Source organism: Heterocephalus glaber, unplaced genomic scaffold (assembly GCF_053883595.1).
Source record: "Heterocephalus glaber isolate CG9 unplaced genomic scaffold, H.glaber_assembly_v1.0 deba00000122, whole genome shotgun sequence".
In the NCBI taxonomy this organism is placed as follows: domain Eukaryota; kingdom Metazoa; phylum Chordata; class Mammalia; order Rodentia; family Bathyergidae; genus Heterocephalus; species Heterocephalus glaber.
Genome location: NW_028258138.1, coordinates 57,979,570 through 58,118,262, shown reverse-complemented (window position 1 = coordinate 58,118,262; position 138,693 = coordinate 57,979,570). Strand labels below are relative to the sequence as shown.

General features: G+C 36.9%; 1 protein-coding gene and 1 pseudogene across 1 annotated transcript; both read left to right on the top strand.

Moving 5' to 3' along the window:
• Positions 1-37,685: 37,685 nt before the first annotated feature.
• Myh15 (myosin heavy chain 15) lies at positions 37,686-115,734 on the top strand. The gene is given in 22 exon segments (XM_087214915.1): positions 37,686-38,325; positions 39,821-39,914; positions 45,113-45,176; positions 45,268-45,363; positions 63,783-63,886; positions 65,500-65,638; positions 66,849-66,965; positions 75,629-75,780; positions 78,240-78,410; positions 85,393-85,572; positions 86,679-86,811; positions 90,773-90,841; positions 91,655-91,741; positions 93,821-93,938; positions 94,806-94,819; positions 94,822-94,922; positions 96,501-96,561; positions 96,564-96,636; positions 108,869-109,035; positions 109,038-109,123; positions 114,312-114,553; positions 115,575-115,734. Coding segments are annotated over 21 exon segments (2,211 nt in total). The 5' UTR covers positions 37,686-38,325; positions 39,821-39,890; the 3' UTR covers positions 115,588-115,734.
• Positions 115,735-122,723: 6,989 nt separating this feature from the next.
• Positions 122,724-123,938, top strand: LOC101710848 (nuclear distribution protein nudE-like 1 pseudogene; annotated as a pseudogene).
• Positions 123,939-138,693: the final 14,755 nt, after the last annotated feature.

The following is a 138,693-nucleotide window of genomic DNA, read 5'->3' as shown; positions in this document are numbered from 1 at the left end:
AGTAGAGATATATTTTATGGCTACAACTTGTAAAAAGATTTTTAAAACTCACATGACAGTTGCACACACATACATTAAATGCTCCAACCCCTCTCCCCCAAGAAATATCTTCAGTGAGGTCAGATGCAGTCAAAAAGTAATGCCTCCATAAAGCTCTGATGATTGTTCTTAATTATAGCTGAAATCCTTCTTAAAATGGTCACTGCCATCTTTACATGGATTTATGAATCCTGAAGGAGCAAAATATATTCCTAGGATTGAGTTAGGTACATTACTTCCATGATCTGATTCTCCCTAATAAAATCCTTTATTTGTTTCTGGAGAAACTTCACACCCCATCCCTTCTGACTCCATCATCCAGGGCCTCAGATGTCAATAAAGAATGTCATTCTCTACCACTACTGAAAATTGGAACCAATATAACATCATTTTCTATAGATTCACACTGATCTGCCATGTAAAACTAATAAGGTCCATTTTCCACACATATTTATACAACTGGAATTTGGAAGAAATTTTCACAAGAACAAAATCATTGTACAATACCAAAGGGTTGGAAGTAAGATGGTGAAGACATGACCCAAGTAACTGCTGAGTCTTGGCTCCATGCTCTCTGCTTCAGCACTCACAGGTTGACTGAATGCTTGCAGCACGATTCAAAATTACAGTACCAACTTCACATCAACATGATCCCTCTCAGGCTGCAGACTGTGTTTATAAAGAACTAATAGTTCATTATGCACACGAATCACAGACACTGGCTCCAAATAAATTCTTTCAACAAAAGTCCAAGCCAGAGTACCAGAGAGCCTAAATGGTTAGACTCAGAAAAATCAGCAAATTATCACCCAAAGAGATGTGCTACAATCTTGACATGTGTGACATTCTCACTCTTATATTCATTTACTAATTAGATATTTTAAGTTTCCTTTTGAAATTTCATAAAAGTAAAGTATTATTGTAATCACTATACTAGGTAGATGAACCTTCCCATTAACTTGGTTATTTATTGATAACTCAAATACTATTTTCTTGATCAGAATACAAAGACCCACAGTCACACAGAATAAATGCCCTCAAAAAAGCAACTTAAAACTTGTTCCAAACACTGACAAGGTAAAACTGGATAAAAGATTATAACTGCATTTACAGTGCAAACTCATTTCTACTTTCTCTTCTGGAAAAAAAATTTCTTTTTTTTAAAATTTTATATATATATATTTATTGATACATTTTAGGTATAAAATATATTTACATTTATCATTGGGTGTTTATACCAGAACATGATGTATCTTAGTTCTTATTTTTTCTCCCATTACCTGTGCACCCTTCACCCCCTCCACCCTTCCCTATTTACATGGAGTTTGATTCCCTTTTCTTTTCTCATAGTTTTTCCTTTCCATTCTTCCCTTTCCCCTTCCCCTCCCACCATCCCCAAAACCTTGGACCTTTTCTTATTTCAAATTATCAATTATTCATTTTAATCATTTTCATCCTTATTTACACTTTCAATTTCTCACACTAGAGAAACTATTCGGTATTTACACATGTGTGTCCTATTTATTTTACTTAAGAGTATGGCCTCAATATGCATCCATTTAGCTATAAATGTCTCTAGTTTCTCATTCTTTACGGCTGAGTAGTACTCCATTTTATTAAAAAAAAAAACACATCTACTTTATCCAGTTTCCAGTTGATGGGCACTTGGGCTGTTTCCAAGCTTTAGCTATTACAAACTGTGCCACAATAAACATGGGTACACATATATTGCTGTGGTATGATTCTTTTAATTCTTTGGGGAAGATTTCCAGTAGGGGAATAGCTGGGTCAAATGGGACCTGTAGTCCTAGTTCTTTGAGGTATCGCCATAATGATTTCCACAGTGGTTGCACCAATCTACATTCCCACCAACAATGGAGAAGGGTTTCTTTCTCTCCACACCCCCGCTAGCAATTGCTATTGGTTGATTTCTTGATAGCAGCCATTCTTTGTGGGGTGAGGTGGGATCTCAGTGTTGTTTTCATCTGCATCTCTTGAATGACCAGTGATGTTGAACATTTTTTGATATGTTTATTTGCTGCTTTTACTTCTTTGTCTGACAAATGTCTGTTCATTTCATATGCCCATTTTTGAGTTGGGTCTTTATATTTGGGGGGGAGTCTGCTTTTTTTTAGTTCTTTATATATTCTCAATAGTAGACCTTTGTCTGAGCTACAGCTGCTAAATATTTCTTCCCACACTGTAGGTTGTCTCTTAGCTCTGTTGGTAGTTTCCCTTGCAGTGAAGAAGCTTTTTAATATGAGGCTTCTTGGCCTTTTGGCTAAGATCAAGTGTAATATGATGAGATCCCATTTGTTGATTTTTGTGCTTGCTCCCGTGCTACTGAAGATTTGTTCATAAAGTCTTTCCTATGCCAATGTCATCAAGAGTTCTACCTAACTTATCTTCCAGTGAGTTTAGTGTTTCTGACTTAATATTTAGATCTTTAATCCACTTCAATCTTAGTTTAGTGCACGGTGATAGGTATGGGTCTAGTTTTAATCTCTGACAGGTTGAAATTCAGTTTATCCAACACCATTTATTAAATAGGCTATCTTTCCTCCAGTGAGGGTGGTTGGCTCCTTTGTCAAAGATGAGGTGGCTGAGTATGTCTGGAGTTGTTTCTACATCTTCTAATCTATTCCACTGATCTTCAGGTCTGTTTCTTTGCCAGTACCATGCTGTTTTTATCACAGTAGCTTTGTAGTATAGTCTCAAGTTGGGGATTGTGATACCCCCAGCCATGTCTCTGTTGACTAGAATTGCTTTTGCTATCCTAGGTTTCTTCTGCTTCCAAATGAATTTTTGGATAGTTTTCTCTAGTTCTGTGAAGTATATTGTTGGAATTTCAATTGGCATTGCATTGAATCTATATAGTAGTTTTGGAAGTATGGCCATTTTCACCATATTGGTTCTTCCTACCCAGGAACAAGGGGTATCTTTTCATTTTCTTATAGCCTCTTCAATCTCCTTCAGAGTGCTGTAGTTTTCAGTGTAGGGGTCTTTTGCTTCCTTTGTTAGGTTGATTCCTAGATATTTCATTTTTTTAGATGGTATTGTAAAAGGAATTATTTCCTGAATTTCTCTCTCAACGGGTCTGCTATTTGCATATAAGAAAGCTATTGTTTTTTGAATGTTGACCTTGTATCCAGCTACTCTACTGAATCTGTCAATTAGGTCTAGAAGACTTTTGATTGAGTTTTTTGTGTCTTCTATGTAAAGTATCATATCAGCAAATAATAACAGTTTCAGTCCTTCCTTTCCTATATTTATTCTTTTTATTTCTTTCTTTTGTCTAATTGCTATGGCTAATGTTTCCAGAATGATATTGAACAGGAGTGGTGGTAGTGGGCATCCTTGTCTTGTTCCTGATTTTAGCGTGAAAGTTTTCAGTTTTTGACCATTTAATGTGATGTTGGCTGTTGGTTTTTCATAGATAGCCTTAATCAGGTTGAGATAAAGGCCTTCTATTCCAATTTTCTGTAGTGTTTTTATCATGAATGGGTGTTGGATTTTATCAAATGCTTTTTCTGCATCTATTGAGATGATCATGTGGTTTTTGTCCTTGACTCTGTTAATATAGTGTATTACATTTATTGATTTACAGATGTTGAACCATCCTTGCATCCCTGGGATAAATCTGATTTAGTCAGGGTGTATGATCTTCTTGATGACCCTCTGTATTCTGTTTGCCAGTATCTTGTTGAGGATTTTTGCGTCTATGTTCATTAGGGAGATTAGTCTGTAGTTCTCTTTTTGGGTTGGGTCTTTCCCTGATTTTGGAATCAAAGTAACAGTTGCTTCCAGGAATGAATTTGGAAGCCTTGCTTCCCTTTCAATTTCCTTGATGAGTTTAAAGAGTAATGGTGATAGTTCTTCTTTATATGTCTTGTAGAATTCAGCAGTGAAGCCATCAGGACCTGGGCTTTTCTTTGTTGGTAAGTTTTTTATTACATTTTCAATTTCACTCATTGTTATTGGGGTGTTTAGAATTTCTATATCTTCTTCATTTAACTTTGGCAATTTGTATGTATCTAGGAATCTGTCCATTTCTTCTATGTTTTCCATTTTATTAGAGTACAGGTTCTCAAAGTAGGTATTGATGATTCTCTGGATTTCTGCTGGATTTGTTGTGGCTTCCCCTTTTTCATTCTTAATTGCATGGATTTGAGACTTTTCTTTCCTTTTTTTGATAAGGTTGGCTACAGGTTTATCAATTTTATTTATTCTTTCAAAAAACCAACTCTTTAATTCATTGATTTTCTGTATCATTCTCTTAGTCTCCATTGCATTGATTTCTGCTCAGATCTTTATAATTTCCTTTCTGTATGAGCTTTGGGTTCATTATCCTCTTCTTTTTATAGGAGCTTAAGATTCTGCATTAGGTTATTTAACTGAGTTCTCTCTGTTTCCCTAATATGGGCATTCACTGCTATGAATTTCCCACATAGAACTGCTTTCATTGTGTCCCACAGTTCCTGTATGTTGTCCTGGCATTATCATTTACTTGTAGAAACTTTCCAATTTCTTCTTTAATTTCCTGTCACCCATTGGTTGTTCAGAAGGGTGTTGTTCAATTTCCATGTGTTTGTGGAAGTTTTGTGGTTTCTTATGTTATTGATCTCCAATTGTATTGCACTATGGTCTGGTAATATACAGGGGATAACTTTGACATTTACTTAGATATGTCCTATGAGCTAACATGTGGTCTATTTTGGAGAATGACCTGTGTGCAGCTGAAAAGAATGTGTATTCTGATTTTGTGGGGTGGAACACTCTCTAAACATCTATTAAGTCCATTTGTTCAATAGCTTGGTTCAGTTCTAGAATTTCATTGTTAATTTTTTTCTGGTTGATCTGTCTATTTGTGATAGAGGGGTGTTGAGGTCCCCCACTACAATTGTATTAGTGCTTATTTGGTTTTTCATGTCCATTAATATTTGTTTTGTATAGTTGGGGGCATTCGTATTTGGTGCATATATATTTAGGATTGTCATCTCTTCCTCTTGGATTATTCCTTTCACAAGGATGTAGTGACCATCTTTGTCTCTCTTAATTAGTTTTGGTTTGAAATCTACTTTGTCTGAAAATAAGATTGCTACGCCTGCTTTTTTCTGGGTTCCTGTCACATGGAGAACTGTTCTCCATCCTTTTACTTTCAGCCTATGGATTTCCTTTTGAGTTAGGTGTGTTTCTTGTACACAGCATATTGCTGGGTTTTGCTGTTTAATCCATTCTGCCAGTCTATTTCTTTTGATTGGTGAATTGAGGCCATTAACATTGATAGTTATAATTGACAGATATTGACTCATCCTTGTCATGATGTTTTACTCTTGTTGGCTCTTTTATTTCTTTTTTTCCCCCCTTTTGCTTTAGTATCTTACCGTGCATGGTGCCGTCTCTCTTCCGGGCCTCATGGAGTTGTGATCTTCATTGTCTTTTTCTAGGATATTGCTTAAAATTGTTTGGAGTGCTGGTTTGGTGTTCATGAAATTTCTCAGGTGTTCTTTGTCGTGGAAGTATCTAATTTCCCCATTGATTTTGAAAAATAATTTTGCCAGATACAACAGTCTAAGTTGGAAGTTATTTTCTTTTAGGGTTTGAAATACTTCACTCCAAGCTCTCCTTGATTTGAGGGTTTGTGTTGAGAAATTTGCCCTGATTCTGATGGGCTTTCTTTTGTAGGTGATTTGTTTCTTTTCTCTAACTGCCTGCAGAATTTTGTTCTTCTGTTGGGTTTCTGGGATCTTGACTATTATATGTCTAGGTGTAGTTTTTTTTGGTCATGGCTGGTTGGAGTTCTATATGCCTCACTTATCTGTATGTCCAATTCTCTACCTCTGTCTGGGAAGTTTTCTACTATTACTTCTGTGAACAGATTTTTATGTCAGTTGTACTTTCTCCTGTTTTTTCGTGGACTCCTATGAGTCTTATATTATTCTTCTTTGCATCATCTAGCAGCTGTTGGATTGATTTCTCATGATCCCTTACTATCTTTAAGAAATCTCTGTTCTCATGGTCCTTAACTGCGATCTTGTCTTCTATATCTGATATTCTGTCTTCAGATTCTCTTAGTCTGCTCTGCATGCTTTCAATGAAATTTTTAATATCCTGGATATCTGTTTGAATCTGTTTCATGGATTCCATTTCTTTCTTACGTTGGGTGATCATAGTTTCCATTTCTTTCTTATGCTGGGTATTCATGGCTTCCAGCATGTTTCTGATCTCATCTATTTTCTTATCTGTTTCTGCTCTAGAGCTTCTAATCATGTCTTTCACTCTACTCACCATGTCTGTATTTATCTGGGATATTATTTTTGTTTTGAAATTTTCTAGAGCCTCATGCATCTGCTTTGTTACTTCCTGTGCTATCAATTCAGGGTGTCCAAGTGGTTGCTTATCAGACTTTTCCACCTCATTTCCCTCAGAATTTCCTTTTTGTGGCATGGAAGCCTGCGTTTGTGCCTTGCTTAAGTGTCTTCTCATTTTTGTGTTTGGTACTGTCCTTGGTTTAATTCCTGGGTTGATATTTCAAAATTGCTTAATGTAGGTATCTTTGTCACTTGTGTTTGAAACCCTTGTGGAATGATTGCTTTTCAGAGGTGTCTTCCAGATATAGCTTGTGTTTGGGTTTTGAGACTCTAATGACTCTGAAGCTATTTTATTTTTCTAGTACCAGGAAGGAAAACTAATTAGATCAATCACAACATGTTAGTCCAAATAACATAGTCAGCAATACCATAGCATCAAGCACAGCTTAGAAAATGACAATTTGTGGTAGTTATTAATCTATCACTTTTAACTATGTGAATTAAATTAAAACCGAAGACCAACCCAACATAAGTTTATAATGAATAAACTCTTCAATATAGCATCTTTCCCCTTTGGGGTGGGGAGTTAAAAGGAGTTGGGGAGGGAGGGACAGGTAGAAAGATCAGGTAAGATTAGCGGTGAGGCCCAAAGACACAGAAAGACCACACAAACTCTAAGAAGTTGTTAAAGGCAAGAGAAAAAGGCAAAATGAAAGAACAAAGATGTGAATAGAATCATGTAACAACGACAGGGAGGCTAGATACCGACCTGACTTTCCTTTAAACCTAATGATAATCCAGAGAAGGAAAAAAAGAAAAAAACCAATAATGGAGAAATCCAAATTCAGTGCAGAAAGGAACAAATGGGGAAATGAGGAGCAATGTGGGACAGCGAGAGAACGAGTGAGAGAGAGAGAGAGAGAGAGAGAGAGAGAGAGAGAGAGAGAGAGAGAGAATGAAAAGATGAAGGAAAAGAAAGAAAAGCAAAACTCTGAAGGGTAGAAAAAAAGTAAAACTTAAGAATTAAGAATTAAGAATAAGAGAAAAAAATTTTTTTCTTTTTTTTAAATGGCAATAGAAATTATGGGCCTCCTTCAGGGTATGTCTCTGCTGTCACAGTAGGCAATGTAGGAATCCCTGTGCATATGCAAGTCAATGAGTCTCAGCAAGCCAGCAGCAGACCAAGTACAGTGGTATGTTGTGCCTTTATTGTAGAGATTCTCTTTACTTTTCTGCTGAGCTTCAGTTTTCATCGAGGAGCCTGAGAGGTCCTCTTTCTGTTACTAACTTCTGCTCTGTCTTGTGGTGCTCAGGACAAGGGTCTTTATAATCTCCTGTGCCTCTGTAGTGTGGGACCAGGTAGCAGAAAAGCCAGGAGGTAGGCGGCGGGGCGGGGGGACTGGTCGTTGGCGGGCCTCACCGTGACGTGGGCGTGGCCCGGGACAGCCGCGGAGCTTCAAGATGCTTGTCTCTCCTGGCTGGTCCCAGTTTAGAGAGCGTCGGATGGGGATGTGGGTAACATTGTGGATCTAAACTGTCTCTGGAGGCGCATCTTCCCGGAGGCGCGGTCTGGAGAGAGGCGGCGGAGGCCTGGCTAGCGTGGCGGGTCGGACGACGTCTGCCGAGTCTCCCGGGATTGGTCCAGGGCTCTGGAAAAAAAAAAAAATTCTTCGGAAACACTGCCTCCTTGCATTTCTTTAACACATCTGAGAAAGGTAAGGCTTGAGGAGACACCCGCTCAAATGCAACAGGTCTCTAATCTTGAGACTTCTACAATACATCTGCTGCCTTCAAAGGTCCAAGATTTTCATTATAGCATTGTTGGTCAAACTTGAAACTCAAAAAGGCTCTGGATGAAAAGGGGAACTTGCAATGTCCATTACATGCCACAGATTGTTCCTCAGGATGTTCTAGCAACTGGTCTTCAGTGGAGTAAGTCAAGTCATATACAGCATCTGCTTCAAAGTTATCCTGAAGTTTTCGTGGATGCAGTGTCTTTTCACATTTCACCAGTGGATTCTGCTGCTTCGCTGGCTGACTGTGGGTTCCATCTTTTCTTTTGATTAGGTGAGTCTTGATACTGTTTTCTGCCATTTTCCCTCATACTCCAATTCTTTGCTTTTAACAAGTCAGGCATTTCAGAATCATTTGCCTGTGCTTTACCCATTGATCTCCAGGAGAACCTTCAGGAAATAACTGCTAGCTGTGGTAGAATTTGGCTCAACTCTAAAATGTACCAATAAGCTTAATGGAAAAAAATAAAATAAATGTTGTGAGTTAATCCATAATGCTCCTTCATTAGGAATAAAGCAATTTTTAAGAAAAGAATTTGGCTTGATTCACTTTCCACAGTGGGTTTGGCTGGTGTGCTACCAGCTGAGGAAAATCCATTGTCACTGTCTGAAGAATCCCCAAATCTTCGAGAAAGCCAGTCCTTTAATGGCCCAATAAAAGGAATGGCTATAAAAAATTGTAAGGTGCCAAACCAAGATAGGATTTGGGGGTCATATCATTTCTATTACAGGGTAATTTCTCAATGGAGAAACACTCAATGTTCCAAATTTCTCTTCTGGTTTTTGGGCTAAATTTTGTCTTTTGCAATTCCTGAAATGATGTACAAATGAGCAAATTGGTCATTTATTCTCAGTTCATTGTAATCATCCTTACAAATATAGTCTTTGATATCAAAACCAGTTTCTTCAAAGATCTCTCTAGTAGCACAATCATGAGGACTTTCTTCTTTATTTACTTTTCTTTGGGAAATCTCCAGCCAGATTTTGCTAGATACCCCTGAACCAGTAGTACCTGCAGAGATGGTTCAGGACACTGCCTGGAATCTTCACCAGTCTGGTCTCCATGATGAGGACCCACAGCAGGAGAAATCCATCCCACTCCTCACAGCGGGCGGAGACCAAGGTACAGCATGGAGACCCTAGCTCAGCTCACTGGTCTGCAGCAGCAGTGGCCTAATTGTCTCTTAAAAAATAGACTCTACAACTGAGAACCATTTGCAGTGAGAGGCAATGGGGGATGTTTTCAGGTAGCACTGTTAGAGCAGGTGCACATAAGGATAAAGCTTTGGCTCTTGCTGGATTATGAAGAAGTGCTGCAGGGTGCCAGTATCTAGGTCAATTAGACTTAATCGAGGCTGCCTTGTAGGGCTGGCTGAATAGTGGGAACTTAGCAGCCTCTGGTGACTTAATAGAATCTCCTTGCTTGCTTGCTGTAACAGGAAACGCTTCCGGTATAGCATAGTTGAGAGTTTAGTAAGGTGAATTAGCTTCAGATAAAGGAAATTAATTTTGACTTGCTACATTTGATCTATTTTCTAATTATTTTCAACTGAGATAAGTCCCCTAGAACATCAGTCCTCACCTTTTTCCTTGGCCATGTACATGACTTAAATTCAATAAAGCAAGGGTTAAGAGCATAGTGGTGCACACCTATAATCCCAGCAATTCAGGAGCCTAAGGCAGGAGGATAGCAAGTTCAATGCTACTGTAGGCTATTTAGCAAGACTTTGTCTCAAAATTTAAAAAGAATCAGAGATGTGGCTCAGTGGTAAGGGGTTTGCCTAGCATACATCAGGCTCTGGGTTCAATCCCCAGTATTGAGGATGTGGTGGTATCTAAGCTTAGGGCTTGTCTCCTACACCAGAGGGGCTGTAGTTTATGATCAGGTGTCAGCCAAACTCATGGGAGAAAATATGGATGAGGCCAAGTATATGTGTTAATGTGTGGGTAATTAAAAATATATTCTAATTTATATTTAATTAAATATTTCTAGAAAATGTCAACATTGTGATTATTGACTTTTTTCAAGCAATATGTAAGAGGTATCTGTAGATGATTGAAAAGTTCTGCTCTAGAGTGTGAGCTGTCTAAGGATGAGTACCTTCCTTATTTACTAGTGTTTACCCTGGGACTGGCAAAGAGCCAGCTGCTCAATAAACAGATGATAGCAAACTGACTGGAAATGAGTAAAGAGATCAGAGAACATTAACCTCACAAAAACACAGAAATAGGAAAGGGAAGCATAACAGGGAAACTTGGAACAGAAAATACATTTCATATTTGACAATTTTATCTTCAGTTTGGTGAAGACAAATAGGAGCTCTGCATAGAAGTATATGTCTCACAGCTGCAAAATCAGATAGCCCTGATTTGCATAAGTTATAATTTGAATGCACTCATTGGTGGCATGAATTGATTAATAAAGTGCTGCATAAGAATTGTTTATTGAAGCATCACAGCCCAAGAATCTAGCTTTCTTGGCCCATTTGGTTGTACCTTTGTGTTCTAGTTTCAATCATGAGAAAAGTTGTCCCTGCTGAATGACAGACCATTTTCAGAGATGTTGGAATTATAAATGAGCAGGTCAGAACTAAATATTTCTTTCCTCTTTTTTGTCACTATCAGATATGATCAAAGAATAAAATCAGAAGACTTGTTAGCCTATCATGTGCCTTTAATTCAAATTATGAACCATAATTTTAATAGCACATACAATTTATTTTAAAATTAGAGACATGCTTTGCTCAGAAAATCTGTTATTTTTCATACATAGCAGGTTTTGCTAAATTCTTTTTTGAAATTGATCTCTTAGGTTCAAAAGGCAGACAAATAACAACTCACATTATTACCCATGGCACCTGCTTTGGCTCTATATCTGTTAATGATAAAAATTTATTACATTCATTTTCAATGTGTAACCTCATTAAAAATAGGCTAGACACAAGAGCATCTAAACAGAAGTTATTTCTTGAAAACTAGCCACTTATTAAAATACACCCAGCAACACTAACCCTTCTAGAAAAGTGTTTTTTACACTCCTGGAAAGTGGGTTTTTTTTGGTACAGGGATTGAACTCAGGACCTTGCACTCGTGAGGCAAGTGGCGGCACCACTGAGCTAAATCCCCAGCCCTGGAAAGTGTTTTTTAAAACATAGATTCTTTCTTTGCTCATTTTACCAGGCTCACAAAAGAAGTTTCCAGATTAGTGAGACCATCAGATGTTTAAGGAGAACAAAACTGATGAGCCTGGACAGTAGATAGGAGCAAGGCATCTCTCCTGTGCCCAGTGGTGCCGAGTCATTTCGGATTCATAACAATTTTCTAAGTAACTAAACATCATTTATTAAAACATCTGTGCCCACTTGCCTGTAGAAAACAATAACAGAGAAATATTGTGTTGAAAGAGAAAGATCAAGAGAAATAAATGAGCTTTGAAAAAATTAAAAGTGAGTTTATTTATTGTAGCATTAAGTTTTCATAAGAGGTACATTTTTCTCAAAATCATTAATCTCAAAATATTTCAACTAATTATAATTTTGGAACTTTCTTTTATTAGCCCAATATTCATTTTCCTCATCTCACAAATGATTGGAACCTTCAATTTTTAGCTGGGTGGGATGCCACCAGGAACCAGGACTATTTCTCGAGGCCAGGGAAATATCAGCACCCTCTCCAGTAAGTTGTGACCATGCAATCAAGTATTTATTAATGTGACAGAAATGAAAATAGTGTGGAATTTGGGAGAAAAATCCTTGGAAGTTATGCTTCTTCTTTTTATCTTGTTTCTTCTCTACTATAAATGGAAGAAATGACTGGGTCCCTAGCAAAATTTGAATCATTACTTGTTCTAGGTACTGGAAACCATGAAGTAGATCAAGACAGAGGAAACTTGATCCCTTTCACTGCAATATATTACAAGAGCCCTGTATTATCTCCTTCCAGATTTCATAGAAGAAATAAACTTCTGTCTTATTTAAGTCATTGTTATTTTGGGGTTTTCAGTTCTTAACTTGTCCACTTGCAAAGAACAATTTTGTTATTGTTTTTATTCCCCTTGGAAACTAATGCTGGGACTATCAAGAAATATTGACTAAATATAACCATGTTTAATCCTCCAAGCTTGATAAAAAATTATAAGTTATGAAAAGAAGAGATAGAGCTGGTGTGTTGTTGCATCCTGTAATTCCAGCTATTAAGGAGGTTTAGGTAGGAGGATCACAGTTTGAGGCCAATTTAGGAAACTTAGAGAGACCCTTTCTCAAAACAAAATAAAAAGTGTTGTGGTAGAGTGCTTACCTAGCACGTAAAGGCCCTAGGTTTAATGTCCAGTACTGCACAAGAAAAAGAAAAAAATGTATATTTAACTATATCAAAACATAAAAAAACGGAGCTGGGTGTGGTGGCACATGCCAGTAATCCCAGCACTTGGAAGGCTGAGGCAGGAGGATCACTGTGAGTTTGAGGCTATCCTGAACTACATAGTGAGACCTTGTTTCAAAAAACACTCTCTCTCTCTCTCTCTATATATACACACACACACACACATATATATATATAAATCAACAGCTACCATAAGCAAACTCAGAAGATAAATGATAGATTTGGTAAATTAATAATAACAAGAGGCCTAAGATTAGGTTATAAAATGTATTAAAAAAACACTGGAAAAGAGAAAACAAATATCCTTGTAGAAAAATAGATAAACAGAACAAACAGCTCAGAAAAGAACCAATCCAAATGACTGATAAGCATTTGAAATAATACTCAAAAAATTTAATAGGAACAGCTGGTAAAATTATTTTTCCCACATTGTAGGTTGTCTCTTAGCACTGTTAATGGTTTCTCTTGTAGTGCAGAAGCTTTTTAATAACATGAGATCCCAGTTGTTGATTCTTTGTGCTAGTTCCTGTGCTACTGAGGATTTGTTCATAAAGTCTTTTCCTACGCCAATGTCTTTGAGAGTTCTACCTAACTTATCTTCCAGCAAGTTTAGTGTTTCTGTTTTAATATTTAAATCTTTAATCCACTTCGATTTTAGTTTAGTGCATGGTGAAAGATAGGGATATAGTTTTAATCTTTGGTAAGTTGAAAGCCAGTTTTTCCAACACCATTTAATAAAGAGGCTATCTTTCCTCCCAGATGTTCCTCAGACAAAGCTCTACTATCTAGAATATATAAAGAACTAAAAAAAAAGCAGACCCCCCCAAATATAAAGACCCAACTCAAAAATGGGCATCTGAAATGAACAGACATTTGTCAGACAAAGAAGTAAAAGCAGCAAATAAACATATCAAAAAATGTTCAACATCACTGATCATTCAAGAGATGCAGATGAAAACAACACTGAGATTCCACCTCCCCCCAGAAGGAATGGCTGCTATCAAGAAATCAACCACTAACAAATGCTGGCAGGGTTGTGGGAAGAAAGGAACCCTTCTTCATTGTTGGTGGGAGTGCAGACTGGTGCAACCACTGTGGAAATCAATATGGAGATACCTCAAACAACTAGGATTAGAAGTCCCATTTGACCCAGCTATTCCTCTGCTGGGTATCTTCCCAAAAGAATTAAAAGAATCATACCATGGTGATATATGCTCACCCATATTTATAGCAGCACAGTTTGTGATAGCTTAAACTTGGAAACAGCCCAGTTGCCCATCAACTGGAGACTGGATAAAGAAGATGTGTTTGTTTTTTGTTTTTTGTTTTTTTATAAAATGGAGTACTGCTCAGCCATAAAGAACAAGAAACTAGAGACATTTATAGTTAAGTGGATGCACATTGAAGTGATACTCAAGTGAAATAAATAGGACACACATATAAATACTGAATAGTTTCTCTGGTGTGAAAAACTAAAAGTGTAAATTAGGATCAAAATGTATAATTGGTAATGTGAAATAGGAAGAAAAGGTCTAAAGGAGTAGGGGAATTGGGAGGGGTAGGGGAAAGGAAAGAAGGGAAAAGAAAAAATATGAGAAAAGGAAAAAAATGGAAACAAAGTCTTTGTAAATAGGGAAGGTGGAGGGGGTAAAGGGAGGGCAGGGAAATCGGGAAAAAATAAGAATCAAGATACATCATGTAAAGATACAAGAGCTCAATGATGAATGTAACTGAATTGTATACCTAAAATGTACCAGTAAACTTAATGGAAGAAAAATAAACATGCATGCTGAACGGCAAAAAAAAAAAAATAGTAGTAGAATGAAACTAAGGGAACAATGAGATATTACTATTATACTGTCAAAAAATTTAAAAAGAATAAGAATGCCTTTTATTATTAGAATGCAGGAAAGAACAGTTTTATGCATGATGGGTGAAATTAATTTATCTTGTCTTTTTTGAAATCAATCTGGCCATATCTATTAAATTTTAACTGTATGTTTTCTTTGACTTAACATGCCCACTCCTAGGAAGCTTTGCCAAATAACAATCATGATTTTACTATTAAGTTTTTGAGCATTATTTCAAATGCTTATCAGTCATTTGGATTGGTTCAGTATAGATACTGACCAGCATCTTACTGCACAAAAATTCACGTTCAATATAGGAAGAGTAGAAAATAAAGAAAAGCAAAATAATGTTTTGAAAAATCTATAATCTCACTAGCCAGAGGTAGCCACTTTGGAACCTTTATTAATGAATATAATTTTTTTTTGAGACAGAATCTTGCTGTTTATTGCAGGCTGGCCTTGAAGTCACTATATGGTCAAACTGGTCTTGAATTTGCAGTGATCCTCCTGCCTCAGCCTCCCAAGTGCTGGGATTATAGGCATGCTCCACCACGCCCAACTATGCATATAATTCTTAAATATATTGTAGATACTGTCTTATAATTTTTGTCACTGAAATACTACAAACATCTTTAATAATTAAATCCCAGAAGCATAATCAATATTCTAGAAAGTATGAAGCCATTACAGATCTTTCATAAATGCTCTCATCCTCAAATCACAGCAATAAAATTGGGAAGAAAAGAAGATGAGCCCTATGGAAGTAAGAAAGTGAAAATCCTGCTTTTTCATTCTTTGTAAATCTGTGGCAAATCTGTATGGAAGCCTTTTTCTTTTTTTTTTTCGGATTATATTTTAACATTTTTGTAATGACATTGACCCTTCTATCTCAGAAACAAGAAAGAATAACTGTTATTATGAATTATGTTTCAGAGAACCATATAAATTCCTTGGCTCTCAAATGATTCCATAACAACTTTGTAGTCAAAGTAGCACATCATTTCCTCTGTAACAAATATTATAGATTTAACATTTAGGCTGTGTATTTGAGTACTTGATCTACTACATTTTAAAGTGGAATGATTTGGTGTTACAAATATACAGAGATCATCAAAGGGGCTTCTATGTTGGGATAGTTTCCTTAATTTTATTGTCAAATCAATTTTCTATAGGATTTGATCATTTGTATATAGCAACTATTGACAGAATTTAGCTGTCAACTGATTTTTTCAAAAGAGTACTTACTTGATATCCAGGCCCTGTTTTAATCCTTATTCTCCACTCAACCCAGGGAAGAAGTCACCCTGCCTCAAACTTCTAAGGGGATAATAATAATATACACCCAATCTGAATTTCCAGCTGCCTTGAATACCACTTAAGCTGTATCAGCATCTCCCTGGTCCTGCTCCCCTTTTTTTTCTTTTCTTCTCTTTCTTTCGATCTTCCTTTTATTTTCATAGAACCCCAAACAACAACATCTTGCTACCATCAGCACAAAACTTCTCCTTGTTCACTCACCTTCCCCCAGTCTACTGTGCGTGTCTTTTTTGACCCGTCAGAAATGGAAACAGGCTTATGACATTTAACAGCTGCCTGTCATGTATCCCAATTTAAACCCATCTGAAGATCAGTGTGGTTAGTTCCCTCAGCATTTGAACATTTTAAATTCTCAGAAATGTAACTTAAATTTTTGTGTGCTTTATCTGGATAGACTCTAAAATGTTCAAACAACAGCACACCATTTTTTTAGCAAGCTCTGAGTACACATGAAAATGATGTGCAATCTCTAGAAGGCCAAATGGAGAGCTTTAATGTCCATTTTCTACAAACCAACTGCCAGCCAGCATGATAGTTCTCTTGCTTCATCTCATATTGCCTGGGATTTCTGTGAGCTTACTGCCGACTGTCAGTTTACTCATTCTAATTAAATCACATTCCTCTATGAAGCAACAAAGATCATCTCAATTAGTCTGCCATGTTGGCTCATTTTAGATAACTGATTAGTTATAATGATCCAGTTCTTGCTTCAGCATTTATCATTAGCTCATTTTTGCCCACAATGGGGAGATAAGAGACTTCAGTACAGGTATTTCTCTACTATCTTCTCTCCTGCCCACCCATGAGAAATGGTGAATTGGTTGGGGGAAATAGTTATGAAGATCTGGCCCATCAGTAATGAGAACTGATTACATGTGCTATTGTCTATAATACAGTGTTTCGCTTTTTAATATCACTTCCCCAAAGTTATTTTAAGCATAATACAGAAAGCCCTTTGCTCTGGAGAGAAATTTTCAAGTTTAGCAAAAGACTTTCAAGTCCTGGAAAGTGATTCCATTTCAAAGATCTTGACTAGCTAGTTTCTTCTTTTAATATAATCAATTGGCTGTTTCACCTGGAGACTAGGAAAGAAAATTCCTGCATATTAGAAGAGCTAAATAGCAATGCATTTCCCTGAATAGAGGAAAAGGCCTTTAAAAAGAAAAGGCTTTTAAAAATTGTTTACTTTCAGAGAGGAGGGGTGTAAATTAAAGAATATTATCAGAATTATGAGCTAATAATTATATACCATAATGGTTATAAAAATAGAGCTTGAAGTCCAGTATTCCAGATTCAAATCTTGTGTTTCAATATTACTAGCTCATAGCCTCTGAGAATAATAAAGCCTACTCTATAGGGTTGTTGCGAGGCTTAAATGCATTGACATATGCAACATGATGAGAATAGAGCTTGGAACATAGTACACCCTGAATAAATGTTCTTAGTATTCTTAGAATTACTTAAATAAATAGTAAATAAACGCTATTAATTATTTTCCTGGTTATAGGAAATGTTGAGACCCTTAACATCTCAAAATCACTGGGAGTGATAGTTCTAGAGTCTAAGACTCCAAAAAGGATCCCACTACAGGAGATGCTGCTGCTTCTTATATTAATGTTGTCTAGTCTTATTATGCATTTGTGGAATGAGTTGAATTAGTCTGAGGATTTCAGTTATAGAAATGGAATAGTTTTCTGGCATCTCAACATCTTTCCCTCAGAGACATTTTGGGTGCCAAATCTAAATCCCAGGGTTCAATTTCTCAAAAATCAGCAGACAAACTTAGAAACAATGGCAAAATTGACTAAGTTTGTCACCACTGACCTTGACAAGAGTGTATAAAGTCTTGACTCAACACTGTTCTGCTCATTTCTTTGTTCTTTCCAAGGTAGGTTTTGTCTCTTTCCTTGCACGAGTACCTTGAGTAGCAGGGATGAAAGACAATTTGCTATTTTTATTCATACTTTTCCTTGGGAGTATTCATTATACAAAATAAATATTTTAAGAAAAATACAATATAATTATAGAATGGAATAGTTGCAGTTGCTCCAAAGTAAGAATTTTAACAACACAACTTGTTTTACTTTTATTATAATATTATAGAAAATGCATGTTTGTTATTGTATTTAAACTGAAAGCTATCTCTTGGTAAGTCTTGTACTTACCAAAGTTGATTCTTGAAAACAGAAGTGAGGTATTAATAATTCTGGTATCCCAGTTATTTTGTCAATTCTTGGCACTTGCAGTGCTTTTAAAAAGTGTTTGTTGAATTTAATAAAAGTAGAATACATAGTACTCCAGTTTTATTTTAAGTATGTATTTGAATATCTGTGAAGATGTTCATTGTGATTGTACTTAGTTAAATATATAGTCATTGTTAGGTATGGTCATAGCATTCAGAAAATATAAAAACAATGAAAATGAATAATGGATATCTTTTGTGCTGAAATAACACTAGCAGTTGTAAAGCAGATATTATTCTATTATGCAAATTATGGGTCAGAAGACCCTTAAGAATATAATTATGACAATGTTTTATTTTCAGCTAACATTTATCCTCTATTAACTGGTATTTTGTGGAAGGGTATATTTGATTTCAGTTCTGAAGTACAAATGTGAAACCTCAATATTATTTTAGTGTATCTTCCTAGTTCAAGGATCAATACTTTTTCTAATTTTGCCCAAAAATATCCATACTTTCATCATGACTTTCATCATGTCATTTATTTTGCTGGTCCCTATATACTCATCTATAAATTATAGAGCACCAAGCCAGCTAATATTAGACTTTTTACTTCTGAAATTCCATGGATTCAAAAATATTAAAACAATGCAATTCACATTTATTGACTTGAATATTTTATATCAAATAAATTACTTATTTGAATTTCCCATGCCATTTCAGTTTTCTTGATGTAATCAAACAGTTAATTTTTATCTTTAATTATTTTTGAGCTATGGATCTAGATTTTCACTTCTTATCCAACTTAGAGAATATGGAGGTCATGCTTTTTAAACCAAGGACTTATTGCCTGAAAGAATATATTGAATCTTGGTTAGATTATTTTGTAACCAAGAACATGATCTCTCTTAGGCTGGAGCTCAGCCAGAAGGTGATATATTGTTGTGCTTAAGAGCATGGACTCAGGATCAGACTGATAGATTTAATTTGTTTGTTGGTTCATTCTCTGTTTATTAAGGCACTTATATATTAGTTAGATTTCTGTTGATGTGAAAAAAACATAAGAATAACAACTTAAAGGAGGGAAGGTTTGTTTTGGGTCATTGTTTTAGAGGTTTCAGTTCATTTCAGCTGGTTCCATTGCTTTTAGGCCTGTGCTGAGGCTGAAACATCATAGGGAGAGGGTATGGCAGAGGAAAGCTGCTCAAGACAGAAAGAAAAAAAGAGGAGATGGTCATAGTGGCTGGGAACACAAATGGTCCCCAAAAGTATAACTCAAGGGTCCACTCTCTTCTAGGTCTCATCTCCTAAAATTCCATCACATCCAATAGTACCTATCAAATTCTGAACCCACAAATGGAGTAATACACTTAATTATGAGCCCTTATAATACAATCACTTCCCCAAACCCCACATTTGCGGAACAATTCATATTCAAATCATAATGCCCTTATTCTGTGTAGGACTTATGTCCATTTAAAGGTGGGAGACATAGTCCTTCTTGTGTTACTTATGTTTAGTTAGGAAGATGGACACTTAAACAAATAACAATAATACAGAATAAAAAGGATCATTATACAAGTAGCAAAGAGATCTAAGAAAGCATCTAGCAGGGAAAACTAATCTAGTGAATACCTTCATGTAGAAAGTTACTTAATGGATACCCAAGGGATGACTAAGAATTAGCCAGAGGAAGAGGGACAGGGCTAAACTTTCCAGGCAGAGGCTACATCATGGGTGAACACCTAGAGTCAAGGAGTGCTCTTGGAGCCTACTAGTAGCACAACAATGAGGTCATGCATGGGGATAAACAAGCAAGAAAGATATGATTGAAAGGTCAGGCAGGCAAAAAGACAGAATTCTATAAGCTCCATTAGCATGTTGGACTTACTAAGTAGAAATGTAGACGAATTTTAAATAGGACAGCAATATGGTTATGTTAATCTATGTGGAGCCTCACTCTGGATTGCCTGCTACCCAGATAGCAATTAGAGAGCAAAGCAATAAGACACAAGAGAAATGGTAATGACCTTGTTTGGGATCTTGGCATGGAGAATGGAGAAATGTGGATGATTTTGAATGATTTTTATAAAAAGTGAGCACAACTTGGTAATTTGTTGGATAGAAAAGTGAAGGGAGGATCAAGGAACAAGGATGACTTTCAAGAATCTGTATTCACAACTAGGAACAATAATTGACTCTCTCTGACTCTTTTTATATAAAGGTTATTATATATGTCCTTCATATAGCTGGTATGAGGTTGGAGAATTATGTGTTAAACACTTTACATAATGTTTTATGTATAATAAACACTCAAATGGTAAATATCATTTGCTTTTATTAATTAATGCTACTGCTGGCTTTGCAGGTTATCATTTCAGGGAAACTTGATATTCCTTCAAATTGTGAAAAGTTCTTAAGAATGCAAATATAGATGAGAGAGTTATGTTTCCTTGACTTGTACCACAGTGTACATGGACAAGCTCAGTATTTATCATGTTGGATTGTAATAATTCATTTATATCTCTGTAGCTCAGTGCCCACTTAGAGTGGGAATTTCTTTGCTTTTAGGCCACACATCCTAAGAGGGAATAATTTAAAGTGAATTCATAACAGATTTTCTTGCATAGATCCAGAGCCTAGATGAGAGATTGGGAGAGGAGAAAACATGGGAAGAGGTAGTAGTGAAGTGGACAGGAGAGCTAACAGAAGCTGGAAGAGGGGAACCAATGGAAGAAGGGAGCTGAAGAGAAATGTCACTAGTGTATACAATTTTGATTGGGGATGTACCTTTAACTAGTAAATGAACCACAGACAAAGGAAAAAGGAACAAATCTCAGAAATCTATATTTTAGATACCAGCTAGAGTTTCAGGTTCTGCAGAGAGGGTGTCTTAGTCACTTTCCCATCACTGAGACACAATACCCAACACCCATAACTTGAAGGAGAAGAGGTTTATTTTGGCTTATGGTTTTTAGGGGACCTGTAGTCTGCTGGCTCCAAGGCAGGAAGTGTATAGTGGGAAGGTCTGCAGAGGAAAGCTGCTCACATAATGGCAGCCAGGAAACAGAGAGGGTAGGGAAGTGTCGCGTACACATCCAGTTCATGCCCCCAGTGGCCTGACTCTAAGTAGGTCCTGCCTTCAAACTGCAAGTCAGCTGCAAACTCGTCAGTGGATTAACACACAGCACCACATGAGCCATTCACCTTGCAAACACACGAGGCTTTCAGGGAACACCGCCAGAGCTAAACCATAACAGAGGGTGAGTAGGAATAAAGATTAAAAAGTACCCTATAAGAAATTATTTTTAGGAGATCATTAGAAAGAAAAGTTTCTATGGAGTATTGTGAGGAAATGCCAAATCACAGTGAGTTCCAGAGAGGACAGGGACAGGTGAGGTGAGGTGGGAGGGGGAACAGAATTTTGGAGTGTGAACTGTATAGATTGGAGACCTGGAGTCCTGATACTAATCATTATTCCAAAAGAAAGCTTCAAACAATCAACAATTAATGAAACACTCTTGATTCAGTTCTGTTTTAACTTTCCTATTTTAAGGAAATAAACCTGCTTTTATAAAGATCCAAACTGCATACAAATAAATAAGATGCAGGTATCATAGCTGTTTTCAGGGGTGGTATATTTGTGCATAAAGACTAAGCAGGAATTTTCTATGACTAAACCTTTCTGAGTTAAGGCAGACAATGTGGTTATCCCAGCAAAAATGAATATTAGGAGGTATGAGTATCTTTTGTGCACCCAGTGTTGTCTCTAATTTAGAACCTCTTGCAACATTTTCCCAGACTTATGGTACTCACTGGGCCTTTTAACTCAAATGTGTTTCGTGTACTGCCTTGAGACATATGTTCTAGCTTGTTTAGAATCATTTAAGTACCTAGTAATTTTCCTCTTCCTCTGTTGACATCTGGAGAAATCCATTCTCATTTTAAGGCACTTTGTCTCCAATTTTAATAATGAGAGTCTGTCAAGAGATTCTTAGTGTTTGTTTACTGAGAAGGATATTAGTGTTTCTTGTTACTTGCATCATAGTTTCTCAGTAATGGAAGTCTTTGAAAGTAAACACACATAATAACCTACCTTGATGAAGATCTCAAGGGAATCTAATCAATTCTAATGAAACCAACATGAAAAACTGTTGTGGTTGCTAACAAAAAATAATTTCACTCTTTTATCAATTTGCCTAATAGGCATTGATTGAGTTTCTGTTTACAATTACAACTCTAAAATATATAAAATTCTGTTCCCTGAGAAATTTACTGTCTAGCATTGAGGTGAAAATAAAAAAGATAAGACCTCATGTGATAGGCTTACTCCGGCCATCAGTGACAAGAGTAGAATACATCTGACCCCAGGAGAGATTACTCTTCAAGGAGATAATTCCCTTGTCTCACCTGCATCTACTCAGCTGTAGCTGTCATTTTGCAAATTCTCCTCTTTACTTCTTGCTATGGCTTGAAGATGTCCTCCAAAGTTCACGTGTTAGAAATTTAATTTCCAAATGCATATGCTAATGATATTTAGAGGTAAGACCTATGTATGGTGATTGCTTTCATAATTGGACAATCATTCATGAATTAATGGCTTATCAAGGTAGTGGTTGTGTTATAAAAGTAAGCTCCTTCTGCTGTCCTTGTTCTGTCTTAAAATGAGATGCTCTCTGCCATTTTGGGACTTAGCAAGGCTTTCACCAGATGTTAACAGTTACTGGCACCATGCTCTTGGACTTCAGAGCCTCCAGAACCAAGAGCTAAATAAACCTCTCTTCTTATAAATTATCTAGGATATAGTATTCACTATAACAACAGGAAACAAAGACACTTGCCTATGGCACTGTTCTCTGTTATGGCTTTCCACATCTCAGATACACTAAGCAATTTAGAAGGCAAAGCTATTCTCCTACATATTTAGTAAAGCGATCAAAGACTGAACAAATGTTTGTTGAATAGTGATAAGAATAGTTAACATTGATTGAGATTTTACTATGCACCAGAGTGTGCTTTTATGTACCATCCTTGTATCATATTGAAAGAAAAAGTAAGAACCTGATAGGAAAAATATTAGGACATAATGTCTTGATTAAAGATATTCTGACAGCAAATAAGAGAACCTCATCTAAGATCATTTGCAGATGAAGATGAAATGGGAATTGATTGGGAGAGATTTTTAAAATATTTTATAGAAACCAATGGCAAGAAGTGGATCTAAGTTTTAGCAGGTATTGTTACCAGGAAAACTATTTGAGACATAAGTAATATATAAGTAATTTATCCTCTTCTTATCTACTTTCCCTCCCCTCCCCTCCACCCACTCTCCACCTCTCTCTCTCTCTCTGTCTGCCTGTCTCTCTCTCTTTCTCTGTTTCACTCTCTCTCCTTCCCTCCCTCACTTCCTCTGTCCCTCCTTCCCTCCCTTCCTCTCTCCTTGCTCTTTCTTTATGTTCTAGTGATTCTCTATTGATGCTTTGCTGATTAGCATTCAGGCAGTGCCACAGAATCACACCGTAAGTTCAACCTCAGATTAACATCACTCCAGTTAGGCTAAAGAGCCTAGACTGAGAGTGGCACCTGAGCCCCAAATCTATATGCCGGGACACACTCTGATTGTTCCTGATGGCTCAAGTACTCAAGCTTGTGCTAAACAGATGTGTCAAGATTCCCACATCATATTACCATATTATCAGACATGGTAGCCTGGGACTCAGGTTTTTGGATGAGGTCAGGCACTTCTTACAAAAGAGTAAGGAAGAGTAAAGGACTCAACACATTTTCTAAACTGTAGTAGCTAAAACTGGGTAAGAAAATGAACCCATAATGTAAAGTGAAATAAATCAGATACCCAAACTTAAATACCGTATAGTTTCTCTTATATGATAAACCCAAAGTATAAGTGAAAAGCAAAATGAAAATAGATAATAATAAACAGGGAGATAGATCTTTTGCAAATGGGAAGGGTTCCAAGAGAGGGAAGGAGAAGGGGACGTAAAAAGAATTAAGATGTGCCGTGTACATGTACTAACTACCCACAGTGAATGTACAATGAAGTATTCATTGTATACTGCAAATATGTACTAATAAAAATAAAATTCAAAAAGAATTCATAATTACATAACCAACAGAACTTGATGATTAACTGAATGTGAGAAATAGACAAAAGGAGGAATTGGAGGTAACTCTTAAGTGTTCTATGTTGAAAAACAAGGAGGGTAAAGAAGGAGACCCTTCCTCTAGTGTGGCAGACAGAGAATGATGAGGGATGAGAGAGAGATGAGGGAGAGAAGTCTGTGAAAGAACATGATGACCAAAAATCTCTCTTATTGAGAAAAATATATCCCATCTAAAGTTTCTGCTCAGAACAGTGAGCTGTGAGTCTTGAGATATGTACATCGCACTTGTAAAAGAATCCCAGTCAAATGAGATTGACTTAATCAAAGACCAGGCTTTTCTTTTCCCACCCATCTTCTGTTCCCACTCCCAGAAATACTGGGTGTATTTGCAGGAAATTTGCATACACACATACACACACATGATTATAGATATCTTCAGTATCCCAAATATACTCCCTGAACTCTACTGTGTACTGAAAGCAAACCACCATGAAGTCACACCTAAGAGCAGAATTAGATTCAGTACAATTCTGTTACAGAACCACTCACAGCTTGTCTCTCTGATTATGGTTTCTCCCTGTCCCAGTCCACCAAAATGCATTTCTCTAGTTGTTTTCCAAAAATATGGATTTCCACATGTCCTTGACCAAAGAGTTTATGATGTTTTCTATAATCTATTTCCAGATTTCTCTAGCAAACTTTGGAGTTTTAAAAATCATGCTTTATCCTCTCCAAATATCTAAAAATGTTATTCATTTTATCATTGTTATAATAAACAAACTTAAATCTGGATGCTTGCTTATAGAAAGGTCAATTTTTCCCCCTGAGAAATATCATCCTTAGTCCCAGCTCTGGACCTTTGCTTATGTTGTTTTTCTGGAAGATCTGTTCTCCACTCCACCTCAGAAAGTGTCCCTTTAATATTATGCCTAATCCTTGAGTTGCACAGGTGAGGAAACTGGCCCTACAAGGTTTGAGTAATTTCTTACAAGCCTCACGCCTATTTTGTGGCAAAGGTAAAACTAACATTTAGCTTTGAACACTAGTCTTTGCTTTAAACAACACACCTTTAAACTAGATTTCCAAAATTGTATCACTACACCCCTATTCCAAGTTGCCATAAAGGACAGAGTAGGTTAAGTAAGGTAAAACATATCTGTTTATTAGATTTATCCATTGTCACCTGTGAACAGGGTAGACTGGTAGAATGTGGTCATAGTTTATTCTACAGTGAGTAAACCATGCTGCTGATCAGTTCTCAAGGATGGCAGCTGACTAAACAAACTTAGTGAGTCTCTTTCTACTTCTCATCTATAAATAGGTCAAGTGTTACTTGCACACTTGAGTGGAAGGATTTTGTCTACATAGAGAGAATGAGCCAGCAATTGGGATCTTTATGGCCCATTTGTGGGACTATATGAGATTGAACAAAGGTTACTCCATGTTGCTTCACTCGATACTCCCCCTCCCCTTCTGAGTAGACCATGTGATGTCATTTCTGGGAAGAAAAACAAAGGTTCACGGAATGCACAGTGTTCTTTGAAATTACCCAACTCCCCATAAACAGGAAATGTACTGGAACATGCTATCTACTATCTAAATGTACTGGAACATGTTATCTACTATCTAAATGTACTGGAACATGCTATCTAAATCCCCTAACCATCAGCATCTCCTTTTGTAATCTCTGCTTGCTAACTTCCCCTTGCAACCCCTATAAAAGAGCCTCGGACTCTGAGCCAGTGGCCTCTCTAAGCTTGTTTGCTTGGAGGGTGCTGTCTGGCCAGACTAATAAAGGTCTGTTTTACTTTCCAACTTGTCCGGTGTGTTCTCTCCTGGGTGTTCTTTGCTGCAGTCAGCTCCTCGGTGTGTTTGATAAGGCCCTTGGTCTTACACATTTACCATTTCTTCTCCTCATTACCAAATGTAAGGTATGAAAATTAACAATAATTATGTAAAGTCTTAGAGGCAGAGCAGATGCTCAATTAATTTAGCTTTACTTATTTTTCCCATAACCCAGTCCTTCCAAGACTTGCCTGAACCAATGAGTACCATTATTCATACCTGTTCCACCTTCTTCACCCCAAAACTTCCTTCTAACTTCCACTGCAGCCTAGGCTTCTTCACTCCTGCTCTTTGTATCTTCTTGAATGCCCATCTACCTGAATTACTGTAAACTATCTGCTACAGATACTCATCTGGGTAAGGATACTTATCTCTTTATTATTTTACTCTCTAATGCTGAACATTTATCTGAATAACTTCTCTTCTTTGTCACCTGATTCTGGCTGTAATACTCTGTGTTCTTGGAGGCAGCTTGACACCACTGAGTTCTTCCTCTACTCTTATCGAGGGAACACGAGTTCACAATTTGATATTTCACATTCTGGTTCATTATAGCTTTTACCCAGGTCAGACTACTGTGGCTCAGGATTGCATTGTGACTTTCACCAGGCCTTGCATTTTTGTCTTTTGCAGACCTTCCTCTACAAAGAATTTTAAAAATTAGACTTTACAATTGTGTTGATAGAAAGACAAATATAGTCTTGGCCGAGTTTATTATCTGTCATTAATATTATATTCATGTTTTTCTTCTGATATTTGCTTAAGAATAACTAAAACTTTTTAACAGGTCCCTGAAAGTATGTGGATTCTATGTGCTATGCATTCCATGTTTAGAGGATAACTTGGCCCTGTTACGAGTCCAATATTCTTGAGTCCAGTTGTGTCATAGACTAGAGACATGGCAAAGACAAAGAGGGCTATATGTTGTTAAAAGACGATTAACTCTTTGATCTAGTTATAGTGAGTGATTTGTCATTTTAGATGAGATCTAAAGGCATTGAGATGCCTTATTTCTATTGTTTTCTTTCAAACTTATAATTTGCAGAGTGGATCCTTTCAGCTCACTTTTGGCCTGTCCTTTCTCGGTGGATTTATTTTAAGAAGATGGATCTGTTAGAACTTAGAGAAGCTTCAGCATTCCTCAGAAGAAGTGAGGCTAACTTGCCTTTGATACCAGCCATGACTTTTGTTGGTAAGAATTGTAGTGGCTGCTGGTTCAACTTTATTACTTCAAGTTCGCGACTAAGATATTTAATTGAAAAGAACCATCAATTCTGGAGACAAACTTATTTCCTTGAGCTGCAATCAGCCTCTATGAATCTCTGAACAGTTGAGGAGCTCATAGTGTCCAGGCTAAGAATGGAAGTTTGAAAGAAAGAGGAGGATGGTAGGAAGGCAGCTCAGGCCAAGGCCCTACTTACTTGGTCCTCAGACAGGTTTTCTCATCCAGGAGCTGCTGTTAACCATACACATGGCCCAAGGACTGATCATAGACAAGTCTTTCTCTGAAATGTCATGGTTATCAGTGAATAAATATCTAAATAGAGAAAGGGGACTATGACTTAGTTTAGAGGCGGAGTTTGTGCACTGAAGAAGAAAGAAGCAAAAGACTCTAGGAAGACTGGAAAACAGTAATTAATCGCTGGTCCTGTTCTGAATTTCTCAGTGTTGGAACTTGGCCTTCTGGTGGTTATCTTCTAGGTCAGCAGGTTTACTGAGCCAACAGTAAAGAAAATATAATTGAGAGACCTCTGTACTGTGACTCCCAGTTTTAGGCAAGGAGAAAGTTGATGAGGATTTAGCCTTAATATAAAGGCCAAGTTCTGTACTGAAATCTTTAAATAAATATTGGATTTTCCCCCTTCCCCTTTACATGTCTAGGCTGTGTGGTCATTCTCTGAATTTCAGCTAATTGGAAATTTAGAAGTCAGATTCACAGTATGATCTAGCATCAGGTCACCAATATGTTTTCATTCAAATATTATTCAACAGTGCAACATAAAAATTGAATGCTGTTCTAGTCATCAGAATTAGTCAACATTAGATTTTACTATGGCCAATTATAATTTTAGCCAGTTATGTAGGACATTATATTTCCATCAGAGAACAACCTGTCCTGGATAAGTTCCCAGTTTCCAGTCATTGAATTTCATTATTATCATTGGATTTGAGAGCAGCTAATTATAATTCATCAAGTCAAATACAATAATAAAATAATCCCTGAGGTCAGAACTGGCACATCAAGGCTTATCACAGGTTGTTAGATTGCTAAGGACAAGATGACAGTGGTGCCAGGGAGAAAAATCAAAATTGGGTCAAAGCTTTAAAGATAATTATACAGTTCATTTACAGATTCAGCATTATAAAAGTTATTTAAAGTATAGCAATTAACATAATTTTCAGTTAAGTTTTTTGAACAGACAATTGTTCCTCTTAGAAACGTACTGGCAATAAAAAGATGAACGTCATCTGAAGTTTTTCATCACCCTGTGCTGGTAGGCAATGGAGTTTGCTGTTTTAAATGCAGGCAATTGTCGCGTTCGCCTTTGACCAGCAATGACGACGCAACACCAACGCTCTTCTTCTAGCAGTTTATTCAGGAAAACTTAACATTCTTTTTCTTCTACCCCTGTCCCTAGAATAAGGAACCAACCAATCACGGAAATGCCAGGAGCAAATGAAAATAGTGTGATAATGAATATTTTGCCCAGGAGTCTTGGATTCACATTCTTAATCTTTGTCATCTCTGATTGTGTAATTAGAGCAAAGCACTTCACCTCATTGAGCCTTGGTTTCCTTACCTGCCAAATGGGGATAATAATACTTTCTCCGTGTACCTTCCTACATGGCTGTAAAGACCAAATGAGGCTGTCAACTTGCAAAGAAACCATAGTGCATTTTAATGAGACCCAGGAAAGAAATCTAGAACTTCTGAGTGTCAGGGAGGGAGCCCCTGACACTGGCTTTAGAGATAAAGATGAAACACCATTCCAAAACTAAATGTAAATGATTTTATATCAGAAGTATAATATCTATTTAAGATAGTTTGAATACATTGTAACCCCAATTTTGTTCAATATCACAGTTGGTTCCCTGTGAGTTGATTACGGGTGGTTTTAAATTTTTTTCTTATACATTTTAAGATTTCTCCAATAAATGAATATCATCTTTATATTGTACAAGGTATTTAAGCATTTCCAAATGTGAAATAATATAGGTAAAAGCCTCCTTACTATTCAGATGAGAAAACCAAAGAGATAAGGTAATTGCTTTACATTTAGCAAGACTAGTATTAAAATCCGGATCTCCTAACTCAAATGCATTGTTATCTGAATTTTCAGCCCTGCATTGTTCATGATCATAAGAAATTAAAAGTTGACTGATTTCATGTAGTTTATTTTTTAAAATATTCTTATCCCTGAGACAGGGAGCAATTTTCCAAAATATTTCTCTCCCATTGTTTTCAGGGTGATGAAATAAAGAGTTCATCATGAAGGTGGTGAGTCTCCTCCTTGAGGGAAAATTGGAGAAAGAAAAGCTAAGCATTGGCTGGAGGAAGCATGCTATAATGAAGGAACACTGATTTAGAAGGTGGCTGTTCTAATTTATAGTGTCATTTTTCTAATGATGGCACTAATTAGCTATGTACCTAAGGTGTGACTTTTGGAAACTCTACTGCTTTTCCCAGCTTCTTTTTCTGAGAAAAAATGAGACAGAGAAACAGAAAATGAAATAGACAGACATAGAAACACACATGCATGCACACGTGTGCACACACACACACACAAGTGGTGGGGGACTAAGCAGGTGATCTTCAGATTGCTTTCAGGTGATAATAGTTGTTTTGAAATGCAGAGCATTTACCTTAAGCAAACAAAATGTATGCTGAATGGGTGCTTTTCAAAAACAAGCATATATTCATAGACATAACACAAAGGAAAATTAATGTTTGCAAAATGGACTCAAAGCAAAACCAGCGTTCACAACATAAACAAGTAGAAAGCCAATGGACAATGTGGTAGATGGCAATATAAAATCTTCCTGCCAAGCACTTTTAGTGGAGCATTATTTGTAATCAGAACAGAGAAGGCAGCACATTAGCACATTACAGATTGTGATAACAAGAAGGTAATGAGTAACAACATTCCTTGCAAAGTCAAGGATGGTGTGGAGGTGGCAAATGGTGCCCAATTTCATTGCCACCTTTGGACAAACCACTTCTCTATCCCATTGCCCACCACTGGAGAAAGCATTTGGTGTAGTCCACTTTTCCTGCAGCAGTGAGGACTTGTTTTTGTGACTCGTATTATAGGTGATGGTGGCAACTGAATTGACATTACCCATTAGTGCCATAGTTACAGTTTCCCTGTGTCTTCTTTAACCATCAGCTAGGATTTCCACCCTTCCAGCCAAACACTCTCCCCTCTCCCTTCCTCCTCTCTGGCTGAGGAGCTGTGATACAGGTCCTCTTGCGATCTTCTAGAACTCATTTTCCTTTAAAAGCCTATTTCTTACTTATCTTCACTATCTGACTCAAGTGGGTGAGAAGTTGAGAGGTATTTAAGTGAGCCTCAAGAAGCTGCTGCAGATCACGAGTTCTGACTCATTTCACCTACAATCTTTTATGGGTTAACCACTTTGTGGAGGGCTTCTTTGCAGGGGTAAGGAGACTGAAGAGAGAAAATTAACATATGAAGGAAATATAAGTCAGTTTTATTATATGAGAAAAATAACTAACACTCCCTCCTAAATATCTTCTCTAATTTTAGCATGTCATTTACTTTGCAGGCTTTCATTCAAAGATTAAAAATGTAATCTAAAGTAATACTGAAGGACAAGATCTAAATGGGTTTTGTGGGGTGGAAGAGGTGCTAGGAAAGGGAATAAGCACTAGGGCAAAATCTGAGGGCCTGGAGCTGTGAGTAGAAGTAGTGATGTGGGTAACACAGGTGGGTAAGTTTTCTGGAGATGTTGGTAGGTAACTTTTTTGTGTCAAAATGGCTTATGATGTCCCCAAGGCTGTGCTTGCTAAGGTATTTCTTTCTCTAATGCAGTCATTGTATGGGTGTATCTTCAGAGTAAACATTCACAATTGTATATAAAGTAGTAATTTCCTATATTGGTGACTCTAAGTCAACAAGAAGACTTACAAGAAATAAGATCATATGTTTTTCTCCAAGTACCATGGTTACAATTCATTTTTTTCCCACTACAGAAAACAAGAAATGCTGGATTCATGATGGGAAGAATGCCTACATTGAAGCTGAGGTTAAAGGGAGTGAAAATGATGGAAAAATTATTGTTGAGACTAGTAATGGAAGGGTGAAAGAATATTTCATCTTGGGAATGACTGTGTTCTCTATTTCATCAAATCTCCTTTCTGTGATATTTTTATTAAGGACATGAGGTAGAAGATGCTACTGACCAGTTTGGAGACTTCAGATGTTTTTAAGTTGTCTCCACTTACTATAAAGACTTAATGAAAAGCACTGAATAAATCAGAGTAAAATGATTGACAAAAATTGACTCTAGAACTCACAACCATTTCCACTTCTTTCGTTCATGCTTCAAGTTCTTTTTTTAAAGGTTTCCCTTGAAATGAATAACGACCTATAGATTTCTGAAGCAAGCTGTGTTTGAAGATCAAAAAAGAGATGTCTAAACTGAATAAAAATAGCATAGTTTCAAAGAAGCCAAGAGATAGAGGAATGCCCAGTTAAAGTTATGTGAAATACTAGAGAAACATTAAGAGCTTGAAGAAAGCCTTGGATTTCAGACATAGGAAATCATCTTTGTAAGAGAAGATTAGGCCAAGTGTTGGGGGCATAAGACTGTAAGCATTCGTAGGGGTATATGCAGTGAAACTAACAATCCCCAGTCTCTCCTCCCTGTTATCAGGGCTTTTGATACAGCAATGTAGTGTTGAGCAGACAGATCAGTCAGATACTTTGACTGTATCACTTACCTCAAGTTACCTGTAAGCCACATGTCGTGATCTGAGACCCATTTTCACCCTGACTTGGATGCACAGTTCCAAGATTTTATAGATGATTCCTTGCCCTTTTCTAAATTCTTTCTAATTGTGTTCCTCCCCAATTCTATATCAAGTCACACCTTATAATGTACAGGTTATCTTTGTTTTAGGAAAGTTTGTCTTTTTAATTCTCTGTGCATTTAGGTAAATTTGATCTAATTGAATGCCACTTGAGTTTTAAAATTCTAGAGGCTATTCATAAATACTGCTTATGGTGCTTGATTATCCCTCTCTGAAAGCCAATATCCATGTGTAAAACAATCCAAAATTTGGTAGATTTTTGTATAACTAAATAATGGAACCAAGGAAAGAAAGTTGTCCTTTTTAACTGGAATATAAATGGGTAAACAAGGGAAAATTGTTTCCTGATCCAGTGTAAGCTAAGGTTACACAGGGCTGGCTAGCCTTGAGACAATACTTGTAGTAGAGAAAAACAAAAAGCAGATTTAAATGTCTCTTGTCTTATTCCCATCATTATTTATGCCATTTTTTTCTTAGTGATACTGGGGATTGAACCAAGAGCCTTGGACATACTCAGCAAACTCTACTATTGAGCTACAACCACAACCTATTGTGCCAATTTTTAAAAAAGATTTTACTCAGATAAAATATATGTGCCACATAGTTCACCTCTTTAAAGTTTACATTTAAATAATTTTTAATTAATATATCTAAAGTAAATGTGCAACCCTTACCATGATCTAATTTTAGAATATTTTAATCATCCCCCAAAGAAGCATTGTGCTCATTAGCAATCAGTGCTCTTCTCACTCCCCAATCCCAGGCAACAACTAATCTACTTTCTGTCTCTTCAGATTTGCCTATTTTGGTGATTTCAGATAACTTGGGTCATACAATAGATAATTTTTGCATATGGCTGTTTTCTTTTAGCATAATATTTTTGAAGTTTATTCATTTTGCAGCTTGTATGAGTACTTGATTCTTTTTTATAGCTAAATAACATTCCATTTTATAGATATAACCTATTTCATAATATTCATCAACTGATGGTTATTTGAATTGTTTACATATTTTGGCCATTGTGAATAATGCTGCTATAAGCATGCATGTGAAAATTTTCATGTGGATGTATGTTTTCATTTCTCTTGGGTGTGAATTTAACAGTAAAATTGCTGAAGCATATGGTAGCCCTTGTTGAGCATTTTGAGGAATAGCCAAACTGTTGCATAGTGGCAGTACCATTTTATATTCCCACCATTAATGTATAAGTAGTGCAATTTTTCTCATTCTTACCAACACATCCTAATATCTTTTTGATTATAGCCATACTAATGGGTATGAAGTGGCACTGTATTTCGATATGATTTTTATTTGCGTGTTCCTTAATGATCAGTGATGTTGAATATCATTTCATGTATTTATTGGCCTTTATTTTTCTTTGGAAAAAATACCTATTCAAGCCCTTTGCCCAACTTTTTTGTTTTGTTTTGTTTTGTTTGTACCAGGGATCAAACTCGGGTCTTTGAGCTTGTGAAACAGGCGGCGGAACCACTGAACTAAATCCCCAACCCCTTTGCCCAACTTTTAATAGGGGTAATGCCTTTTCATTATTGATTTATGTATTAGTCTATTTTCTATGATGAAATATCCAAATCTGGGTAACTTTATAAAGTAATGGGATTTAATGTACCCATAGTTCTGGATTTTCAAGTGCATGACCTGGGTATAATCTCAGCTCTAGTGAGGAATTCATGGCAGATGGCATCAAAGTAGTGGAAATACATGTGAGACGGAGAGATCATATAGAAATTCAGGAAGCCAAAGAGTCTAGGAACTGGTCAGACTTCTTCTTTCAAATAAACAAATAAATAAATAACCTTCTCCTGAGAACTGGGGGTGCCACAAAGAGTTCCTCTCAAATGCAGCACCTAAACATTCCCCACTAGTCCCACCTCTTAAATGTTTCACACAACCTATCACCATTGTCACAGTGGGGACAAGTGTCTAGTACATAAATCGCAAGGGCAAACCATGCCCCAAGTCATAGCATTCTGTCCCTAGACCCCCAGATTCATGTTTGTCATAATGTAAAATGCATTAATTCCATGTTAGTAGTCCTAAATTCTTGATTTCTTTCATCATCATGTAAATATTCAAGTCTAACTTTGAATCTAAGACTCAAGGCAAACTTTTTTCAAAGCTTGTGTACGTTTCAGTGTGTGTGGGGGGGAGGCAGGAAGTAGACCCTGTGTTAGTCAGCTTTCCATCACTGGACCAAAATGCCTGAGATAACTAACTTAGAGAAAAGATTTATTTTGCCTTAGTTTTGGCAGTTTCAGTCTGTGATTGGTTGGCCTCATTTGCTTTTGGGTCTGTGCTTAGGCAGCTCACCATGGCTGGAGTGAGTAAAGGAGCAAAATCCACTCACCTCATGAGCAGCAGGCAAAAGAAAGTGAAGTGAGTGCTGGGTTTCCACAATCCCCTTCAAGGTCATGCCCCCAGTCACTTGAAGACCACTCAGTATGCCACACCTCTTAATGGTTCCACCATTTCCCAATAGTACACCTGAAGGACCAGACCTTTAACACATTGGACTGTGAATACACTGAAAATCTAAGCTATAGCAGCCAGCCTCACTATATTCTAGCAGCATCAGACAGCCTTTCTTCCATGACTTTGCTGATTGTGGGCCACATGGTTACTGCCTCAGACTGGATTTGCATGTTGTCTGGAATTTTTCCCAGCCAATGTTGCATGTTGCTGTTTCTCTACCTTTGTGAGGACTGCAGCTCTACCTTCGTGAGTCCACTAAGTATGGCCTAATCAGGGTCTTTCTGTAGGGGCTCCAACCCTGTGGCAAACTACTGCTTTGTTTTTCAGGCTGTCGTTAAAATCTGGTAGAAGCCACCATGATTCCATAGTTCTTGCATTCTGTGTATCTGAACCAGCATCACATAGATGCCCCTGAGGTCTGCCACCAGCATGCTGAGAACCTGGGCCTACTTGAAACTCAGATGGAGCCATGGAGTATTTCACTGGTTGAAGGCTAGGAAATTAATCCTGAGATAGGCCTGTGCAGCAAGCCCAGGGTGAGAGTGCTGGGATAGGTCTGTGAATCAATTCTACGTTTCCAATCTCTAAGCCTGTTATAGGAGGTGTAGTCTCAGAGATTTCTGAGATGCCTTTGAGACCTTGTTCTCATTGTCCTGATATGAAACAATAGGCTCCCTTTTATCCACAATAGCCTCTATACCTATCAGTTTCTAGGTTACACCCTTGTCTTTTCCCCTAAAACATAACTTTTTGCTCTTTCCTGGGCAAGTTGTGAATTATCTAAATCTTTCTGCTTTCTTTTAGCTTCCATGTTTCTCTGTAAATCTGACAAAAAGAAGCCAATGAATTCTTTGTTGTTTTGAAAGCTCCTCCACTAAATAAATTAGTCCATTATTCTTAAATTCACCTTTCTATAAAGCTCTAGTGCATGGACATAATGCAGTAAAGTTTTCTATAATGGTATAACAAGGATGGCCTTTTTTCCAATTTCCAATTGGATCCTCCTTTCCATCTGAAACTAGTTCTTCAGTTTCCTCTTTGGAGCCATCACCAGAATCACCCATAAAACTGTTTATGACATTCTAGGCTTTTTGTAGTCTGCTCCTCCAAATTCCTCCAACATCTGCCTGTCACCCAATTTCAAAGCTGTCTCCAGAATTTTCAAGTGTTGTTATGCATCAACCCCACTCCTTGGTGTCAGTTTTGTGTATTAATCTATTCTCTGTTGCTAGAGTGAAATACCAGGAGGCTGGATAATTTTATAATATAAAGCAGTTTTTAGCTCACAGTTCTGGAGGTTTAAGGGCATGCCACCAGTATCAGTTTGGCTCTGGTGAGAACTCATGACCAATGGCGTCACAGTTTAAGAAACCCATCCAAGAAGGAGGGTTTACATCACAAATCAAGAAGCTATAAGAGGTAGGGAGTGGCAAAGCCTTTTAGAACAATCATCTCATAAGAACTAATGGAAACAATATTGTTTCCAGTGCATGCAGCATGAGTAAGCATAAGATTTTGTCTCTTCTCTTCAGGGTCTGAGTGCCAAGCAGGACAAATTCCAGCAAATGAATTTTGCAAAGTTTGACATGATTGAAGACAAAGCACTGCTAACTCACCTCAATGAAGCATCTGTGCTGCACACCCTGAAGAGGTGCTATGATCGCTGGGTGATCTATGTGTGTATATCTGATTTACTGACAAAATAACTTCCTGATGCTCCCAACTTCTCCCACATTATATCTTAAGTTTATACTACATAGAAACAATCCTTGAAAAACACCTACTGGGAAAGGACTTGTCTTAACATTTCTTCAATTCAATTTTATTGGCATTCATGTCCCTTTCCACAGGTCATCATTTTAAGTGAAAACCATGAGGACTGCAAGCTGATAGGCCAGAGTCCAAGTGCTAGCTCTTTTACTTAATAATTAAGGTTCTTATTTTTTTAAACTTGAGTGGAAAATAGATTTGGGATGTTTCAGTTTTGAAAAAAGTGAAAAGATAAAAATGGAGGATCCTTGCAGTCATACACATGTGCACACCCACACATGCATGCCTGTGTGGAGATGCATAAATGCACATTTAACACTCCTAAAAGCACTTACCAAGCATCTTATACGACAGTCTTTGTCTTTGGGCTTTAGGGAAAGAGATGAGCTGAGCCCCTAAAGTGTCCTTATGCTGTTGATAGCAATCGTCACCCTGATTTTCAGGAAGATTATGCATCACCTTTACTACTAGACTGTGAGCTCCTTGGAGGCATGCATATTTTTGTCATGCTTGATTTGCTTTTGAGCCATTCACTAAATATTTTTTAAATGAACCAGAAAAAGATAAAATGGCACATTTATATACCCAGTGGTCGTGAAAAATGAACACTGTTAGGACCATGATGGGATCTAACCAGAGGATTGATAAACATAGAACTTGTGTTTCTCTTCTGTATGTGTTTCTCTTGTGTGTGCACCTGCTGCTCCATCCGTGCAGGTCTAAAAGCAACATCCAGGCCTAGCTTGACAATGTGTGACACTTCTGCCAAGGGGCAGCCAATGGAGATGGAATTGTTTTGCTCTTCACCTCCTCCATCTTATTGAGAAAGCATCCATATACTCCCAGATGAGGACAGGGTTGTTCTCTTACCACATCTCTTCTGTCTTGTTGAACTTTGACTTTGTGAAGTCACCTTTTTATAAAGTGAAATAATGATGCCTGGCCTTCCATGGTGATTTGGAAGATTAAATAAAAGCATATAGATAGAGCACAAAGTTCAGTATCTGTCACCTAATTAGTGTTCAGTAAATGGAGTGATTTTTCCTCACCATCATTAAACTTGGTGAGAGTTGGTTGCTCACTTTCTTTGATTTAATCAAAACCTATGCATCAGAAGCAGCACTGAGAGATTAAGTTAAAATGGTGGCCTCTCTGCTTTACCATGTGTCCATTTTAGTTTTCTTGGGATATGGTAACAAAGTCAACACAACTGAGGTGGTTTAAAACAACAAGTATTTATTCTCTTACAGTTCTGGAGGCCACAAGACATTGGAGGCCTTCATCCATCTTGAACATTAGCCAGAGGCCATAGAGCCGAGTCAGCAGGCTCACACTCCCTCTGGAGGAGAATCATTCCAGTTTTTTCCAGTTTTCAGGGTTATTGGAATTCTTTGTGGCCACACTCACTTCAGTCTCTGCCTTCATCTTTTATCACGTTTTCCTGTGTGTGTCTCTACTAAGGAGATCAGCCATTAAATTTAAGGCCCACTGGGATATCAATCTTCAAGTCCTTAATTAAATCTATAAAGACTCTTTTTCCAAATAAATTCACACTCACAGTTTCTAGGGATTAAGATATACTGTAAATATATCTTTTGGGGAGCCACAATTCAACCACTTCATTGACCAAGGCACCCACACGAGCCGTTTATACTCCATCAGTGTCCTAACAGTCAAGTTCCTAATCTTGAGGAAGCAGCAATTCCTTTCTACCTCAAATTCCTGATGGCTGGATACTGAAATCCCTGCAGGGCCGCTGTTAGCATTCTGTCTTCAAAAGCTGTATGTGTTAGACATGTTAGCAGTTAGCAAATCTCCCAGGAGAGAGGTAATCCCAGGTGCTGATATTAGGTTGACCTGCCTCTGTTTCCTCTATTTATACAAAGCAAAAGCTCTCTTCTTTTGTGTTCTTTTTATAAGTAAATATTCAAGCAAATATTATTACCAGAAGACGAGTTGACAGGCCTGAAAATGTTTCTAATCTATTTTCCAAAATCTTATCTTCCTTCAGATATATTCAGATCTCTCCTATGTGACCCCAAACCCTTACAAATGGCTTCCAGTGTATCAGAAAGAAGTCACGGCTGCCTACAGAGGGAAGAGGCGCTTGGAAGCTCCCTCTCACATCTCTGCTGTTGCTGATAATGCCTTTCAGGTTAAGCTTCACAGTGAGTGACTGCCCACAAAATGAAAAGTAAAAATATCTGATCTACTTTTCCTGTACCTCCTAGGGCTATTGGGACAATTAGCTTGTACTTCAAAGTGCAATAATGCATCTACAGTGCTGGGCTGGTGCCTGGCCCAGAGTAAGCCCCTGTAGATGTCAGCTATTACTACATAAAGCATCTGATATACTGTCTGACACAAAGATGTTATTCTACAGCTATCATTGCACAATGATTCCTAAAAGGCTTAAAATGAAAAAAACGTTAACTATTAGTTGATTACTCTTTTCATTTAGAGCAAGGAAATATGCCTAAAATTTATATGTTCTTCTGACCAGCATACCTAGAAAAACTGTTTCATTCTACAATTAAATTATATTGTTTTACTAACTAAATCAACCAAATCCTTTCTCTGTGTCTGACTTCAAACAGAAGCTAAGGAAATTATAAATAAGTTCATGCCAATAAGTATATAAGCCTCTAGTATAAGCATATTCTGGCATTTTTCTTCTTTTGTAGATCTTGAGAACCAGTCTATACTGTTCACGTAAATGTGTAGCCTTGTTTTGCTTTTTGGTCAGCATGAAGTTTCAGTGGGAATACACACCTATGTGTCACTGAAAATACAAGTTAAATTTGACATGTTTGAAGTGTTTGCTCTTTAAATGCGGAACACATTCTTGCAAGAACAAGACACAGTATTCAGCAAACTGTCATCATTCTTTAGTCAGTGCTTCCTCCCAATACGGTGCCTCCGTTATTTAAAGAGACTCCTTAGAAACCATAGTGCACAAGCTGGGCTCAAGCACCTTGCTGATGGAGAGAGTTTCGCCCTCCCAAATGATCACCTTTACAAGTCTCTGGAGTGGCTGATTAAGAAGAGAGGCTGAAAGTCCACTGAATATGGCCATGGAACAGAAAACATGCTCTTGCAGCCAGCCAGATTGGGGCAGGCCACTGTATAGTAAGCAGTGAAAATGGAAAGACTTAGAGGGATAAGGAAAGAGGATGAAAAGGAAAGAAGGAAAGGACCTTAGTGGTACTTTATTGTATGTTAATTTTGATGGAAAGATCACAGGCAAGGCAGAGGAATTTCAGCAGGTGACCAAGATTCAAGAGGCTGTGAAGTGCTAGTCTTTCTATGCAGTGGTCTTTCCATGAAATGATGATGCCACCTTCTGTCGTACTGTCCATTGGCTTCTGCTATCCAAAAAGGGATTTGGTGCCTCAGAGTCTTAGAGCTAGCCGGTAGAATTTAGCTGCTTTAGGATAGACAGACATTGAATTTCATATAGGTAGAGTTTTGTCCTAAGATGATTTGGATGACAAACCTATCAATTTCTGAAGTTTATTGTATAAAGCTAGATATTTATGAAAGAGAAATGAGGATCCTTATTCATAACTGCCTGGCACAATGATTGGTGGATTCTCTTCTGAGAAGACATTTGTATTTGGTCAGAATTACTTAACTTTATTTTTATTGAATTCCTAATAACAGAGGAGAATCTGGTTCTGGAAAGACTGTGAACACCAAACACATTATCCAGTATTTTGCCACTGTCACCACCATGAGTGAATCCAGGAGAAAGCTGGTAAGTATATATGTATAGTAATAGGCAAGTGAGATGGCTTTATCTATTGAATCATGGAAGCTTTGCCCTAATCACTTATGAGGAAAGGAGATGGAAAGAACCACAGAAAAATTAGAAAAATATTTTTTTAAAAGTCTTTTTCATCTTCCCTTTACCCCTTAGAAGATCATCAAGTTCTCTAGTAATCTGAAAACATGAATTATATAATTTGCTTCAGATCTGATTTAAAGGACACTTACTGGTGTTTTCTTTGTTGGTTGGGTTCTCTGACCATTATACCCTCGATATTCAAACCATTTTACCACAAGGGTAAGATCATCAATGCCTTCAATGACCACTTTTGATACTTATAAATGTGTTTAGCTATAATGCAATGTCAGATTCTCACAAATATGTACCAAATAAGTCTGTTTTGTTGTTGTTGTTGACAACTCCTGTACCAAATCCTGAAGGTGCAAAGAAAATACCCTTCACTTTAGTGATAGTGAATGTTCTGAAAAAATGTACCTTCCCTCTGTTTAATATTTTATCCTTGATGATTAATTTCATTTAATGTTTTTAAGCCCTACAACAATTTAGTAGGACTTTATAATAATTTGGGAATAACTAGACCATAAAAGTTGGCATATAAAATAAAATTAGAAGGTAATTTTGAGTAGTACTCAAAATTAATGAGTTATTGAGCTGTTAGACCTTTCATCTTTCCATGTCTCTTTTTTCTTTCTTCCTTCTTTTCTTTCTTTCTTTCTTTCTTTCTTTCTTTCTTTCTTTCTTTCTTTCTTTCTTCTTTCTTTCTCTCTTTCTTTCTCTCCTCCCTCCCTCTCTCTCTCTTTCACAGAATATCAACAAAGAAATATCAGAACTGAACCAAATCTGTGAACAAAAGGGCTTAGTGGTTTTCTACAGAATGTTCCACTCCACAGCATCAGAATACATATCCTTCTTAGCTATGGATGGGAAATTCTCCAAAATAGACCACATGCTATCTCATAGGATATGCTTAAGTAAATGCAAAGAAATTGAAATTATCCCATGCATATTATCAGACCATAGTGCAATGAAATTGGAAATCAATGGCAAAAGAAACTACAAAAACTATATACATACATGGAAATTAAATAACACCCTTCTGAACAACCAATGGGTCACAGATGAAATTAAAGAAGAAATTAGACAGTTTCTACAATTAAATAATGCTGACAAAACTAACTTTCTTTCTTTCTTTTTCTTTTCTATTTTGCTCTTGTGATTTGATCCTGGATGTTGCCTGTTGTTTTTGCTCAATGAAAAGTATATCAAAGTAGCCAACTGGTTCAATTTTTAAACTATAGAAAGTTTCTTTTTTGATGACCATATTTTTCAATTTGATTTCTTCAGGTACAGCATTAGTTGATTTGGTCTAGTCATTGTGTCTTATGATGATACATAATGTAGTATATACTGCATAAGACTTCCATGGAAATCTTTGCTTATACAGCTGTCTCACTCTAAGGACAGCAGACCCATTATATATAGAAGGGGTGTAATATTTGTAATCTATATAGTCTTGAATACTACATACTATATGATTATTCCTATACAAAGGTCTATAAAGATAAACAGAAAATAGCAAAGCCCTGAAGTAATGTCACTATTAGTTGGTTATTCAGGCTCACTCTGTGTAAGTTAACTGTTTTGGCCCAGTATACTGAGTGTGCATGTTTCAAATTCAGCATCAGTGCCATTATAAGTCACTGCTTGGTGTGAACTTCTTAGTTACTCTGGTATAGTAGAAAGCAAAATTAAAATTTAATAATACCAAGAGTCTGCTATATTATTTTAGGATAAATTTCCAGGTGTGAGGATTAGATGAGTGGAGAGGAAGATTAATAATAGCAATATATGCAATGAAATATGTCTGGAAATAGACTATGGTAGTTATTGTTTGTTTGTTTGGTGAATTTTCATTTTCTTTTCCCATGTAAGCCAAGGATAACCAAAACAGAGCCATTGCAAGTTAATTAGTTCCCGTAGGAACATTGTATATTGTATACATAGGAACATTGTATATTGAGTCACGCTCTTTCATTTATCTGTTTTTCTGAATTTCCATTCCAAAATAATATATTTTATAACAAAGTTTGAAGGAACTTATGGCTACTTATTATTAGAAAAATAATGAGGTTCCCCTTGGAAGATGTGCCATATTGTAGAATTGTGGTAAAAACTTAACTAGCTGTACTTTTGTTGCATGCATCTCAGGGGACTTCAGAAGATCAAATTGTGCAAGTGAATCCTATCTTGGAAGCGTTTGGAAGTGCCAAAACTCTAAGAAATGACAATTCTTCTTGTTTTGTCAATAATATGATTTAGCATAATATAAGGGTCTTTAATTTTTAAACAATGGTAAAACTCGTATCTGAGCACATAGGAATGAAAAAAACCTAGAACATCAAAAAAAAAAGGTATTTGATTACATTCTATAATGCTGCTAGAGTCTTTGAAAAGTTTACAAGTTTTATCACTAAAACAATAAAAGCTACCTATAAATATGTATCTGAGAAACTTTTATTTTGGGCAGTTTCAGGAAGAATGTATTTTAACAGTTTCAAATTTCTTTCCTGTGCTCTAGGGAAACTCACAAAACAAATTATAATAATGTTGTATGTTTTATGCATTTGCAATTCTTTCTCTATAATTTTTTCCCCATTTCCTGCCCTCCCTTCACCCTCTCCACCCTTCCATATTTACGAGGACTTTATTTCCATTTTTTCCATTTCTCATCATTCTTCCTTTCCCTTCTTTCCTTTCCCCTGCCTCTCCCACTACCCCTACCCCTTTGGACCTTTTCTTCCTATTTTGCATTATCGATTATTCATTCTAATCATTGGTACATTTTAGGTATACAATATAATGACATTCATCATTGGAAATTTGCACCTTCACATAGTCTCTCTTGGTTATTATTTTTCCCCCTCCTCCTGGCCTCCCTTCAACCCCTCCATTCCTCCCTATCATACCACAGTGATATATGTGCACCCATGTTCATAGCAGCACAGTTTGTGATAGCTAAAACTTGGAAACAGCCCAAATGCCCATCAACTGGAGACTGGATATAGAAAATGTGTTTTTTTTTTAATAAAATGAAGTACTACTCAGCCAAAAAAACGAGAAATTAGAGACATTTATAGCTAAGTGGATGCACATTGAGGTGATACTCTTAAGTGCAATAAATAGGACACACATGTATAAATACCAAATAGTTTCTCTGGTGTGAGAAACTGAAAGTGTAAATAAGTACTAAAATGTATAATAGGTAATGTGAAATAGGAAGAAAAGGGGCAAAGGGAAAGGAAGTGGGAGGGTTAGGGGAAAGGAAAGAAGGGAATGGAATTAATACGAGAAAATGGAAAAATAGGAACAAAATCTTTCTCTATAATTTCCTGTACACCTCATAAGGAGTATACTTATTATAGATTTTCCAATTCTTTTACTGCAATTATTCATTGTACTCTTGCTTCTGGCCTACCTATCCCTACATATTTTCACTATGGATTTCTTTTAAGAAAAAGTAATTTTAAGTAGCTTTTGATAACTACAAGTCAGATGACAGAGGAAGAATCTAGATTTCAAAAATCTAGATTCACAAATCTATTTTGTACCAAGAATGAGTGGCAAGGAGCCACTGTATAATTTTGTGAGAAAATGTGTAGAGAACTTGCTGTTTGAGTCTCTAGGCATAATTAAATAATACTCTTGATTTGCCTAGGCGAAGCCTCGGAGGTGTCTTACCCACTTTTACATCTGTTTGCAATATTTGCTTGATCACAGCAGGTGCTAATACTAGTCCACAAAAAAATTGTTAATTCTGAGATTTTTAAAGTGTTAAGACATTTTTTAATGAGACATAAAAGATAAAATGGTGAAAAGAACAGATGGAATATGAAAGAAAAAGCAAGGCCAAAAAGAAAGAAAATAAAAGAAAGCTAGAGAAAAGTAAAAAAGGAAAGAAGAGATAGAAAAATGAAGAAGCAAAGAAAGCAACTGAAAGAGAACAAGAACAAATTTGGAAGGATAAAAGGGAAAAAATAAACATAAAGATAGTTGGAAGGAAAGGAAGATGAGAGAAAAATGCGTCCAATAAAAATCGAGAAACCCAGTTAAATTCTTTCAGTTAATACTATAGATGTATGCATACATATGTATTTGTATGCATGTGTACACGTGTGCAGACATTCACGTATATCTTGTGTGCGTGTGTGTATGTGGCTCCCATTATCCCATATTCTTCAACCCTTCTGTAGTCACTTTCCCTGCCAAGGCACCTGCTATGGTGTCTTCCTGGCATGGCTTGACCTTTGCCAGGCTGCCTTCTGCTGTGCTCGAACATTATCATCCTGCAGGCTCTACCTGCCACTAGACAACCTCCTCCATTTCAGCTGGTATTGTGACATGGACACTGTCCACCTGGATAGCATTTTTCTCTCCCAGATCCTGCCTTTTAGCTTTTTATTGAGAAAGAAGGAAGGGTGTTCATCTATTATTTATGCCAAGGTGTCGCTTACGATATAAATCAGATAATATCACTCCTCTGTCTAAAACTTCCCAGTATCTCCAGAAAACACATGAAGTAAAGCCCTACATTTTCCTGTGTTCCTCATGGCTCGCATGATGTAGTGCTTTCCTATCTCTTACAGTTCTTTATATACCCTATTTTCTCTCACCAGCTAAGCCACAGTACAAATGAGTTTTCTTCTGATTTCAAAACATGCCAAATGTTCCTTTGTTAGAGCCGTTGCATTTGCCACTTACCCTCTAGAATGTATATTCCAAGTAGGCTATGCCTACTTTTACTGTGTGGCATCTCCAGTGTCTGGCAGGTTTCTTGGATCATAGTGTTTGCTCACTGAATGTTTGTTAAGAGAATGAATGGAATAGCTGAGCAGATATTATATTCCTCATTTTTAGATAAGCATATTGAGGCTCCTAGAGTCTTTTCCGTGCACACAAGAATACATATAGATAGCAGTTGACAAATCTTAGACCACATGTTAGAACCACTGCTAATCCTGACAATCATTCTAGCTCCCTGCAGACATCAAGGAGATGCCATGTTGCATTTTATTTTTTAATCTTTGAAGAAATATATAATGAAGCCATTGTAACTGCTTGCAAAACTTGTGGAAAGTTTGAATGGTTTGTGTTTTTTGTCCACCTAGGGAAAATTCATCAGGATGTACTTTGATGCTAGAGGCATGCTCTCATCTGCAGACATTGAGATCTGTAAGTAGCCATTGCACTATCTGATTACTTTTCTTCTACATTTCTCAAGAACAGGTAAGTATGAATCTTTATTCATTCTTCACCTACCCAGATTTGTTTGAAAAATCCCAGGTGATTTACCAACTGCCTGGAGAGAGGAACTACCACATATTCTATCAAATTCTGTCTGGAAAAAAAGAACTTCATGGTATGTATAAAATTCTGGGGCCGAGAGTCATTTCCAGAATGGGAGAGAAACATTCCAGGGACTGGAAAGTTCTGTGTTAGGAAGTCTCATTGGCTTTTTATCCTCAGGCAATAAACACTATATATCCAGTGCTGTGGCTTCTGCTTGTAATCCTAGCTATTTGCAAGGCTGAGGCTGTAGAAATGCTTGAGCACAGGAGGTGGAAGTCAGTCTGGTTAACATAGTAAAAACCTTGTCTCAGAAAAAAAAAAAAGGAAGAAAGAAAGAAGGAAAGAAAACTAGATAAAATTTCAAAGAGTAGTAGGTCTATAAACAAAACTAAAGTAGTGTGAAGGGATAGAGAGAATGGAGCCTGGTAGGGTTGTAAGTGGTTATATGTTAGAGAAAATAATCAAGTGATTTCTCTCTAAGAAGGCACTAGGTTTGCATAGGTAGGAAGTAGGCAAAGGTTTTCAGGCATAAAATTTTAGGAGAAGGAATGGTGAATTTGTGGGTGGTAGAAGGTAAGAAAGGAGAGCTAGGAAGTAGCCAGATCAAGTAGCCCCTCTTGGCCATGCGAGAAGCATTCAATTTTAAATGTTATGGGAAGTCATTGAAAGTGGAAAGGGAAGGGGAAGGAGACATAAAAATTAAGACGTGTTATGTATGTGTATCAACTCACCATGATAAATGTAATCATTATGTGCTGCAATTTTAATTTTTATTTACTAATAAAAATTAAAAATTTTAAAAATGGAACGGGACAACTGATAAACAGATTAGATTCATTTGAGGTAAACCATTGACAACAATGCTTCTAGAAGACTGGAAGTAGCCTGAAGTTGCAGATGTAGGTTAGCAGGTGGATGGAAAAAATTATGCCAGTCTGTTTTGTGTAGACTAAGTTTTTTTTTCCTTAAATTCTTTTATTGGTACATTTTATATATACAGTATGTTTACATTTATAATTGGGTGCTTGTATCCGTACATGATGTATCTTGGTTCTTATTTTTTCCCCATTATCTGTGCACCCTTCATAGACTAAGTTTAATAAAAATAAGGCTGAATTTTGACTAGTCTTCAATTTCTGAGTGCCCACATGAGGTAGGAAAAGCTTTGAAAACTAGATAATTATTTTTGCCATAAGTATAATTGATGATACTAGCAGCTATTTCTTCCTTCTATCCACTTAATCTTCAAAAAGGATTTATTTTTTATTATTTTAAAAAATCTTTTGTCCTTCCACTGATTGATTATATCAAGTCTAACATTCTCTCTTTTTTTTATACCCTCTCTGGACCATGGTTCTTTCTTATGTAGCATGCAGTTCTCTAGGCACAGTCCTGCTCTCCTAAGCCTCCATATTCCTCTAGCCTCAGAAAGATGCCGGGACTTACTAGTTCTGTTTCAGGGTACAGCTCCACTGCTGCCTGCTTGGAAATTCTTAGGCTCTTGAACCCTGTCTCGTAGGAGCATTTTCCCTTCAATCTCACATTGGTCTCAGCTAGATACAAATGGGAACCCCAAATATTTAGCATGAAGCCATTGTTGGTTTGAGCATTAAATCCTAAGGTCCCCAGGAGGCCTGGGGAGGATCAGCCCATTCTCCACCAGCTTCTCTTCTAACTTTGCCTCTCCTCAGATTTTCATCAGTATCTTAATTTTATTTTAATAAGCAATATATTTACATCATTCAGATTTCAAAAAGGTAAGTAACATGTACACAGGATGTCAGTCCAATCCTTTCCATCCCATTCAAAAATTTTTCTATTTATTCTTCTAATAGTTCCTGACTTGAATGTATGTGTGTATACACATAAAGCAAAGAATTACATAGATTCTGCTTTTACCCTTTGTACCATACAGTTATCACACGGAAAAATATCTGGATACACTTGCACATATAATTTTAATTGTGGTGAAATACATAGAACATAAAATTTACCACCTTAAACATTTTATGTGTACAGTTCAGTGGTATCAAATATTTTCATATGGTTGTATAGTCATCACCATCATTTCATCTGCATAAATATCATCTTGCAAAACCAAAACGATATCTATTAAACAATAACTCCTCATTACCCCCTGACAGCACCATTTACTCTCTGGGTTTAAGTACTTATATAAAGGGGTCATATAGTATTTTGGTGACTGGCCTATTTCACTTAGCATAATGTCCTTAAGGTTTATCTATGCTTCCTTTCCTTTTTAATTTGAATAATATTCCACTATAAGTACAGAACACATTTTATTTATTCATTCCTCCATGGATGTATATTTGGGGTGCTTCTATCTTTCAGCTATTGTGAATAATGCTAATATGATCACAGGTATACAATAACCTCGGAAGTGGGCTTAGAGTTTCATATGATAATTCTTATATATATATATATATATATGATAATTCTTTTAAAATTTCTTTAGGGAATTCGATACTGTTTTCCATAGTGGCTGCATCATTGTATATTTCCATAGACAGTGCATAAGTTTTCCAAAACAGTATTTGTTTTCTGGGTTTTGCTTTGGATAGTAGCCATCCTAATGGTTATGAGGTATCATTGTGGTTTTGGTTTGTATTTCCCTAACAACGACCAATGTTAAGAATTTTGGGGGATGTTTATTCATCATTTTGTCCTTAGCTTTTGGCTACTATAGGCCTTGAGCAACTTGCTGGCTTCAACAGCAACAGAAACATTAGGCTTCTTGTTGAGGCCACCTGTTTCCAGTAGTAGTATGGTATGATTATCTTGGTTTATTTCCCTACTCCTCTCAGATGAATGTTTAAAATCTTTATCAGCCTCCAAGGTGAGTCTCTGCTTTTTCTACCAGCTGTGAAGATACTGCTGAATCGTGGTGTCTTCTCTAACTCTCTTCATTTTATTTTTTTTTTGCACTTTATTAAATTCTTTTATTGGTACATTGTAGGTATAGAACACAATTACATTTCTCATTGGGAATTGTACCTTTACATAATGCATCTTGGTTCTTACTTTTTCCCCATTCCTAGCCCTGCCTTCACCCCCTCCACCCTTCCCTGTTTACAAAGACTTTATTTCCATTTCTCAGCATTTTTCCTTTCCCTTCTTTCCTTTACCCTGCCCCTCCCACTACCCCTACCCCTTTGGACCTTTTCTTCCTATTTTGCATTATTGATTATTCATTCTAATCATTGGTACATTTTAGGTATACAATATAATGACATTCATCATTGGAAATTTGCACCTTTACATATTCTCTCTTGGTTCTTATTTTTCACCCTTGCCCAGCCCTCCCTTCAACCCCTCCAGTCCTCTCTATTTACAAAGATTTTGTTCCTATTTTTCCATTTTCTCATATTAATCCCATTCCCTTCTATCCTTTCCCCTACCCCTCCCACTTCCTTCCCCTTTGCCCCTTTTCTTCCTATTTTACATTACCTATTACACATTTTAGTCCTTATTTACACTTTCAGTTTCTCACACCAGAGAAGCTATTCGGTATTTTTACACGTGTGTCCTATTTATTTCACTTGAGTATCGCCTCAATGTGCATCCACTTAGCTATAAATGTCTCTAATTTCTCATTTTTTATGGCTGAGTAGTATTCCATTTTATTAAAAAACCCCACATTTTCTATATCCAGTTTCCAGTTGATGGGCACTTGGGCTGTTTCCAAGTTGTAGCTATCACGAACTATGCTGCTATGAACATGGGCACACATATGTCACTGAGGTATGATTCTTTTAATTCTTTGGGGAAGATCCTCAGCAGTGGAATAGCGGGGTCAAAAGGGACTTCCAGTCCTAGTTCTTTGAGGTATCTCCATACTGATTTCCACAGTGCTTGCACCAGTCTACACTCCCACCAGCAGTGGAGCAGGGTTCCTCTTTCCCCACAGTCCCACCAGCATTTGTTATTGGTTGATTTCATGATAGCAGCCATTCTTTCTGGAGTGAAGTGGAATCTCAACATTGTTTTCATTTGCATCTCTCGAATGACCAGTGATGTTGAACATTTTTTCATGTATTTATTTGCTATTTCTACTTCTTTGTCTAAGAAATGTCTGTTCATTTCAGATGCCCATTTTCAGATTGGGTCTTTAAATTTGGAAGGTCTGATCTTTTTAAGTTCTTTATAGATTCGAGATAGTAGACCTTTGTCTGAGGAAGAGCAGGTGGAGATTTTTTCCCACATTGTGGGTTGTCTCTTCACACTGCTGGTGGTTTCTCTTGCTGAGCAGAAGCCTTTTAATAAGAAGAGATCCCACTTGTTGATTGTTTGTGCTAGTTCACGGGCAACTGAGGTTTTGTTCATAAAAGCTTTTCCTACACCGATGTCTTCAAGGGTTCTACCTAACTTCTGCTCCAACAGGTTCAGAGTTTCTATTTTAATATTTAGATCTTTAATCCATTTTGATTTTAGTTTAGTGCATGGTGAGAGATATAGGTCTAGTTTTAATTTTGGCAAGTTGAAGCCCAAGTTTTCCAGCACCATTTATTAAAGAGGCTATCTTTCCTCCAGTGAGGGTGTTTGGCTCCTTTATCGAAGATGAGATGGCTGAGTGTGTCTGGCATTGTTTCTGCATCTTCTAATCTGTTCCACTGGTCCTCAGGTCTGTTTCTTTGCCAGGACCATGCTGTTTTTATCACAGTAGCTTTGTAGTATAGTTGCAGGTTGGGGATTGTGATATTCCCTGCCATGTCTCTCTTACCTAGAATTGCTTTTGCTATTCTGGGTCTCTTCTTGTTCCAAATGAATTTTTGGATTGTTTTCTCAAGGTCCATGAAGTATGCTGCTGGGATCTCAATTGGAATTGCATTAAATCTATATAGCAGTTTTGGAAGTATGGCCATTTTCACTATATTAATCCTTCCTACCTAGGGGCAGGGGATGTCTGTCCATTTTCTGATATCATCTTCAATCTCTCTTTTCAGAGTGCCATAGTTTTCAGAGAAGAGGTCTTTGATTTCTTTGGTTAGGATGATTCCTAGGTATTTCAGTTTTTTGGATGGTATTGAGAAAGGAATTATTTGCCCTATTTCTCTCTCAGTGAGTCTGTCATTGGTGTAGAGGAAAGCTATTGATTTTTGTGTGTTGACCTTGTAACCAGCTACTTGACTGAATTTGGTTATTAAGTCTAGAAGACTTTTGGTGGAGTTCTAAGGGTCTTCTATATACAGTATCATGTCATCTGCAAATAATGACAATTTGACTTCTTCATTTCCTATTTTATTCCTTTTATTTCTTTCTCTTGTCTAATTGCCATGGCTAATGTTTCCAGAACTATATTGAACAAGAGTGGTGATAGTGGACATCCTTGCCTTGTTCCTGATTTGAGTGTGAAGGATTTCAGTTTTTGGCCATTTAGTATGATATTGGTTGTTTGTTTTTCATAGATGGCTTCTATCAGTTTGAGGTAGAGACCATCTATTCCAATTTTTTGTAGGGTTTTTATCATAAATGCATGTTGGATTTTGTCAAATGCTTTTTCTGCGTCTATGGAGATAATCATATGGTTTTTGTCCTTGGCTCTATTGATATAGTGTATAACATTGATTGATTTGCATATATTGATCCATCCCTCCATCCCTAGGATGAATCCCACTTGATCAGGGTGTATGATCTTCTTGATGATCTTTTGCATTCTATTTGCCATTATCTTATTAAGGATTTTTGCATCTATGTTCATTAGTGAGATTGGCCTATAGTTCTCCTTTTCAGTTGGGTCTTTCTCTGCTTTGGGGATCAAGGTGATGGTTGCTTCCAGGAATGAATTTGGGAGTATTGCTTCCCTTTCAATTTCACTGAAGAGTTTAAACAGTAGTGGCAGCAATTCCTCTCTAAATGTGTTGTAGAATTCAGCAGTGAAGCCATCAGGACCTGAGCTTTTCTTAGTTGATAAGATTTTAAGTACGTTTTCAATTTCATTGGTTGATATTGGGTTGTTCAGAATTTTTAGGTCTTTTTCGTTCAACTTTGGTAATTCATATGTATCTAGGAATCTGTCCATTTCTTCTGTGTTGTCCATCTTATTGTCTTATAGGTCCTGGAAGTAGATATTGATGATCCTCTGGATTTCTGCTGGGTCTGTTGTAATTTCACTCTTTTCATTCCTAATTGCATGGATTTTGGCCTTTTCTTTCCTTTTTCTGATAAGGTTGGCCAAGGGTTTGTCAGTTTTGTTGATTCTTTCGAAGAACCAACTCTTGCCTTCATTGATTTTTTGTATCATTCTCTTAGTCTCCATTGCATTGATTTCTCCTCTGATCTTTATAATTTCCTCTCTTGTATGAGCTCTGGGGTTGTCCTGTTCTTCTTTTTCTAGAAGCTCGAGGTGCAGCATCAGGTTGTTTAATTGGGCTCATTCTGTTTTCCTAATGTGCGTATTCACTGCTCTGAATTTCCCTCGTAAGACTGCTTTCATTGTGTCCCATAGATTCTGATATGTTGTATTGTCATTGTCATTTAATTGAAGGAACTGTCTGATTTCTTCTTTAATTGCCTCTATAACCCATTTGTTTTTCAAAACTGTGTTGTTCAATTTCCATGTGCTTATGAAATTTTTCGACTTTCTTTTGCTATGGATTTCCAATTTCATTGCACTATGGTCTGATAATATACAGAGGATAACTTCAATTCCTTTGCACTTACTTAAACATGTTCTATGTGTGAGTATGTGGTCTATTTTGGAGAATGACCCATGTGCAGCTGAGAAGAATGTGTATTCTGATTTTGTGGTTTGGAGCACTCTGTAAACATCTATTCAGTTCATTTGTTCAAGAGTTTGATTGAGTTCTAGTATTTCATTTCTTATTTTTTGTCTAATTGATCTATCTATTTGTGACAGTGGGGTGTTAAGGTCCCCCACTACAATTGTATTAGTGCATATATGACTTTTCATGTCCGTTAGTATTTGTTTTATATAGTTGAGTGCAGTAGTGTTTGTTGCATAGATATTTATGATTGTCATCTTTTCCTCTTGGATTCTTCCCTTTACAAGGGTGTAGTGTCCTTCTTTGTCTCTCTTAATCGGTGTTGGTTTGAAATCTACTTGATCTGCAAAGAGGATGGCTACTCCTGCTTTTTTTCGGGTTCCTGTCGCATAGAGTATTGTTTTCCACCCTTTAACTTTCAGTCTATGAGTTTCCTTTTGAATGAAGTGTGTTTCTTGTATGCAGCATATTGTTGGATTTTGCTTCTTGACCCATTCTGCCAGTCTATTTCTTTTGATTGGTGAATTGAGACCATTAACGTTGATGGTTATAACTGAAACGTATTGGCTTGTCATTGCCATGACATTTTCTTTTTGTTGGGTTCTCCCCCTTTACATTTAATTTCCTGTCATGCCAGATGGGTTCATTCTGCTTTGCTTCCTGGGGTTGTGATCCTCAATATCTGTTCCTAGGATATTGTGTAAAATTCTTTGGAGTGCTGGTTTGGTATTCACAAAGTTCCTAAGGTGCTCTTTGTCATGAAAGTATCTTATTTCTCCATCCATTTTGAAAGATAGTTTTGGAAGGTACATCAATCTGGGTTGGAGGCTGTTTTCTTTTAGGGCTTGGAATATGTCACTCCAAGCTCTTCTTGCCTTGATGGTTTGTGTTGAGAAGTCTGCTGTGATTCTGATGGGCTTTCCTTTGTATGTGATTTGTTTCTTTTCTCTAACTGCTTGTAGAACTTTGTTCTTCGGTTGAGTTTCTGGAATCTTAACAATTAAATGCCTATGTGTAGATTCTTTTTGATCAAGGCTATTTGGAGTCCTATATGCCTCACTTAACTGTATGTCAAGCTCTTTTCCTCTGCTTGGGAAGTTTTCTGCCATTATTTCTGTGAAGAGATTTTTTTATATCATCTGCACTCTCTCCTGTTTCTTCATTGACTCCAGTCAGTCTTATGTTATTCTTCTTTGCATTGTCTAGCAGCTTCTGGATTGATTTCTCATGGTCCCTTACAATTTTGAAGCAATTTTTCTTTTCCTGTTCACTAATTGCAATCTTATCTTCTATATCTGAATTTCTGTCCTCACATTGGCTCATTCTGCTGTGTAGACTTTCAGTGGAGTTTTTCCTGTCCTGGAAATCTATTTGCATCTGTTTTATGGATTCCATTTGTTTCCTATGTTGGGATTCCATCATGTTCCTGAGCTCCTCTCTAGATTTATTAATCATGTCTTGCACTAGGGGCACAGTTTCTCCTGTTATCTGAGAAATTATTTCTGATTTCATTTTTTCCAGATTCCCTTTTGTTGCCAGTTCAGTGGGTCCAGGTGGTTGAGTATCAGAGTGTTCCATCTCATTTCCCTTTGGGGTTGCTGTAGATGATCTGGAAGTCTGGTTTTGAGACTTATTTATGTGTTTTTCATTTTGACTGGGGGGGGGCTGCTGGCACCTGCATGGATTACCTCCTCTGAGCTGGGAGAGGTGGGACAGGGGCCGGGAGCAGGGGTAGGATGATGGCCCAAAAGCCCTTTCCTGTTGGCGGGGAGCAACGGGAGGGATGGTGGCCTGGAAGCCCCTTCCTGTGGACCAGGAGCAGTGGGATGGTGGCTCAGAAGCCCCTACCTCTGGGCCAGGAGCAGTGGGAGGGATGGTGGCCCGGAAGCCCCTTCCTCTAGTCCAGGAGCGGTGGGACAGAAGGTGGCCCAAAAGCCCTTTCCTCTGGGCTGGGAGCAACGGGAGGGATGGTGGCCTGGAAGCCCCTTCCTCTGGACCAGGAGCAGTGGGATGGTGGCTCAGAAGCCCCTACCTCTGGGCCGGGAGCAGCGGGACTCCGTACCGTGGTCTGGTGGTCTGGTGGTCTGGTGTCCTCTGCGTCTTTGTAGTGTGGAGCCAGGTGGCTGTACAGAGGAATGGGGGGGGGGGTGTCCTGTAGATTGTTGCTGGTGCGCGGAAGTCTAACATTCTTGACATGGGTTCCTATCTTGTGCAGGCCATCTGACACATAGGGTTTAATGCAAGAACCAGCTGTAACATCATGATTTTTTGAGCATCTATCATTATTAATATGTGGAATCATCTGAAGTCTTTGGACTTCTCTGGAAAAATTATGTTTATTTTGAATTCTTAACTCTTTGGTGCTGCTTAGATTGACTACTATGCAAAGTCTGACATCTAGTGGTCGTAATTGGGTAATGTCAGTTGATTTGTTCAATACCCATTGTGTTTTGGGGAAATATTTTAACAAGTGATTGGGTACTCTTTCTATCCATATTTGCAAAAGAAGTTTCAGTGTATCCTGAAGATATAAGAGGGAACATAGTAACAGTAGGAGTATTGTGTCCAAATCTCCTAAAATATGAGCATTTTTCTATACTACAAAATAATCTGGCATAAAAGTTACAGACTGATTACAGTGTAGATTTTGAGAAAGTGAGGCAAAGTGTTGCTCTAGATCCGTCCAGCCTCTATATAGCCATGGGGACATCTCTCCTTTTACTCTAACTTAGGTCTAACCCTTGTTGCAGACATGGCCAAGACCCACTTCCTAGTTTTTTCAGATAAAGGTCCTTTGGAATTCTTCAGGTCTTAGTGCAATTTCTATAGCTTGACCCTACATATATCTGTCTACCTTTCCCTCTATGATATTTTTACTTTTGTCTTTGTTTTTATTTACTGTACCCATTCTTACTATTCAGCTGATACATAAACTCCAAGAGGAGAGTTCAGAGACCAAAAGGTCCTTGCCTTTTTAAATCCTTGCTGACTATCCTCAGTACTCATCTACTGCAGTGTGACAACCTGTAGAGTGGAGAAGCATCCTATGGAATGAGGAGAAATATTTGGAAACTATATATCTGAAAAAGGGTTGATATCCAAACTATACTGGGAACTCCAGTAACTTAATTCTAAAAACAAAAAAACACAAAACCACACTGATTCCAAATCACAAAAAACCTGAAAAGACATTTCTCAAAGGAAGATATGCAAATGGCTAACAGGATTATACAAAAAAATGCTTGACATTTTGATCATCAGAGAAATGCAAACAAAAATCACACCGATAGCACTTTATAACTGTTAGAAAGTGAAACAGATAAGAGATTGCAAGTGTTGGGAAGGAAGTGGAGAAAAGACAACCTTTTTACAGTTACTGGTAATGTAAATTGCTATAGTCATTATGGCAAATGTATTAAAGTTCCTAAAAAAATTAAAATCAAAGTACCATATGATTCAGAAATCACATTTATGGGTACATATCCAGTGACAATGCAATGATTAACTCAAAGAGATATATGCACTCTGATTTTAATTGGAGTATTATTCACCATAGGCAAGATATAAATCAATCTAAGTATCCATTAAAGATAAATCTATAATGAAATTGTGATATATATATATGAATACCATTCAGCCTTTAAAAATATCCTGCTATTTGCAAAGCATAGATGAAGCAGCAGAACACTGTTAAGTGAAATAAGCCAGGCATAGAAAGATAAATACTATATGATCTTATTCATATGTGGAATCCACAAAAACCAAGTAAGTTCATGAGATATATTGTACAATGTGGTGACACAGTTAACAATGCATTATGTACTTGAAAACTGCTGAGAGTAAATTTTAAAAGTTCTACCATAAGAATATCTATGTAAGGAATGGTTGAGCCATTTCAAAATGTATACATATATCGCTTCCACTGCTCCCAGCCCAGAGGAAGGGGCTTCCGGGCTGCCATTCCACTACTCCCAGCCCACGGAAGGGGCTTCTTGGCCACTGTTCCACTGCTCCCAGCACAGAGGAGGTGAACCAAATGGGCACTAACAGCACTACACCCCATTGAAATGAGAAGACACGTAAACAAGTCTCAAAACCAGACTCAAGATCACCCACAAAACCTCAAAGGTAAAGGAGATGGAACACTCTGATACTCAACCACCTGGACTTCCTGAACTGGAAACAAAAGAAGATCTGGAAACAATGAAATCAGAAATAATTTTTCAGATAACAGCAGAGGTTGTGCCCATAGTGCAAAACATGATTAATAAATCTAGAGAGGACACAGATAAAAAAAAAAGGAACTGAGGAACATGATGGAATCCCAACAAAGGAAACAAATGGAATCCATAAAACGGATACAAACAGATTTCCAGGAGATTAAAAACTCCATTGAAAGTCTACACAACAGAATGAACCAATGTGAGGACAGAATTTCAGATATAGAAGATAAGATTGCAATTAGTGGCCAGGAAAAGAAAAATTGCTTCAAAATTGTAAGGGACCATGAGAAATCAATCCAGCAGCTGCTACATGATGCAAAGAAGAATAACATAAGACAGTGAGGATCAAAACCCCAGGAAGCCCAGCATAAAGAACACATTTGGGATGAAAAGAAATTAAATGTAGAGGGGGAGAACCCAACAAAAAGAAAAAGTCATGAAAATAAGTCAATACGTATCTGTTATAACCATTGATGTTAATGGTCTCAGCTCACCAATCAAAAGAAATAGACTGGCAGAATGGGTCAAAAAGCAAGATCCAACAATATGCTGCATACAAGAAACACACTTAATTCCAAAGGAAACTCATAGACTGAAAGTTAAATGGTGGAAAACAATAGTCCATGTGACTGGAACCAGAAAAAAAGCAGGAGTAGCTATCCTTTTTGCAGATCAAGTAGATTTCAAACCAACATAGATTAAGAGAGACAAAGAAGGACACTACATCCTTGTAAAGGGAAGAATCCAAGAGGAAGAGATGACAATCATGAATATCTACGCATCAAACACTAGTGCACCCAACTGTATAAAACAAATACTAATGGACATGAAAAGTCATACATTCACTAATACAATTGTAGTGGGGTCCTCAATACCCCACTGTCACAAATAGATAGATCAACTAGACAAAAAGTAAGTAATGAAATACTCGAACTCAAACAAACTCTTGAGCAAATGAACTTGACAGATGTTTACAGAGAGTTTCACCCACAAAATGAGAATGCACATTCTTCTCAGCTGCACATGGGTCATTCTCCAAAATAGACTACATACTCAGTCATAGAATGTGTTTAAGTAAGTGCAAAGGAATTAAGTTATCCCCGGTACATTATCAGACCATAGTGCAATGAAATTGGAGATCCATAGCAAAAGAAACTCAAAAAATTTCATAAACACATGGAAATTGAACAACACATTTCTGAATAACCAATGGGTCATAGAGGAAATTAAAGAAGAAATCAGACAGTTCCTTCAATTAAATGACAATGACAATACAACATATGGGAATCTATGGGACACAATGAAAGCAGTCTTACGAGGGAAATTCAGAGCAGTGAATACGCATATTAGGAAAACAGAACGAGCCCAATTAAACAACCTGATGCTGAACCTCAAGCCTCTAGAAAAAGAAGAGCAGGACAAACCCAAAGCTCATACAGGGAGGAAATTATAAAGATCAGAGGAGAAATCGATGCAATTGAGACTAAGAGAACAATACAAAAAATCAATGAAGCCAAGAGTTGGTTCTTCGAAAGAATCAAGAAAATTGACAAACCCTTAGCCAACCTTATCAGAAAAAGGAAAGAAAAGACCCAAATCCATGCAGTTAGGAATGAAAAAGGTGAAATTACACAGACCCAGCAGAAATCCAGAGGATCATCAATATCTACTTCCAGAACCTATAAGCCAATAAGATGGACAACACAGAAGAAATGGACAGATTCCTAGATACATATTGTCAGGTAAAAGAGCCAAAGACCAAGACCAGACCAGGCCACAATAAGCCTTTATTAGGGGAATAGATCGGCCGGGCTGTCTCTGAACAAAGGAGAGACAAAAGCAACATGGCCAGGGCAGGGAGAGTCTTTTATAGAGACTGGGGTGGGGTTTGTAGGGGCTGAGGTGGGGTTGAGTGAGGTGGTGACTAGGGAATGGAGGAGCCCATGATGTCACTAGGTGGTAGGAGGTGAGCGAGTATTAGGTTACTTTCTAGGCAGGAACAGGGGCATACTAGGAAGAAGGGTTTATTCTTTGGTGGGAACAACCATCTTGGCATGATGTCACACAGGGGAGGGGGCAAGGCACAATAGGAAGAGGGCAGCTACTACACATAATAGCTGCTGAGGTGGTGGGAGACCTATCACATATGAATTACCAAAGTTGAATGAAGAAGACCTAAAAATTCTGCACAACCCAATATCAAACAAAGAAATTGAAAATGTAATTAAACCTTACCAACTAAGAAAAGCCTGGGCCCAGATGGCTTCAGTGCTGAATTCTAGAAGACATTTAGAGAGGAACTGCTGCCACTACTGTTTAAACTCTTCAGTGAAATTGAAAGGGAAGCAATACTCCCAAATTCATTCCTGGAAGCAACCATCACCTTGATCCCCAAAGCAGAGAAAGACCCAACTGAAAAGGAGAACTATAGGCCAATCTCACTAATGAACATAGATGGAAAAATCCTTAATAAGATAATGGCAAACAGAATGAAGAAGATCATCAAGAAGATCATACACCCTGATCAAGTGGGATTCATCCTAGGGATGCAGGGATGGTTCAATATATGAAAATCAATCAATGTAATACACTATATCAATAGAGCCAAGGACAAAAACCATATGATTATCTCCATAGACACAGAAAAAGCATTTGACAAAATCCAACATGCATTTATGATAAAAACCCTACAAAAAATTGGAATAGATGGTCTCTACCTCAAACTGATAGAAGCCATCTATGAAAAACCAACAGCCAATATCATACTAGATGGTCAAAAAGTGAAATCCTTCACACTCAAATCAGGAACAAGGCAAGGATGTCCACTATCACCACTCTTGTTCAATATAGTTCTGGAAACATTAGCCATGGCAATTAGACAAGAGAAAGAAATAAAAGGAATAAAATAGGAAATGAAGAAGTCAAATTGTCATTATTTGCAGATGACATGATACTGTATATAGAAGACCCTTAGAACTCCACCAAAAGTCTTCTAGGCTTAATAACCAAATTCAGTCAAGTAGCTGGTTACAAGGTCAACACACAAAAATCAATAGCTTTCCTCTACACCAATGACAGACTCACTGAGAGAGAAATAGGGCAAATAATTCCTTTCTCAATACCATCCAAAAAACTGAAATACCTAGGAATCATCCTAACCAAAGAAATCAAAGACCTCTTCTCTGAAAACTATGGCACTCTGAAAAGAGAGATTGAAGATGATATCAGAAAATGGACAGACATCCCCTGCCCCTAGGTAGGAAGGATTAATATAGTGAAAATGGCCATACTTCCAAAACTGCTATATAGATTTAATGCAATTCCAATTGAGATCCCAGCAGCATACTTCATGGACCTTGAGAAAACAATCCAAAAATTCATTTGGAACAAGAAGAGACCCAGAATAGCAAAAGCAATTCTAGGTAACAGAGACATGGCAGGGGGTATCACAATCCCCAACCTGCAACTATACTACAAAGCTACTGTGATAAAAACAGCATGGTCCTGGCAAAGAAACAGACCTGAGGACCAGTGGAACAGATTAGAAGATGCAGAAACAATGCCAGACACACTCAGCCATCTCATCTTCAATAAAGGAGCCAAACACCCTCACTGGAGGAAAGATAGCCTCTTTAATAAATGGTGCTGGAAAACTTGGGCTTCAACTTGCCAAAGATTAAAACTAGACCTATATCTCTCACCATGCACTAAACTAAAATCAAAATGGATTGAAAATCTAAATATTAAAATAGAAAGGCTGAATTGGCTAGAACAGAGGTTAAGTAGAACTCTTGAAGACATTGGTGTAGGAAAAGATTTTATGAACAAAACCTCAGTTACCCATGAACTATCACAAACAATCAACAAGTGGGATCTCTTCTTATTAAAAGGCTTCTGCTCAGCAAGAGAAACCACTTGCAGTGTGAAGAGACAACCCACAATGTGGGAAAAAATCTCCACCTGCTCTTCCTCAGACAAAGGTCTACTATCTCGAATCTATAAAGAACTTAAAAAGATCAGACCTCCCAAGTTTAAAGACCTAATCTGAAAATGGGCATCTGAAATGAACAGATCTTTCTCAGACAAAGAAGTAGAAATAGCAAATAAATACATGAAAAAATGTTCAACATCACTGGTCCTTCAAGAGATGCAAATGAAAACATTGTTGAGATTCCACTTCACTCCAGAAAGAATGGCTGCTATCATGTAATCAACCAATAACAAATGCTGGTGGGGCTGTGGGGAAAGAGGAACCCTGCTCCACTGCTGGTGGGAGTGTAGACTGGTGCAAGCACTGTGGAAATCAGTATGGCGATACCTCAAAGAACTAGGACTGGAAGTCCCTTTTGACCCTGCTATTCCACTGCTGGGGATCTTCCCCAAAGAATTAAAAGAATCATACCTCAGTGATATATGTGTGCCTATGTTCATAGCAGCATAGTTCGTGATAGCTACAACTTGGAAACAGCCCAAGTGCCCATCAACTGGAAACTGGATAAAGAAAATGTGGGTTTTTAAAAATAAAATGGAATACTACTCAGCCATAAAAAATGAGAAATTAGAGACATTTATAGCTAAGTGGATGCACATTGAGGCAATACTCTTAAGTGAAATAAATAAGACACACATGTATAAATACCGAATAGTTACTCTGGTGTGAGAAACTGAAAGTGTAAATATGGACTAAATTTATAATAGGTAATGTAAAATAGGAAGAAAAGGGGCAAAGGGGAAGGAAATGGGAGGGGTAGGGGAAAGGATAGAAGGGAATGGGATTAATATGAGAAAATGGAAAAATAGGAACAAAATCCTTGTAAATAGGGAGGAATGGAGGGGTTGAAGGGAGGGCTCGGCAAGGGTGAAAAATCAGAACCAAGGGAGACTATGTAAAGGTGCAAATTTTCAATGATGAATGTCATTGTATTATATGCCTAAAATGTACCAATGATTAAAATGAATAATCAATAATGCAAAATAGGAAGAAAAGGTCCAAAGGGGTAGGGGTAGTGGGAGGGGCAGGGGAAAGGAAAGAAGGGAAAGGAAAAATGCTGAGAAATGGAAAAAATGGAAATAAAGTCTTTGTAAATAGGGAAGAGTGGAGGGTGTGAAGGGAGGGCTAGGAATGGGGAAAAAATAAGAATCAAGATGCATTATGTAAAGGTACAATTCCCAATGAGAAATGTAATTGCGTTGTCTATCTAAAATGTACCAATAAAAGAATTTAATTAAAAAAAATGCTGAGATTCCACCTCACCCCAGAAAGAATGGCTGCTATCATGAAATCCACCAATAACAAATGCTGACAGGGCTGTGGAGAAAGAGGAACCCTGCTCCACTACTGGTGGGAGTGCAGACTGGTGCCACCACTGTGGAAATCAGTATGGAGATACCTCAAAGAACTAGGACTGGAAGGCCCATTTGACCCAGCTATTCCTCTGCTGGGTATCTTCCCCAAAGAATTAAAAGAATCATACCACAGTGATATATGTGCACCCATGTTCATAGCAGCACAATTTGTAATAGCTAAAACTTGGAAATAGCCCAAATTCCCATCAACTGGAGACTGGATAAAGAAAATGTGTTTTTTTATGAAATGGAGTACTACTCAGCCTTAAAAAGTGTGAAATTAGATACATTTATAGCTAAATAGATGCCCATTGAGGCAATACTCTTAAGTGAAATAAACAGGACACACGTGTAAATACCGAATAGTTTCTCTAGTGCGAGAAACTGAAAGTGTAAATAAGGACTAAAAGGTATAATAGATAATGTGAAATAGGAAGAAAAGGGGCAAAGGGGAAGGGGACGTGGTAGGGGTAGGGGAACGGAAAGAAAGGAATGGAATTACTATGAGAAAATGGAAAAATGGAAACAGAGTCTTTGTAAAAAGGGAGGGATGGAGGGGTTGAAGGAAGGGCTGGGCAAAGGTGAAAAATAAGAACCAAGAGAGATTATGCAAAGGGTGCAAATTTCCAATGATGAATGTCAATATATTGTATACCTAAATTGTACCAATAAAATAAAATTTTAAAAAGTATACATATATCAAAACATCCTATAGTACAAATAAATCCAAATAGTATTTGTCAATTGAAAAATACATAAAAATCATTGACATTATAAATAAATATTTTAAAATTTTGCAGATTATATTTCAATTAAAATTATGGTATTTATCATTGTTTGATTTCCTTTGGGTAGCCCAATTTCCTTTTACTTTTTAAAGTTTTATAAAATAGTTCTATTGAATATTACTGATCTATAATAAACTGTGTGTTTTTGAAGTGTACAGTTGGTAGTTGTTGGCATATGTGAAAAATCATTGCCACAATCAACATAATGCACCTGTTCATGGAGACGTTTCCTTATGATCCTGTATAATTTCTCCTCCCCAGGCCTTCTCATTTGTTAAAGCCCTTTCTTCCAACCCTCCATACCCGCCAAGCAATAAAATGCTTTTTTATGTCCATAGATTAGGTTGCTTTTTTATGTCCATAGATTAGGTTACATTTTCTAGAGTTTTATAAGACAACATATACCTTTTTGTCTGGCTGATTTCAGTCAGCATAATTACTTTGAGATTCTTCCATGTTGTAGTTCATTCTTCTGCTTGCTGAGAAATAATCAGATGCATGAATATACAATTTTTTAATGCATTCAACTGCTAATATTTGGCGCGTTTTCAAATAGACCTACATGAATATCGGTGTAGCCCAATTTCTTTGTTTCTGAGATTCAGGGTTCTGAATAACAGATCTTCAGGGTCAGAATAACAGATCTTATGGTTCAGAATAACAGATCTTTATTGAATGATGAACAGAAAAATATGATCAACTTAAAAACCTTCATCATGTGTAATTGTTGGGCAAGAAGAGGTTGATGAGATTCTGCAGAGTCCGTTGAATGGGTGCAGCTGACAGGTTGTCTTGGCTTCAGCCTGCATTATGTTTCCTGATGAGGTGAACCATGTCAAGAGTCCCAGACATTGTCAGCTGTTCATTGCTGAACTCTGTAGCTGATTTATGGATCCCCTGAAAGATGAGCTCAGCCTCCTAATAGTGAGGACTTGGTATGAGAGGCTACATTGCTAATGTTCCCTGGGTATCAACCCCAAAGTTTGGCTGCTTCCTAGCCTTTCCATCGCAGGCTCGTTCAACTTATAATGTAACAAAACATTTTTCTTTGGCCCCCAGCCATGAATCTAGGCCAAACTGATGTTTTCAATGTTTTGCCAGCACACATTATCTGCTGCTTTAAAAAAAAAACAAAAACAAAAACCACATCAATTCAAGCTGCTGCAATTGAATCTGCTTCTGGATTTGGCTAGTCTTCTTTTGGAAGGCTTTAACATATGACTGACAAGTTAATAGAGGGCAAAGATTGATTGCAGATTGTAGATTTTATTTTGGCTTATTTACAAGTATGCTACAAACTGTAAGAGAAAACTGTGAATACAAATCAATTATTTTCTTAGGCCTTGTGGGTTTCTCAGAGCTGTTTAACCAGTGATTTCCCTGCTGTAGATGCACTCCTGCTGTCTGCAAATCCCTGTGACTTTCTCGTCTGCTCCTGTGGTGTAGTTGCTGTGGAGAGCTTGGTTGATGCTGAGGAACTACTGGCCATAGAAGTAAGTCTTGTTGTTCAGGCAAAGTTCGGTGATGACAATGAGAAAACATTTTAGCACTGTTCTTCTTAAGGGACTGGAGAAGTGGGTTAACTCCTCCTTTGCTTCTGCCCAAAGTTCATTTACTGTAGAAGTGCACATTGTCAGGAGAGTAAATTTGGAAACTTCAAAATGTAAAAATTTCAACTTAATGACAAACATTTCTTTTCTTTGTTGTCTATCTGTACTGTATTTGTTTTTAATCTATTTGGGCTGCTTTTGTAGGCTTAGTATAGTTTTTTGTTTGTTTTTCAACAAAATTTTGTGATTATATGGTATATACAAATTGGCTTATAGAATTAGCATCTTTAATTTAATATTTTTTTCTCCAAAAATTCTTTATTAGTAGTATATGTTGTAGTATATAATGATCACATTCATCATGGGGAATTTGTACATGTACATAACACAACTTAATTCTTTTTTGTCCCTTTCCCTTCCCCTCCTTCTAGTCCTTCTTCCTCTCCCCATTTACAAAAGCTCCATTTCCACTTTTTTCCTTGTTTTTTTTCCTCCAAATCCTTCCCCTTCCTTTCCTCACCTCCCCCCGCCTCTTATTCTCCTTCCTATTTGAACAAGTTCTTTCTACTGCCTAATATGTATGTTCCATTTTGCTCCTTATTTATACTTTGGGTTTCTCGTACAAGAGAAACAATGCAGTATTTAAACTTGTGTGTCTGATTTGTTTTATAAGCATTTCAAGTGCCATTACAAACTCTTCACAAGAATTTAAATGGATATCAAAGTCCAGTGTGGTGGCTCATGCCTGAAATCCTAGCACTCAGGAGGCTGAGACAGAAGGATCATGAGTTCAAGTTCAAGGCCAGCCTAGCCTATATAGTAAAACACTGTCTCGAAAAACAAACAATAAAAAGAGGATATCCAATCTTCTGTGCCCCACCACATAGTGGTGAATATTTTTTAAGATAAATATTTTGTCTGTATATCAAGATTTACCTTACACTAAATTCCTACAAGTGAAATTACTAAGCAAGGAGTATGATTTTTTTATAGTCTCTTGATATACTTTCTTAATTAACCACTAGATTGTCCCCATTTCTCCCTGCATGATTGTATGGGAATACACACCTTATCCTGTGCAGTGACTGTTTGGATGCAATTCTATGGCAGGATGGGTTTTCTTTTCTTAAATGCTTTCTTTTGCAAGTATTTGAAGTGAATTTGCTCTGCAATAAAATTAGGAGAACTATGGGATCCCAAAAATAAGCAATAACATCTGCTGCCATAACCATGCAAGGCAATATAACTGACTTCACATAACCAGTTAGTGATCTGTTGCTATAAGGGAGGAGAGGGGCAGGGTGTTGACGGAAAGTTCTAAAAATACTAGAAACAAGCTGAGCCAGAGTGAGGAGCAGGCTATTGGTGACTAAATGCCAATAGGGTCTATTTGCCTTGATTTTCATTGTCACACCCAGAGTCTTGGTGCTTCCTCTCATTTCTGCCAGCCTGCAGCCCTGTGTGGGGAGGGGAGGGGAGGTGTGACACATAGCAGAGTGTGGTGCTTACCGCAGCCATTGAGAAATAACTCAAGGCATCTGTTTCTCTTTTTACAGCAAGTCATGGACATCTTGGGCTTTCTTCCTGAGGAGAAGTATGTATGCTATAAACTTGTTGGAGCCATCATGCACTCTGGAAACATGAAATTTAAACAGAAACCCAGAGAAGAGCAACTGGAACCAGATGGCACAGAAAGTAAGAATTACTTTGAAAACTGGCTTATATTTCTATTCAAATCTCTCATTCCAGGCCCATCCCCTTTGCTTTGCAGTTGGCCTCCATTCTTGGTTTTTGGAAAATATTGAAACTAATCATTATCATCTCCCTCAGTTAACTGTTGTTAAAAATATTTTCTCAACCACTATTCTAATGTATTATTCCCCTATTGCAGAATAAGCATCTCTCAAATATTATTTGAAGATGCTAGTGAATTTCCTATACTTATGTGAAAAGGGATTGACTAAAACTATGTACCTTTAGCATATACACTGTGGGCAAAATAGAGAAAGGAACAAATTACTGTAAAATGTATTAAGTGACAATGGAGGTGTGAACATAGGCCATTGGAATTTCAAAGGCACAGTAACTGCACAGGAGTGAAATGATAAGGATTCATTTTCTGTTGGTTTTCACATTTTCTGTTGGCTATATTTTAATTGAGGTAAGACATACATAACATAAAATTTGTCATTTTAGCTATTTTTCAACTGTACAGCTTAGTGGTATTAATTACGTTCACATTGTGGTGTAACTATCACTACTGCCATGTCATAGCATACATCCATACGTCTTTCCTTTTATGACTGAAAAGCATTCTCTTGTATGAATGTATCATATTTACTTATTCATTAGTTGATAGGCATTTGGTCTCCCCTCTACTTTTTGACTTTAGGAATAATGCTGCTAGAAACATTGTGTACAACTTTTTTGTGTACAACTTTTTTGTGTACAACTTTTTTGTGTACATATATGTTTTAATTTCTCCTAGGTACATATGTAAGAGTGACACTGCTGAATTACATAGAATTACATAGTAATTCTCTGGTTAACTTCTGAGTAACTGCCAAGCTGTTGTCTGTAGTGGTCACCTCACAATGAGGATTCCATTTCCTTCACATTCTCACCATTTGTTATTATCTACATATTTTGATACAGGCATCCTAAAGTGAATATGAAGTGCATTTCAATGCCATTTTTATTTGCATCCACAAAAAATAGATTTCTTTGAACAGTTCAGATTCAACCATTTATATCAAAACTACAATCTATTTTGTTACATTGATCTAAACACCATCTTTCCTTCCTCAAGTTAGTGGCTTTGGCTACAATAGAATGAATTTTTTTATTGTGTTTCCTTTTTCCCTCACTCTTTCACTCCTTTTCTTCTTTTCTTTTTTATGGCCAGATGCTGACAAAGCTGCTTTCCTCATGGACATTAACTCCTCTGAGTTGGTAAAGGGCTTGATTAATCCTAAAATCAAAGCTGGTAATGACTATGTTACCAAAAGTCAAAATATAAAACTGGTAAGGTGCTATTACCTTTCATTTGCTGTGATCAATACCTTGCTTGTCTAGCTTAGAAGTTTTCAAAGCTGTTGAGTTCTGACATGAATAAAATTGGTAAACTTCATCCCTTGCTTATTTGGTATAATGAATCCTTTAATGTAACAGATGCAAGGTAGCATGTTAGTTGAGAAATGGTCTCAGCCATGTAACTGGAGAGGCAGTCATGGCCCACCATGTAACATTCAGTAGCTTCTGTGGTTGAGGCATGGGGCCCTGTTTCCCCTCTAAATCCACTTCATCAGTTAACTTCAGTCAACTTGAAGTGGTAAGGTTTTGAAGAGGGGGTATTTGGGCGAGATCTTGAAAGATGGAGCAACTGCCACAAAGTTGAGGCAAGTGAAAGAGAGCTGGTGTTGCAGGTGGTAAGGCTGGATGTAAATGCAGCAGGGATCAGTGGGATTTGCATCAGGAATAGGGGTTGTCCAGTTGGTGTTAAAGAGATCAATCTGGTGAGTTCGACTGAGGCATGTTGTAGAACTGGGCCATTGTGAAAGTTCTTGCTCATCATGAAAGATCTTGCTCTCTCATCCTGAAGGATATTTAAAGATGAGAATGTAGTGTACTCTTTGACTAGATGCTTTTTAGGAATTAGGAAAACTTAGGGGCCTATTGCTGACACTGTGAAACAATGGGAAGGAATGAATTGGAATCTTGATGTGTGTTGCGATGTCCAGCAGGAGAGGCTTTCTTGCTCGGTGTAAGCAGGTGGAGCCTTAAAGAATTGGATGAGTTCTTGTCTGTGGGGCAATGTCTGTAACTTGACACATGCTGTCTAGTCCAGGCTTTCTGAGTTCTAAAAACCTGGGTGGAGAACATGGTTTAGTCCTAGGGAGCTCCGCCCACCGCAAGCCCCGCCCACTTGAACTGACTGCCTGGGCTGATGGCGCCACCTTATGGTCAGAGGGGGAACTGAATGACCAAACAGCCTATCTGGTTCAAGGGCCTGGGCACTAGTATTGAGTCGCCTCCTTTTTCCTTAGTTTCCTTACTTTTTCCTTAACAAGTTAGTTAATACTGATTTAGGCGATCTTCTCATAATGATTACTTTAATTCTCTCCATCAAAGAAATTGCTCTCAAGCTTATTTTCCCTCTTTCTGCTCCATCTTTTGCTGTCTTTGTGAGCCCCAAATCTACCCTAATCATGGCTCCTGTGTATCCTGCCCACAGGAAGGAAAATGACAGATTATTGTAGTGAAACTGGACATTCAAAACTACAAATTGCTGTTGTCAGGCCTAAGAAATTCTTGCAAGCAGGGGTCTCTCCCTAAAACAATATCTATAGTTCTTCTAATCTAATTAACTTGATTATTTCATTCAGTAGAATTCAAGATAAAGCAGACCATGTCTTTAATATTTGTGTTTATTAGTAATACTACAAAATTATTTTCTACTAATTTTCTCTCTAAAAACACACAACTTCAACAACGTTATAAATTTAGAAGGCTTTTGTTGGGCTGGCCTGGAAACCTAAAATTTATTTTTAGCTGGATATAGTTGCATGTGCCTTTAGGTCCCAACTACTTGGGAGGCTGAAAAAGGAGGACTTCTTGGGCCCATGAGTTTGAGGTCAGCTTGGGCAACATAGTGAGACCCTGATCACAAAATACATATATCACACATTTATATATACATATTTATTTTTTGGAGAAAAATATATTTTGAACTCCTAAAACAATCAACTCTCAAAGCATTGGAACATAACACATTTGTGAATTGGGCATTTCCTCTATGTTATTGATCAATAGTCAAAATGTTCATGGATTGACTGTAAATACAAATGATAAAAAGGAATTTTTAAAAGCCTAGGAGGGGGCTGGGGATTTAGCTCAGTGGTTTCACCGCCTGCTATGCAAGCTCAAGGACCCGAGTTCAATCCCCAGTACCAAAAAAAAAAAAAAAGCCTAAGAGAACAGGAGCACTGTATCCCTCACAATAAATCCATTTACTGGAAAGAATATAAGGCAGTAAACATTGGATGTCTGTTTGTGACCTGAACATTGTTAGTGCTTTGTTTTGAAGCTTGCATTTTCTCAGAAGCCCTCTCTGTTTTCTTTGGGTCATAATTTTTGCATTCTCATTGTTTGCTGAGACAAACTCCAGGAGAAACTATCCCAAGGAATGAGTTGCCTGGGTTCCACCAAGGGAGCTGGTTGAGCCTAGAGGTCAGCATTGTCGTGGTGGATACTAAGGAGCTTTCCCTGGCTAGGTTTCAACTTTGTTCTGAGAAATGTTAGATTTCAGGTGGGTGAAGAAGCAGTCTTTTTTGTGTGTGTGTGGGAGAAGTTTCTGATGAAGTAGATTTTGAAAGTCTTTGGTAAATGGCCAAATCCATTAATGCAATTTAACCCTCAATACTTGATCAGTTTTACATTTAGATTGAGTTTTTTTCCTGAGAAGTTCTGTTTGTAAGGACTGCTATTTCATGAATTTTGTTCATTTTTAGGAGTATTTCTAAGACCAAAGAGCACATTTCAAGCAAAAGTTGAATAAAGCTCATTCTATGTTGAAATAACCACATAGCACCTTGGGGACCATTTATAAGTCTATGGGTGGGTGTGTGGGTAAGTCATAGGAACTTAGTGATTTTAATTTTCTTATATATTGAAAAATTTCAATTTAATCACCCTAATAAATATTTTATTATTACTCATCAGTTATTCCCAATTATGGTAAAAATCACTGAAAAAGAAGGAAGTGGAAGAATGATGGAATCACTTATAAGGATGATGCAATAATGAAACTAATCATCACTACTGCATCATCTCCCAATTTTCAAAAAATTATATCGTCTAAAGTATTACACCATCTCTCAAGAAGGCATAAAAGAAGACAATGGGGAGAAAAAACCTCAGGTACATTCAGCCAAAAACATAAGCTGGAGGAAAGATACCCTCTTTCACAAATGGTGCTGGGAAACTGGCTATCCACATGCAGAAGATTGAAGCTAGGCCCATATCTCTCACCACATACTAAACTAAAATCAAAGTGGATCAAAGATCTAAGTAATAAAGCAGAAACAATTTACTGGAAGATAAAACAGGTAAAACTTTCGAAGACAGGTGTAGCCAAAGACTTTCTGAATGGAACCACATTCTTATGTTGCATAAGAAATAACACGAAGAATCAACAAATGGGATTATATCAAATTAAAAAGCTTATGTACAGCCAACAAAACACTCAACAGAGTGAAGAGACAACTTACAGAATGGGAAAATATTTTTGCTAGCTACTCCTCGTACAGAGGACTAATATTAGAATGTATAAAGAATTCAGAAATGATAACCACAAAATAAAAGACTCTATCAATCATCAAAGGGGCAACTGAAATGAATACACACTTCTCAGAGGTACAAATGACCAGTAAATACTTGAAAAAAGTTCAACGTCTCTAGCCATAAAAGAATCCAAATTAGAACAACACTGACCTTCTATGTTACTCCAGACAGAATGACTAACTTCAAGAAATCAAGTAAAGGGCCAGGGATTTAGCTCAGTGGTTTTGCCACCTGCTGCGCAAGTGCAGGGACTCGAGTTTGATCCCAGGTACAAAAAAAAAATTTAAAAAGAAATCAAGTAAAAACAAATGCTGGCAAGGATGTGGGGGAAAAGGAAACTTCAACATTGTTAGTAGAAATGTAAATTAGTATAATCACTATAGAAATCAGTATGGAGATTCCTCAAAAAACTAAAAATAGAAATTCCATTTGACCCAGATATTCCCATTCTCAACCTTCTCAAAAGAGTTAGAGACATCGTGTTACAAGGATACATGCACACCCATGTTTATTGTAGCACAACTCATAATAGCTAAATCTTGGAAGCAGCCTATATGTACATCAACTGATGAATGGTTAAAGAAAATATGTTATTTATATACAATGGAGTGCTATAGTGCTATAAAAAAGGACAAATTGGAGTCATCTGTGGGAAAATCAATGCACCTTAAGATGATAGTGTTACATGAAATAAATCAGGTATACAAGCTTAAATATGTTGTGGTTTCTCTTATATGAGAACCCCAAAGTATAAATAAATTAAAGAGCAAAATAAAAGATGGATAATAGGAAACTGGGAGATAAATCTTTTGCAAATGGGAAGGGGACCAAGACCTGGAGGGAGAGGGGAGGCCTGGGAGGAGGAGGGAATGTAAAAAGAATTAAGATGTGCTATGCACACGCACCAACTTCCCACGATGAATGTACATAATCATTATGTAGTGTAAACATGTGCTAATAAAAATAAATTTTAAAAAAGAAAAAAAAATGGTCTCAGAACAATTTGTTGAAGTTAGCATTTGAAAGGACAAGGAGAACAGACATGAGAGAAGAAATGTCATGCAGGTTTTGCTTAGCACTCAGAAAAATGTTACAATGATAGAATAACAAATGCTCTGAGGATCTTGTGAGGCTTTTCCTTAAAACAGTAAGTATTGAGATACTGGGTAATATAAGCATATAAGTTTGTTAGTACATTTCAAAATAATAATTTATATCTACTGTCTATATTAGTCCGTGTGATATATGCTACACTGCATTAAACATTTACACTGAAATCTCAGTAACAACAAAATATTTCTTATACTAAGTACCATACAGATTGTACAGCCTCCTTCTATTTTGTGGTTATACCATCTTAGACACATTGCTTCCCATGTTGCGGCACAGGCAGACAAGGTAATCTATGGAGGAAATGTAGTCACCTCAAGGGCTTAGGGTAGAGGTGATATCCCTTTCATTCATGTTTCTTTGGGAGAATTACATTATCCCCTTCTCTGTGGAAGAGCTAAGAAGTAGTCTTTCTGGAAAGAGACAATGGTACAGTGAATGGTAGCCTCGTTTCTATTACATGTAATATATATAAAACATTCACAAGTATTATCTCTTTCAATTCTTATAATACTCAGAGATAAATAGGGAGGGAATACTCAAGTTTTTCCAGTTGAGGTAATTGTGGCTAAGGGAATGTAGGGAACATTCCAAAGGACATACAACTAGTATTTGGGTACACACATCTTAAATATGGAAAGTAAACAACTGTACAAATTTGTGGTGGAAGACAGTCATTTTGATTTCATGAAACTCTGTAAACTCTGCCTACCTGGTTATATTGAGGTATCTGTTATATCTATGTTGTTTAAAACACTTAAACAATAAATCAAAAATCAGCTTTGTAGCTTAGTTTACTTTATAAACCAATAAATCTACTTCTACTGTAATACTAACAGTATTACAGTCTGCCTACATTTTCTTCCTTCTTGATGGCATAAGCATCTTGAAGACAGGAATGGTATCTAGTTTGTCTTACTCTGCCAGAATCCAGCACAGTGCTTGCAGTCTGTAGGTGGTCCACAAATGCTAAAATAGTCTACTTTGAGCAGAACCTGAGTTGTGTTCAGCAGCACAAGAAATTGAGCTATTTCTTGGCATGGTGTTAGAGATATCTGGCAGTAGTTTCTTGGTACTTTCTTAGAAATTCTCTATGACATGCATGCATGACATATTGTTATAGAACAAAGTCTCTCTTTTTATAAAACTGATGAGGGGGACTAAAATCAAAATTTTGCCTCTTTAATATATATTTTAGGTGTCTGAGTTATCACTTCAGCCTTTATTATAACAGAATCAAGGGAACAAGCTAGTCTATTATTATTCAACATAAAACAATAAACCATGTTGTTTCTCTCTGTGTTTCTCCAAGAGACAAAGTGAGAAATTATACTTTAAGGATTTTCTTTCCTTAGGAATTTTACTGACTTTATAGACTTAATTGACACTGCTAAGGATAGAGTTGTGTATGTCAGTTGATGAAAATTATAAAAGGTGAGAAAAATTCTGTAGTGTTAATGTTCCATATAACATTTAGTTCTAGCTCTTATATTAACTCACTCTGGTACCTTGGTCAGCTTCCTCCCTTTGGACCCCGCAGTGAAGAGGTTGAATGACCTCGTGTTTCTCACCAGAGAACATTTGGCATCTGAGATGGGATAATTCTTCATGGATGGGAGTATCCTGCACTTGGTAGATACCTGACATTCCTACCTCCTCTCATATCCTCCTTGCCTATACTAAATATCAAAAGCATTCTAAGTCATCCAGACAACCAGGAAATGGCTCCTATATTTCCAAATGCACTTCTCCCAAGTTGTGACCACTATACCTAATTATGAGCAACTAAGTTTCTTTGGGTCTATTATTTTTTTATTCCAAGAGGGTTGCAACTATGTCTGTTAGATTAATAATGACAAAATGATAACAATAGTGTCCACTGAGTACTGACTATGGATGCTATGCTAAGCAATGGGTATAGATTACCTCATTCAATCTTAATAGCAAAACTTAAAAATGGATTTTATTAATATTTCTATTTTACAGCTGAAGATAGGGAATCTTAAAAAGATTAATGACTCAAGGCAACACAACTAATAAACACTGGGTTGAAGATAAGGAACCGATAATGAATGAAAAAGGAATGAGAAAGGGGAAATTAACATTTATCAGATACCAATTCCAAGTGTGCTCTGAAGTCTACCTCCTATCTTAGTGGATCTCTTATAACAACCTTAAAATATGCATATTTTATTGTTATTGTATAGGTAAGAAGGGTAATTATCAAAGTGGTTAAAAATTTGACTATTTGACTTTATTTCCTTTTTGCTCTCTGTTGTTCCTATCATGAAGAGCAGTAATCAATTTTCCATGAGGTTATTATAAAAATAGCTTACAAATGGGTCCTTTTAGCTCCTGAAAAGTAGAAATATGAGGTTAGCTTCTTTCTTCCCCATTCATTGGACAGAAAAAATCATGAAAAGGATTAGAATTATTACTTAGTGAGCAGTCTATTTGTCTGTGGGTTTCATTAATTTACTCAGTGGACACTGACCTGGCTATGTCTCCCTCTGCCTAAATCTTTAGGCTTTGTATTCCTCATACCTGACCAAACAGCTTTTCTCTACCCACTTCTTGAGTACTTAGGGTCCTAAAAGGATGAACCTATTTTCTTTCTAATGTTTCAAACTGACTGCTATGAACAGTAATTTCCTCTTGATTATAGGAGATGAAAATCTGATACTTTATTTGTACAGTATGTTCTTGCAGCTAATGGTAATAAGAAACTGATGCCATTGGCTTATGGATTTCTGTGGCAATGACTCAGAATAACTGCTCAGAGAGTAGGTGACTCATAACTAAATCACCAAATGGCTCTGCTGCACGCCCTCTCCTTGGCAGGAGGATGGATGTAACAGCTATTGCATATTGGAGCACATTCTGTTTCCAGGCTTGGAGAGTGTCCAGCTGAAAATCACTCCTACTTGAAATCTGTGGGAAATCTACTATAGTAGCAACACTTTTAAACTGTGGAAGCAAGATCTGCATTTGTGTAACATCATCCAGGCTTCAGAGTTTGGAGCTCCCTCTAGAAGGCTATGTGAGAGCTTTTGCCACAGCCCTCCAGAGAAAGGACATGCTTCCTTACTTTGACAGTAGGAAAATCTGAGTCAGAATTATATAGCAAAAAGCTATTCTCCATTCATGGAAGTAAGTGCCACACTGGAAACTATTATAGTCAAGAGGTGGAATCCAGGACTAGAGATGCCAAATGTTATGCAGTTAATAAACAGCAGTCACAGGAGCCCCAAACCAAGGTCTAGGGATTAGCAGATTTTTAGACTACTGTGTCAGTGCTTTGCAAACCTTATTGTGCACAGTGACAAAGAAAAAGAATTATTATGGCACTTGCTAAAATGGTAATGAAGATTTTATTCAGGACAATTACAATAGAGGTATTACAATAGTGGAGAGACGTTGGGCTCAGGTCCAAATACAAGGAGGACAAGGTGGGTTTTGTAGCCAAAGAGGAGAGGGAGGAGGTCATTGGATGGGAAGTTATTAAGAGGAGACATCAGGGGTAGAGAAATTCCTGCTGAACTGACTTACCAGGTTTCTTTCTAAAGGAAAGGTAAGAATTTATACATGAAAGGTATAAAGAACATAATCACATGTCAAGGGTGAAGAGATTCTCTCTAAAGTAATTCTCTCTAAAGCAGGATTTTTGCTGCAACTGGGTTAGGCAGGTCAAAGATAAGTCAGTATTAGGTCAGAGGAGCCTAATTAAAGTTTGCGCAAATAGAGATTTTGTCAATAGAAAGCAGCAGGAATTGCTGTCAGATTAATCTAAGTCAATCAATCTGATACTGTCCTTTAGCTGAATATTTGCATCTTTTATATCTCTCAGAAGATGTCCATCCTATAGAACTTAGGACCACATTTTGAATAGCAAGTCTTTAGAGTCCATTGCCACACACTACCCTGGACCACTTAGTCCTTTAGTAGCAGGAACACAATTTTGGTCACCTATGCTTTTGATACGAAAGCAGCAGACCAGCTCACTACTTTATCCTAGCTTTGCTTTTTTTTTTTTTTCTCTTTTCCTTTCCCTTTCCCTTCCCTTCCTTTTCTCTCTTTCTTCTTTCTTTCCTTTCATTATACTCATCAGAATACTAGAACCACACGTCAGTAAGTTACATCATGATTTAGCTAGAAGGTGTTTACTGATGGACACTGCTCAGGATTAAAATTAACACTGCTACCAGATAAAAGAATATTTTCACTGTGATTTCTGGGTTATCTGTGCTGTTGGTGCCCTGTCCAAGTCAATATATGGAAAGATATTTATGTGGCTGGTGGCTCGAATCAACAGGGTTATGAATGCCAAGCTGTCAAGGCAGCTCTTCATTGGCATTCTTGACATCACTGGTTTTGAAATCCTTGAAGTAAGTATATTTGGTAAGAATGAAGCCAATCCATATTCATGAGGAGTTTAGAAAATATGACTTGAACATGGGAAAATAAGCCCAAAGCATTATAAATATCGGAGTCCAAACCTAAGGGCTGCTTTGGTTAGAAAAGAGCTACCAGTAATATTAATAGTAATAGTCATTACTATGGAGCAAGGGTTTAGCTCAGTGGTTCTGCCGTCTGCCTTGCCAGTGCAAGGACCCAAGTTTGATCCCCGGTACCAAAAAAAAAAAAAAATACAGTAATAGTCATTACTATACTTAATATTAAAAATTAAATTTTTATTCCTCAGACAAAGGTCTACTAACTCGAATCTATAAAGAACTTAAAAAAATCAGACCTTCCAAATTTAAAGATCCAATCCAAAAATGGGCATCTGAAATGAACAGACATTTCTCAGACAAAGAAGTAGAAATAGCAAATAAATACATGAAAAAATGTTCAACATCACTGGTCATTCGAGAGATGCAAATGAAAACAATGCTGAGATTCCACCTCACTCCAGAAAGAATGGCTACTATCATGAAATCAACCAACAACAAATGCTGGAGGGGCTGTGGGGAAAGAGGAACACTGCTCCACTGCTGGTGGAAGTATAGATTGATGCAAGCACTGTGGAAATCAGTATGGAGATACCTCAAAGAACTAGGACTGGAAGTCCCATTTGACTCAGCTATTCCCCTGCTGGGTATCTTCCCCAAAGAATTAAAAGAATCATACCACAGTGATATATGTGCACCCATGTTCATAGCAGCACAGTTTGTAATAGCAAAAACTTGGAAACAGCCCAAATGCCCATCAACTGGAGACTGGATAAAGAAAATGTGGTTTTTTTATAAAATGGAGTACTACTCAGCCATCAAAAATGAGAAATTAGAAACATTTATTGCTAAATGGATGTACATTGAGGCGATACTCTTAAGTGAAATAAATAGGACACACATGTGTAAATACCAAATAGTTTCTCTAGTGTGAGAAACTGAAAGTGTAAAAAAGGACTAAAAGGTATAATAGATAATGTGAAATAGGAAGAAAAGGGGCAAAGGGGAGGGGGAAGTGGGAGGGGTAGGGGAAAGGAAAGAGGGGAATGGAATTAATATGAGAAAATGAAAAAATGGAAACAAAGTCTTTGTAAATAGGTAGGGATGGAGGGGTTGAAGGGAGGGTAGGGGAAGGGGGAAAAATAATAACCAAGAAAGTATGTAAAGGTGCATATCTCCAAGGGTGAATGTCATTATGTTGTACACCTAAAATGTACCAATAAAAGGATACACAAAAAAATTAAATTTTTAATTTTATTTAATTTCTTAATTCAGCCTTAAAGGTAAGCAGAGGGAAATAAATCTTTTGTGATTCTGAATTATAATTCTATTATGTGTTATTTTACCCTAATAAACTTTAGTTTCTAAATATATCAGAAGGAGACACAAATTAGATTTAGCATTTTTTTTACTGATTGGGTCTATTTGGCATCATATGATTATGGTTATGAGTTTACCTTTAATATGAATTCTTACAAGTGAACCTTTTTTTAAATTTTTTTATTTTTTCAGGGGAAAACATGCATGCATTTATTTTTAAGAATTCCCAATAAGGGGGGAAAATTCAACACCTTTAAAAATGTGTTTATTTTGTTAAAAAATCAGTTGTGTACAAAAAGTGTTTCATAGTTTTTAATTCTCAAGACAAATACCCAACCCTCCACCCACAGCCCACCCTGCTTCAATGGTATTTCTGGTAACCCACCCATTTTCCCCTTACAGGAAGTTAATGGCTCAGAATAGACCCTCTACAAATGATGTCACACATTGTATTTGCAATATAGATGAAAAAATCTTGTGGCATAGGGGTAAGGGAGTGTTACTATCTCCTTTGTCCTTCTTTGTTACTGCTTTATTGGTCTGATCTAGTCTCATAAACCTGCATCATCACCTACAAATGTAAGTTGTGAATATGCCACCTTTTGCTTGGTTATTTCAACCATGCTGCTATCTATAATCAGGTGTGGCATAGCTTTTTGGTTTGGTCTGAGTGTGAGTGGATAGAAGTCAATGCACTGTGCTGTGAACGACCCTTATCTGCTTGCTGTAACCTATTTTTTTACAGGCATTGTAATAAAAGCTAGACTATGTCTTTGGGGGAAAAGAGACTTATTTAATGTTATTTAAAGAATTTTCCAATAGAAAATGAAATACTGTTGAAAATAATAATCTATTTTTTAGCTTTCAGCAATTGATGGTGCTCTGTTGTGGTGTCTGCTGGAAGTCAACTGCCATTATAGGGATTCTCATTAACCTCACTGAGAAAGAACCTTGCTTGTTAGCTTCTTAGATCTCTACTCTAAACAGTCTGTTAGTGATGATAAATTCTGTAGGAGGGTCTATTGTGAACCTTTATTTTTATCTCTTCTTCCTACATGTTCATGTCTTTGAAGTGTAATAGCTCTGAGCAATTTTGCATTAATTTTACCAATGAAAAACTACAACAGTTCTTTAATCAGCACATGTTAATTCTGAAACAAGAGGAATACAAGAAAGAAGGCATTGACTGGGTGTTCATTGACTTTGGTCTGGATTTTCAAGCTTGCATAGATCTCATTGAGAAGGTAATAAATGATTTTTTTCCTTGTCCATTTTCACTTAAGGAAAATTGTCTTTGCTTGCCATGTTAATCCATGTTGGGAATCAGCTTCTGTCAGGGATGGGAAATGGGACTAGAAAGCCTGCACATTTTCTCTTGATAGTCTTTGCATGCAGCACCCATGGCATCCTAGCAAAGCTCTTACGTAGATTGCCTCATTCCATCACCTCTAATGAAGACTGTTACTGCACATTTGCAGCTTGCAAAGCCTCCCCCATTTATGAATGAGGATATTTGGTGAGATTAAAAATGGCTATGCTTTTAACCAGGAAAGTCACAGGACTGAAATGTGAGCACTATAGGGCCTGGCTGTTTAACATAAGGTGAATGAGTAGACCCAGAGAGACTTAAGGAAATTTGACAAATTCGTATGCAAACAACTGCTATGAATCCTTAAGGCCACTACCTTGCAGATACAGTTCATTCATTTAATGGGACAAGTACTAGTTAGTTTAAATAATTTATGACAATATTTCATGGCATATTAATAAATTAGCTGCAATGTAGGCTTCTGAATTTAGTGATGTTGCTGAGAATTCTGCGTGGTCTTTTCTGGGGCTTCATTCCCGGAGCAAGCATGGTAGTATGCCATCAGCTACATCCCCCATGTTTCTTGCTGTGATCATGAATTGCAATGAATATTAGAGATAAATATGGATGGTCCAAAGCCTTATACTTTTTGTAAGTTCTCTAGCTATGCTGTCACATTTTATTTTCTACAACCTTGTCAGGAAGGAGCTAAGGGACTGACCCGTCATTGTCTTCTGCAGGCTTCAGACTTTATCAATCAGTGTCATATCAATTTTATTTTATAAGTTTTAGGTGAAACTAAATCTTTGTCTAAAATAGCTACTATTCCTAACAGAAATGAACATCACGTTAATTTTACTTATTTTATAATCAGTGAACTTCCTGGAGGAAGACAAGCTAAGAAAAAAATATGGTAATGGAACCACTATGAGGTGTTTAAAAGTAATAGTAAATAACCAACCATAATCTGGTAAATGTTTTGTGGCATCATAAAAGCTGTGGTTTTCTGATTAAAAAGAAAAGGACAGATTTAACTTCTGGACACGGTGATCTGTGGTATCTGATTACTTTATGATAAAATGCTATTTTCTAACATAGAAAGTTGGAATATAGAGATTGTTCAGATCATGAGAGATCTAGGAACATCATTGATTTTTTACTTTATCTGAAGGCTATTGCACGTTTATGCTAGCTTCAGTTGTTCCAAGTAGCACTAGCAATGTGGATATAATTTCCCACTGCATTTTCTGCTGATAGGTAGTGAGAAAGGATTACTGACCAAATGATAGAAGGCAAAGATAAGTCCTTGTTTTCCTAGAAACAATTTCAAAGAAACTCAGGTCAGGTAAATGAATAGCAAAACCTTTCTTGAAAAGATTTTGTATTTAAAACAACTTCCATTGCATTGATTTGGGCTCTATGAAGAAAACTTGTAGTTAATATTAAAGAGTTAGTCCTTGGAAAAACCATGGAAAATTTTTTAAATTCAAAAGAATTAAAATATATCCATAAGCATAAAATATTTTAAAACATACATTCTTTGTGTATATGTAAGGAAAAAATTTTTCTAGTGTTTTATATTTTAAAGTTTACAAAAATTTATCTCATACTGAAATAATAAAATATTTTAATACCAATTTTAGTGTTAATTTGGTCTTCAAGTTCACAGTGACTTCTATATATAGTCTGTGAACAAATCTGTTCCAGGATTAGCTTACTTGAAACATTCTAGTTTGCTTCGAATTTGAGTCAAAATTCACATGTTAAAGTATTAGTGTAAGGTTATATCTTTATGGCTATTCACAAGGCATTAATGAGGAGATTATTTCTATTTTTTCTTAACAAATATGCCCCCCAAATTATTCATCTAAAAATGTGTTTCTGCTTCAGTGTAGTAACCTTGAAAGGTTATATCCTTCTTCCAATAATTCAATTTTTTAAAATTCCCTCTCAGTCTTGGGACAAGATTTTAGAATTTTATATCAGCCTTAAGAGAAAATTGGCCTTAGGACTTATCATCTTAGTAGATTTTGAGTCCAAACCATGTTACTTCCTGGATCACATTATTCCCCATATGTGCCCGAGTTGACCTGAATAGTTTGATATAATCCATCAAACAGCTGGGATTTTCCATGTATGATATCAAATATTTCAAATGAAGTTCTAATATAGTTTAAATCCTGGTACCTTTTAAGCATTAAATAAATGTTGCCTCCCAAGAGAAGTTGTGTGGATGTGCTATTTTTGCAATGTTTAATATAAAATGGCTTATATTAATCTCTAGCTATATCTTGTATGCACATGAGTATTTTCTTTAAATATAAAACTCCATGCTTTTTGTTGTTGTCATTGTCAACTCTCTCTTTTTGTTGTTTATTGACAAAAAGCAAAGCAGCCCAGGTCCCAGAACTGAAACCTGTTCACATCTGAACAAGTGTCAGTGTTCATGTATAAATTATCAAGAAGTTTGCTGAGAACTATACTTTAGACACCTCAGGACTTACTGTACTAAGGGTTATGAGAAGTGCAAACCCCAGAAGAAATCATTCTGTCACTTTACTCACTCAAGGGACTTCTACTGTAATTGGAAAGATGTATCACAACCAAAACTTCTATTATTTTTTAAATTATTAAACAACTAAATTGGTTTAGCCACTACTTGTCTTAAATGCTTCCTTTTCACCCTGTTAATGAGGGAAGGATTCCTGCTGTACAGTTTTGGGGATGGCTGAACATAGGACATCAAACACTGGACAGATGAGATCAGTATTTAATCAGTCATAAATGCTCATATCCCCAGGGAGGTAGATGCCCTATACCAGCAGGGCCTCATGGGAGTTGCACTGAAAATAGAGTTAATAAGCAGGATCTATGGGAGGCAGGCTTTGTTGTAGGAGTAAAGTGGGGTGAGCTACATTCACAGGAGGATGTAACAGTCATGTTTGAATAATTCCACAGGCTGACAGAAAATCAAAACTCGTTACTTAGGGGTAAGTAGGCATTGTGCTATACCAAGTGTGATGAAGACTCTGTATAAGACTTTGAAAAAATACTGTAGAAAATGTAAGCATTTGTTATAAATAGTTTTTGCCCTTAGAAAGTATCCACTCAAATGAAGGTTTCTAAGACTAATAAATGTAAAAATGCATTTAAAAATCATTATCTACATTACAAATACAATAAAAAGAACAGATAAAAAAAAAGGGCCCAAAGTAATCGAAAGAGCAGAAGTCACCTCTTCTGTAGGAATCTGGAAAGGCCTTTAGGCAGAGGGATAAAATTTAGGCTAGATCTTAAGGAATGGATACAATTTTATCAGATGAAGATGGGAAGACAATAAGAGGCTAGGAGAACAGGGAGGAGGAAACACACAGACAGGAAAATAAAGGACATGTTCTGAGATTCTATGTAGTCTAGCTGGAGCAGAGAACATGCAGAAGGAAGTACCTAGAATAAAAATGGCTGAGATAAATTATGAAGGGATTTAAATATATACTTTATTTTAAAGTAATGAATGTCAAAGAGCGTTCTGAGCGGGACAATTGAGAAATCAAAGCACTTTACATTTAATCTGGTAGGTTTCTGCCTGATAATCTAGAAGGGGAAAAAAGACTAAAGTTAAGAAAGGTAAGAGCTAGAATAGCAGTTCAGCTGAGAAATGAAGAGGCCCTAAACCAGGACAGCAAAAATGCAAGTAGTAAGAGAGTATAAAAGGGTGAAAGAGATGAAGGCAGAATTGATATTTGTCATGGTTGCTGAGCCACAGTACCTGACACCCGCAACTTTAAGGGGGAAAGGTTTATTTTGGCTCACAGTTTGTAGAGGTTTCCCTCCATATCCCCAGGCTGCAAGGCAGCATGACATGACAGAGGTGTATGGCTGAGGAGAAACAGTTCATCGCATGGCAGCAGGAAACAGAAAGCAATCAAGGAAGGAGGTGGGTAAACGTATCCTTCCAGGCCACGCCTCCAGTGACCCACCTACTCGGAACAGGCTTCACCTTCCTAAACAACACGAAGCTATAAACTCATCAGTGGACTAATCCACTAATGAGTATCACACCCCTAATTATCCAATCACCTCCCCAAAGTTCCACCTATGAGTACATGATACTTTGCGGGGGGATATCTGGTTATAAACTATAACAATGTTTAAAAGGGAGAGGTCATAGTAGTTTTAATCTAAATCAAGGCAACTGACTCAAACCATTAACTGTGCACTATTAGATAAATGATGCTATGGGGCAAAAATAATTACCTTTTACCCAACTGTTTCAAATTAATTTGTTGAAGGATCCTGTATTTATTGTAAACTTTATACCTCCTGACCACCTGAAAAATACAGATGACTTCAAAGAAACTTTTCTTCCCTCTCTTCAGTGGTATAGTTGTTATGTTTTCAGGTATGAAATCTTGTTTTATATAAAATTTCTATTCACCCAAAAGTAACAACTAGCTTAATTGGGGACCGAGGAAATGGAGATTCTCATGTATGGGAAATGGCTCTGTTTGAGGTGGGGGCTGCTTCTCCTTATGAGGATTTGCCACAGTCCTCTTGTTAATAGGTGCCATCTCGAGAGATGCTTAATTTTAAAGTTATTTATTGTAGTTTATACTGAGGGTTATAGACATGTAGGAAATACATGGTACAAAATAGAGTCCATGTATCTTTGAGTGCACACGAGTGCATCAGCTGTTTATTTCATGACATTCCTCCTTTCCCTCCCCACTTTCTCTTTCCCATCCCCTCCCCCATTTCTAAATTTGCCAATAACTCACAAGGTCAGTGTGGTCAGGAGCAAGATGTGTGTTGGTTTCATTTGGAATACTTTGTCCTCACAGTAGTTCACCTCCTCACTGCCTGCATCTAGATGCTTGGGGTGAATGCGATGCCTAGAACACTTTAAGAGATATAGCTGGATGGTGGTTTAATACACTTTCTATAAAATCCAGGCTCCAGGTCCATGAGAAAATACAAACGAGACAGAAAACTGTGGTACATATATTAGTCATAGATAGATTGGAAACATGATCTTCAAATATCTGATGAGCCACCACATGAAAGAAGAATGATACTCACCATGGAATAATTTAGAATAAAAACTATTACACTACACATTCAGAGCTACATCTCAGAGTTGATGTGTTCTCCTTCCATGAATATATTCAGGCATAAGCTAATCTACCTTTTAGAAGAAAATTGTGAGGGAAATTTAAGAATCTTCTCGGCATGGTAGACAAGATCACCAATATATATTTTTTAAACCTGTGAGTCTCTGGTTCATTAGTTACAAATGATTGGTAGAGAATCCTGAAATCTATGCTGTGGGGGCAAGTGGTCATGTTGTTTGCTATACTATGGAATTCTCATAACATTTTATCTGTATGTTTGTTTTGCTGTCTCTATATAGCATACATGCTTTGTCTTCTCAGGTGGGTACTCTGGAACCAGAATCTATGTCATTCATCCTGGTATAACCCAATGTGTCTGATACAATGAGTTGATCTTGGAAGGCACTTCACAATTATTTGTGGAGCAGACAAATGATGTATAAATGTTCAAATACATTGGCAAATGTAAGAATCCTTTATTTTCCCTCACTCCAAAACCTGTTTTCCCCTCTATTGTTTCCGTGTGTGTGTGTGTGTGTGTGTGTGTGTGTGCATGCGTGTGATGGTAGTATCCAATACCTAGTTGCTCAGTCAAGAAACTCCTTTTCTTATATCACACATTCTAATTCAGGAAGTTATAAGCCAACTCTACTTTTAATATACATCACATTTCTAATGACTTCACACAGGTGCCAACTTATGACTAATCTAGACAAGGGGTGAGCAAACTGTGGCTTTTTAGGCCAAATTAAGTCTATAATCTGTTTTTGTAGATAAAGTTTTATTGGAAAATTGCCACTCATTTTATAACATGTTAATTTTGTTTTCAGCCGAGTGGATGGTAATGGCACAATAGAGACCCTATAGCACTAGAGAAAAATGTGCTTATGGTGGTCATAAGGTTTTTTGTGGCATATTCTTTTTTGTTTTTACAACTCCTTAAAAATATAAAAACATTCTTACAATCCACTTTTCCCAGTCCTGTTCTAAATTAGTCATTCTTTTCAAACACAATCACATCAATTCATGTTCAAAGTCTCCAAAGGGTTCTCATTTCATTTACAATCCAACCATCCTATTACAATCTGGAAGGTCTTTAGGATCCGGCTGCAATTAACTCTGTGACTTTTTCTCGTACCATGTGCTCTGTCTGCCTAACTGTGCTCTTTCCACACTTACTTCTGATGAGGTCTCAAACGTGCTAAGTGTGCTTCTGTCCCAGAGCCTTTGCACTCTTCATTTCTCTTCCTCCAATTGAGATACTGTACTCAGCTCTTTTGAGGTTGTTCTTCTCATTCAAGTCATACAAGCCTTACCTGACCAGCCCAGGGAAAGTTGTGCCTATCCAGTCCCTGCCCCTGGTCATTCTCTATCTCTTTACTTTGCATGATTTTTAAGTTCACTTATGTGAAACTAAGTTATTTCTTCTTTCTAGTTTTTGTTTACTTGCTTATTACCTGTCTGCTTCACTAGAATGTAAGCACCCTGAGGACAGTATATGCCTCACTGCTATACCACCAGGATCACCATGGAATCAGTATTAAACTGTGGGTATCTAATAAATATTTGTTAAATAAGCAATACAAGTTACATGCAGTGAATATTCTCTTTGACTACACATTAGGTTCTTGAGAAGGAATTTTTTTTTTGGTACTGGAGATTGAACTCAGTACCTTGTGCTTGCAAGGCAGATATGGTGCCACTGAGCTAAATCCCCAGCCTTTTTGAGAAAGAATTTATACTGATCCTCTACTAGAACTTTTCTGGTGTTATCAAAAATCTACCACTCTCATGCTTCTCCGGCATCCCATGGGCCTGCTTTCCATCCTTGAAGAGGAATGCATGTTTCCTAAGGCTACAGATATGACTTTCAAGATGAAACTCTTTGATAACCATTTTGGAAAGTTGGTTTATTTCTAGAAGCCCAAGCTTGATAAGAAAGAGAAATATGAAGTTCACTTTGAACTTGTCCATTATGCAGGAGTGGTAAGTTACCTCTGGACTCCCAGTCTTGAATTTTCTTGATTCTTTCAAATGCACTCAAAGTCCTCAGATAATATTTAAGTAAAATTTAAATTAGATGAAGAGGTAAGTAAAATACATATAAGTTCTAGAGAAAAGATAGTAAGACTTTTAGTGCTCAGTAAATGAAATAACCATACTATAAAGCATTTCACTGCACAAAGTTCAAAAATCTCAAAATGGACTCAAAGCAAGACTGCTACAGAAAAGCATGAACACCATTGAAGTCATGTTTTTTCTTTATTTATCCTTGTAACTCAACAGCATGAAAATTAATTATTTCAATTGATCTTTATATTCAGGATTTTTGTTTTGTTTTCCCATAAAGAAAGATTCAGTGCAAAAATAATGGTCTCCAAACCATGGCCAACAAAGGATTCTAATGACCCTCATTACCTCTCATTTCTCCACTTGTGTGTGTGTGTGTGTGTGTGTGTGTGTGTGTGTGTGTGTGTGCGTTCTGCTTCTAGTCAGTAGCTCTGCATTGAAGGGAAAGAAAACAGATAAAGGATAAAATAATATGCCATCCTAAGAATGACCTGCCAACTGTCCCATGAAAGGAAATTATCAATTAAAAGGAACAACTTTTAGTTCTTTACTTTGATATCCTGGAATATTAAGTATAATGATATCTATAGTAAATACCATTATAGTTGCTAATGTTTGTTAGTGCTTACTGTGTGTCAATGACAGTTGGATTATTTGATCAATTATTGCCTATGAAGGACTACTGGGATGCATCGTTTCTAAAGAAATAACATTTAATCCTCCCTCCCCTGTCCCTTTCCCTCCTCTTTCTCCCTCGCTCTCCTGTTACCCTGTCTCTTTCCAGTCTTTCTTCCTCCATCCTTCTTTTAGTTTCTTTCTTTCTTTTGACTCTACAAATGGTAAAGCTTGAAAATCTCTTTGGTTGGCCCAATGGATTTCTAGAGTATTACTTAGCACAATTACTTCAAACTCATTTAAAATTAAAGAGCCAACATATTTTGTGATTTTTTTCCAGTAACACACAATTTCCTATGTTAATTTATATATTTTCTCCTTTTTATGTAATGCATGCCTTTCTAAAGGTGCCTTATGACCTCAATGATTGGCTTGAAAAGAACAAAGAACTTCTTAATGAAACAGTGGTGGCCATATTTCAGAAATCTTCCAATAGATTCCTGGCAAGCCTTTTTGAAGATTACATTGGAACTGACTATGGTGAGTCAATATTCCTTGATTTCTCAGTTTCCTAATGAAACTCATCAATACTTCAAATTTTACACAAATTCTTGCTTCTCTTCTGTGATATCTGTTTCTGCTTCCTGTGGCCTGAATCTTCTCTTCATATTAGCCTTTTTGTCTTCAGGCTGGTGGTTTTTCAGGAAAATAATAGCTGTGTACTATGAGAGACATATGTCAAGGAGTCTGTTTTTGGTCTGCTTTTACCTTCTTCTAGACCTAGGTACAAAGACAAAACAAAAAAAAATTTAATTAATGGTTTGGGGGCAATAATAAGTCCCAAACATATATGGTAAATGACAAAATTATAACAAATCTAGTTTTACAAATCTTAATTGGCTTTACTTATGATTCTAGAAGAAGGCAAAAATATGGATCAAAAAATGGTTTATAATACTCTAATTCACCACATGAGCAGGTTGCATTTCTAACTAAAGGAAATGGCACGCAGAGAATGGAAGTGAGGTATAAAGACAGCCTGGTTCATCATAGATCACATCAGTTTTATTTGAACACAGTTTGAACAACTTGCTGATACTGTTTGGATAAGACTTGGCTATTTCTTTAATGTATAAGATACAGTCTGCTTTTATATCAAGTTAGGTGACAGTTCTGTGAGACCAAAGTAACTCCATTTTGCTTATGTGAGACCAGAATGACTCCATTTTGCCCAAAATGGAGTAGTCTCCTTTGTCCTCTCACATTAATGATTAAAATGTGCTTGATCTAGGACAAAAGACACAATCTGTAACACAAGATTCCTAAGTTTATTACTCAGCCATCTGTTTACCCAGGAAATTAACATCCTGGGCCCACTATCTGTAGGAACAATCTGTCAATGAGCTGACTGTCAGTACTGGGTGGTCTTGACCATTAGTCACTGTGTCTGCTGACCATCAATACATGACAGTTGCCCACTAACCTTTGTCCTTCTTTTCTTTTGTAAAACTTATACATAATCACCCCTTACCCCTGATGAGTTCACCCAATCAGAAATGTACACTTCATGCATGTTAAGCGCTGACCAATCATTGTAAGTGGAAAATCTCCAAACCTTGCTGTAACCTCTATAAAAACCCCGCTAATTTGGAACTCAGGGCTCTCAATCTCGATCCGCTGTGTCGGTGACAATTGAGAGTCCCTGCTTAAACTTGAATAAACGACCCTCGTGTGCTTACATCGGAAACGGCTTCCTGGTGGTCTTTGGGACTTCATAATCTGGGCACAACTGTTCACTATGTACAGAGAAACCTTTAAGCCAAGGTTAAAATGTATGGAGGCAGATTTTGGGCAAACTGTGTGTGTGTGTGTGTGTGTGTGTTTTAAATATATATTTCCTAACTATGATTGAACTCTTCTTCACAGCACTCTGTGCACTTGGGATTACTATAAGCTTCTTGAGGGCAGGGATTATAACTGACTTATTTGATTTATTCAGCTGTAATCTCTGGCTTGTAGTGAATTCCTGCTTTGGAGGCATTCTTTAGATATTTATTGATCAACTTAACAACTAATTTTGTCTACTACTTTGTCATGCACAATGTACTTTTAGATAGTTTATCTTACTTATTCCTTGCATGATCCTTTCAGGTATATACAGAGGAGACTTTCTCCCTACTTTATAGGAACAAGTACAGATGAGTTAAGAGTGGCATCTCCAATTTTATAAATCTACTAAGTGACAAAGTCCACAAAGAAAGCAAGAATTCTGTTTCCTAACCTGTTATCTATTCTATTCTCCTTATTTCCCAACAACAAAAAGAACAGAGAGATGGACAAGTTTAAGATTCACACATTTAGGATTCAACAAAACATTTCTGTATATTTTTCAATGGATTTGAAGATACTGAGCCCAAGTTGCTAACACCAACCTCCCAGCTGATTAACGTTAACCACAGAGGCAAACTCTTCATCATACAGCAAACGTTGCAGATTGTCAGCCATCTCAGTATTACCTGGGCTTCAAACATGTTTTATTTAGTCCAAACAAGTTTAAAAAATCAAAATATTGTTACATATACCTGTGGATTTCCTTTTTTCCTTTAAGAGATGGAAATTATAGGAAAATAGAAAGCCTGTGTTCAGATTCACTCATAGCAGTAGGGCAGAGTGTATCAAGTGTTATTTAAATAGGATGTGGACTCTTACTTTCTAACATCCTTCTTCCCTTTTTTGCCTTACACCCCACTTCCTGTTAATTTCTAGCTCCTATCAGGCTTATTTGTGACTCCTGATTGACATGATCAGGGAATGGAGAGAGAAATTAGCCCTTCCCAGAATCTTTAGCACATGATGACATAATTCAGGAGCATGGTTGAAATCCCCTGGACCTGCCACAAAAGGAGGTAGAGAAATGGAAATATTGTGTTTGAGTTCTGCTAATCTTCAGGTGGTTCATTTGCCTGATTCTAATATCTTCTAAAGTGCTTCTGAGAAGTCTGTTAGGTAGTGATCACATAAGCTTTATGGCTCCCAGTTCAGTAATTTTCTGATCATAAGAGCTGAAAGAATGGGGTGGTCAGAGAATAGAAAGAAAATTGTCTTCTAACTCTTCAGGATGTATACTTATGTTCTTAGGAACTAGATGAGAATTGTCCAGAATGCCTTTATACCCCTTTTCTTGTATTTCTTTCTTTAAGCCAGCCCTGAATCTACTTACTTCCAAGTTTTAATTCATCCAAACATTAAATTGCCTCTAATAGCCATACTTTCTCCTAGGAAATATCCAAGTAAATCCAAGTACTTTAAACCAGAGTTATAGGGTTTTTAAATTACAAAATGCAATATTATTCCTCTTTATTGGATGGAGAACACTACAATACAAAAAGGTCAAGTGAAGGACCTGGAGCCTCTCAAAAGGATACAGTGATTGGTGATTAGGTCTCATGACATCTGCCTCCCCACAGTGGCTACTCAGGCCCAGAGAACATTATTTTAGTCTTTCCATGTTAATAGCTGGCCCATTTTTTACAGATTCCTATGGATTTTGTCTTTGCTGTCATACATTTTAATGAGTTAGCACTACGCAAATATTTGTAAGGCAGTTTGGCTTAGCATGGTTTCTTTTGTTTAAAAAAATTGAATAAAAGAATAGGTTTACTTTTTAAATAAACTATGAAAGCAATAGATACTGCAAGAAACACTGACAATATAGAAAAACTAAAAAAAAAGGAATGTAAAAAATCACCTATAATCCTACATAGAGAAATAACAACTATTAATATTTTGATATATATCTCTCTCAAGATTGTTTTATGTTTACAGTAACTTGCAACTCAACCAGGCTTAAAAACTGTGTACACAGTCAGTATCATAATTTGTAAAATAGGTAAAAAAAATGTAGGTAAAAATCTACTTTTCTGTTAAAATAAATCCTAGAAGTCTATGCATATTAGTTATATGGATCCATGCCATCATTTTAAAAGTTAGAGTATAGTGGTACCTCAGTTCCCAAATTTAATTCTTTCCATGATTCTGGTTACAAACCGAATTGGATGAGAATCAAATCAAATTCAGTGAGTAGTTTCAATGTTGACCTTATGGAGAAAATTTGATTCAGTTCTTGTCTAATTTGGTTTGTGACCAAAATCATGGAAAAAAATTAAGTTCATGAATTGAGGTACTGGTGTATTTCCTTGTACACATATTTCTTCATAATCTAATTAGCAAAGTTTCTGTTGATGGACATTGTTGATTAATTTTATTCTTGCTTAACTTTTTTCAATGAATAATTAATTCTTCAGGAGTATTTTTCACAATTATCTGATTATATCCTTATGGAAAAGTTCCATAGACATTTTGTGTTGAGATATAAATATTTTTGAAGACTTTGGTAGATATTGCCATATTGTTCTTAGAACTTTCATGTACTTATTTTTCCATCAGTGTCTGTCACTGTGACAAAGGAAGTTTTTAAAATATCTTCTTTTGTTTTTTAAAGCTCTACAGTTTGGAGAGAAGAAACACAAGGAAGGAGCTTCATTTCAACTGGTTGCATCTCTTCATAAGGTGATTTTTAACTGTATCTGTTCATATATTAACTGTTGTACAATCATTATTATTCATTTGATTTTTCACATTTCTAAATAAAAATAAAGTATCTAAAGTTATCCAAGGTGGAAAAGTTGAACTTTATCTTGGTATTAATTCAAGACATTAGAGGATACTGTTGGTGCCCGAGCTAGCTTCCCTTCATCAGTTTTGCACTCATCTTCCAGCTGATGTGAATATTGGCTCATAACACCACCCAGGTGCAGAATTGCCTTTGATCAAATGGGAAGCTAAGCTGCCTCCTTGCCCTCCTTTGCAGACTTTGAACCTTCCCTTTTCTCAAGAGGGATCAACTGTTGTATAATTGGTGCATTTGAGCTCATAGGTCATGCAGGGATCAGACTGAAGCTGAGTCAGCATCATTGCCCTTTTTTGTTCCTTGCCCCACTCTACTTTCTTCACTATCCAAATATATCTTTTGAGTCAGAATCCCCTGCTTTTGAAGAATCTGACCTAAAATAAAGATTTTCTATGAATAGAAAACTAAAAAAATTGATTTCTTTTTTCAAGCCATTTTATTGCTTAGCCATAAGTTATCACTATCAAACTCAAAACAGGTGAAACAAATCACAATTGAACTGTCTGTCAGATAAATATTGACTTGCCATAGAAAAGAAACAATGCTTGTTGGTAAGCAGGGGATAGTGTGGAAATCATCTTTTTACTGTTGGTGTATGGGGTAAGTATAAGAGGAAAAGATTTAGATACATTTCTGAGACATGTTAGTGACATTGTAAAGTAATTTTGTGTTTATTGGGTCTCTATTTTAGGAAAAACCTCAATAAATTGATGACTAAGCGGAAATCAACAGCACCTCATTTTGTGAGATGCATAAATCCCAGTGGGAGCAAAATGACAGGTAAAAACTAGACTTGTTTTTAATTCACCCCAGGGAATACATCTTATTTCAGCTATGTTGAATGTTCTTTTACAAACCATTTACTGGTTCCTTTTCCATAAGTGTATATTTTCAGATAGAAAAATGAAGTTAAGCTTAATGTGAGGTCTTTGGAACCTCCTCAAGGCTACTTTTGCATTGAGATTCAAGGGGATATACAGAAGGATTTCATAAAGCAGGCTCAATTGGGTAATAACAGAATGCTTAATATTTCCTTAAATTGCATATTTAAATGTGAATGAGCTCCTATGCTGTGTTTAAAAGGGCAGAATATAGTAAAAATGAATTGAATAATCAGGGGATTGAGATAGATTATTCAGCATAAGGATGTTATTTGGTCTGAATTTATCATGAAGATACTTTCTAATCCATTTCTAATTGTTAAGAACTCCCTCTAGTCTTCCTTCCGAGGACTAACATCTAATAATACCTATATATTTAGTTATGCACTTCTGGGCAGTAGATTGTTTTTTGGTGAATTAAGGGTGGTAGAGTGATGATGGGATAGAAGGGTGATAGTGAATTTATTCTTTCTGTTTTTAATTCTCAGTGTTTTATTGACATCAACTTCATGGATTGCTTTCCTTACAGCATGGATTTGAAGACTCCTAGCCTCCATAGGGCATTGATTAGAGGCTATCAGCCTCACAGAAGCATATATGACAAGCACTTAAGTCTTCAGAGCACTAACCACCCTTGAAGTATGTAGCCAGATATTGCTGATTCTGGTTTCTGCAGGTCCATATGTCCTGTATTTTATTACCCTGTTATAATTAAGAACCCAATCTGGACTGTCTATGGCCTGTTTGGGGAAGAAAGTGTGATACCAAACAATGATACAAGTTTTACACTGTGAAGATTTCATCTTCATCTGCAGGTACATATTTTTGCCTCACTGTTTCTTTTCAGCTAGCTGGGTTTCTGGGTTTAGTATTGTTTTAGTCTGGAGTAATAACCTAGGGCTTCACACCTTCTAGGCAAGCACTCTACCACTGAGCTACATTCCCTCCAACCCTCAGCTGGATTTCTGAATGCATCTAGGGACACTGCTTCCACCTAGCAAGGAATCTAATTATCTACCTCTACTTTGGAACAATTCTGTTACCTATTAGTTGCCTTCCATTGAGTCAGCTCCAATTTCAGTAATTTTTGAAGAAAAGCTTCATCATCTAACCAAAACAATTCTGCACATACTTAAGTATTCTTCATGTACTTAAAGGAAATAATTGTATTTGACCTCAAGGTGTCTGAAGACTCTACTTTTCTGCCCTTGTTATATATGATCTGTTTTTGTGTATGAAAGGAATCAGAGTACAGATACATATGGCTTAAGGTTATTTCTGTGATGCTAGATGTAGCAGTCAGAGCAGGCCTTTTTGCCTCTTGTGTTCTTCCAGATGATTTGTTAAAAGCCAGTTACAGTGGCTCCTTTAGTGGTTTTTCAAGGGGTTCTATCAGAGACTGCAGCTGACAGTTGTAAAAGGGCTCTTTTGATGAACAAAGAGATGAAAGAAGGATGCTTATACTATATAATAAAGCTGAAGTGCTGACAACATAATAAGGGGAGAATGAAGGCCAGAATGTGGCCAAGTTTTTCCAAGAAAAATTGTAAACAGAATTTTGTGGATTTTCCATTCCCTTTTGTTCCATTCACTGTGTATGGAGATGGCAGTTTCTTTGCATGTTATTCCCCTCTCTACCTCATTTCTGGTTGACAAATGGATATGATATCAGCATTTGCATACTAGCAAAAATGTAAGAATTTTTATCTTCCAGGAGTATTTCTTTATACAGTCTTATTTAACTGTGAACTCAAGCACTTGGCATGTTCAAAGAATTTTTGGTAAATCATATTAGAGACTCTTGTGTAGTTGGATGGATACTGTGACTACTATCAGGCTGCAAGAGAACTCCTATAACCTGTCACAGAGAATGCACCTAAATAAAGCTAATACTTTTTAACTCAAGAGGGAGCAATCAGAACACAATCTGGGGTAATAATTTTTTGAGGCCCAGACTCAATGTGATTAATTTTTTCAGGTGTAATAGACTCTTCCTTCGTTCTACACCAGTTGTGTTGTAATGGTGTCTTGGAAGGGATTAGGATATACTGTGAAGGTTTTCCAAACAGAATGCTGTATGATGATTTTAAACAAAGGTAAGCATACATTCTAGATACCAAAAAGCTCAATGCAGTCCATTCTGTCTTCCTCTCTTTCCTAGTGTTTAGGCATCATTGGTTAGTGTCCTCCAGACTGAAAATCCATATGTTTTGGTGGGAGTGAGATATATGATGCTATATGATGGCAGAGTTCTATTATTGTTTCCCCTTAAGTCTGATACCCATGCCATTGTAATATTCTTAAATCTCTATTAATGGTTAATAGATGAACATATAGATGAAATATACACAGAACAAAGATATGGGGCCTGAATTGCATTTTTAAAATTTGTATATCTTAATAGTTGCTGCCACCCAAGCAGGCTGTCCCTTCTTTAAGAAGGCTGCAAAAAGAAAGGAACTGGCAGTATATGTGGAAGGAGGCAGGAGAGAAATCTTTGTTTTCTGTTTTCCAAATTCTAAAAGTGTGAATTATAGTCATGAATTGAGCAAAATGTGGTAGAGTATAAAGAGTACCTGTTTAGGAACTAAAAAGCATTTTTATTATTTTCTGCCAACTCACTGTTAGTGTGAAGAAATTTTATGTCTCCGTCTTCAGTCTCCTTACCCACATGGGTAGAGATAGATACTGATGCCTGACTTCCTCTCCCTGTTTTTCCTGTCAATTCCTCACTTCCTAAGTGAGCAGTAATAAAATGGAGTTGATCTGTAATACACTATGAAAAGTACAATTGTACCAATAGTAGAAATTATTGCTTATAATTACATTGTTGTTAGCAAGAATTTTGTGAAAATTGAACATATTGGTGGGAGAGCTAAATGTCTGTATATCCTCTTTCACCTTATTGGCCCAGATTGATCTTCATTTGAGTCATAAGATCATCTGATCCTATTTTAAATTAGGTACTGCATTCTGAACTCTTTTCAGAGAGCAAGTTTGTGAGCAGCAAAAAAGTAGCTGAAGAACTACTTGGCTACTTGGAGATAGACCATACTCAGTTCCAGTTTGTAAACACTAAGGTAAATAGGAAATTTCAAGGAATACATTTGGAAAAAAGTGGGAATGTGTATCTTAAAATATCCATGAACCTTCACTTAATAATATAAGGTATTCTTTAAATCTCAAGACCAGAAATAAGACTGAGTTCAGTTCAAAGTGGAAATTTCAATGCTGTTTGAGAAAGAAAATTTAATGCTTCATAAGCCTCAGTGTGACTACATTTACATTTTTTACAATTAGTTATCTAAGCAAATTTGTGACATGTAAAAACACTGGATCAGCCTTATAGTACTAGAAAATTTGTATAAACCACAGCAAGAAAAATGGGAATCAGCTTCCTGGAGTTAAATTGATTATAAACTAGTTCATACACTGTACTGTTTTATGGAATAAATTTTAGAAGACTATCTGAATAATTTAATAACTTTAAAGTCAATCTAACTATACAGAAAAAAAACTAAACCAAAGCAAAGTTCCTTACATGTGATTCTCTAAATTCTACTTTAACTAAAAGACTCATATATTTGGGGAAACTTCTCATAGATTTACTCTTATCTGATAGTCAACATCAGGTCATTCCTAGTGACATCCACATCACTATGGATGAAGATGAGTAGGAGGAACCAGAGTGAAGAAATCATAGAAAAAGAACTCTATGATTTGTTTATAAAGTAGTACTTGACTCTTATATTTTGAGTGCCTGGAAACCAGGTTTTCTTTGTTGTTTCCAATGATTTTCAGTAACGGTGCCTTATATGTTTGGTTGTTTTTGCTGTATACCACACATCTGGGCCAGAACACACATGGAACAAGTGAGGGTGCTGAAGCACATATATTAAGGGCATATTCACAGTCAGGCTTGTGCACATGAGAAGAGATTGTACAAATACTAAAGGGATGCTACTCACTCTTGGGGTTGTGTAAGGTACCTTTATGGAGACACCCTGCATTTTTCCATGAAATGTGGACTCCAGCATCCTCACTCCTCTCAACTTTGTTGTTATTAATTATTCTTGAAAAAAAGTTATATCGTGTCTTTGATGCATAGGACAAAGGTACCTTCTTCTTGAGCAAACCCAGAAAATTATAACACAAGGACCTATAATTTTTAATAATATTTTTTATTTTAAAAATATTTCTTGTTTGCTTAAAATCTTAAGGAGTTATTTTTAAAAATAAACAAATGGGAATAGTCTACAGGATTTTACATTACCCTCATTACCTAGAGATAGTAATGCTCTGGTCCTTTGTAGAAAAAGTTTGTAGACCCCTTCCAGACACTTTGGAGCACTGCATGCCTGGGCATATCTTAAAACTTAAACCATGTTCTCTACATTTTTAATATCTAAGGGGAAGGATAGGATAAGTTATTAAGTAGCCAACCTACCACAAGATTAAATAAAATGTCCTTAGCAAATTTTAGATTTAGAAAACCATATTTTCCAGGACATTAATTTTACACACTAAATAACACCTGAAAAGAAATAAGACTGATATAGTTGTCCCCCCATGTACCTCAGTTGTTCATAGGGTCACTCAGTGGGTGCTTGCATGATACTTAGGATGAATGAAACTAATATCTGACTTACTTCTTTTAGGTGTTTTTAAAAGCAAGCTTTCTGAGTCAATTGGAACAAAAGAGAGATGAGAGACTTTCCAAAATTTCACATTGTTCCAAGCTAGAGCACAGGGCAAAATGATGCCAATCAAATTCCAGAAGACTGTCAAAGAAAGGTGCGGTATCTCTACCCTCTCTCACCACTGCTGGAGGAGCCCATACCTCAACTAACATGACCTTATCTCATTGCTTTACAATTGTCTGTGGCAAAGAGCTCCTCCTCTTCTGTTTAGGCAGTCTTAACTTTGAAAAAACCATGGCACACCAAAAAAATAGAATGCAAAGAGATTTATTGCCTTTAGTCATAATTTCCATGCTTCTCTTTGGGAGGGACTGTTGATCCTCTACAAGTGTGGATATCTGAAGGTAATATGACTCAGTTTATAACAGACACATGGTATCTCTTATATGAGAAAAGCAAACAAAATAGAATAGAGATAAATAGGAAATAGGGAGAAGTTCAAATACTTCCCCAAACTAGAAATTCCATTGTTTTAAAAGTATTACAATATATATTCTAATTGGCTTCATTTATACTACTAGTTTATCTAAGTTGGTTGAAAAGAAAGATTTGTGTTATTATGTCTCTTTTTTGTATGAATCTTTTTGGTTTATGTCTTGTACTCTGAGTAACTACTTTGAAGATAATGGTACACACTATAATAACTATTGTTATTCTCTTATTATTTAATTATGAAATTTTGTTTAATTTTTTCATAAAAAAGAAGACCTGAAACAGTTTGCATATATATCCCACAGTCAAGTCTGTGAGGAAGTCTGTTTCAAAGTAGGGAGGTATTCTGACCACTTTATTACTTCTCTCAAGTCCGAAGCTGTGGCACTTGGCAGCATGTCATTATAACTTTCTTACTTTGTTTCAAGGAGGGCCATTTAGGTGCAGTTGTTTTTCACTACTTTGGACATTTAGGTTTAGTTTTGTCTATCCTTTAATGGAATATTGAAAGAAAACTAGCAAAATTTCCAAACAAAGGAACTGTGAGCAAAGGATTCTGCAGTCCTTATGTTATTTTCCTTAGAATTATTTTTCATTAAGTTTCTTGGTGAATTTTAGGTATAAAATACAGTTACATTCATCATTGGGATCTTGTATCTTTACATGACATATCTTGGTCCTTATTTTTTTCCCATTACCCTGCTCTCCCTTCACCCCCTCCACCCTTCCCTATTTGCAAAGACTTTATTTCCATTTTTTTCTTTTCTCATATTTTTTCTTTTCTCTTCTTTCCTTTTCCCCATGCCTCCTACTTCCTCTACACCATTAGACCTTTTCTTCCTATTACACAATATTGATTATACATTTTTAAAATTACAGTAGCAAAATTTAGAGGACATTACCACAGATTGTATAGAATTTAAAAGGATATTGAAAGCATATTACAAAAATCTTTTTTGAAATAAATTTGACAACTTCTAAGAAGTACCTTGGAAGACAAATTAATGAAACTGACTGCAGGAAATATAAAATTTGAATAGCACCTATTAAAGAAAGTATATTCCTAGCTTGAAAACCTGCCTATATGACAACAACAGGCTCATATACGTTTTAACCGATAAATTATATCAAACATTTAAAGCAGAAGAAAGAAGGAACATTTCTCCCCTCATTTTAGGAAATCAACATTGTGCTAATCCTAAAACTGGATAAAGATAATAGAAGAAAAAAGTATGAACATAGATAAAAATTTGTTTAACAAAACAAACTACTAGAAGTGATATCTGGCAGGATGTAGAAAGTGGTTTTGTTACAGAGATGGCAGTGTTGGTTCAGCATTGGAAGATCTACCCCTAAAAGTCATCATTTTAACAGAGGAAAGGAAAAAGCATATGATCCTGTCAGTAGTTGCAGAAAAAGTATTGGACTAAATTCTACAGCTGTTCAACGTAAAAGCTACCAGGAGACTAGAAGTAGAACAGAACCTTCTCAACAGATAAGCCATGTACTCCATGATTCCAGCAAAAACACCTTATATAGGGGCTGGGGATTTAGCTCAGTGGTTCCACCACCTGCCTCACAAGAGTAAGGTCCCGAGTTCGATCCCTGGTACCAAACAAAACAAAACAAACAAACAAAACAACAAAAACACCTTATATGAATGTAAAAGATACAATGCTTTCTCCCTAAGGTGGGGAACAAGGGCAGATATGTGTACCCTTCATCTGTCCATTAAACTTTGAAACAAAGGCCCAAGTCAAAATAGTCTGGCAATAAAAAGACACAATTAGCATAGGATTGGCAAGGTAGAAGTAAAATCTTTATATGTAGATGAAATGATCATCTACAGAGAAAATACTAAGAAATCTCTAGGAGCCCCTAGAACTTGTATTCGAATTTAAGGAGGATTAGAAAACACAAGTTATACATAAAAATTCAGGTCTATGTATACTTGCTATAAATGAAGAATTGGATATTGAAATTTAAAAGTTATGTAGGAGTACAAAGGACCTAGAAAAGTAAAAAGAAAATAAAAGTGTTGGAAGACATTTATTACCTAATTTTAAGACTTCCTCTAAAGCTACAGTAATCAAGGCAGTGTTGGTGTAAGGAAAGGCATATAGATCAATGGAATTAAACAGAGAATCTAGAAACAGAACCACACTTGTATGGTCCACTGAGTTTTGAAAGATTATTTAACATTAAGATTTTATAGAACATAAACTCAATTCAAGAGCAGAGGAAAAGATAGTATTTTCAGCAAATGGTACTAGAACACCTGGTATCCATATGTAAAAAATTAACCTCAACCCTTTATTTCCATACATAAAAATAACTTGAAAGTATCTTTGAACCTAAATATGAAAGACTAAAACTATAAAACTTTAAGAAGAAATTATAAGGGAAAATGTTCTTGAATTTAGTGTAGGCAAGAATTTCCTAGGATACAAAAAGCATGATGTATAAAAGAAAGAAATTGATAAATGAGATTCTATCAAAATTTAGAACTTTAAATGACATCATTAAGAAAATGAAAAGTCGTCCTTAAACAGACCATATTTATAATACATATAACCTAAGACCAGAATATATAAAGAACCCTTACAGCTCATTAATAGACAACCAAATTAAAGAATAGACACAAAAAGATGATAAATAGCCAGGACAGCACAAGGAAAGGTGTGCAACACTAGAATCAGAAAAATACTAATCAGTACAATAACAAGATCATATTATATACTCATTAGGGAGATGAAGTTAAAAGTTTTACAAGAACAAATGTCAGTTTAGATGTGAACCAGTTAGAACTGTCTAATACTTCTAATGTGAATGTAAAATGAGAAAACCATTTTGGAAAACAATATAGAAATTTCTTGTATTATTGTTAAGAACCAATAGTTCTGTTCTTAAGTTTTTACTTAAGAGGAATGAAAACACATATTCACAATAGATTTGTACATACAAGTTGACTATCACTTATCTGAAATTCTTGGGACCAGAAATGTTTCAGATTTTGGTTTGAAATCCACTTGATCTGCAAAGAGGATAGCTACTCCTGCTTTTTTTCGGGTTCCTGTCACATGGAGTATTGTTTTCCACCCTTTAACTTTCAGTCTATGAGTTTCTTTTTGAACTAAGTGTGTTTCTTGAATGCAGCATATTGTTGGATCTTGCTTCTTGACCCATTCTCCCAGTCTATTTCTTTTGATTGGTGAATTGAGACTGTTAACATTGATGGTTATAAGAGATACATATTGACTTATCATTGTCATGACTTTTTCTTTTTGTTGGATTCTTCCCCTTTGTGTTTAATTTCTTGTTGTGACTGATGGATTCATTCTGCTGTGCTTTTTGGGTTTGTGATCTTCATTGTCTTTTCCTAGGATATTGTCTAAAATATTTTGGAGTGCTGGTTTGGTGTGCATGAAGTTCCTAAGGTGCTCTTTGCCATAAAAGTATCTTATTTCTCCATCAATTTTGAAAGATAGTTTTGCAGGGAACATCAATCTGGATTGGAGGTTGTTTTCCTGTAGGGTTTGGAATATGTCACTCCAAGCTCTTCTTGCCTTGATGGTTTGTGTTGAGAAGTCTGCTGTGATTCTGATGGGCTTTCCTTTGTATGTGATTTGTTTCTTCTCTCTAACTTCTTGTAGAACCTTGTTCTTCTGTTGAGTTTCTGGAATCTTAACAATTATATGCCTATGTGTAGATTTTTTTTGATCAAGGCTATTTGGAGTCCTATATACCTCATTTATCTGTATGTCAGGTTCTTTTCCCCTGATTGGGAAGTTTTCTGCCGTCACTTCTGTGAACAATTTTTTTTTTTTAATGTTATCTGTACTCTCTCCTGTTTCTTCATTGACTCTGATCAGTCTTCTGTTCTTCTTTGAATCATTTAGCAGCTGCTGGATTGATTTCTCATGGTTCCTTACTGTTTTTAAAGACATTTTCCTTTTCCTGGTCACTAATTGTAATCTTATCTTCTATATCTGAGATTCTGTCCTCAGATTGGTTCATTCTGCTACGTAAACTTTCAATGGAGTTTTTAATCTCCTGGAAATCTATTTGCATGTGTTTTATGGATTCCATGTGTTTCCTATGTTGGGATTCCATCATGTTCCTGAGCTCTGTTTTTTTATGTGTCGATTCTAGATTTATTAATCATGTCTTGCACTATGGGCACAATTTCTGCTGTTATCTGAGAAATTATTTCTGATTTCATTTTTTCCAGATCCTCTTTTGTTGCCAGTTCAGGGAGTGTAGGTTGTTGAGTATCACATTGTTCCATCTCGTTTCCCTCTGGCATTGCTTTAGGTGATCTGGGAGTCTGGTTTTGAGCCTTGTTTACATGTCTTCTCATTTTAACAGTGGGGGTTTGTGTGCTGCTGCTGGCCCCTGCTCAGTTCACCTCCTAGCTTCTGGGGGGGGGGGGGGGTGGGGGGTGGTACAGTGGCCCCAAAGGTTCACCTCCTCAGCACTGGGGGAGGGGGCTCTGCTCCTCAATGCTTGGGGCAGTAGTATGGTGGTTCAAAAGGCTCAGCTCCTCAGTGCTGGGGTGGAGGGCTCTGCTTCTCAGCACTGGGGGTGGTGATACAGTGGCCTTCAAGGCTCAGCTCCTCAAAGCTGCAGTGGCTGTTCTCCTCAGTGCTGGGGGCCATGATATGGCAGCCTAGACTATTTCTACTTGAAAAGAACTTTCTGTATCCTGTGCTTTCTTGATTTTCAAGTAAGATATCTATATTAAAGAAAAAATCTTATAAACTCACATTAAACTAATTTGAAATTATTTTTGTTTTCTGGACTTAATTTTTAAATTTGTTATATGTTTTGTCACTTTTTAATTAAAAATAGCACTACATAATTTATTTCTAAATAGGTTTGTATCAATCAGCTCTTCTGTTGCTGGGCTAAAATATCTGATGTGTGCACCTTAAAGGAGGAAAAGTTTATTTTAGTTCACATTTTTGAGGTGAGCCAGTCACAGTTGGCTGGCTCCGAGGCACAAACATCATGAAGGAAGTGCACAGCAGAACCCTAACCCATGGCAGCCAGGAAGCAGAGATGGGGGAGGCAGGTAGAGGAGATACCTTTCAAGGCACACCTGCCTCCAGTCTGTTTCCTCCAGCCAGGTCCCACTTCTTAAAAGCACCTTCAGATATAAACTCATGGATTAACTGCATTGTTGATGAGGTTAATGTTCCATGATATGATCACCTTCCAAAAGTGCACCTATACAATCTTTTGAGGAACATTTTTGATCCAAATCATAATCGACTCCAAAATGTAACACATAGTTTAGAAACTAAGTAGAAAAAGTTTATAATAAAATAGGAAAAAATGTCCTTTTAAATGAAGTGCAATATAAAATATTCATATATCTTTTTCCAATAGTGGAATGCTTAAATAAATAACCCATACTAGAAAAAAGGTTAACCTCCATTTAAATCATTCAATTCCACAATATATAATACAGCAGTTATATGTCCCTTATTTCTTGTTTTTTTTTTTTTTTTGGTACTGGAGATCGAACTTGGGTCCTCGTGCTTGCAGGGCATACCCCTTATTTCTGATAGCTTCAACTAACAAATGGTTCCAAGCAGAAGAATAAATATACATATGAACACAATTTTTCATTATATTAATTTTTAATGCTCTGTTGTGTGGATTAAATGCATGAAGGGCAAATAAAAATGAGTATTTTAGGGCCGGGGATTTAGCTCAGTGGTTTTGCCACCTGCTGCTCAAGCCCAAGGACCGGAGTTCAGTCACCAGTACCAAAAAAAAAAAAAAAAGAAAAAGAAAATGAGTATTTTTCCTTAAGTAATCAAAACAAGTCTTATTCAAAAGAGTGTTTATTTTATTATTATTTTTTTTTTTGGTACCGGGGATCAAACTCAGGACCTTGGGGTTTCGAGGCAGGTGAAGTGCCACTGAGCTAAATCCCTGGCCCTCAAAAGAATGTTTGAGAGGCTAATCAAAAACCCTCAATACTAGCTTTGCAGTAATTCTAGGGAAATACTTTGAACACATTTTTATTTTACTTGAGTTCCTTGTCATTTTACTTTCCTTTGAACAGGAGCCACAGGTATGCAAATAAACTGGTTTTCTGTTGTGACTTCTAAAAGACATGGATAACCTATAATATCATAGTACTAGGTCTATTTCACTTACTTTTTAAACTGCTTTATAATTCAAAATGTACAAATGAATTTTATATCTAAAATAGTAGTATTATTCAATATGTTATAAAATAAGTCCAAGAAGAATAAAGCATTCTATTTCTCATGGACATAGAAATCCAGGCAAAAGAATATTCTCTACAAAAATTAAAACATAAGCCAAATTTAATTTGTTATTTAAATCTTCTCATAGTTTTAAAAGTTGTGTTTGTGAAATTAGAGTAGTATAAGGGCTTTCTGAATGACACCAGGAGGTTTTAGGTTTATTATCTTTAATAGTTGGTACATTTTTCTCATAAAATTTAGACAATGTAAATTAACACCACCTAAATTAAACATCACTCATCATCCAATAAGCTAGTCTCATCTTTCTTCCTTCTAAAGATGTTCTAGCAAAACTCTTTATATGATGTTCCCGTAGTGGAGTGTTTTAGAGTCAACAATTTTATTTTCCCTGAAAAGAATATCATGAAGTCTGACTAAAAAAATCTACTCATTTAATAAATTTGGTATGCAAAAACTGCCACCAAAATAAACTTTAAAATTGCAATCAGCACACAAAATGAGCATTAAAGTCTAACAGAGTGTTACACAGATATTTTAGCAGAGATTACTTTTAAAATATTATAAAATCTGTACATTGTTTGCAAGCCATGTGGTGCAATACAACATAAACTTACTTTTAATAATAATTGGTATAATATTCACAATAGACTGAAAAACTATTTCCAAGAAAGTCAAAAAGAAACCTGTGGTACATAATGTATCTTCTGGAAAACAAAGATTATATGATGTCAAGTAGGAAGTTTTCATTATGTGCATATACTAGAAAAATATTTATTCTATTCTAAATCAAGAGTTTATAAGTAATTTAATGGTGTTTAAGAACTACTTAGAATTCTAAAATAACACATCTCAAAGTATGGGCAACTTATTTTAGAAATCACTGTGGAGACACACACAGCTGCTGCCTCCCGCACCCTGGGGAAGGTTAGGAAGAGGGGAGAGTGGCAGGAGAGGAGAACTGAGGAAGGAGTGCCCTCCTCTCTCTGGTGAGGTTGTCTTTGCAGCCCCCTCCCAGGCCTCACCCTTCTTTTCTTCTCAAAACATGAAACATAGTCCTTGAATTTCTGGTAAATTTGCCTATAGAACCATCTATATGTGGTATTGTGACAGAGCTCACAATTTCAATTCAGCTTATTTAATGGTTCTAGGCTTGAGGGTCTTTTACTGAATTGTTTTAACTACATTTTAAAGAAATTTACCTTTATTTGAAAATTTCCAATTTAATGAATTACTATTCTTAAGTCTGTACTATATCTGTAATTATGTCCCCAGAACATAGTCCTAAATTATTGTAGTCCTTTCCTAGCATTGTTGATTTGGGCCTTCTCTCCTTACTCTTGTTCATTCATGCTCCATGTTTACTTAGTCTATTTGATAAACTACTTTTTTCCTCCTTTCCTTCCTTCCTTTCTTTCTCCCTCCCTGCCTCTCTCCCTTCCTTCATTCTTTTGTCTTTCTCTTTCTAGTTCATTTATTTCTGACCTGATCTTTACTCTTTCCTTCCTTTAACCTGGTTTGGGTTTATTCTTTTTTTTCTTTTTCTGTTTTTTTTTTTTGTGTGTGTGTTTTAATTAACAAAATTATATGTGTTTTGGGGCATACAATCTGATGTTTTGATATATGTATACATTGTGAAATGATTACTACAATCAAGATAATTTATCACTTCATATAATTGTGTGTGTGTGTGTGGTGAGAACAGTTAAGCTCTTCTCTCTAGCAAAATTCTAATATACAATACAGTATTAATAACTATTGTCACCACTCTATATCTTAGCTCTCCAGAACTTATTTACCCTAAGTGATTCTTAGTTTGAATCTGCTTTTTAGTGAACCTCTTTGGACCTGACTAACTGTAAGCCTTTGCCTCTGTTTCAAGATCAAATCACCTTCATTAATTTGGGAGAGGAGTGTGCAGTATATTAGGCCCAGCACCCAGTGCTCTGGAAATGAACTGCAGTATTATTGATGACATAAAGAAAAACCAGATACAGACATACAGAAAAAAACAAATATCAACAATTATGCCACCCTGACAATAGCAATAATATCACAATAATAAAGTCAAAGACAAATTGAATATTCACATACTATAATAACCAATAAAAGCTACCACTGTACTCCCTCAATAATAGAAAATAGATCTACAATTACAATAAAAATCAAAGAAAAGCAAAATATTGATATGCAGTAAATATCTACTAAATTTAACAACTGTACCACTATTAACAATGGAAAAGAATTCAGTAATAACAGCATAAAGTTAACTAAATATCAAAAGCTTAATAAAGCTTAATGTTGTACTAGTAAAGATGGAAGGGATGGGTAATGGGAGAATAAAACAAGTAAAATTTGAAAAATAAAGGAAAGGAAGATAAAAAGGAGAGAAAAGTGATATAAAGGATTCTATTAAAGAGTAAAAGAAAATTAATAAAATCAGATAAAAGTATGAGAAAAAATAAGAAAAAAGTAACAAAATAAAAGAAAAAGCTATGAAGTAACTCTTGTATAAATAAAAGAAAAAGAAAAAAGAAGAAAAAAATCTCAACCTCCCAAAAAACCAGTGAAGAAAAATCAAACAAACAAAAAAACCATGAACCCCCAAAAATTCCTTCATGTTTTTGAAGGATTAGTTTCTTTGCAGGGTCTGCAATCTGCAGTATTGGAATCTAATACCAAGACCTATCTGAAGCTAAAGTCCTGCCCCCCCCCTTACACATTCACATTTTTGTGTGTAAATGTTAATGTTGGGTGTGTTTGGTCAATGGTCCACCATCCACCATTCAGCTGTAATCATTCTGGCAGCTCTGTTTTCACATGCCTCTATACACCCTAAGTCATGGCTTTCTTTGCCTAGCTTTACAGCCTGTGGGTTTGTGAGGTACCCCTCCTTGCTCTAGAGGTCTCTCTCTCTGTACACCCAAGGTTGTGGCAACTATCTAAGCTGAGCTGTGTCATTGCTCACATTGGCAGATAGGAAAAACAAGCAGACCACTGAATTCTGTGCTGAATATAGGCAGTGGAGTGGGGGTTTGTGTATGGTATGTGGTAGCAAATAAGAGTGATTAATTCAAACAATTTTTGTCTGGGAAAGTCTTTGTCTCTTAAATTTAGAAGGTCAGTCTTTCTGTATATGGTATTCTTTCCTGGCAGTCTTTCCCTTCTTTTAGCACTTTGACTATACCAAACCATTTTCTTCTGACTTGCAGTTGTCTTGCTGAGAAGTCTACTGAGCTTCCTTTGTATATGATAAGTTGCTTTTGTCTTGTTGCTCTCAAAATTCTTTCTCTATCATTATAATGTGTCTCAGAAATGATCTCTTTAATCTGTTTGGGTTTATTTGGCCTTTATCAACCTGGGTATTCATCTCTCTCTCCAAATTTGAAATGCATTCTCTTATTATTTTATTAAATAAGCTTTCTGCCCCTTTCTTTTTCTCTGTTCCTTCTATAATTCTCATATTGTATAAATTGTGCTTGATGGTATCCCAAAAATACACAGGCATTCTTTACTCTTTTTCATTTTTTCTTTTGTTCTTCTGACTGGATAATTTCAAACGCTCTATCATTGAGCTCACTGATTCTTCTGCTAGATTGAATGTTCTTTTGAAGCTTTCTGTGAAATTTTTCATTTCAGTAATTGTGCTCTTCAGATCCAGAATGTCTATTTGGTTTGTTTTTAACTTTATTCAACTTCTAAATTTGTTCATGTATTATTTTCTTGATTACATTTAAATTATTTAAATTATTTAATTATTTGATTATTTTAAATTCTTTGTTTGACACTTCTTAGCTCTCCTTTTCTTTTAGGTGAGTTATTGGAAGTTTATTTTATTCCTTTATTTTGTTATTGATAGGTCTCCCACCACCTCAGCAGCTATTATGTATAGTAGCTGCCCTCTTCCTATGGTGCCTTGCCCCCTCCCCTGTGTGATGTCATACCAAGATGGTTGCTCCCACCAAAGAATAAACCCTTCTTCCCAGCATGCCCCTGTTCCCGCCTACAAAGTAACCTAACACTCGCTCACCTCCTACCACCTAGTGACATCATGGGCTCCTCCATTCCCTAGTCACTACCTCACTCAACCCCACCTCTGTCCCTACAAACCCCACCCCAGTCTCTATAAAAGACTTTCCCTGCCCCAGCCATATTGCTTTGGCTCTCCTTTGTTCAGAGACAGCCCGGCAGATCTATTCCCCTAATAAAGGCTTATTCTGGCCTGGTCTGGTCTTGGTCTTCAGCCCTTTTACCTGACAGTTATGTGTGACTCTTCCTGTCCCCTGTAGTTTTGTAATGGTATCTGCATATTTGAAGAAACAAAATTCTTTCTTGTATTTATGGATTAGCTTTTATTGGGAAATTCCTTCACCAGATATGCTGCCTAGAAATTCTAGGCCTTTTCCCCCTAGCTGCCCTGTGTATCCATTTATTTTGCCTCCATTTTAAGCATCTTTAAAATATTTTGGTCCCTTTGGTGTCTGATTTTGTGAGGTCATATTTCTCCATTTCTTTAAACTCAGTTACTGATGCTTTATTTTGTTACTTTATTCGTGTTGTGTTTTCCTAATTCATAATCCTCGCATTGGTATTTTTCTGCTTCATTGAAGAAATATATACCTCTTCCATTCTTTACAGAGTGGCTGCAGCAGGAAAAGCCCTTCACTAATGATCTCAGTCAGAGATTCTGGACAGGCCATCTGGTAGGGTTCATGATTGCTGCTGGAGTCTTAGTGCATGCTGACTTAGTGTCAGTTTCAGTGCTCTATCAGACACAATAATATATATTCAAGGGTAAGCCAGTAAATATATTCATTTGGTGGGTTTTCATGGGCAAGCCTTTCTGCCTGAGTCCATGATGATGGATTTGAAACTTGGGTTTGTGAGGATTTGGCTGATGCCTGGTTTCACGATGGTGAGTCAAGAGTCTAGATCTATGGAAGCAAGTCTGAAGCCTAGGTCTGTGGGGACAAGCCTGCATTATGAGACTGCTTGACTAGCTTGGCAGTAGTGTGTGCCTAGTAACTGTGGTTGTAGGAACTATCCTGAAGCCTGGGGCCATTGTGAGTAGCTTACTTCCTGCAGATGGAGTTTATTCTTTTCTTAAATCACTACTTTTACCCCCAATTGTTCAATTGTTTCATGTAATGATTTAAATCACTGTATTTTTCAGATTTAGGTCTTTTACCTTTTTTTATTTGGTTCTCTTTCAAATATAATGCTTCTCAACTGACAAATGGGATTATGATGGTCAGTTCTTTTCATTAAAGGTGCAAATTTTTGAAAGTCTTTCCCTTGCCTCCTTATCCATATGGATATGAAAATAGAAACCATTACAATATCAAGAGTGGCTCCATACATAAGGTTTTTAGTTGCCTCTGTATTTCTTATTCTCTGTGAGGTTCAGTTCTCATTTAAAAGATATTTGTTATTGGAGTAATTTCAGGGCATCTAGTCCATAATATTGCTAGACCCAGAAATCCTTCATAGAGTTATTGTCAGAATCAAGTGAGAACCCAGATAAAGAAGTGCTTTGAGGAATAAAAAAAACGTGTTGTAACTCTTTAAAAGGTGTGCTTGTTAATGATCTTTATTATGTAAATAACTCATTGTTTGTACTGATTTATTTTTCCTTTTTCACTCTTGATTTAGGGATGCAATTCTTTTGATCCAGTGGAACATAAGAGCTTTCATGGCTGTGAAAAACTGGACCTGGTTGAAGCTCGTCTTCAAGATCAAGCCCCTTATTAAGTCTATGGGAGTAGGAGAAGAGATAGCCAGACTGAAGGAAGAATACGCACAACTGCAGAAAGCCTTGGAGAATCAGAATCTCAGAGGGAGGACCTGAAAGCCCAGCAAGTTTCCCTCAACCAGGAAAAGAAAGATCTGCTTCTTCAGCTGCAGGCTGTGAGTGGTACCACCACATGTTCTTTATATTGTTTTTAATTATGCTCCCTTGTTCTACAGGCAGTGTTAACTTGAAAAAACAAAACAAAACATAAAATGGAAGCAGGAGCTTTGCAAATACCATAGATTATCATCAAACATACATAATGGAAAAGCTTGAGAAGACACCCTGTTTCACAATGAAGCAATTTCATTGGCAGGATGTCTTTGAAAAAGAATCGAACTATCAGATGGCTGTTTACCATATAATAACACCATAATCTATCAAGGGAACAGGAAGCTTTTAGTCTTAATTTTGAATGACCCATTATCAAAGCAATTCATAGGATGTTAGCTCTGAGAAAAGCTTGACTGAAATCTTCAGCATTATTTCAGTAAGCTTCTAGTTGTATTTCTTTTTTTTTGAGACAGGATCTCACTATGTAGTTCAGGCTGGCTTTGAACTTATGGCAAGCCTCCTGCCTCAGCCTCTCAAATTCTGGGGTTACAGGTGTGTGCCACCATGCTGGGCTTTGTATTTCCTGATTTTTGTCTTCTTACTTTTTCCTTGGTTCAAATCAACATTATTAACTGAAAGGGTCGCTGAAAGGAAGGGGCACACATATGTTCAAACAAACTTTATTGGGGCAGCAGTCTGCAGCCTTGCCAGGACTGACTCACAAAATGGAGACCAGCTGTCGCAGGAGCTGAGTTGGAGGCTTATATGGGGTTTTTGCTTGTGGGGGAGCACGTAGTCCTTTGATGAGGATGGGTGATTTCGGTTAGGGCATATAGCCACAAATTCTGCTTGGGGGACAGAGAAACAGGCTCCAGGAAGTCCCTATCTCATGGGAATATCTGGTGGATGGAGTGACAAGCTCCAGGAAGTCCCTATCTTAAGGAAACATTTGGTGGAATGAGGTGACAAGCTCCAGGAGGTCATTAACTAGGAGGGGTCAAGCCTTAGTTATGTAGAAAGTCCCTGTTAGCAGTTAGGGAGGAGGGCAGGGAGAAGGGGGAGGGAGCTTGTTCTGTGGGGGCTTCAGAATACCTAACACTAATTAGTTGAGTTCTTGAAAGAGCAGTTCCCAACTTTGAGTTTGTATCAGTTACATTTGTGAAACATTAAAAAATGAAAGAAATGATGCTTCTCAAATATTTTGATTAGGCAGACCATGTGTGGAGATGCACTTTTCTATGTATTTTCCATCTGTGCCCCTTTAAACACTGTATGTTGTACAGAAAGTCATTCTTTAGATAGGAGTTACCTAGAATTCAATAGTCTAGCTTTTTATCTTTATTCTGCTTTATCTAATTAGCTGACACAACATAGGGAAAAATTAAGCCCAAGATGGCTACACTTCAGACTGGGAGAGGGCAGCAATTTCCAGGCTCCATCAAGTCTAAATTAGCAGAATTCCAGCACAGGTGCACCTTGTGGTCTTTGTGTAAATAACTTACATAGCGAAGATCGATGCTGGCACATTGCCACTATTGTGTATTTTGCCATAAATCTGGGCTACCGCGAGGGCTAGCAGGCTGGCTGGGGGACTGAGTGTCTGGCTGAAGGACTAAGTGTGTGCAGCTAAATAAAGAGATAGACTAAGGCTAAGTGACTGGGCGGCTGGACAGACAGGGTGAGCTGCCCAGCTAAATAAGGTACACCAGACATTCTCATGACTCTCTGTCTTCTTTGGGCTGCCTGTATCTCTAGTGAACCTTTCGAGCCTAAATTTGTGACAAGACACACAATTTAAGCAATTCAAATAGATAGTAAATTGTCCAAATGGGCATAATGTGGAGGATGGATGTTAAAGTCTAGAGGTGGAAGATGAGGGTTATATTACTTTCCTTCATTATAAGGAGTTACCTGAGATGACTAAAGTATACAAAAAATGTTTATTTTGTCTTAGTTTTAGAAGTTTCTATCCATGATGAGACAGTGCCTTTGCTTTTAAACTCCTGATGGGCTCCTGGATGACAGTGTCAGGAGGTTGGGTATAATGCAAATTGCTTGCCTCATGGCCAGGAAGCAAAAGAGAGAAAAGGACTGGAGTCTAACAATTCCCTTGAAGGGCATGTCCCAGTTACCTAATCTCATTACAGCCCACCTATTAAGGCTCCACCACATCTTTTTTTTTTTTAAATTAAATTCTTTTATTGGTACATTGTAGGTATACAACACAATTACATTTCTCATTGGGAATTGTACCTTTACATAATGCATCTTGGTTCTTATTTTTTCCCCATTCCTAGCCCTCCCTTCATGCCCTCCACCCTTCCCTACTTACAAAGACTTTATTTCCATTTGTTCCATTTCTCATCATTTTTCCTTTCCCTTCTTTCCTTTACCCTGCCCCTCCCACTACCCCTACCCCTTTGGACCTTTTCCTATTTTGCATTATCGATTATTCATTCTAATCATTGGTACATTTTAGGTATACAATATAATGACATTCATTATTGGAAATTTGCACCTTTACATAGTCTCTTTTGGTTCTTATTTTTCACCCTTGCCCAGCCCTCCCTTCAACCCCTCCATTGCTCCCTATTTACAAAGATTTTGTTCCTATTTTTCCATTTTCTCATATTAATCCCATTCCCTTCTATCCTTTCCCCTAGCCCTCCCACTTCCTTCCCCTTTGCCCCCTTTCTTCCTATTTCACATTACCTGTTATACATTTAGTCCTTATTTACACTTTCAGTTTCTCACACCAGAGAAACTATTCAGTATTTATACGTGTGTCCTATTTATTTCACTTAAGAGTATCACCTCAATGTGCATCCACTTAGCTATAAATTTCTCCAATTTCTCATTTTTTATGGCTGAGTAGTACTCCATTTTATTAAAAAACCACATTTTCTTTATCCAGTCTCCAGTTGATGGGCATTTGGGCTGTTTCCAAGTTTTAGCTATTACAAACTGTGCTGCTATGAACATGGACACACATATATCACTGTGGTATGATTCTTTTCATTCTTTGGGGAAGATCCCCAGCAGTGGAAGAGCAGGGTCAAATGGGACTTCCAGTCCTAGTTCTTTGAGGTATCTCCATACTGATTTCCACAGTGGTTGAACCAGTCTACACTCCCACCAGCAGTGGAGCAGGGTTCCTCTTTCCCCACAGCCCCGCCAGCCTTTGTTATTGGATCTCTTCTTATTAAAAGGCTTCTGGACAGCAAGAGAAACCACCAGCAGTGTGAAGAGACAACCCACAATTTGGGAAAATATCTTCACCTGCTCTTCCTCAGACAAAGGTCTACTATCTCGAATCTATAAAGAACTTAAGAAAATCAGACCTCCCAAATTTAAAGACCCAATCTGAAAATGGGCATCTGAAATGAACAGACATTTCTCAGACAAGGAAGTAGAAATAGCAAATAAATACATGAATAGATGTTCAACATCACTTGTCATTCGAGAGATGCAAATGGAAACAATGCTGAGATTTCACTTCACTCCAGAAAGAATGGCTGCTATCATGAAATCATCCACTACATCTTAACAGTGCCACCCTGAGGACTGACCCTTCAACACATAGGCTTTTATATCCAAACTATAGCAAAGATGTTAAAAATGTTAAAAATTATATTTCGATATATACTATCATGAAATCAATCAATAACAAATGATGGTGGGGCTGTGAGGAAAAGGAACCCTGCTCCACTGCAGGTAGGAGTATAGACTGGTGCAACCACTGTGGAAATCAGTATGGAGATACCTCAAAGAACTAGGACTGGAAGTCCCATTTGACCCAGCTATTCCCCTGTTTGGTATCTTCCCAAAACAATTAAAAGAATCATACCACAGTGATATATGTGCACCCATGTTCAGAGCAGCACAGTGTGTAATAGCTAAAACTTGGAAGCAGCCCAAATGCACATCAGCTGGAGATTGGATAAAGAAGATGTGGTTTTTTTCATAAAATGGAGTTCTACTCAGCCATAAAAAATGAAAAATTAGAGACATTTATAGCTAAATGGATGCACATTGAGGCGATACTCTTAAGTGAAATAAATAGGACACACATGTGTAAATACCAAATAGTTTCTCTAGTGTGAGAAAATGAAAGTGTAAATAAGGACTAAAAGGTATAATAGATAATGTGAAATAGAAAGAAAAGGGGCAAAGGGGAAGTGGGAGGGGTAGGAGAAAGGAAAGAAAGGAATGGAATTAATATGAGAATATGAAAACATTCAAACAAAGTCTTTGTAAATATGGAGGGGATGAGGGGTTGAAGGGAAGGAAGGGAATGGGGAAAAAAATAAGAATCAAGATAGACTATGTAAAGGTACAAATTTCCAATGATGAATGTCATTATATTGTATACATAAAGTGTACCAATTTTTAAAAAATTGTATTTCAATCAGACCTAGAGTATTTAAAAAGTTCCTTGCAAAGAAGAAGTTTTATTTATCCTTTTGAAAAGACAAATTAAAAGTTCAAAATTATGAAATGATCTCTACAATTCAAAAACCATTGTTTATTTGATCTATAACATGGAAATGAGTCACTGAAGAAGATTTGGAGGCAGTATATGTGAAAGGATAAAAGGAAAGAATATTTTATTTTCTATGTATTGTAACTTGTGAAAATTACTCCTGGGAGAATCACTGAGGAAAAGCTTTGGCTGAAAATAATAGTGAAGTCTAATTAGTGACTTGCAAATAAACTCATGAATTATAAGTTCATCCTATGTCTAAAAATATGTTGCTCAGTTCAATTTATTATATGTATATTTATTTATTTAAGCAAGTGCACTAGGGCACTTATAAAACTGTTCTAAATATTACATTGTCTACAAGAACACTAATGTCTTAAAAGACCATATTTTAAGGGGGTATCAACCTCAAGCTATGTGCCTACATCAATTCTCCCAGATGCTGTGATCTAAGCAACACACTACTTTCAGAGGCATGTTAGCTCCTTTAGGCCACCAGGACTCTATCAAGTGTTTTAGAGGAGGTCATTTAATCTACTGAATGAGACTGAAAGATTAAAATCACTTCCAAACACAAGCAACTTCTCCATTTCTCAACAACAAGATCTAGGACCTAGGGATATTATTTCAACGGCCTAGGAAAAGTAGGTGAAAAGTGCTGGGCAGAGGGCAGGCAATTACCTCTTTGCAATGTGGGAAGCAGCATTTTCACCTAGCTGATAAATTACTTCCAGCTGTTGGCAATAATTTTCTCCTCGTCATTGCAGGAGCAAGAGACTCTGGAAAATATTGAAGGGCAGTGTGAGTCACTGATTAAATCCAAGATCCACCTGGAGGCCAGAGTCAAGGAGCTGTCTAAGTGTATGGAGGAAGAAGAGGAGATAAATTCTGAGCTGACTGCCAGGGGGCAGAAACTGGAAGATGAATGTTTTGAATTGAAGAAAGAAATCAATGACCTGGAAACAATTTTAGCAAAATCAGAGGAGGAGAAGCTGCTATGGAGCACAAGGTATACTTTCTGTGATATTAGGCAGGCCTAGATGCCTGAATTTCACTCTCATATTACTATTTTGTACCAGAAGTGCTATGTTTAGGTTAATTAACACAGTAGCTTGCAATTTTACAGAGTGGGAATGAGATTGTAATAAAATAAAGGTCTGATGAACTGTGTTAGTTATCCTAACCCAAATTTCCAAATTGAATTTATAGAGCCCATAAATCCTCCAAATGAAATGTTTCATCTGTTCAAATCTTTTATCTTACAAAATCTCATAGGAAGAGAAAAAAAATGATTTAATTAGGCCTCTAAGTATTCTCTTTGGATCAACAGTGAACATGATGTGGTTTCCTAAAAAATGATTTGGGATGCATCTGTATCCCCTGCTCTGTCAATGATTTGGAGTTTAGTCTTGAAACTATCACTTTAATTCTGTTACAGATTTCGACATTTTGTCAGTTGTGGGTTGTAAGCTGATCATCTATGTGTCGATTGATATTGGTGAAGTATCTGAATCAAATCTTTGATAAATAACTCATCTCCAAGATGAAACTGTAATTTGGCAGACAATTAAATAACAATTCTTGTATCTACTGATTCACGTTCATAAAAAGCACATAGGCCAGATATAGCTTGCTTCCACTTTTGCAAGGACTGTGTGCTGGAACCCACTTTCGCAAGGTACAAGATGATCAGGACATACCCTCTGAATCCTCAAAAGAAAGCTAAATGACCTTAAGTTGTAATATTATTGTGCAATAATTTGGTGCTCTAAAAATTGTCCATATAATCAACATTGATATTTGATTTACCAGAATACTCCATTTCCTGATCATTCCAGGTAATGCATCACTTTTTATTGAAGAAAAAGTGAATTTAGAGTTTTAAAAAGTATATCAGGGATTTGGGTAAATGTAGTTCTTGATAACACTTATGAGTTTTTGGACCGTGAAAGAGACAAGATTAGCCTTAGCATTCTCCCCAGCCTTCCAAAGATGGCCCTAAGGAAGCTGTTCTTATATTTTGTCCATAGGCCAAGAACCTGACTGTGGAGGTGGACTCTCTAAAGGAGGATATTAGCAAACTTAACAGAGCAACCAAGGATGTGCAGGTAGCCTATCAGCAGACTCAGGACTACCTGAGCACAGAGGAGGAGAGACTGAGCAACCTGAGCATAGCAAATCAGAAGCTGGGACTGCAAGTAGATGAGGTAAGTAGCAATAGATGTAGCTAGTTCTCTGTCTGTCTACATATATACATACGTCGAATTTTTACTCAGTTAATTTACTTGACAGATTTTTGCTAGTTATAGGAAATTTCCTCCATTGGTGAAAAGTAAACATGTCAATAAACAAGCAGCCATATTCTAACTAGTATACAGCTTCTTACTAAATTAGTATCTGTATCACTGTTGGTAGCACTAGTCCAGACAAAACTGGCATGTTCTGACCAGCTTGGTGGGGTATCAGGATGTGACATATGCCACAAACGCTTCAAGCTATTGGTGGAGGCAATGATTTTTTTTTTCCTTTCTGAAGGAAAAAGGAGAAAATTTTAATGAAATGCAATTAGGTGATAGAACACTAAGTGTTCTAAGAGTGTTCTAAGAGAAAGAAAAATGGAATGAGGCATTGGGTTTAAGAATTAATGTTGTGGGTCTAAGGCACTTCTCAGTGGGGCTTCATGAGCATGGAAGACAACAGGATTGATAAGGAGCTGAGTCATGTCAGCTGTGTCTACTGGGCATGTCCTTTCCTATAATTTACTCTGTTTTCATTGAATGTTTGAGATGCAATCCATATGAATGAACCTTTAAAGAGCTCCAAGTAAAGAAAAGCTACTGTAGATTGTTTAGTTTTGTTTTTGGTTTTGGTACTGGGGATAGAACTCAGCACCTTGTGCTTGCAAGGCAAGAGCTGGAACCACTGAGCTAAATCCCTGGCCCAAGTTACTGTAGATTGTGCTGGAGAATCTGGTGCTCATGGGTCCTAGTTTGGGACTTCAGAATTTTCCAGGGGTCTTTATTTTTCTTATTGCTGCCTCAGGGTAGTAGGCCTTAGGACAAAGGTTGGGGGCTTGGCCTTGGGACACTGGTTCAAGCAAATGGAGGGGAGTGGTCCTGTAGTCCTGCTTGTACTGTCTATGTTATTCCTCCAACAGACCTGGTCACTGAAAATCTACTAGGAGTGCTGAGGGTGGAACGTCTGTCTTCTACAGCTACTTCTTGCTGAGTAGGGGTGTTAGCCCAGCTATGAGAAGACCATGGAATTCTTGCCCTGCCTGATTTAGGGGGGTAAAAGAGCCTCCTCCTCCAAGTTTGTCTTGATGAGTCATAGATATAAAGGCAGGCTTTGGTTCCTGGCTCGGATCATCATCTGTAGTCTAAAGGCAGAGTTGAGGTCCCTGCAGTCTGCATGCCACTTTTTACTTCCTGTTGCTGGGATCTTGAATGGGGTTATAGGTTCTTGTGTGCAACAAAGAATTGGATGTGGCACACAATGATAGACAAAAAACAGCAAAGTTTAATGAAGTGTAATTAGGCTCAGAGTGAATGGGCTTCCACCAGCAGAAAGGAAAATGGCATGAGCCAACGATTTTTTTAGATATAGCCACATAAGAAATATAAACATGTATGTACTGCAAACATGTGCTAATAAAAATTTTAAAAAATAAAAATAGCCAAATGGGATTATATCAAACAAGGAAGCTTTTATGTAGCAAAAGAAATAATCAACAGAAATATACAGTATAGGAGGAAATAGTAGCAAACTATCCAACCAAGGGATTGATATCCAGGATATAAAAGGAACTCAAGAAGCTGAAAACCAATTAAAAAACAGGAACAAGAAACCAATTAAAAAATGAACTAAAAATTTGTTTAAATGAACTAAAGAACTAAATAGGAATTTTTTAAATGAAGACATACAAATGGCCAACAAGTACATGAAAAATGCCAGTTTCACTATAAGTGAAATAAAAATGATGATGAGATATCTCACCCTCTTAGAGCAGCTATCATCAAAAAGACAAAGAATAACAAGTGCTAGAGAGGATGCTGAGAAAAAGGAACATGTACATTATTGGTGGAAATGTAAATTTGTACAGCCATTGTAGAAAACAGGGTGAAGATTTCTCAAAGAACTAAAAATAGTACTACTACATGATCCAGAAATTTCAGTTCTGGGTACATATACAAAAGAGATAATATTATAAAAAATGGGCATCTGAAATGAATAGACATTTCTCAGACAAATAAGTAGAAATAGCAAATAAGCATGAAAAAATGTTCAACATCACTGGTCATTCATGAGATGCAAATGAAAACAATGCTGAGATTTCACCTTACTCCAAAAAGAATGACTGCTATCATGAAATCAACCAATAACAAATGCTGGTGGGACTGTTGGGAAAGAGGAACCCTGCTCCAATGCTGGTGGGAGTGTTGACTGGGGCAACCACTGTGGAAATCAGTATGGAGATACCTCAAAGAACTAGGACTGGAAGTCCCATTTGATCCCGCTATTCCCCTGCTGGGTATCTTCCCCAAAGAATTAAAAGAATCGGGGCCGGGGATTTAGCTCAGTGGTTCTGGCGCCTGCCTTGCAAGCGCAAGGTCCCAAGTTTTATCCCCGATACCAAAAAAAAAAAAAAAGAATTAAAAGAATCATACCACAATGATATATGTGCACCCATGTTCATAGTGGTACAATTTGTAATAGCTAAAACATGGAAGCAGCCCAATTGCCCATCAACTGGAGACTGGATAAAGAAGATGTGGTTTTTAAATAAAATGGAGTACTACTCAGCCATAAAAAATGAGAAATTAGAGACATTTATAGCTAAATGGATGCACATTGAGGCCATACTCTTAAGTGAAATAAATAGGACATGTGTAAATACTGAATAGTTTCTCTAGTGTGAGAAACTGAAAGTGTAAATAAGGACTAAATTGGATAATAGATAATGTGAAATAGGAAGAAAAGGGGCAAAGGGGAAGTGGAACTGGAAATGGTAGGGGAAAGGAAAGAAGGGAATGGAATTAATATGGGAAAATGAAAAATGGAAACAAAGTCTTTGTAAAAAGGGAGGGATGGAGGGGTTGAAGGGAAGGCAGGGGAAGAGGGAAAAATAAGACCCAAGAGAGATTATGTAAAGGTACAAATTTCCAATGATGAATTTCATTATATTGTATACCTAAAATGTACCAATAAAATAGTATTTTTTTAAAAAAGATACTTGTTCTTCCATGTTTGTCACAGTGCTATTCACAGCAGCCCAAATAGGGAATCAATATGAATGCCCTTCACTGGATGAATAGATAAAGAAATTTGGCATATTTATACAATACAATACTATTTAGCAATAAGAGAATGAAATCTTGTCATGTGCAGCAACAGAGATAGAACTAGAGGTCATTGGGTGAAGTGAAATAAGCCAGACACAGAAAGACAAATACCAAATGTTCTTACTGTGTGTAGAAACTAGTAAGTCAATTTTGTAGAACAATGGAATGAAATAGTAGTCATTAGATACAGTGAAGGGCAGGGGTAAGGGGAGGTGGAAAGAGGTTCAGTGCATGGTACCAAGACACAGAGTTCAGGAATTACTTCAGGTTCTTCTTGAGCATACTAGGGTAAGTAGGTTAAAACAATCCATGATATATTTCAAAATTATGATGAGAATATGAATTTCTCAATACATATAAATGATTAATGTTTGAAGAAATGGACATAATTACTATCCTGATTTGATTTACTAAACATTGTATACACGTATTAGATTACTGTAATGTAATTCACAAAGATATACTAATATTATGTCTCAATTTAAAAAACCATAACAGCAGCAAAAGATAAGATGGAAAAAGTCTCCTCCCAGATGCTTAGAGATATGAAGACTAGAGTTAGAAATATCAACATTTATTACCCAGAAATAAAGAAACATCTGACCAATGGCAAGCTGGAAAGGAAGAAAAAAATAAAAATACAGAAAATTTTTAAAATTTAAGGTAGAGGAATGCATCAGTGGATCATAATATAGCCCTTATAGAAAATCTAAATGAGTTAAATTAAAAGACAAATTTTCTACCAGCTTACACTCACTAGGATAGGCATTATCAAAAAAAAAAGTAGAAATTGTTAGAAAATGGAGAAATTAGAGCCTGTTTGTACTATTAGCCGGGGTATGAAATAATTCAGCTTCCATGAAAACCAGTGTGGCAATTTCCCTCAATATTAACAATTGGAATGCCATATAATCCAGCAATTCTGCCTCTGAGTATATACTCAAAAGAACTGAAACAGGGACTTGAAGAAATATTTGTATACCCTGTTCATAACATTGTTCACCATCACCAATAAGTGGAAGTAACCCAGGTGTCTGCCAATGGATGAATGGACAAGCGAACTGTGGTACATGTACATATAATGAATTTTTAATTCAACTTTTAAAAGGAAGAGTATTCTGATAAATGCTGTGATGCTGTGATATGGAGGTAAGGGAGATGGTGAGTTGGCTATTGCTTCATGAGTACAGAGTTTCTGTTTTGTATGATGGAAAGAGTTCTGTAGAAGAGTGGTTGGAGAGGGGTTGCATACAATGTGAATATACTTAATGTCCCTGAACTGTGCACTGAAAAATGGTTAAAATGACTAATTATATGTTAGGGATTTTGCCACAATTAAAAGAAGACAAATTCCAAGTCTGGGGGGGGGGGAGTATGACATGACGTTATGAACTAGAAGAGGGCACCAATGGGGTGAATGGGGCATGTGAGACCTGTTTGAAAGGGCCAGCAATATTTGGGAAGGTTGCTGATATTCATGGATTCTCACATCATGACAGATTCATTTGGTGTTGCTTCAGGTAGCAGAGCTGGGACTTGTGGATAGAATTTACAGAGAATATTTTTACTTCTCATGAAGAGACACTTCTGAGTTAATGGACTCATCCATGCATAAAATGAACTGTCATGCGAAGAAGAAGTAAGATTCCTATCCCTGGAAAGTGATCCAACAGGAGGCAACTAGTCACTTATTATTTGTTCAAAAGTCTATAATCTCTAGAATTGGCTTCTATCTCCATCATTCCTAGGTTCTTTTGCTAACTTATTGATGCATGCAATTTTTATTTTCAAGAACCTATGTAAGTAGGCAGCATTTACAGAATCTATGCTTATACTTTTCTCATATTAGTATATTATAAACTCCACCTATTTATTTGGTTAAATAATCGTTCTCTTTGTCAGTTGGAGGGCACCCTTGAACTGGAGAGAAAAGAGAGAATGATCTATGAAAGAGAAAAGCACAAACTAGAAGATGATTTAAATGTGACCCAGGAAAATATGGAGAACCTGGAGCACAACCAGTGGTAGCTAGTAGAACAGCTGAGGAAGTAAGTGCCTTGCTGCTGTGAGAACTTCTTGAGGGAGAAGGGACAGCTCTCTTAATCCACTTAACTCAGAACCCAGGCCAGACATTTGGAGACCTAAGGCAAAGACAAAAGGCCTAGGAAATGATATTTTTCTTTGCTGGACTTTATTATATAGTGTCAATCTGTCTATCTATCTATCTATCTATCTATCTATCTATGTTTTACCACATGTGTATTAAATGAGCGAAAATACATAATCTAGAAGGAATGACTAAGAAGATATATGACTAGCAAATAAAGTTATAAAACATATGAGAAATGAATTATTGGAAATTTGAGGCTATTAGTCAAAAAATAAAAATGACCCACTTTTAATCATGATGACACCAATGGCAATGTAAAAAAAATTGACCTTGACAAAAGTCAGAAATACCCCCTGATCACTTAAATATTGCCTGATATACCTTTCTTAATCTTTATATGGAGTTTTTTTTTTTTTTGGTCAAGTGATTTACTACATAAAAATTAAGTCTTAAGATTTAAGCAAAACTTGAAAATAATAAAAATGTGGGAGACTTTCAAATTGTATATTCACATGGGTTCTTTATATCCCAAGTGATTTGGGGAAAGATGTTTCTTTCAGTTCTTCCAGTTGGTGGAATAGGCTTTCTTACCTTGTCCCTTTTGTCTTCTGTTTATCCGAATTTTTTGTTTGGTTGTGTCTGTTTTTTTTTTAAAGAGGGGGGTACTAACCCTTAAGGAGTGCAACTTGTTTAGATCAGATCTATAAGAAAGGAAAATAGTAAGATCCGAATGAAAAAAGACTTGATTTTTTTATACAATGGAGTACTACTCAGCCATAAAGAAAGATATACTTGAGACATTTATAGCTAAATGGATGCAAATTGAGACTATACTCTTTAGAGAAATAAACTAGATTCATATGTGTAAATATCACATTGTCTGTCTGATGTGAGGGACTGAAAGTGTAAATAAGGACCAAAATATATAATAGACAATGTGAAATGGGAAGAAACTGTTCAAAAGGAAAGGGAAACTAGGGAGGGAGGAGGGGGAAAGGAAGGAAAGGAAAAGATAAAAATGAGAAAAGAAGGAAAAAAAGGAAACAAAGCTTTTGTAAATAAGGAGGAAAAGAGGGGTAGAAGAAAGAGGAGGAGAATGAGAATAAAAGAGAAATCAAGATATATCATGTAAGGGCTGGGGATTTAGCTCAGTGGTTTTGCCGCCTGCTGCACAAGCTCAAGGACCCAAGTTCGATCCATTGTACCAAAAAAGAAAAAAGATATACCATGTACAGGTACAAATTCCCTATGATGAATGTGATCATAATGTGTATCTAAGTTATACCAATAAAATTAATTAAAAAACAAACAAATATAAGATAAAGCCAGGTTAAAGATGGAAGCATATCAGTAATTGGGATCCGTAGTAAAAAGCAAGAGAAGAATGTCAAGCAAGCAGCTTTGAGCTTCTAGCTTTGTTTGTTGGTTTGTTTGTTTGAGTAAATGTGTTGCCATTATCTATCCCCTTGGAGAGGCTTGACTAATGTTGTACTAGTTACTAACTTTGAAAAGTGTTTGCAAAAGATGAAATAAATAACCTAATGAATATGATGGCATGATGTAAGGCAAAAAGATCATAGAGCTTCCCTAGCACTCAATTTTGAATATTATGTTTCAGCTCAGCAGAGTAAAATAATACTCCTTGTAGACCACAGTTCAAAAGGTTTTAAAAATCTATACTTTAAGGAAGCTATAATTTCATCATTAACACCTTTTCTCTAGAGTGGAGCTTGGGGCTGTAGAGGGAAGAGCAGCTGATCTCCTGGGAGGGCCTGGCCAGGCCAGCAGAGCAGAGACATCGGTCGGACAGTGGCGAACATGAGCTTTTGACACATTAAAGGCTTTCTTGATCATGGATGGTGAAGATATACCAGATTTTTCAAGTTTAAAGGAAGAAACTGCTTATTGAAAGGAACTTTCCTTGAAGTATAAGCAAAGCTTCCAGGAAGCTCAGGATGAGCTAGTTGAATTCCAGGAAGGAAGCAGAGAATTAGAAGCAGAGTTGGAGGCACAATTAGAACAGGCAGAGCAAAGAAATAGAGACCTGCAAGCTGATAACCAAAGATTGAAATACGAAGTGGAGGCGTCAAAGGAGAAACTAGAACATCAGTATGCACAGAGCTACAAGCAGGCTTCTGTATTAGAAGATGATTTAAGTCAGACCAGGGCCATTAAGGAGCAGTTGCCTAAGTATGTAAGAGAGCTGGAGCAGGCCAATGATGACCCAGAGCGAGCAAAAAGAGCAACAATAGTTTCACTGGAAGACTTTGAACAAAGGCTAAATCAGGCCATTGAAAGAAATGCACTTTTAGAAAGTGAATTTGATGAAAAGGAATCTTTGTTGATTTTTGTACAGTGGTTAAAGGATGAAGCAAGAGATTTAAGGCAAGAACTAGCAGTTCGGGAAAGACAACAGGAAGTGACCCCAAAGTTGGCTCCCAGTTCTCCAACTCTGGACTGTGAGAAGATGGATTCTGCTGTCCAGGCTTCTCTCTCCTGCTATGCCTATTGGGAAAGGAACAGAAAACAGTTTTCCTTCCCCAAAAGCTATACCAAATGATTTTGGAACCAGTCCACTAACTCCTTCAGCTAGGATATCAGCACTAAACATCGTGGGGGATCTCTTACAGAAAGTAGGGGCTTTAGAATCCAAGTTAGCAGCTTGCAGGAATTTTGCAAAGGACCAAGCAGCGCGAAAATCTTATATTTCAGGGAATATTAACTGTGGAGTGATGAATAGCAATGGCACAAAGTTCACTCAATCAAGGCACACATCTTTCTTCAACAAAGGGGCAGTAAAGGGCTTTGACTCAGCTCCTCCTCCTCCTGGTCTGGGCTCCTCACGTCCGTCATCAGCACTGGGTATGCTGCCTCTCAGTGTGTGAGTGCCTGGCCTCCAGGTGGAGGCTCCTGCCCTCCTCCAACAACCCAGGACACCCACACCTCACCCTTCAGTGCCTGGGCCCAGCCCTGTGCCCCTCTTCCTGCCTCCCCATGGCTGGCAGAGGGCAGGCTGCATGCAGTGGCGGCTGCTGGGCCTTGCCCAGCCCCAGGACTCTGCGTGATCTAAATACTGGCTATTTTCTCTTCTTGTCATAGTGCCATTGGTTTCACATGATTGCACTTTTGTGGGTCACAAGGTGATACATACGTGTATTACTGGGTCACTGGATGCAGAAGTACCCATTCATCACACCTGCCTCATAGCCCCCACTCTGCTGTGCTGATAGGATTTAGTTGTGTTTAGGACATTGCAGATCTCTAGAAGTTCTTCCCCAAACCAGGTTAATGTGTGCCCTCCTCCTGAGCTCCCACCTAAGCATCTTCAGTGCTCATAATCATGTGTCCCCAGTTCCACCCTTATAGTTTGGGCCTGTTTCTGGCAAAGAGTCAGGAAGGTCACTGAATTCGGGAACATCGTCTGCACCTTCTCATTTTACATAAGCAGTCACCGTTCCATATACTTGCCTCCCAAAGCAGTGAAATGCCTGTCTGAGCCATGGATGGCAGGAGCCTCCAGGGCCTGGGCACTCCTAAGGCTAAGCCTCTGTGTTGCCTCCTCTTCCACGTACCTCAGACTCAGGGGAGGTAGGTGGCAACCTCCTCGCCAGCTTTCTGGTCCTTCAGTTGAGTGATATTTTCAGATTTTTGTTTTCACATCTGAGGGTCCATTCAGTTGTGTAGGGAAGAATTGGGTGGCCTAATTCTGGGGGCTGGTGATGCCAGTTCCTAGGGGCAGACTGACCAAAAGTGGTTGTCCCTGTGCACCCTTTGATTACTCTCATGCTGCATTTACTGTTTACACTTGTTTTATTGTAGATAGGTTTATAAACATTATTGCCTAAGATATTTGTATATAACTTGGGCTTTGTAGCTTTTATTTATTCAGAACTCATATGGCATGTTAATGACTTATGATGGTGTCCTACTCTGGGCAGCTGTATAGGATCATCATGTGGTTAAAAAAAAATACTTCCCCTCCTCCCTCCAAAATCTTTTAATGTGGAAACAATACATTTCACAGAAAAAAAGGAAAAAAAAAAAAAAACCTTTTCTCTAAGTGGAACTAGGGGTACTTGAAATTTAATACAGGTTAAAGAGGGCATTTCAGATTAGTGATGACAAGATAGTAAATGGTTTTGGGACTACTAGCTACTAATTTCTTTGAAGTAAAAGCTAAGTGTTCACCTCATTCTATTTGTAAACACAAAATTCAGCTGCATTAAAAAATTCAGTGTGAAAACAAAGTTATACCCCTGGTAGAAGAGGCAACATTATTTACAACAGCCAAGATATGGAAACTACCTAACTACCCATTGATGTATGGATGAGAAACAAAGTATGGAACATACATGGAATTAAATATTATTCATCCTTTATAGAAGAAAATACTGCCACATGCACTAATATGAACCCTGAGGACATTATGTTAAGTGAAATAAGCCAGTCACTAAAAAATAAATACTATATAATTTTACTGATATGAGGTATAAAATGAAACAGAATAGTTACTGCTGGGCACTGGAGGAAGGGGAAACGAGTAGTTGTTCTTCAGTAGGAATAAAGCTTCAGTTATGCATTATTAAATTTTAAAAATCTGTACAACATTGTACCTAATAATAATAGTGCATTTTGAACTTGAAATTTATTAAGAGGGTAGATCTCATTAATTGTCCTTATTACAAGTAAAAATATTAGAAGGAAATACATATGATAAATCTCAGGAAATTGAGAGTTTAAGTTATCTTGAGCAAGTCACAAAAAACCAAAGACATAAAAATTATTAAATTTGACTACATAAAATTTTTAAACATTTCCATAGCAATAACAAATATAAAGTGGAGAAGTTATACAATGAGAGAATTATTTGCAATAGATATGAAAAAACAAATATTAAGAATATTTACAGAAAATCTGTAGTTCAATAACTAGCTGAACAATCTGGTAGAAAAAAATTAGGTAAAGGAGAAACAGGCAGTTCATTTAATTTTTTAGCCATTTAGAAATACTAACAGTTGAAAAGCTGCCATCATTAGTTCACAAGGACATTCTGAATAAAGCAATAAAATATTAATTTCTTCTCTAAGAAAAATTTAGATATTTGCTCATATTAAAGGGAAATACAGATAGATAGTGATCTCATATTGCTACTGGGGAGCAAAGGGCAGAATATTAAATATATATACATATATATAATATATATAATATATATATTTGTGTGTATATATAATATATATATAGTGTGTATTGTGTGTATATATATTGTGTGAATTGTGTGTATATATATCTAATATATATTTTATATATATATATATATATATATATATATATATATATCTCCCAGCAGTTTCCTGCCCAGTATGTACTCTAGAAAGCTTTGACAACAGAACATGTATTTCAACTGTGTTACTTGTCAAAGCAAAATACTGGAAGAAACCTAAGTACCTATTAATAGGGACATTCACAAATAAGCTACCGATGGTCTTCATCATGGAATACCATGTCACAATTAATTTTTAGGTGAAGTAATAACTTATATGTGGCCCAGCACAGAAATTTTTCCAATATATTATTTGGAGAAGAATAAGTTTGATTTAAGAATAAATTATAGATCTATATATATAAATGTATATTATGACTTTCACAACAAAGAAAATGAGACTATTTCTACACTACATATGCAGACCTAAGCATAATCATGTGAATAGTTGGAAAAAGTCTGGAAAGGTTCACAACAAATGCATCATAGTAGCTCCCTTGAAGAAGATAACAAGGATTTGGTGTAATAGCCAAGATGATATCAGATGGAAATATAATGGTTGAGTTTTTATGTAGTTATATGTTATTATGTAATTTAAAAATATTTAAACACAATATTATTCTTAAACAATTCCACTTTTTACCTCTCTAAAACAGGAAAGAATTAGAAATGAGTCAGATGAATTCAAAGGTTGAAAATGAGAAAGGCCAGGTGGCTCAGCTTCAGAAGATGATTAAAGAGTTCAGGTAATCATTTATTAAATTTCTATGTGTACTTGTATTTCAATCTGTGGATGATAATTGATGTTTCATTGATAACAAATTATCTGCCAAGGTATCCATACCCTTAGCCAACTGTAGACAGAAGAGGGAAGAGCACTGGTTGAGAAGTAAACTGCATTCCATAGATGTATGACCTTGGGGATAAATTATTTTTAAGAAATTTTCTTATCATGAGGTTAATACCAATAAGTAGCTTATTTGTTGAATGTTTGGTATGAACAAGGTAGACATTTTGCTAAAATCCTGGGTGCTTATTTTTTTAGTCCTTAATCTTGGCATCCTTTGAGTTAATACTATTAAATGCTATAATACATTTAAGTGGTAAGCACAGTGCATGACCCATAGTATGTGTTCATTTTTAGTAATTTAATTTTTATGGTTACTTTTGTGATTAGAGGGCAGTTATGCTGAAAATTAGTAGATCTTATAGCTACATTTAGCCTCAAACCATTATTTGATAACTGATAGCTATTTTAGACCATGTGTCTATTTTGTACTGCATTACCATGTTATGAAATAACTAAAAGTATATAAAGTAATTATATATACACAGAGGCATTATACATACAAATGGGTGTTTTTCAGTGGAAGCTAATGTCTCAGTAATGTAACCATTACTCAGTATACTTTTGGAATCTTTTTTTGATACTTCTGAAACATTTTGGGTCAAATTATGCAGCCAGTTTCATGCTTTGTGAATATGCTTTATTTTCAGAAATAATTTTTAAGTACCAAGTAACTGTCATATTTATCAGGCTTATCTTCAAATGACAGATGGTTTTATCTGAAATGAAAAAGTAATTATTTCCAACTTATCCAAAAGACATAAAATTTTCTTACCTTAATAAGATTGTTTCTGAAGAAACGTTTCATAAATGTTTGGTTCAATGACAGCATAGTTAGTGACAAATGCATTGAATCCCATTGAATGTACTGAATCCAAGTACACATAGAAAATGTATTGAATCCCATTGATGTATCAAATCCGTGATAAATAGTTATCAGGGGATCAGGTTTATTGACAGGTGGAAATCATATATACTTCTCTGTCATACTTCATCTTCAGAACTGATAGAATAGTTGATATGATTTAAATATCATCTTACTCTAAGCCATGATATTCCTCATTAATGGAAAGGAAAACATTGTAACTAGAGTGTATCCTTTTCCTCCCCATTGTAATCTATGCTTAATTACTTGAAGTGATATTAATGAACATCAGTGGCTTCAGTGTGCTGCAGTACAATGATATTATCTAGATTTGTAGTGCTAATTGCCCCTACACTAAGAGGATTTGGGGCTCTGAGGGTTCTTATCACTACTTTCCCTTTTCTAATCACTGTGCCTCTAATGATATCAGATATCTATTCACATTAGTTGTCCCTACTCTGCCACCAATTCTAATTTGTTGTTGCAAATCTTTTGCAGACTAAGAAACAGCATAACCCAGTTTGTTAGAATTGTGTGTAAAATTAAATTGATGTAGTTCCTTAAGAGTAAGTTGCTTGAACTTGATGTTCATTATATCAGTCAGCTTCTTGTGGAGTTTCTGGTAGTTGAGATTGTCAGGAAGACAAATTACAGATGAGTGGGGCTTTTCAAATAAAATTCACCGCACTATTTTTTATAAAATGTGTTTATATGTTTTTCTTTTCTGGTTATATGAAAAATAGCTTCCTATTCCTTTGGGAAGTGCTCTTTAGTAAGGTTTTCTCTCCATGTATATAATTTAATGGTGTTGTTTATCATTAAGGGCTGAGAGATCTAGAAGAAATCCAAGTTCTAATTCTGATGTTGGTATTGATATGAGGAAATTATTTAACTTAATTCTATTTTCTTTAATCAGAATTTGGGAACGAAAAATGTCTTGTTAGCTTTCTTGTTACGAGAAGAAAAATTGAATGTAATAAATCTCTTGAATAAAGAATATGCTTACTATAGCTACTTATTATAAGCCAAAATTATATATTGCTGCAGAGTCATATACGGAATTTGAAAGAGGAATTAGAAGGTAAAAGGACCACTCGAGCCAGGGTAGAAAGAGAGAGAGATGACCTCACCCACGACCTAGAAGACTTGAATGAGAGGCTGGAGGAGGCAGCAGGGGCCAGTTTGGCTCAACTGGACATAACTAAGAACCAAGAAGCAAGATTTCAGAGGCTTCACCAAGACATGGGAAAGACCATGCTACACTTTGAGGCAATGTCTGCCTCTTTGAAAAAGAGACATGCAGATAGCCTGACTAAGTTCTAGGCCCAGATAGAAAATCTATAGTAAGTCAAGCAGAAACTGGGAAAAGAGAGAGTGACTTGCAGCTAGAAGTGGATGACCTCTGGACCCATTTTGAGCAGATGACTAGAGCTAAGGTAGACACTCTTAATTCCTCCTTTGTGGGCTTTTGAACATGAAAAAATGTAGAGGAGGGGAGGGAAAAGAAAAGTCAGAATGATGACTTGAGGTATTGAATAATGAAGACTATATGATTTATTTATTTATTTATATAAATTCTTTTATTGGTACATTGTAGGTATACAACACAATTACATTTCTCATTGGGAATTGTACCTTTACATAATGCATCTTGGTTCTTATTTTTTCCACATTCCTAGCCCTCCCTTCATGCCCTCCACCCTGCCCTATATACAAAGACTTTATTTCCATTTATTCCATTTCTCATCATTTTTTCCTTTCCCTTCTTTCCTTTCCCCTGCCCCTCCCACTACCCCTACCCCTACCCCTTTGGATCTTTTCTTCCTATTTTGCATTATCGATTATTCATTCTAATCATTGGTACATTTTAGGTATACAATATAATGACTTCATCATTGGAAATTTGCACCTTTACATAGTCTCTTTTGGTTCTTATTTTTCACCTTTGCCCAGCCCTCCCTTCAACCCCTCCATTGCTTCCTATTTACAAAGATTTTGTTCCTATTTTTCCATTTTCTCATACTAATCCCATTCCCTTCTATCCTTTCCCCTACCCCTCCCATTTCCTTCCCCTTTGCCCCTTTTCTTCCTATTTCACATTACCTATTATACATTTTAGTCCTTATTTACACTTTCAGTTTCTCACACCAGAGTAACTATTCAGTATTTATACATGTGTGTCCAATTTATTTCACTTAAGAGTATCGCCTCAATGTGCATCCACTTAGCTATAAATGTCTCTAATTTCTCATTTTTTATGGCTGAGTAGTACTCCATTTTATTTTTAAAAACCCACATTTTTTTTATCCAGTCTCCAGTTGATGGGCATTTGGGCTGTTTCCAAGTATTACCTATCACAAACTGTGCTGCTATGAACATGGGTGCACATATATCACTGTGGTATGGTTCTTTTAATTCTTTGGGGAAGATCTCCAGCAGTGGAATAGTGGGGTCAAAAGGAATTTCCAGTCCTAGTTCTTTGAGTTATCTCCATACTGATTTCCACAGTGGTTGCACCAGTCTACACTCCCACCAGCAGGGGAGCAGTGTTCCTCTTTCCCCACAGCCCCGCCACCATTTGTTGTTGGCTGATTTCATGATAGCAGCCATTCTTTCTGGAGTGAAGTGGAATCTCAGTGTTGTTTTCATTTGCATCTCTCCAAAGACCAGTGATGTTGAACATTTTTATATGTATTTATTTGTTATTTGTACTTCTTTGTCTGAGAAATGTCTGTTCATTCCAGATGCCCATTTTCAGATTAGGTCTTTAAATTTGGGAGGTCTGATCTTTTTAAGTTCTTTATAGATTCTAGATACTAGACCTTTATCTGAGGAAGAGCAGGTGAAGATTTTTTCCCACATTGTGGGTTGTCTCTTCACACTGCGGGTGGTTTGTCTTGCTGTGCAGAAGCTTTTTAATAAGAAGAGATCCCACTTATTGATTGTTTGTGCTAGTTCATGAGCAACTGAGGTTTTGTTCATAAAATCTTTTCCTACACCGATGTCTTCAAGGGTTCTACCTAACCTCTGTTCCAACTGGTTCAGAGTTTCTATTTTAATATTTAGATCTTTAATCCATTTTGATTTTAGTTTAGTGCATGGTGAGAGATATAGGTCTAGTTTTAATCTTTGGCAAGTTGAAGCCCAATATTTCCAGCACCATTTATTAAAGAGGCTATCTTTCCTCCAGTGAGGGTGTTTGGCTCCTTTACTGAAGATGAGATGGCTGAGTGTGTCCGGCATTGTTTCTGCATCTTCTAATCTGTTCCACTGGTCCTCAGGTCTGTTTCTTTGCCAGGACCATGCTGTTTTTATCATAGTAGCTTTGTAGTATAGTTGCAGGTTGGGGATTGTGATATCCCCTGCCATGTCTCTGTTACCTGGAATTGCTTTTGCTATTCTGGGTCTCTTCTTGTTCTAAATGAATTTTTGGATTGTTTTCTCAAGGTCCATGAAGTATGCTGCTGGGATTTCAATTGGAATTGCATTAAATCTATATAGCAGTTTTGGAAGTATGGCCATTTCCACTATATTAATCCTTCCTACCCAGGAGCAGGGGATGTCTGTCCATTTTCTGATATCATCTTCAGTCTCTCTTTTCAGAGTGCCATAGTTTTCAGAGAAGAGGTCTTTGATTTCTTTCATTAGGTTGATTCCTAGGTATTTCAGTTTTTTGGATGTTATTGTGAAAGGAATTGCTTGCCCTATTTCTCTCTCAGTGAGTCTGTCATTGGTATAGAGGAAAGCTATTGATTTTTGTGTGTTGACCTTGTAACCAGCTACTTGACTGAATTTGGTTATTAAGTCTAGAAGACTTTTGGTGGAGTTCTTGGGGTCTTCTATATAGAATATCATGTCATCTGCAAATAATGACAATTTGACTTCTTCATTTCCTATCTTTATTCCTTTTATTTCCTTCTCTTGTCTAATTGCCATGACTAATGTTTCCAGAACTATATTGAACAAGAGTGGTGATAGTGGACATCCTTGTCTTGTTCCTGATTTGAGTGTGAAGGATTTCAGTTTTTGACCATTTAGTATGACATTGGCTGTTGGTTTTTCATAGATGGCTTCTATCAGTTTGAGGTAGAGACCATCTATTCCAATTTTTTGTAGGGTTTTTATCATAAATGCATGTTGGATTTTGTCAAATGCTTTTTCTGTATCTATGGAGATAATCATATGGTTTTTGTCCTTGGCTCTATTGATAGAGTGTATTACATTGATTGATTTGCATATATTGAACCATCCCTGCATCCCTGGGATGAATCCCACTTGATCAGAGTGTATGAGCTTCTTGATGATCTTCTGCATTCTGTTTGCCATTATCTTATTAAGGATTTTTGCATCTATGTTCATTAGTGAGATTGGGCTATATTTTGCTTTTTCAGTTGGTACTTTCTCTGCTTTGGGGATCAAGGTGATGCTTGTTTCCAGGAATGAATTTGGGAGTATTGCTTCCCTTTCAATTTCACTGAAGAGTTTAAACAGTAGTGGCAGCAGTTCCTCTCTAAATGTCTTGTAGAATTCAGCAGTGAAGCCATCAGGGCCCGGGCTTTCCTTAGTTGATAAGTTTTTGATTACATTTTCAATTTCATTGGTTGATATTGGGTTGTTCAGAATTTTTAGGTCTTCTTGGTTCAACTTTGGTAATTCATATGTATCTAGGATTCTGTCCATTTCTTCTGTGTTGTCCATCTTATTAGCTTATAGGTTCTGAAAGGAGGTATTGATGATCCTCTGGATTTCTGCTGGGTCTGTTGTAATTTCATCCTTTTCATCCCTAATTGCATGGATTTGGGCCTTTTCTTTCCTTTTTCTGATAAGGTTGGCCAAGGGTTTGTCAATTTTGTTGATTCTTTCAAAGAACCATCTCTTGACTTCATTGATTTTTTGTATCATTCTCTTAGTCTCCATTGCATTGATTTCTCCTCTGATCTTTATAATTTCCTCCCTTGTATGAGCTCTGGGGTTGTTCTGTTCTTCTTTTTCTAGAAGCTTGAGGTTCAGCATCAGGTTGTTTAATTGGGCTCATTCTGTTTTCCTAATATGTGTATTCAGTGCTCTGAATTTCCCTCATAAGACTGCTTTCATTGTGTCCCATAGATTCCGATATGTTGTATTGTCATTGTCATTTAATTGAAGGAACTGTCTGATTTCTTCTTCAGTTTCCTCTATGACCCATTGTTTATTCAGAAGTGTGTTGTTCAATTTCCATGTGTTTATGAAATTTTTCCAGTTTCTTTTGCTATGGATCTCCAATTTCATCGCACTATGGTTTGATAATATACAGGGGATAACTTCAATTCCTTTGCACTTACTTAAACATGTTCTATGTGTGAGTATGTGGTCTGTTTTTGAGAATGACCCATGTGCAGCTGAGAAGAATGTGCATTCTAATTTTGTGGGGTGGAAGACTCTGTAAACATCTGTTAAGTTCATTTGTTCAAGAGTTCGATTGAGTTCTAGTATTTCATTACTTATTTTTAGTCTAGTTGATCTATCTATTTGTGACAGTGGGGTATTGAGGTCCCCCACTACAATTGTATTAGTGCATATATGACTTTTCATGTCCATTAGTATTTGTTTTATATAGTTGGGTGCACTAGTGTTTGGTGCATAGATATTTATGATTGTCATTCTCTTCCTGTTGGATTCTTCCCTTTGCAAGGATGTAGTGTCCTTCTTCATCTCTCTTAACCAGTGTTGGTTTGAAATGTACTTGATCTGCCAAGAGGTTAGCTACTCTTGCTTTTTTTCGGGTTCGTGTCACATGGAGTATTGTTTTCCACCCTTTAACTTTCAGTCTATGAGTTTCCTTTTGAATTAAGTGTGTTTCTTGTATGCAGCATATTGTTGGACTTTGCTTCTTGACCCATTCTGCCAGTCTATTTCTTTTGATTGGTGAATTGAGACCATTAACATTGATGGTTATAACTGAAACGTATTGACTTGTCATTGCCATGACATTTTCTTTTTGCTGGGTTCTCCCTCTTTACATTTAATTTCTTGTCATGCCAGATGAGTTCATTCTGCTTTGCTTCCTGGGGTTTTGATCCTCAATGTCTGTTCCTAGGATATTGTGTAAAATTCTTTGGAGTGCTGATTTGGTATTCATGAAGTTCCTAAGGTGCTCTTTGTCCTGAAAGTATCTTATTTCTCCATCCATTTTGAAAGATAGTTTTGCAGGGTACATCAATCTGGGTTGGAGGCTGTTTTCTTTTAGGGCTTGGAATATGTCACTTCAAGCTCTTCTTGCCTTGATGGTTTGTGTTGAGAAGTCTGCTGTGATTCTGATGGGCTTTCCTTTGTATGTGACTTGTTTCTTTTCTCTAACTGCTTGGAGAACTTTGCTCTTCTGTTGAGTTTCTGGATTCTTAACAATTATATGCCTATGTGTAGATTTTTTTTTTTTGATCAAGGCTATTTTGAGTCCTATATGCCTCACTTATCTGTATGTCAAGCTCTCTTCCCCTACTTGGGAAGTTTTCTGCCATTATTTCTGTGAAGAGTTTTTTTATGTCATCTGCACTCTCTCCTGTTTCTTCATTGACTCCAATCAGTGTTATGTTATTCTTCTTTGCATCATCTAGCAGCTGCTGGATTGATTTCTCATGTTCCCTTATAATTTTGAAGCAATTTTTCTTTTCCTGGTCACTAATTGCAACCTTATCTTCTATGTCTGAAATTCTTTCCTCACATTGGCTCATTCTGCTGTGTAGACTTTCAACGGAGATTTTCCTGTCCTGGAAATCTATTTGCATCTGTTTTATGGATTCCATTTGTTTCCTATGTTGGGATTCCATCATATTCCTGAGCTCCTCTCTAGATTTATTAATCATGTCTTGCACTAGGGTCACAGTCTCTCCTGTTATCTGAGAAATTATTTCTGATATCATTTTTTCCAGATCCCCTGTTGCTGCCAGTTCAGTGGGTCCAGGTGGTTGAGTATCAGAGTGTTCCATCTCATTTCCCTTTGGGGTTGCTGTAGGTGATCTGGAAGTCTGGTTTTGAGACTTATTTCTGTGTTTTCTCATCTCAACCTGGGAGGTGCTGTTGGCGCCTGCACGGATTACCTCCTCTGAGCTGTGAGAGGTGGGACAGGGGCCAGGAGGAGCGGTAGTGATGGTGGCCCAAAAGCCCTTTCCTGTGGGCTAGGACCAGCGGGAGGGATGGTGGCTGGGAAACCCCTTCCTCTGGTCCAGGAGCAGTCGGCCGGCAGCTCAGAAGCCCCTACTTCTGGGCCGGGAGCAGCAGGACTCTGTACTGTGGTCTGGTGGTCTGGTGTTCTGGTGTCCTCTTTGTCTTTGTAGTGTGGAACCAGGTGGCTGTACAGAGGAGTGGGTGGGGGGTCCAGTGGATTGTTGCCGGGGTGCAGGCTGATTCGGTGTGTTCCACGGGATTCAGGACCTTGGTACGGTGTCCGCAGACCTGCCTGTCTGCAGCGGGCTGATTTGGCGTGTTCCGTGCGACTCAGGACCTCAGTAGGGCGTCGAAGACTATACGTTTTAAAACTGACTAGAGCAGAGCTAATCTCAGTGGTTACACCTGAATATGAACTGAAAGTGGCTCCTGATTTTATTAGAATTCCACTGTATGTTCCATAGGCATCTTTCTTGTGATGGTATAAGTAACTGGAACATAAAAGTGAGGGCACTCTGCATCTCTTCAAGAATGACTTTGTGTTGTGAGCACTACTAGGGGTGGCCCAGATAATTCTATACCTTGTCTGAACAAATGATATACACAAATAGCCTTGCCTAGAAGAGGAATATGTTTTCTCCTTATGTCCACTGACATCTCTTTAACCAGATAATACTAGAATAAAACTTTGTCACAGTTCTTTCTTAGGTGAGCCCATTAACCTATACACTGAAATATCAAATAGTTACTATCATATCGTGGGTAACAGCAGCTCTAACTTCTGATAGTTGAGAGGAACTTTGCTTTTGGTTAAACAAAGCAAATGGCTAGTTGCTGTAACCTCAGCTTAATGTGATATTTGTAAAGTCATCTGGGAAAGATAGCACCCAACAGGAAAAGGTTGATCTCCATGGAGTCTAGGCAGAAGAAATGAATTCTAGTTTCAGAAATATGGAGTGGTTTAAAAAATGTTTAACTTAATCCCTTTGAAAAGTCCCCATTGAGTAGAAAGAAACCATCATATTGCATTTGTCTTTCTTGATAGTTAAAGTTCTAACATTTGTGGGAACACATTGAGACCATACCATTCCCACTCCTATCTTTCCAAAAATTCATGTCCTTCCCATGAGCAAAAATATTCTTCTAAGATGTCCTAAAAGTTTTAACTAATTCTAACCCAAAAATCTAAAGTCCAGTCTCATCTAAATCAGATATGAGGGAGGCTCAAACTATAGTTCATCCTGTGTTAAGTTCCCTCTCCAGCTGTGAGTCTGTGAAATCAAACAAATTATGTCCTTCCAAAATACAGTGGTGAGATGAACACCAAGTAAGCATTTCCATTTTAGCAGGGAGAAACAGAAAAGAAGAAAAGGGTAACAGGTTCAAAGTAAGTCCAAAACTGAACAAAGCAAGCAACATTAAATCTTGAATACTGATAATAGTTCTCACTGACTCCATTTCCTGGCTTCTGGACACATTGAGGTGGATAGTGGAGGAAGTTTTCGACTCCTGGCCTTGCTGAGTGCAGCCCACACAGTAGCTCTCAGGGATTGATATTGGATGTTCACAGCTCTCTCAGGCTCAGATCTCACATTGGTGGCTCAGTAATTCTGGGATTATGAGAGTGGACCTTCCCATTAGCTCTGCCAGGTATGGTGATAGTGAGGATTCTCTGAGTAGGCAAGTCAAGTTCTCTGCCTGAACCTCAAGATTCTTCAAGGCATCCTTTGAAATCTCAGTGGTTATAACTATGTCTCTATGATTCTTGTGCTCTGTGCATCTACAAAGTTACCAATGTGTGGGTGCCATCAAGGTTTACCACTATGCCCTCAAGAGTGGTGTTGTAAGACATCTTGGGCCTTACAGCACCACAGCTTGGGCAGCTGAGGAGTACTGCACTGACTGAAACCACGCTGAGTGTACTGTTTTGAGCAGAACTTGAGGCATCCTTGAGCAGTGAGTCTTGAAATCTCATAAGCAACCTAGATCTCTTCTTTGAAACTTTTCTACTTCAAAGGCCCTGATATTGTGGACCAATGGGTGGGGCAGTTACAAAGATCTCAGAAATACCTTAGAGGTTTTTTATTATCTTGTGAAATAGCATCTGGAATCTTTGTATCCATACTAATCTCATCAAATTTTTGCTTGGGCATATCATTAGTGTTTTTATACTTTTTATCATTTGTCCAAGATGAGAATTTTCCAAAAGTTCTGTATAATTTTTCATTATAAATTCTGGCCTTAAATTATTTCTTTTCTTCTATTTTACTATAAGCAGTCTATAAAGACAATGCAGTACCTTGAATACATTGATTAGAGATATCTTTGCCAAATATCTCAATTCATTGTTTGTAAATTTTGAGTTCTATAATGTATTAAGACAGGGATATAATTTGGACAAATTCTTTGCCCCTTCATAAAAAAGGTGATCTTTCCACTAGTTTCCCAAAAGATATTCCTTAGTCCTAAGATATCATTAGAATGGCCTTTACTGTCCTTATATATACTGCTCTTATTTATAGTCTTTTTTGGTACCGGGGATTGAACTTGGGTCCTTGCGCTTGCAAGGCAGGCGACAGAACCACTGAGCTAAATCTCTGGCCCCTCTTATTTATATTCTGATCATATCCACTTAAATAATTACTTAAATAATTCTTTCTCTGCAGCACTTCTCTTTTCTGAGCCCTCCCCAGAATCAGCCTTTGTACTGCAGCATAAGCAACATGATTAGAACAGTGCTTGAAACATATGACACTGTTAATGAATATTCTTTCTTTATTTACAGAATAATCTAAATAAATGATGGATGACTACTATTAACCATTTTCTTGGCAATATGAGAAATGTAGAGACACTTAATTAGTTGCTTAAAGTCACTGAAAGAGATAGCATTAACTCCCAAGATTCCAAAATCCGTGCCTGCATAGAGGATGCTGCTGTTTCTCATTAATATTTTACTAGTCAGCTTTCCAGTTACTGGGACAAAATACTCAAAATATACAACTTAAAGAAGGACAAGTTCATTTTGGCTTGTGGTTTTAAGGGCTTCAGTCCGTGGTTAGCTGAATGCAAGGCAGAAACATCACTGGTAGAGGGCTGCTCAACTCAAGGCATCCAGGCAGCAAAGAGCAGGAGAAAGCCAGAGAGGAAGGGGCCAGAGACAAGATATATTTCTAAGGTCATGCTTCTATGACCCACTTTCTCCAACTAGGCCCCACCTTCTAATAGCCTATTCAGCTATGAAGTCATTGATAGGCTCATCTGTTTATGAGGTTAACACCCTCACAATCCAATCACTTCTCCAGTAGTCTCATCAGTCAAGTTGGCAATCAAGATTAACCAGCACACTATTATTTCTCTTGGCAATGTAGGCTTTTTCTAGCATGCACCTCCAAACTTTTTGAGCTTCTGCTCATTACCCAGTTCTCAAAACACTTCTGCATTCTTAGGTATTTGTTGCATGAACAACCTGTACTTGTGATATCAATTTCTGTCTTTTTCTGATTTTGTTGCTCCAACAAAACACCTGAGACTGGTAACAGAAGTTTCTTTATGACAGTTCTGGAGGCTGAGAAGCCCAAA